The sequence below is a fragment of the Plecotus auritus genome (assembly GCF_963455305.1).
Source record: "Plecotus auritus genome assembly, chromosome: 3".
Lineage (NCBI taxonomy): Eukaryota > Metazoa > Chordata > Mammalia > Chiroptera > Vespertilionidae > Plecotus > Plecotus auritus.
In genome coordinates, this window is record NC_137772.1 from 227,382,377 (window position 1) to 227,520,211 (window position 137,835).

At 58.8% G+C, this 137,835-nt stretch overlaps 6 protein-coding genes across 10 annotated transcripts in view; 4 read left to right on the top strand and 2 right to left on the bottom strand.

Annotated features, from left to right (window-relative positions):
- Positions 1-1,054: 1,054 nt before the first annotated feature.
- Positions 1,055-42,846, bottom strand: BRD1 (bromodomain containing 1). 4 transcript variants are annotated; one of them, XR_013960064.1, is made up of 14 exons: positions 42,743-42,846; positions 37,461-38,841; positions 26,733-26,889; positions 22,464-22,595; positions 21,984-22,112; positions 21,244-21,556; positions 19,026-19,286; positions 12,921-13,228; positions 12,734-12,838; positions 4,726-4,861; positions 4,339-4,466; positions 3,383-3,492; positions 3,054-3,208; positions 1,055-2,432 (listed from the first exon to the last, which is right to left on the bottom strand). XR_013960064.1 is itself a non-coding variant. In XM_080658588.1 (13 exons), the coding sequence occupies exons 2-13, from the start codon at positions 38,825-38,827 to the stop codon at positions 2,249-2,251; spliced, it is 3,120 nt and encodes a 1,039-aa protein (XP_080514714.1). In that variant the 5' UTR covers positions 38,828-38,841; positions 42,743-42,846; the 3' UTR covers positions 1,055-2,248. The 4 variants fall into 4 exon arrangements, 3 of the variants coding, with proteins under 3 accessions (XP_080514714.1, XP_080514713.1, XP_080514712.1); XM_080658588.1 differs by lacking the exon at positions 12,921-13,228 and having other exon boundaries at positions 19,083-19,286; XM_080658587.1 differs by lacking the exon at positions 12,921-13,228.
- Positions 42,847-62,446: 19,600 nt separating this feature from the next.
- Positions 62,447-74,683, top strand: LOC308245092 (zinc finger BED domain-containing protein 4-like). 2 transcript variants are annotated; one of them, XM_080661819.1, is made up of 4 exons: positions 62,447-62,602; positions 63,389-63,491; positions 65,904-65,982; positions 69,628-74,683. In XM_080661819.1, the coding sequence occupies exon 4, from the start codon at positions 69,947-69,949 to the stop codon at positions 73,469-73,471; it is 3,525 nt and encodes a 1,174-aa protein (XP_080517945.1). In that variant the 5' UTR covers positions 62,447-62,602; positions 63,389-63,491; positions 65,904-65,982; positions 69,628-69,946; the 3' UTR covers positions 73,472-74,683. The 2 variants fall into 2 exon arrangements, with proteins under 2 accessions (XP_080517945.1, XP_080517946.1); XM_080661820.1 differs by lacking the exons at positions 63,389-63,491; positions 65,904-65,982 and having other exon boundaries at positions 62,459-62,602.
- A 6,424-nt stretch (positions 74,684-81,107) lies between these two features.
- Positions 81,108-90,392, top strand: LOC308244983 (zinc finger BED domain-containing protein 4-like). The gene is made up of 3 exons (XM_080661447.1): positions 81,108-81,272; positions 85,057-89,028; positions 89,642-90,392. Exon 2 carries the CDS (start codon positions 85,376-85,378, stop codon positions 88,898-88,900), a length of 3,525 nt encoding a protein of 1,174 aa, XP_080517573.1. The 5' UTR covers positions 81,108-81,272; positions 85,057-85,375; the 3' UTR covers positions 88,901-89,028; positions 89,642-90,392.
- A 4,487-nt stretch (positions 90,393-94,879) lies between these two features.
- On the bottom strand, positions 94,880-101,117 carry ALG12 (ALG12 alpha-1,6-mannosyltransferase). Its single transcript, XM_080661448.1, has 10 exons — positions 101,063-101,117; positions 100,522-100,863; positions 100,318-100,450; positions 99,305-99,478; positions 98,453-98,647; positions 98,011-98,114; positions 97,161-97,384; positions 95,769-95,938; positions 95,609-95,684; positions 94,880-95,524 (listed from the first exon to the last, which is right to left on the bottom strand). The coding sequence occupies exons 2-10, from the start codon at positions 100,687-100,689 to the stop codon at positions 95,293-95,295; spliced, it is 1,476 nt and encodes a 491-aa protein (XP_080517574.1). The 5' UTR covers positions 100,690-100,863; positions 101,063-101,117; the 3' UTR covers positions 94,880-95,292.
- CRELD2 (cysteine rich with EGF like domains 2) lies at positions 100,858-110,133 on the top strand. Its single transcript, XM_080661449.1, has 10 exons — positions 100,858-101,613; positions 101,854-101,936; positions 102,870-102,980; positions 103,290-103,381; positions 104,009-104,185; positions 104,912-105,007; positions 106,913-106,996; positions 107,728-107,823; positions 108,709-108,858; positions 109,853-110,133. The coding sequence occupies exons 1-10, from the start codon at positions 101,320-101,322 to the stop codon at positions 109,900-109,902; spliced, it is 1,233 nt and encodes a 410-aa protein (XP_080517575.1). The 5' UTR covers positions 100,858-101,319; the 3' UTR covers positions 109,903-110,133.
- Positions 110,134-135,940: 25,807 nt separating this feature from the next.
- PIM3 (Pim-3 proto-oncogene, serine/threonine kinase) overlaps positions 135,941-137,835 on the top strand; it is a 3,351-nt gene continuing 1,456 nt past the window's right edge. The window contains exons 1-4 of the mRNA XM_080661018.1: positions 135,941-136,304; positions 136,431-136,540; positions 136,630-136,680; positions 136,770-137,136. Coding sequence (XP_080517144.1) covers positions 136,220-136,304; positions 136,431-136,540; positions 136,630-136,680; positions 136,770-137,136 — 613 coding nt within the window. The 5' untranslated portion in view covers positions 135,941-136,219. The remainder of the gene's footprint in view (positions 136,305-136,430; positions 136,541-136,629; positions 136,681-136,769; positions 137,137-137,835) is intronic.

Consider the following 137,835-nt stretch of genomic DNA (forward strand, 5'->3'; position numbering starts at 1 on the left):
AGCAGTGCTCACCACGTGCTCGACCCAGCAGAGTGTTTACTGAAAGGATGAATTTTTAAAAAATATATTTTGTTGATTTTAGAGAGGAAGGGAGAGGGAGAGAGAAATACAAACATCAATGATGAGAGAGAATCATTGATTGACTGCCTCCTGCACGCCCCACACTGGGGATTGAGCCCGCAACCCAGGCATGTGCCCTTCGCTGCAATCGAACCCAGGACCCTTCAGTCCGCAGACTGACGCTCTATCCACTGAGCCAAACCAGACAGGGCGGAATGACGAATTTTTACTGTGGGCTTCCGGGTTCAGAGCTCTGCTCCTCCTGCGGCCTCGAGGCAGAGGCAGGGGCAGAGGCAGGGACAGCAACCACGAGCCTCGGGGGGTCCACTCGCCCCGGGGCCTGTGGCGTCCCAGGCTGGGCTCTCCACCGAGTGCGCCCAGCACCCCTGCCCTCACAGCTGCCCTGCAGCGCCTCCACCCAGACCTCCAGGACCCCAGTAAGCAGTTCAGAGACAACCAGGCCACCTGCCCAGCCCCACCCAGAGCCTGGGGCCCAGGTGAGGACTGGGTGCCCCGACACCGCCTCAACCCAGAGCCAAAGGCAGGTGTTGGCACCTTCAACCACCTGCAAGGGACAGAAACGCACCACCTCCACGAAACGCTCCCACCAGCCTGCACGTGGGCCCGACACGGAAGGCAACACCTGGGTTAGAGCGGCTGGGGGAAGGGCCACGGCTTGGGGGCCCCCGTGACAGTCATTTCACGGGGGTCGGGGGGGGGGGGGTGACATGGTCACGTCACTGGGGTGCCGTCTCCAGGACAACAGATCCCGCCAGGCCGGCCGCTGCAGCCTGTCCGAGGCCTGAGCCCAGCTGATGCCACAAGCTCCGAGCGTCACAGACCCCACGCGCTCAGACCCCGTGACGTGACAGCGCCTCCGGCCGCCTGTGGAGGGCGCACCTGCGCAGCCCGGGCCCTGGCGGCCCTTCTCCGACCGGCCCTGTCTCGCCCCAGCAGGCCCCTGAGGAACACAGCAGATAAAGCGTCTGCCAGACACAGGACAAAACCATCAAAGGAAGACATTTATTTTCAAGTTTCTGTGGAGATGTCACAAACAACGGAGACTGGAAAGGAGGAACATTTAAAAATTTCAGACTGCCAGTTCAAAATAAAAATATGATTAGCTGAAGTAATAAATAATGCCATGACAGCGCAGGTGCCGGGCTGGATGCGCCGTGGGGACAGGCCCGGGGCCCAGGCCCGCCAGCCTCCGGGCGCCTGCCCACCAGCACTCTGGGGACGTAGGAATGAAATGGCCACACCGTCCAAATCTTGACTTTATTTTTTAATATAAAAAAATGGAATTTGGAAACCCACCCTACCTTTTCCCCTAACATAATGCTTTACCTCTTAAAAATAAAAATAAAGTACTAATTCTATGTACATCACAGGTACCATACAAAATGTATCCAAAGTTTCTATTGCTACCAAAGTGTTCTAAATCAAAACAAGTTACAGAAAGCCCCTCATTGTAAACAGGAGGACAAGGTACAAACCCAAGAACACAGCCAGTCTGCCAGCCAGCAGCCCCGCGGGGCGGGCGCACGTCCGTGGCCGTATAAAAATGCTATCAATATACTTTTGCAAATTTATTTTTCATTATAAAGCAAGTGAATACACTTTCTACAATAAATAATCCGCTGGGGCCCCCTGGGCGGCCGGAGGCAGGCGGGCGGGCGGGCGGCGGAGGACCGGCAGACGGCAGCACCGGGGACGCGCCCGCCCGGCCGCAGGGCGCGGAGTGTTTTTGGTGATTCGCAGGTGATGTACACGCAGAAATTTACTCTCCACCTCTTTCCACAAAGTACCACTCAAAATAATGTCATTTTCTTTCTTAAAATACACATTTGTCACTGTAAATTTACATCCCATCTTATTAAATAACAGGTACTCTGTGTAAAGAGTATGATTTACAAATTTATTAAACATTCAAAAGTCTTTTTTAAAAAAAGCTATGGATCAAAGGAAGTGATGCAAGCAGCACCCTCCGGTGACCTGTGCCGGGCAGAGTCGCACGGAAGCTGCGCCCGCCGCGCCCAGACGGGATGGTTTCATAGAAAACTTGGAAACAAACCTCCCCGACCCCCGGGGAACAGAAGGAAAGAACTACAGCTACAATCAGAATAAGTTAGGTTTTGAGCAATATACAAACATGTACAGCGTATCAACATATGGACACGGCGGGGCCTCAGTCGATGTCGCTGAGGTCGCTGGCCGGCTCCCCGTGCACCCGGCTCAGGTGGTTCATGGCGCGGTCGAAGGCGACCCTCACAGCCTTCCGGATGCTGGAGTTCCTCCCCTCCATCATCTTCAGCTTGTCTATCGTCTCGTCAATGCCCAGGGGGACCATCTTGGACTTAGGGAGCCACTGCCTTTTAAAAGAAAAGAGACGCCAACAGTGAGAGCTGCGGGCACGTGCCCTTCGCCACGCGTCACATCAGGCTAACCACGCAGAGGCCTGCTGGCGCGACCCCGAAGTCAGGGTGCCCCGGGGGTCAGGGTGCGCGAGAGGCCCCTCCAGAAACCCCGGAGCGGGGCTGTCGGTGGCCGGCCCGGTCAGCTTGGGGCTGCGGGGCGGGGGCACAGCCGACCCTCACGAAACCAGGTGGCACCTCCAGATTCCCAGGAGGCCCGTGTCCTGGAGGCCCGTCAGCCTTCCACGTCTCTCCCCAGTGGCCACCCAGGGCCACCAGCACAACACCCAAACCCAATCCAGCCGGACATGCCGATGCTGGTGGGTGCCCAGCCACAGCCCCCAGGTGCCAGCAGGCCCTGCCCCCCCAGGTGGGCGCCAACCAGCAGCTGCGGGCAGAGGGGCTGCAGTGCTGAGGTCGGGCACTTCCGTCCGCGCTCGGAGGGGCCGAGGCGGTATCTCCGGGGAGAATGCCCAGGGCCGGGGCCCACCTGAGGGCCGGGAGGACTAGGGGGCCCCACAGGTAAGAAACGGAGGCCTGGCCGCTCCCAGCCCCCGTGCTCCCGGCGCCGGCACTCACCAGCTCCGCTTGTTGTCGAAGAAGAGGACGAGGAACAGCCGCTCGTCCGCCTTGGTCTGCATGTGCTCGCCGATCTTCAGCACGTCCAGCGGCGGGGCCGGGATGGTGACCCCGTTGTGGTGCCCTGGCACGCGCGGCATCTTAGGGTCGATGATCTGCCGAGGGGGACAGGGGTCACACCCGAGCGCCGGCGCTGCACCCCGAGGTGGGTGGTGAGGAGCTCTCCCCTCTCCCGCCCCTCCCCCACACGGGCGTCCTGACAGGGGCCCGTGGATGCCTGCCCTGCACGCAGGGGACAGCCGCGCCGCCCACCCCGAGCCCCGGCTCACCAGGGCGGGGTAGGAGGGGTAGCCGCTGCACTTGGCCCACACCACCTTCAGGGGCTCGAGCGCGGAGGCGGCGGCGTCCGTGGAGATCCACATGCTGCTCTGACCCACCTCTAGAGGGAAGAACGAGGGTGAGCCCGCAGGCACCCAGCAGGGCGCGCGCCCCCGTGCAGCGACACCACCCGGACCGGTGGGCACGGGGCACCGCCCTGGCTGACACGGTTACCCGCAGTCTGGCCCGGGGTCTCCACGCACCCCGACCCTACTTGAGGCTCCGACCTCCAGGCTCCCAACATCTCTCCCTCCTGAGCCCCCACCTCCGCCCTCGCGCCCACCTCCTGGGGGAGGTCCCCAGGGCCCCTCTGGAACCAACACCCGTAATTCAAAACCACAGCCCTCCCCGCCCCTCCTCATGCCCTCAACCAGCAGGGAGCCTTGTCTGACCCTCAGAACATCCCTGGAGTCCACACCCACATCCTGGTGCCCTCGGTCCCCAGCCCCCCTCCATGCAGCCCAGGGTGACCGCTGCGCTGCTCAGACCCCTCCCGACTGGGTCACCCATGTCCACCCACACTGCCAATGCAGTCTCCACCCCAACAGCACAGCACACTGCCCCACCTGACCCCGAGCCACCTCTAGATACTGAAAGCTGGGGGACCCCACCCCGCCCCCAGTCTCACAATTGGCTGCAGATCACACATGAGCCTAAACAAAGCCCATCGGCCTATCAGGGTCTGACGGGAACCACTTGGGGCTGAGCACCCACACAGGGCGACATGCAGGACCAACGCATCGCTTCCCCACGGCCGCCCGCAGGCCTGTCGGGGGCTCAGCACACCGCCTCGCCCTGCGCCAAAGCCGGCCTTTCCGGGAGAGGCCAGGGTGCACCAGGTCCCCTCTGAGGCACTTGGGAAGCAGACAGTGTCCACGGGGCACACCAGGGCCTGGGCTGCGCTCACCGGCTGCGATCCTGGCCGCCTTGGCGTAGTTTCCGTTCTCGATGCAGGAGATCAGCTCGCTGCGGTCCTCTAGCGTGTGCCTGCGCACCAGGGCAGGCTTGCCGCGGCCGCACTTGGGGGCGCTGAAACTGGGGGGAACGCAGGCTGGTCAGGTGGCGCCGCCGCAGCCCTCACACCCCGCCCCCCCCAGGGAGCTGGGCCCGCCAGCAGGGAGTGCAGCCCCGGTACAAAGTGGCTGCGCTCACCACGCCGTTACAGGCGAGACTTGGTAAGGAGAAGTATCACTCAACTACCCGTTCAGCCCTGTGTTCTCAGGGCCCTGCAATCCCACGTCTCGGTCAAGGCCCACAAAACGGGTGCCATGGGACTCCGGAACCCCCGGCCCACCTGGCGTCGCAGAGCGGGCTGCTGCTGGAGGCGATGCTGGACTCGGAGGCGCAGCGCCGCCGGGGCGTGGCTTTCCTCCCGGGGAGGCCGCCCGGCTCCTGCTCGCTCCTCACGCCCCCAAAGCCATTGGTGAGACCTGCAAAGGCACAGCGGCTGAGCTCCGCGGCCAGAGCCGCCGCCCGAGCGCGAACTCCCCCCAAACCGGAATCTGACAGCGTGGAGGCTGTCACCCAAACCCCAGCCCTAGCACAGCGCCCACGGCGCAGGGGCGGGGCCTACGGCGCAGGGGCGGGGCCCATGGCGCAGGGGCGGGGCCTACACCCCAGGGGCGGGGCCTGTGCAGTGACACAAAGGCTGACAGCCTCACGGGCTCAGGGGCCCTGGTCTCAGAGGGGCTCTTCCTAACGTCACGTGTGAAACAGGCTCAACCAAGCAGCGAACAGGCATGCCATTCGCTCCCAGGCGGGCGGACCACACCATGTCCCTCCGGTGCAGCCGTGTCTGCACCAGGCACGAGGGCCGGGCCGGCCGGGACCTGCTGAGGAGCCAGACCACCAAGAGCGACTTCACACAGTGGAACGTCCAATGGGAACGGAAAGTCCATGAAAAAAAAAACTTTCAAAAGAAAAGTATGGAGAACACGTTACAACAGACCAAGGCACCTGGCTAAGGGGGGGCGGGGGGGGGGCCGCTCCCCGGAAGCGGTGGTCACCAGGCCAGGCCAGGCCGCCTCAGAGCCGCGCCCCTAGCCTGCCTCCCAGACACACTGGCCACGTCCCTGCCACCGACGTCACCCCTCACCGTCACCCCTCACCGCGTAACCCGTGTCCCCACCGCAGACCCAGCTGGGCTCCCTCCCGTGTGACACCAAGGACTGTGCATATTTTTTCCCCAAAAGGAATCCCACTCCTCACACTTAAAAAATTGAAAAGCCGTTTCTTTACAACGGTGTGAGGCGGGTGGTCAGCTCAGAGGGCTCTCTCGCCTGCTTCACCAAGGCAACCTCGCTTCACTGCGCTTCGCAGACTGCGATTCCACCAACTGAAGGCTGGTGCAGCCCTGCATCTCGCCAGCCCCCTGGCACCACCTCCCCAACAGCCGTGCTCAGTGCAATTCTCGAAATATTACAGACCTTGTCGCTGTCATCACTGGTCACGTGCTCTGTGACCAGTGGCCCTTCACCTTACTCCTGTCATTGTCTGTCGCTGTCAGACTGCCCCACGAGACCAAGAACTCGACTGAAATGCTGTGCTCGCACTGCTCCCCGACCGGCCGCCCCTCTCCCCCTCTCCTGGGCCCCTACTTGCTGAGACACAACAAGACGAAGTCAGGCCCCTCCGCAGCCCCACAAGGGCCTCCAGGGGCCCCGTGAAGGAAGAGCTGCACCCCTCACTTTAAACCAAAGCAGAAACGACCCGCTTGGGGAGGCCTGTCCAACGGCAAGAGGAGCTGAAAGCGAGGCCCCTCACGCCCAACAGCGAGCACGCTGTGAACGCCAAGAAGTTCTGGAAGGAAATTACAGTGCTGCTCCAGCGAACACGCGTGATCGGAGGGAACAGCCTATTGCTGGTGAGGAGACAGGGTCCGTGCTCTGGGTAGAGGGCCCCACAGCCAGGGCTCCCTCCAGCCAAAGCCACTCCGGGGCCAGGCCCTGCTCTCCTCCATCCGGGGAGGCTGAGGGGAGGCGGCGGCGGCAGGAACGTGTGGCAACGGGAGGCTGGTCGTGAGCGGGAGGAGGTGCCGGGCAGAAGGGCCGCTCGGATGACTCGTGGAGGGGCCACTCAGCAGGTTCCTACCAGCCTCCGGGTGGAGGACAGGCCTCCGATGGGGACGCTCACAGCTGAGAGGGGGTCGGCGCCTGGCCTCACAGACAGGCGGCTCTTCTAGGAGCTCATGCAGCTGTGACCTGAAGCTGGAGCCAGTGCTCACGTCCCATGTAGAAAACCCTGGGCCCGTGAGGGTGAGGCTCACCTGCTCTACCTGTGTCTGAACGTGCCACACGGCCTCCTGGACAGTGTGAGCCCCGTGCAGACCTACTGCTCAGGAAAAGGTTCTCCCTCATCTGACTGCTCGTGACAAGGCGCCTGGTCACCAAGAGCGCTGGTGGAGGGGCCGGATGAATGCTGTTTCCAGGCCTTTCTGCCGCTCTTGGGTCAGGGACTAACTCTGACTCCCAAGTCTCACGTGAAGAAAAGCCACGTTCTGTAAGCTATCGCTGCCGTGGTGCTTCCTCTGATGGGTCGGGGCAAAATAAATGGAAAAGGTCTCCCCGTCCTCGCTGCCACTGAGACCCCTAGTGATTCCCGGGAGACATCCACAGGACTCTGGGAGAAGCCGATCCAGCCCTGGTGGCCGATCTGAGGGCTCCAGACCTCCGAGAGGAAGTGCCTGCACGTGTGGAGGGAGCAGCAGCAGGAGGAGCATGAAGTGGAGCCAGAGGACGGGCTGAATCGCTGCAAACTCGGGACAGAGCTTGAGTGAAGAGGAGGTGCTTGCAGAGGAGCAAAGAGAGGGGTTTCAGGAGACGGAGCCCACCCTGTGACGAGGCTGTGAGGACGGTGAGATGGCAACAGAGGACTGAGAGAGTGACGTGAGCTGACTGACAGAGCAGTGCCGGGTTTGAGGACTGGCTGCAGTTCTGAAAGAGGTCCTGTGGGTGGTGCTGCAGCTGCAGGGAGGCTGTGCGGAGAAGTCTGCTGTGCGGAGAGCATCACTGCTGTCTTACTCTGAGAAGCCACCCCCAACCCCGCCCCCACCTCAGGAACCACCTCCGTCAGCCGCCATCACCACCATGCGAGACCCTCCAGCACAGAGACGGCGGCTCAGATGGTGGCTGACTTTACTGAGTGTTTTTAGTGAAGGGATGCACAGTGGTTTTGCTAGACTTAACACTATGACACATTTAACAGACTACGTGTGAGGCGAACTGTCCTTATGGGCCTGGGACCAAAGCATTCATGTGGGTCACTTTATGGCGACCCGTGTTTTATTGGGGGTCGGGACCCTCGTCCCCAGTGTCCCCAAGGTGTGCCTGTGTGCTTTTCCGTAGTTCTCAGGGCACGTGACTTACTTTTAAACAAGGAGGCGAGTAACCCTCGACGGCAGCTGGGAGTCCAAGGGCAGGAAGGGAATGTGTTTTGCTGTTCCCTCGGGCCTGCGTGGACCAACCCCACTGGCCTTACAACCACTTGGTCCTTTTACTTTAAAACTAGCTCATGTTTATCAGCAGGAACTGCAGGCTGCTGGGGTGTTAGTCTCATTCTGTAAGCTGACATGTGCATGCGGCGACCAAACCATGTTGGAAAGGCAGCTGATGCCGCATGAGATGCAGCTGACTTCTTCATCACCCCCTCGTCACGAGAGACTGAGTCCAGCCCACGCCCGGAGGGCATGGAGAGCAGGGGACGGACGGCCTGCCTCCCCCTCAGGGGCCTCCAGGCGGCAGGAGGCACAGAGGCACTGTCTGGAATGACCCTCAACTCAGCACGTCAGAGACGGCCGCCCAGATGGACGGACCGATGGACGGAGCCCAGTGTGAGATCCGAGGTGAGAGAAGGGGCCACGGCCACAGGCGCACATCCGGGCCCAGCACCAGCACGGGAACCAGGCCACCACCCATGGGCTCGGAGGAAACCCTCAGCATCACCAGACCCAGGCCTGGTCCAAACACACCTCGTGGCAACAGTCCGACGACAAGGACACACAGCCCCAGTCTGCCTGCAGCGTCGGCATGGAACTGACGGCCTCGCCCTGCCTCCACCTCCGGGACCTCGGCCATTGGCTCCTCCCGACAAAGGAGCTGATGACGCCTCTCCAAGCAGAGAAGCAGGACGGCAGGGCCCAGCCGCTCAAGGCGGTGGTGAAGTTCCACCGGGCCCGCACTCCGAGGCCCTGGGGAAGCTCAAGCATGGAGTGAGCAGGCTGGGCCCTGCAGGGGGGAGCCTGCCGGGGGAGCACAAGAGCCGCTGGCGCCCTCACGAGCCGCTGGCCGAGGGCAGACCGCGCAGGCGCCCAAGCAGAGGCCAGTCCGGGAGAGAGAAGCCCGGCGCTGAGACCCACAGCGAGCCCACACTCAGGGTGCCCACAGCAGACGAGGTGCTTGGGGACCACAGCCTGAAGCCAGGCTCCCGGTGACTCTCGGGGGAAGACAGGGGTGGGGAGGCCTCAGCCTGAGGCACGAGAAGGAGCGCGTCTCCTTCCATCTTCCCAAGGACACAGCGGGCACGCAGCCGGGACAGCACCGCCCCCCCGGCCCCGTTCTTCCCGAGAAGTGTCCCCGGGCACCCGTCCCTCCCACGGGGCTCCCTGGGCAGCAGCCGGGCCGGGCCTCGGAGACCCTGCAAGGACACGAAAGGACACGCGGTCAGGCGGGCTCTGCAGACAGGAGGGCCGAGAGCCGCCCTCCGCAGCAGGAGGCCCGGCCCGGCTGCAGCAACCACGTGGCCAGGGGAGCTGACGCTCAGCAACATCCAACACGAGGGCGTTCCGAAGGCTGCAGGTCCAGTCAGTGCGCCAGGGAACTAGACAGGGCGGCTCTCGAACCCGACCAGTGTCCTCCACCCAGCCCCGTGCCCGGGTCCACCGGGGTCACAGGAGACAAAGCAAAGACAAGCCTTCCTCTGCCCCCAAAGGCCTGGCCAAGCGGAGGCGCCCTGGCCAGGCTTCCCCACCCCTCCAGGCCTCTGGGGCACACCCAGGCGCATGTGGAAGAGGCGCCCCCTGGGGCGACTGAGGCGACTCTGCAGAGAAAGCTCACGGAGGCCAGGCCTTCGGTCAGAACGGCCTGCACGGCCAGGGGCCCCACGCCCCGGATGTGACAGCCCAGACCCACCCCACCACGCCTCACTGCGCCTTCAAGAACCTTCTGGCCCTGGCTCGTGTGCCTCAGTGGATAGAGCATCAGCCTACGGACTGCAGGGTCCCGGGTTCGATTCCTGGTCAGGGCAGATGCCCAGGATGTGGGCTCAATCCCCAGTAGGGGGAGTGCAGGAGGCAGCCGATCAATGATTCTCTCTCATCATTGATGTTTCTCTCTCTCCCTCTCCCTTCCTCTCTGAAATCAATAAAAAGGTATTAAAATTAAAAAATTTAAAAAAAAAACCTTCTGGGGGGCAGCTGATGAGGCAAAAGCAAAGGAAGAGTGGGCTGCGGCCACCAGCATTCCTCCCAGGCTGCCTCGCGGCCCCGAAGCACAACATGGGGTCAAACGTGGGGCCAGGCCGGGCAACTGCCTCAGCCTCGCGAGCGGCGGGGCAAGCCCATCACCTTGTCCGCACGTCCTGACTTCTGCTCTCAGCAAGGGAGCTGCACTGTGTGTCTGTCTCAGCCTCTCAACAAAACACCAAAAACAGCCCGTAAGAGCGCAACCGCCTGCTGTGCCCAGACCACTCCCCGAGGCGCCACGGTGCAGGAAGCAGGCGCGGTGCCAGGCACAGCCGCCGCTCTCCCAGGCGGGCTTCCTCCCTGCAGCGGGCGGCCAGGAGAACCAGCAGGAAAGGGGGGCGGGCAGGAGGACATGAGGGACAGGGTGAGCACCCGTCTCCTGGCTGTCGGGTGGCGCACGCGGGTCCTGTCGGGCCCGGTCCCGTGCCTGCTGAGGACGCGGTCGGAATCTGTCCAGTGATCCTCTGGATGCGAGAGGTGACCTGAGCCACAACGGACTCTAAGGCTCACACCTGTCCCCAGGGAGGCCCACGGCGGCGTCCCAGCCGGCTGAGCCTGCGCCGGGCTCTGACTTAGGGGGCAGGTCCCCACGCGCCGGTGTTAGTGTTGGAGGGTGGTTGGGCTGATGCTTCCAATGACTCCAAAGAATTATGTGAAATCAAGATGCAGCCATCTCCCTGCGTTCCAAAGGGACCACTGAGCCGAGCTCCATCCAAGTTGAGCAAGAGAAAATAATTAGGGTCCCAAGAGTGAACCACCCAGCATGTTAGTAGTGAAACGAGAACCTGGAAAACAGTGAAAAAGCCACTTAGTCTGACTGACGACATCCACAGCAGCTGCTGCCCTGAACGGCCAAGGGCGCGAAGAGCCCCTCTCCCCTCTGTCCCTCTCCCCCCGCCCCCGCCCCACAGGAATCACGCGGCAGGAACCTCAGGAGGAGAGACGAGAACCAGCCAGTGGCCACGGAAGAGAGGAGCCAGCAGAGCGGAGCTCTGCGGACGGGCAGGAGCCGAGGCGGGGTGCTGACCCTCCTGGAGGCCAGAGCAGCCCACGGGGCGGCGTCCTGAATGAACGCCTCAGTGCGCTCTGACTTGGAAACCCGCAGCGCAGCGGAACCCGGACGCCCTGCACGGCAGGCCGAGCGCGCTGGTGCAATGTGGGGGACGATCGGAGGACCGGGGCTCTCCCAGTCCCGCCTGCAAAGGCTGCAAGCTGGATCCAGAGACCCGGGTGCAGAGCCGCAGCCCGAGTGGGCGAGGCCCGAAGTGGATGGTGGGCACCGCGGGCCGGCACTCTGCCCACGAGCTACTGAGGCTGCCGGACCGCACAGGAGCTCAGGCCTCGCCGCTCGCCCACTGCCTACGGCCACTCTGGAATTAGCAAGCAGAGACCCACGCTTCAGTCAGGGCACAGGGCACACACTCCTCCACGGCCACGGTCGCCTGTGCAAGACCCGCCCCTCAGACGTGGAAAAGCGGGAGGAGGGGCACCCGGTGACCAAGTGCAAGAGCCCTGCACGCCACGAACGCCGGCTGGTGGACCTCGCCAGCGGCCGGAGGCCCACAGGTGGCGACGGCTCCAGCCAGACCCAACAGGTCAGGTGAGGCCGCTGCGGGGCTGGCTGCCCGCCGGCTCTCGGGTCACCAGCTTCCCAGTGGGTGCTGGGCCCGCAGTGCCCTGCACAGGCGCTGCAGTTGGGTAGCAGGCAGAGGGCGTGGCATGGGATGGGCGCCCCAGACCCCGGAGCCAAAGGCAGGGCCTGGCGACCGGAGCCACTGCCAAGCGGAAACAGGACACGCAGTGACTGCGCTCCAAGCACACCTCAGAACACTTGCCAACAAGCCGCCTGAGGTCCCTACGCAAGGCCAGGGCACGGGAGGGAAGTCCCGACGCCCCGCAGCGTGCCGTCGTCCTTCGCCTGCCCTGGGAGATGCTGAGGAGCTCGGGTGGCTCGGACACGCGATGGTTTTCACAAATTAGTAAACAGCTCCCACTTGGTGTCACCCACGAAGAGAGGGACGTGGGTAGAGAATGTCTATGAGACGTGTGAACGTTCCCTACGTTCCAATGACGTTCACAGGAAGTTACTTTGGCAACGAGAATGAGCGTCCGCTGAGTACAGGACGGGCCCCCACAAGCACCTGCTGGATCACCTCCTCCATGTGCACCTTTGGCGCGTGCAGGGATGGCCCCCCACCGGACCCTGCGGAGGCTCGGGACGCAGAAGGCTCGCCCCCACCCAGCCTCTGCTCCTCCAGCTGAGCCGAGAAAGTGCCCTGACAGCAGGACGGCCAAGCGACAGCGGCCTTCTCCTCATCTGGACGCACCAGGTGGACCAGAAAGAAACACAGACCAGGCTCCGGTCCAAGGCAGAACCCACGGGACCAGCATGTTCACACACCTCCCGCGGGACGTGTCAGACACAGAACAGCGCCTCCCAGGGGCATGGCCATCGTGGAGCCCCGCAGGGGACATTTCAGGGACACACACTCGGCTGCGGGAGAGCTCAGGCGCCTCCTTCCAGCCCCCGGCATGCAAATGAGCCCCCCGGCATGCAAATGAGCCCCTCGGCATGCAAATGAGCCCCCCGGCTCTCCGCAGGGCACACTCTGAGGGAGGAGCAGGTCCGCCCACCCAGGCCCATGTGGCCAGCAGCCACCCCGCAATGCACCCTCAGACCTACAAGTTAGGGGTTGTCCAGGAACAAATGGGCCACGTGTCTTCCCATCTGGAAATTAAGAGGACTGTGGACAGTGGACTGAGATACCACAGCTGGGCGCGCTCCCGCGACTGTGCCCTCTGACCCCGGAGAAGAGAAGGGCAGGCGAAGGCCCGCAGCATTTACCTGTGTCCAGGCGCTTTCCCGGGGACCCCGCCTCCACCTCAGAGTCGCCGCAGGTGCTTCGCGACCTTTTTCTTGGCTGCAGAAGAGTCTCCAACCTCGGAAGGACTACAGACAGAAAGGTTTTGGTCCCTAGCTGAGGAGAAGCTGGCGGGGTCTCAGTGTTCTTGGCAGACTTTGGGGGGCTTACACTGTTCGATTTGCAGAAGAGAACAGAAGGGCGTCTGTTTACATCGCTTGCTGGCTCCGCCCCCGCGGAGGCCGCCGCCGGCGCAGCGCCACTACAGGCGAGGGTGGGCTCTGCAGGGTGTCCGATTACCAGGGCGCTCTGAGTGCAAGTGCTATGTGATTCATTATCAAATGTGACTCTTTTGAAAAGTTTACTCTGCTCTGGGTTGAGTTCTACTGGTTTGAGGGTTGGTGGTTCTGAATTAGTCTCCGAGTTTGAAGGAAGAGGTAATGCATCTGATGGTTCAAGTTTAGGGGGAGATTTATCTCCTGAAAAAATTATAAATAAAGTGATTTTTGAAAACTGGTAATTATAAAATCTATTATAAAACTTACTATAAATGTGAAGTCCACCAAAACACTAATTCAATTAAGGAAACAAAGCATCCCACACAACTCGCTGCGGGCAGTGAGGGCTGTGGGGCCCCATCGGGGTGCCCTGGCACCCCGGCCTCTGCAAACACCTGGGAGATGACTTCACATTCGCCAACATTAAGCACATCGTTGGGGTGCACGCCAGCAGCTGCAGCCACAGCTCACTTACCTTGAGAAGAGAAAGCGCACGCAGCTAAGGGCCTAGGGCATCCCCGCCCGCCCCGGCCCGGCCTCGCCCAGAGTGGGCACACGGAAGCGAACACTCACACCCACCGCTGCCCAGGCTGCCCTGGTCGGTGCCAGAAGCAGGCAGTGCTGAGGGCCGTGAGCGAGTGAGGACGGGGGAGCCTCCCACTCAGTTCTCAGCTCACCCTTCTCTCCTGTGCCAGAGCCACACCCCGAAACGCTACGTGTAACGCCTCTTTGGTCTGACTTTACAATGAATACTGCCTTCGGGAAGAAGGAGACTACTTTAACTATTTTAACCGAGGCTGCAATGTCTCCGCATGGAACCAGCGCTCCAAAAACCAGCTCAGCCCTGGGGGCTGCCCGACGCGGGCTGGCCTGGCACTGCGTGGGAGGCCACACCCACAGGGATGAGCGCCGAACACCGAGCACGTGACCTGCAGCCCAGAGGCGCTGTTTAAACGACCCCCAGTGGGATCTGGCATCTAGATTCAGTTCTTCCTGTACTGACCCTGGAATCCTACAAGCCACTAGAAAGATGTCAAGTGAACACTTCAACCCCAAGTTCATTTTCAGAACGGAAAGCTGAAAAGCTGCACACCGTGTGGGGCCCACGTGACCTGAGCCCGCGCTGCTCAAGTCCGGCCTCGGGGGCTCCACGCTTGGTAGCGTGCCCACCTCACAGACTCAAACATCCGGGGGAGCGGCCTCCAACCGAGAGCTGCCAGGGGACACCACCCCCTCGTGCGTCAGGCTGCTGGGATGGCGCCCACTCCCGCCCTGGACAGTGGACACCCACAAGCAGGATGCAGAATCGAGAGCCACAGTGACATGTTGGCTGGTGACAAGATTCTTCCTACCACTGCTTAAAGTCACGAACAAATGCAAGGAAACAGTTTACAAAACACAAAAGCGCTGTGTGGATGGACAGGGCCCGCGGAGTTCCTGCTGAAAGCCTTCTGCGAAGGCACGCGCTCGCTGCGCCCAACCCCCTTCCCCAGCAGGCCCTCTACTGACTTCCTGCCTCCTCTCCTCCCTCCGCCTGACCCTCGAGCCCCCACATCAGCACTTGTCCTGACCATGATGCCTAAAGGGCCCGCCTCCGTGCCTGCGAGGCCGCCTCCATCCTGGCTGGGTGGGTGCGGCCCCCGCCTGCCCCTCTGCTGCCCCTCCCTGCTGGGCTCTCCCACTGCACGGCCACCTCCAGCCCACCCCCTGCTCAGAGGCTAACGTGGGCCCCGGACCACGTGGCCCACACCTCTGCTCCTCTCACGCTCAGCCCACCGGGCTTCTCTCGCCGTCACAGGAGACCTGCACCCGACGCAGGGGACCTCACCCAGCAGGGCCTCCCGGCCCCTGCTTCCAGCCGCTTTGCTCACCCACTGTCGCTGTTCTGCAGCCACGGGGCGCCCACCACCAGGGCAACTCACAAAAGACTTCCAAGGCATGAAGGGGCCAGCGGGCCAAGGACCGGTGTGGGGCCACGCAAACCCAGGTGCCTGGTGAACCCCAGGCTCCACCACCAGGAGAGCGGGTGCCTGCAGGACCATGTGGAAACGTCACTGGGTGCTAACACACAAGTAAGGAAGCTCCTTTGAAAAGTCCTTACAAACACGACAGGGCCCTCGCCCACAGATGTCACAGAGCAGACCCCAGCCACACTGAACAGGCAGCCCCAGGGGCCTCCAGTCAGGGGTCGGCTCAGCCTGGAACAGCAAGGCAGGGCTCACAGCATGGCCTCAAACCCCCACAACCTAGAGCAGTGGTCGGCAAACAGCGGCTCGCGAGCCACATGCGGCTCTTTGGCCCCTTGAGTGTGGCTCTTCCACAAAATACCACGGCCTGGGCGAGTCTATGTTGAAGAAGTGGTGTTAGAAGAAGTTTAAAAAATTTGGCTCTCAAAAGAAATGTCAATCATTGTCCTGTTGGTATTTGGCTCTGTTGCCTAATGAGTTTGCCGACCACTGACCTAGAGCAAAAGCCTATCGGAGACTCGGTGACAATGCCCGCTCCGTTCTCCCAGAGCTGCCGTCTGCAGATCCGGCCCAGCAGCCAACTGCACGCACACTCCATGTGCAAGCAAAGCACAGGCCTCTCCAAGTGCGGGCTGCATGCCGGACTCCCCAGGTGGCGTGGTGCTGACAGCCGCCTCCAGCTCTCACTGAGCCTCGCAGTCCCCTCGGAAAATAGCCCCGAACTGGGCAGCAGACAGACTGGGAGCTGAGGCGCACACAGCCGCAGGAGCGCTGGCCCCAAACTGTGCAGCGTGCGCAGCAGGGACGGGCCTGCCGCTGTCTCCTCACCTCCAGGCCTCAGTCAGAGCAAGGTCCCTGGGGACCCCGAGCCAGCAGATCTCCCTTCCTGGCCGGGTGGGTGCGGCCCCCACCTCAATGGGCCTGACACCCACCCATCACTTCCCTGTTCTTCAAGTGGAAACCACGTACCAGGTGTACCAGTTAATAATGCGGATTTTGTAATTGTTTGGAAGTGCTGCTCAGAAAGTGCGTGTGCCACCGATCGGAACAAGTGGTCATCTGAAGGAGCAAGGTCTGGTGAATACGGCGGGTGGGTTCATACTTCCCAGGCAAGATCTTTTAACGTGTCTTTAACGGGTTTTGAAGTGTGTGATGGTGTGTTATCATGAAGCAAAATTACTTTGCCGTGTCTTCTGGCACATTCTGGTCGTTTCATGATCAAAGCGTGGTTCAAATTTGTTATTTGTTGTCGGTAGCCATCAGTGTTAACGGTTTCACCTGGTTTTAGAAGCTCATCATACACCACACCTTCCTGATCCCACCAAACGCAGAGCATTGTCTTCTTTCTGAAGCAATTTGGCCTTGCAGTTCATGTTGATGTTTGACCTGGATCAACCCATGATTTTGTGCAAAATAAATCCACTTTTCATCACCAGTCACAATTTGATGCAAAAAAGACTTTCTTTCAGTTGATGTGGCACCCACTTTCCTTCCTTTAAAATCCTTCCCATGGCTTGTAAACGATCGGAAATGGTTTGCTGAGCAACGTTTAATCTTTCTGCAAGTTGTTTTTGAGTTTGACAGGCATCTTCATCCAATAATGCTTGTAAGTGTTGGTCTTCAAACTTTTTCTGTTGACCTGGACGTTCTTTGTCTTTCACATCGAAATCATCACTTTTAAAGTGTTTAAACCAGCGCTCACAAGTATCTTGAGATGGAGCATGTTCACCATAAGCTTCCCGAAGTATATAACTTTCAGCAGCACTTTTCTTCAAAATAAAGTAATGAATTAAAACTTCCCGCAAATGCTCTCTTTTGGCATGAAATTCATTATTTTTAAGAGTAAAAATATCTATGATGTTAACACCTTCAGAATATTTGACATACGAAGTTTTGAAGCTTGCTGTCAATACAACAAAGTAGCATACATATCAAATTGCATATATATGAACATATGTGTAACTCCGCCTATGGAAACAAATCCGCATTATTAACCGGTGCACCTGGTAAATGCTAAGTCACAACCGAGACAGTTCTTGATATTAAGGAGTTACTACTATTTTCTCATAACAACAATATTGCTGCTCTGAGTCTTTGTGTTTGAAAGGTGGTTGTAACAGGTTCTTGGGTTTTGTGCACCTTAAGTCTCCCAAGTTCCCACTTCTAGAGTAACACCAACGGCTGACTCGTCTGCCTCCACGCACATCCATGGAACCACACAGCCGCCTCGAAACCTCTGGCTCCCTGCTCTTACGGTGGGTCTCCTGGAAGCTGCTGTCTCTCCATCTTCCCTTCCCATCAGCTGAAAGCGACATGCCTTCTCCATGTGCGTGGTCATTTTTAACACGGGGCACATTACAGGCAGCTCCGGGCTGTCTTTCATCTCAGATCTCGGTTTGTGTGCTTCCTTTAAAAGGACCCCGCACCACAGCAGCACAGGGACCGGCCTGACCGAGGGGCTCCCGCCTGGCGGGCGGGACCCAGTGCAGGGAGGGCTGGACCAAGGAGGAGAAGGATCACACACCCTCCGCAGTGAGAAGACCCGACTGCTGGGAAGAGCAAGTGCTCAGAGCAGCTATTCCAGGGAGGGCGAGTCCACCTGGTGACAAGCTTCCTCCCTCCCTCCCTCCAAGACAAACGCTACACAAGGAGTGGTTTTCTGAAAGAGACAGAATACCATGGCCAGAGCTACCGCTCCTGCAGCAAGAAGGGGTGCCCTACACTGACCCCCTCAGGTCCTGCCATGTCTCAGGGCACTCATCCCCAAGGGTGCACAGGCCTTACGATGGGACCCCAAGTACATCTGGCTGCCAGAGGTCCCTGGAACAAGTGTGCCAGAGCCCGGCCCTCCAGCAGGGAGAGCGCGGAGAAGGGAAGCTCCTCTCTTCTGGAACCCCTGCAGTTCCCATCCCCAAGGAGCGCGCCAGGGCCTGCACCCTAGGCTACGGACCCTACATCAACCAACCGCACACCCGAGGACCAGGCAGCAAAGGAGAAAAGGCAGCAGAACCACTTCCTGGCTGGGTGCACAGGAGGCCGTTTCCTACGGGAACCGCTGGAGGACAGGGGAGCTGTGGCCCAGGAACCATGTGACACTCAGAGGAACTACCCAGTCACGGCCAGCGCTTCCTGGGGCCGCAGATCACAGTGCAACACGACACACACATGGCCGTGACCAGGACCCTGCAGACCGCCAACAGCAGGCCGAGGCTTCTTAAAGGAGCAAGTTGCCGAACAATGTGTGTTGCTTTTCTAAAGCTCAGAAAGGCTATAGCCCCACTGCTGTTGGTGGTGGAGAGTCCTGCCCCGCCTTCCGTTTGGTGTGACTGAACCGCGCGTCCTCTGAGACTAGAAGAGGGCAAGCGAGAGGGGACGTTTCCTGCAAGTCCCCCTGCGCTCACCTCCTGGACCAGCCGCCCCGCCTGCTCCCTCTGCACCCGTGCCCCGCTTCCCGGTTGGGGGGTGGTGTCTGCACCACCCGGTGTTCCGGTCCGCAGAAACATGCCTGCTGCCCCATCTGCTCGCAATGCACCCCAGCTCGGAGCAGGGGGAGGTGCCTCTCCACACTCCGCTCATGTTGCCAAGGCAGGGCTGGCTCTGGGGCCCGTGGGCAGCCCTGGCCCCCTGCCTGCCCCCCATGACTGGCGCCCACACTGCCTTCCCACCCTCCAAACATCAAAGAGGAGCGTGGACAGGAGGGCACTTGGGAGCAGCCCGTCACAGCGCCTCTCATCCGTGCACGTTAAGTGGCGCGCCCTCCTCGCACACAGGACACGACAGCGGTGACCACGCCTGTGGCACGCCACCCTCCGCTCCACCATGCAGGATGCTGTGGGGTCCTCAGCCGTGCTTTCTGGGCGGCTTTCCAGGACCCCGCTGGGAAGGACAACCTCACTCTGCCTTGCACCGGGGCCCTCTCGGCGCCGAGCACACACCGCCGGCAGGACTGCAGGGCACCAGGGCCTAGTGACTGGGGGCGGGTCGGGTGCCCCTGGGCCTGGGGAAGACGGACGGGAGGCAGCGCTGCTTACCTTCCTCCCCCGGCTCCTGCCCCAGCGGAGCACCTTCCTCTTCAAAGCCTCCAGTACCTGACTCCGCGGGAGGGGGCTGGCTCTGCTGCTGGCTCAGCTTGTTCCGAACGAGAGCAATTTCCTTCTTCAGCAGCTTGGCCCGCTTGCTCCTCGACCCGCTGGATTTCATGGAGCACGTGAGGTCCAGTTTGTCCAGCAGCTCCCTCAGCTGGTCCTCCAGGCCCATGTGGGCCCTGTTGGCTGGGTTCAGTAACCTGTCCACTGCGCCACAGAACACACGTCCATTAGCTCTCACCGCGGCGCCGCCGGGAGAACACCCTTCCCCCCACCGCCCCTACGTCACCCTGCGCCACGCCCCTGGCTCAGCCAAGTGATGGCCCTCACCCAGCTCTAAACCCACGACAGGGCTGCCACCGGGGACAGACAGGGCCACAGGGGACAGGCTTGCCAGCGCAGTGGTGCACGGGCGTGGGAGACGCGGGGGCAGACGCAGGACCTCCAAGCCTCGCGTGAGGGAGGCAGCACTGAGCCCTGCTGACTCAGCGCCTTGACCGACACTAAGTGATGACCGTGCCCGGCTGGACGGGCCCACCACCTGCTGAGCTTCCTCCCGGGCAGGACTCGCCCCTCCCTCGTGCCAGTGCCAAGGGGGGCTGCGCTGCTTGTGCATAACGGACCTCGAGCTCAGGAGTCCAGACCCAGGGATCACACTGGGCCGCACGTCGCCAGGAAATCTGAGCCCCAGGCTTACGTCTACAGAAACCCCTAGCAGCTTCGTCTCAGCACAACACCAAAACCTGTGAGGCACCTGAGACCAGAGAGGCCGCTGAGGAGAGAGCTACTCTAGCGCCACCTGGTGGAGCGGAGGCGGCCCAGCTACAGACGCAGGCTGGAACCCGTCTTCCTCTGAAGTGAAGGAGCCGCTGCACAGGGCAGTGGTCGGCAAACTCCTTAGTCAGCAGAGCCAAACACCAACAGCACAACGACTGAAATTGCTTTGGAGAGCCGAAGGCCGACGTCTGCGCACGGGCCACAAAGTTTCAATCGCACTGTACGTGCGCGCCCACACGTGGTATTTTGTGGAAGAGCCACACTCAAGGGGCCAAAGAGCCGCATGTGGCTCGCGAGCCGCAGTTAGCCGACCACTGGCCCAGGGAACAGGTAAGATGCCTAAGACACAGCAGCCTGGCTCGAATCCCTATCGTCACTCACAAAGCCTCACAGGCAGCCAACCTCAGACACACGCTCGGGAGTCACCCGAAGGCCAGCTCCCCGGTGCCTCCCGCAGGTTCTTTAGGCGGAGCAGGGACACGGCCCGCCCAGCAGAGGGCACACCGCGCCCGCCAGGCCTCACGGGAGGGAGGCAGGGCACACTGGGTGACCAGCTCACCTTGGACCCCGCCCTGATACCAAGGAAGAGACACAGCAGGACTTCTCGTCCTTGGTTTTATGCCTAGAAAAACCGCGGGGAAGGCATTTCCTTAGGCAACACCACGGCACCGTGCGTGGCCATTTCCTGAGAGGCCCAACACGCAGGCCCCAACCCCTTCTTGCTCCAGGAAGTCGGGTGGCGGTCAAGGTGTGGTGGCCGGAGCCTGGGGCGAGGGCAGCCCGGCCTCCGAGGACAGAACGGCGCCGACTGCCGTATCTGAGAAGCACGTGGCCAGACACAGAGGGAGGCGGCCGGGGTCCTGAGGCCCTTTCTGCAGCCGCACACCGGGAGGGGGGAGGGGGGAGAGGGGGAAGGGGGGAGGGGGGAGGGGGGGAAGGGGGGAGGGGGAGGAAGCCAACTGAGTGCGTGTGCCTGTTTCTGGGCCCTTTCAACACAGCTGACAGCACCCTTGGGAGCTGCAGACCCACCCTGGGCGCAGTCCCCAGCTAAGCTGCTCCCTGGGCTGCGTCAGGCGGGCCTGGGTCTCTCACGTGGGCACCTAAACGTGGCTGGTCTCAACAGCGGGGCTGGGCTGTGAGGGTAACACACCGCAGTGACAACGGAAAAATAAGGCCAATGGCAACTATCCCAGTGGTTTCCACGTTGACTGCGTGTCAAACCCACAACACGGGACACGCCACTGAAATAAACCGCCTTCCTTCCCTTCCTTTGTGCGGCTCCTGGAGAACTGAGAGCGCATGGGGCTCCCACCCCAGTCCTGTGGGCGGGGCCGACCAGGCCATCGGTGGCTCTCCCGGGCACCCCTGGACCCGGGCAGGTGCTTACCATCCTCCCAGGAGAAAGGCCGCCGAGGGGCCGCGGCCGGCCGCTCCGGCAGGTGCACCCCCGAGGCCGCCTCGAATCCAATGCTGTCCACCTGGCGCCGGGCCTGCCGCAGCACCACGCCGCCCTGGTCGCGCAGCCTCACCGCGGCTCTGTAGAACACCGTGTCCTTGGCGTTGTACCGCATGCAGTTGTCCACAATGAGGTCGAAGTCCTCCTCAAACTCGGGGAGGCTGCTGTACCCCTGCGCCTCCAGCCGCTTCCTCATGGTGGAGAAGTCCATGGGCTGCTTGATGTGCTCCAGGTAGTCGGGCACCTGACCGCAGGGGGCACAGCGCTTAACGAGGGAAGGTCTGTTGGCACTCCAGAGAACTCACACGCCCACACGGAGTCTCACACGCGCACACATGCAACACGACACGCCTGAATGCACACACAGCATAAACGACTCCCACTAACGTGCGGCAGCACCGAGACACAGCACTTACACGCCTTCCCACGGGCCCTGCTGCCTCAGCTCCTTCACTGAAACCAGAGCAACGACGCACCCGCTGGGCAGCCCCCCACCTGCTGAGGCTCTTTCTCAGCGAGAACGTCCCCACCTCGTCGCTAACACTTTACAATGGAACGTGCGCCATTGACCCTGAGGACTCGGTGAGGGAGAGGGAGGACTTAGGCACACAGGTGAGCGGCGTCCTGCGGTCAGTGTGGACGGGGCGGGCGAACACGGTCAGCACACCCACCTCCTTCAGGCTCACCGGCTGGGCGAATATGCGAGCCGGGTCCTTCTCCTGCAGCTGGTCCAGCACGGAGCGCAGCAGCACCGTGAGCGGGGTCAGCCGCAGCTCCAGCGCCATCTGCTCGACCTTCACCTGGAGGACAAGGGTGCTCAGCGCGGACACGCACAGGTGACCTTCCTGTCGCAGGACTGCCCAGCGCGGACCCTCGGTCCACAGCAATACAGTTCCTCGTTTAGACCCTGACTCCCGGCAGCCTAGGTCAAGGCCCGTCACACGTGGCGCCCGCAAACACCACCAGGTGCTGGCCAGGCTCCCATCTTCACCGGCCCCAGGCGTCCCAGACCCCACACGGGATGCCACACTGTCCCTGCACCACCCCGGCGTCCTTTAAGGAGGCAGCGCCACCCTTCCGTAAAGCTGCCTGCCACCCAGGGCACCGGGCGGCTGGGGGCCGGGCCGAGGACGCCCGGCGAAGCGCCTCACCTGCTCGCGCTTGAGCTTCTCCCGCTTGCGCAGGAGCTCGATGAGCAGGCGGGCGCGCTCCAGGTCGTGCCGCAGCCGCTGCCAGTGCTTCAGCTTCTCTTTGGCGGCCTGGATCTCCTCGCCGTCCTCTCGCTGTGAGAGTGAACCAAAGCCTGAACGTCGGCCCCAGGTGCCCAGGGAGGCAGCGGGAGCCCAGCCCTCCCACAGCGCCCAGAGCAGAGCAGGGCGGGAGTGCACAGGTGCAGACCACCGTGCGGGCACACGGGGTCCCTCAGGTGGAGGGCAAGGGGCCTAGCAGGACCCAAAACGCTGAAGGGCCTGCGCCGAGAGCAGCACTCGCCTTGACCTCAGGACGAGGCCGGGGTCCCACCACCTGGACTCTCAGAGTACGGCAGCAGCCAGGGGAAACCAGATACACAGAACGCCCAGGCCGGACAGGCGGGTCTGCGCTCTGACACGCCACTTGCCCGTCCCCATTCTACGTCTCAACACTGAAAAGGTCGTACTGAAAAGTCAGAGAAACAAAGGGATGCCAGGACACACGAGGCCCACCCAACGCACCGCCAACCAAGCTGACCCGGTCCGACCATGGCGGAGCCGACAGCCCAGCGGGACCGTCACAGCGCAGAGAACGACTCCGAAGGGGCTCCGTGTCCCAGCCCAGGCTGGCCCGGCACTCCAACCTCCTGTCCCACCTCCCCTCCTCCCGGGGCTCCACACAGCCACCCCCACACACTTGCTCACACTTCCTTGCCGGTCCCCCGGGTATGCCCAGGGCCCTGGTCCTCACGCACGCTCACTGTCCACTCCCACAGCAGCTGCCCATCCCCAGCTCCTCCTGGGCCCACCTCCTCCTGCCGACTGTTAACACAGCCCCAGGTCCACGCGCACAGCTGGCCCACCTCCCGTGTGCTGTCTGCTGAAGGCCCGACCTCGGCCCACCCACAACCCAGGAGGACCCAGCACAGACAGCAAAGGAAACGCTGGGACGACCCTCGCCTGCTCCTGCACCAGCGTCTTCTGGCCGGCCCATGTGTGGGGCCCTCATTCATCCGGGCTCCATGCCGGATGAGGACCCAGGTCTGCATCCTCTCCTCCCCGTTTCTCGGCGTCACCCCACCTCCGTGTCCGACCCCCACGGCGCCTCACTGCATCGTGCCCATCCACCTGCGAAGGCCAGGGCCCTCCCACACGTGGAGGCCGTGCAGGCTCCGGTCCCAACCTCCTGCTCCACCTTTCGGTCAGCACAGCCCGACGACGTGCCGGCTCCGGGCGGTGCTCCCATGGCCGAGAGCCCTGGCACAGCCCTGACGCCCAGAAGAGACCTAGAGCAGTGGTCGGCAAACTGCGGCTCGCGAGCCACCAACTAATGAGTTTGCTGACACTGACCTAGACTCTGGATTCCAATAATTACAGGCTGTTGTTGTTCCTTGTGATTAAGCCCCTATCCCAGTGGTCGGCAAACTCGTTAGTCAACAGAGCTGCAAACTCTGTTCCCCAAGCGGAGGGCGAGCACGCAGCCTGTCAGCTGAGCAGGCTTCACCGACAAACATCAGGTCCCAGGTTAGACGCCAAGGCCGAGGGGGGCTCCAGGGCCCAGGCTCTCTGAGTGCAGGACACGCGGGCGCCCGGCCCCAGGCCCACCGCAGGCACAAGGAGCAACAGGCATGGTCCAAAGCAGCCAGCCACCCCAGCGCCAGGAGGAGCAGGCAGCTGACCCCTCGGCAGGCCGGCCGCCACCAGGACGCTCACAAAGCCCAGCCTGCGCTACGCGTGCGCCCAGGTAGCCAAGGCCCTGGGTTAGGGAGCCGCCGTCCACGTGCTGGACCCTGAGCCAGCATCCCCGCCCAGCAACCCAGGTGGTCCTGGCACCCGCAGGCAATGCCTTCCGCAGGGGCCTGGCCCAGCACGCACTCCGTCCCTCGCCTTCGCCGAGCCCACATGGGCCTGCACACTCCTGGGCTGCAACTCAGATGGCCCTGGGCACCCAGCCCCACCCTGAGCCGCTGAGAGGAGACTCCCTCAGAAGGAGAGCGGGGCCCACGCACAGACTCCTCAGCCCCAAGACAGAGAAGGGTCAAGGCACACCCCTCTCAAGAGGCCCAGAATCTTAAGTTTTCAAAATGTGTAAAAAAAGACATTAAGATCTAAGTTTTAAAAACTGGGCATTTAAACGTGTTCATACTTAAATTACCTCCATCACCACAGAATTCAGGAAGTGAAGATGAGGGACTCCCTAAGAAGGAGGTCGCTGTCCAGGCCACGCCACGTGGTGGAGGGACAGGCTCAGCCCAGGACGCACTGTGACTGAGAAGATGGGACAGCACAGAGATGAAAAGCCCCACTTCGAGATGCAAGGGGATGAAAGGTAATTTGGCTACATCCTCTAGGCCAGTGGTCGGCAAACTGCGGCTCACGAGCCACATGCTGCTCACGAGCCACGGTTTGCCGCTCTGTTGACTAATGAGTTTGCCGACCGCTGGGATAGGGGCTTAATCACAAGGAACAACAACAGCCTGTCATTATTGGAATCGAGAGTCTAGGTCAGTGTCAGCAAACCCATTAGTTTGTGGCTCGCGAGCCGCAGTTTGCCGACCACGGCTCCAGGCCTCTCCTGGGCGGCAGGCACAGTGGAGGTGGTCACCTGGGGAGGGACGGGGTTCTCCCTCGATGGGAACAGCCCACCAGGAGTGGTGCCGACCCAAGAACACAGCCGAGGGAGCAACGCGAGCAGAGGCTCCGACGGCCCGAGACCCTCATCAGAGACCCCAGCCTCAGCGGCTGGACGGAGCCTGGCCTGCCCACCCACAGCACCACGTCCTGCTGTGCCCTGCAGTGTCCCCTGGGCCTTGCTCAGCCCTAGCCACTCAGCAGCAAGAGGACCGAGCAGCGAGCCGTGCAGACGGTGGTGCGGCGGACGCACAGGGCCCACTACCAGCTCATCGGAGGGCAGCTCCCCAAGGGCCCAGAAGGGCAGGGGGCATTGAGGGACCTCTGACCAGACTCCACTTGCCGCCCAGTGCCCCCAGCCTCTCCGCCCAAGGAGGTGGCCAAGCCCCGAGGCCAACCACGAACACCGCCCCTCCTTCGAGGCCGGCCACCCCCCACAGCACAGAGTGGACAGACTCCAGCCAACAATGAGGGCAACAAGCAGACGGCCATTTGTGTTTTCAGATTCTTACAGCCCGTTTCTGACTTTCTAAACGCGTATTTTCAGACCTGCTTTATAGCCCCACGTGGCCCCGCCAGCCCGTGAAGCTCTACAAGGTAAGCCTTGTTCGGGGTTCGTTGTAGAGCGCTTCCCGGACCTGGGTCCATCCTTGCACAGGGCCATGCTAACCTGCTCCGTATCCTTCCCATCTAACAAGCGCTGGTTTTGTTCTTTTAAAAAGCAAAAACCACCCTCGCTGGTGTGGCTCAGGGGATAGAGCGTCGGCCTGCGGACTGAAGCGTCCGGGGTTCGATTCCAGTCAGGGGCACGTGCCCGGGTTGGGGGCTCGATCCCCAGTGGGGGGCGTGCAGAGGGCAGCCCGTCGATGGTTCTGTCTCATCACTGATATTGCTCTCTCTTTCCCCTCTCCCTTCCCCTAAAACCAAAAACCACCCAGGCAGGTGCGGCTCAGTGGTAGAGGGTTGGCCTGAGCACCAGAGTCTCGGATTCGATTCCCAGTCAAGAGCAGGCACCTGGGTTATAGGTTCAATCCCTGCCCCAGTGAGGGCGCGTGTGGACACAACTGATCTGTGTGTGTGTGTGTGTGTGTGTGTCCCTTCCACTCTAACAGTCAACGGAAAAAATGTCCTCAGGGGGGAGTAACAACAGCAGCGAACTGCCTGCTCCCCCCTCAGCTCAGCTCTTGCCCTGCCCTCCCTCTGCGGTCAGTGCTAACCAGCTTGCAGAGACGCCCTTCAGTAAGTCCCTCTCGCATTTCCCAGACACACACGCCTGGTCCAGCTCAGACCCACCCACCCCCATGGGGCCCAGGCCCCACCTGCAGCTGCTCCCTCCCCCTGGACTCCACCCCACGTGATCAGCAGTCACGGCTTCCCCTTCCCTAGGCATTCCACACGTGTGCAGAGTGAGGGGAGGAAGCAGAAGCCACGTGCAGGAACATCCGGGGACACGGATGGATGTGAGTCACCTGCGCAACCCACAACCTCGAAGGCCGGGACACGTGGTCTTCATCGGCTCCCGGGGCCAGCCCACACTGGACCCCGCCAACGAGAGGCCTGGAGCCCGAGGAGAGACGCGGGGAGAGCGAGGGCACGTACCTGCTGCGTGCTTCTCTGGGACTGCAGGCTGGACTGCAGCCGCCTCAGCAGGGGCGCGCCGTTCCGCGACAGCCTTTTCAGCAGCCAGTAGCTGTGGGCTCTCTCGACAAACTGCTTCTTCCGCTGAATGGCCACCTGATTGGCAATCCTGTTTAACCTAAAAAACAAAGAACTCCAGAGTTTAGTTTTAAAGCAGTACATTAGCACGCTTTTATCATGGAGACTGGAAATGCCAGGGTTCCTTTTAATAAACCACACGTGTTCACATGTGCTTCTCCCTCATCTGTGGCACATAAATGCTACCTCTGATGTCTCTGGTTCTGCTGAAACAAGTCCACCACCTCCTGCTATCCACAGGCTTCATCCACTACTAAGTCACTCATGTCTATCAGGTTAAACACCGAAAAAGGAAACAAAACCCTGAATGTTCTTAGTTCCTCCACCAGACACTGTCCCCACGCACGCAGCTGCGGGCACTTCTCGGGAAGCTCTGCCGGCCGGCACAGGTGGCACGGGTCCCTCAAGACCCGCTGGCTCTCACGGAGGGTGCGGGGCACCAGCCGCTCTCAGGCACCTCACGAAAGGAGAGCTGGGACAGACACTCGAGGCAGCGGCAGCGGCAGGGGCAGGGCTGGAGACAAAGGGGCAAAGGAGCTACTGCTGGCTGGAACGACACCGGCCTCTCCCCGTCTCCCGAGACCTACAAAGTGCCAGGGCTTTGTAGGAGGGGGGTGGAGGGGGTGGAGGGGGGGAGTGACCCTTCAGGTCACCGGAAAGCTCCCCTTCCCCCAGTTATACTCTCCTGTTGAAACAGAGAGCAACTCATCCATTTGCCTCACAAGGACACGGAAAGGTAAGTTCAATCTCAACTAAAACAGAAAGCCACAAAGGCCACAAGAAGGCATTCCTCACTGTGCATCACCATCAAAACGTCAGGAGCCCTGACTGGTTTGGCTCAGTGGATAGAGCGTCGGCCTGCGGACTGAGAGGTCCCGGGTTCGATTCCGGTCAAGGGCATGTACCTTGGTGCGGGCACATCCCCAGTAGGAGGTGTGCAGGAGGCAGCTGATCGATGTTTCTCTCTCATCGATGTTTCTAACTCTCTATCCCTCTCCCTTCCTCTCTGTAAAAAATCAATAAAATATATTAAATAAAATAAAAAAAAACCAAGAAGGTGCCAGGAGCCTCTGCCTCTACTAGGTGCACCGGTTAATAATGCAGACTAACTATTAACCAGTTAATAGTGCAGATTTTGTAATCAAAGAAAACAATAATTTCAAGAGAAACATCAAAAGTGCTTTATTCAAAGTAATGTCCATCGCTAGCTACACATTTCCCCATCTTTCAGGTAATTTGTAGGTACCGTCCCAACAGAACTTTTGTTTTGAGGCAAACCATTCAGGGACCCAATTTTCCACTTCTTCGTATGTTTTGAAGTGCTGCTCAGAAAGTGCGGGTGCCATTGATCGGAACAAGTGGTCATCTGAAGGAGCAAGGCCTGGTGACTATGGCGGGTGGGTTAATACTTCCCAGGCAAGATCTTTTAACGTGTCTTTAACTGGTTTTAAAGTGTGTGGTGGTACATCATCATGAAGCAAAATTACTTGCCGTCTTCTGGCACATTCTGATCGTTTTATAATCAAAGCGTGGTTCGAATTGATTATTTGTTGTCGGTAGTGATCAGTATTAACGGTTTCACTTGGTTTTAGAAGCTCATCATACACCTTCCTGATCCCACCAAACGCAGAGCATTGTCTTTTTCTTTTTTAAATGTATTTTATTGATTTTTCACAGAGAGGAATAGAGAACAAGAAACATCGATGAGAGAGAAACATCGATCAGCTGCCTCCTGCACACCTCCTACTGGGGATGTGCCCGCAACCAAGGTACATGCCCTTGGCCGGAATCGAACCTGGGACCCTTGAGTCCGCAGGCCAACGCTCTATCCACTGAGCCAAACCGGTTAAGGCAACATTGTCTTCTTTCTGAAGCGATTTGGTCTTGCAATTGATGTTGATGGTTGACCTGGATCACCCCATGATTTTGCGCATTTGGGATTCTCAAAATAAATCCACTTTTCATCGCCAGTCACAATTTGGTGCAAAAAAGACCCTTTTGTGCCATTGAAGCAACATTTTACTAATGACTTTTCAGTTTTCCACTTGTCTTTCGTTCATTGATGTGGCACCCATTTTCCTTCCTTTAAAATCCTTCCCATGGCTTGTAAACGATCGGAAATGGTTTGCTGAGCAATGTTTAATCTTTCTGCAAGTTGTTTTTGAGTTTGACAGGCATCTTCATCCAATAATGCTTGTAAGTGTTGGTCTTCAAACTTTTTCTGTTGACCTGGACGTTCTTTGTCTTTCACATCGAAATCATCACTTTTAAAGCGTTTAAACCAGTGCTCACGAGTATCTTGAGATGGAGCATGTTCACCATAAGCTTCCCGAAGTATATGATAACTTTCAGCAGCACTTTTCTTCAAAATAAAGTAATGAATTAAAACTTCCCGCAAATGCTCTTTTGGCACCAAATTCAATATTTTTAAGAGTAAAAATATCTATGATGTTAACACCTTCAGAATATTTGACATATGAAGTTTTGAAGCTTGCTGTCAATACTACAAAGTAGCATACATATCAAATCGCATATATATGAACATATGTGTAACTCCGCCTATGGAAACAAATCCGCATTATTAACCGGTGCACCTGGTACAGGCAGATCCAGAACCCAAGCTCTAGTGTGTCCACTGCAGGCCCTTGACCAAGGGGCCACAGGCCTGTACACTGGAGGACACCTGGTCGCCTGGCTTCAGCAGGAGGTGAGGCGCGCTGGGAACCCAGGCTCTGCCTGCAGCCCCCGTGCCTGGGGCTGGGGCTGGGGCTGGGGCTGGGGCTGGGCTGGTCCTGGACACCCCACAGGTGCCTTTTTAGGTGGCGTTTCGATTTTGCCATTTTTGACTGAGTTACCACGGCGGTGCAGTGAGTGCATCCCAGTAAATCTTAGCACATACAGCTCCGTGGATCTCTGCCCACGCAGAGACATTCTAACACACATCCACACTCGGCTATTTCCACAGCCAAATACAGCAATGTGGATAAAAGTGCTTTTTAACAATTTCAAGGTCCAAAGAAATGCTGTTTGGCAACATGCTTATAAATAAAGATTCTGTCTCATGAAACAAGCCACTGACTCCTCCAGGGTCAGGCCCTCTGAGCTATCAGCCCCAGGCGTGAGCACGGGCTCGGATGGAAATACACTCAGAGCTGTCCTCAGGAGCTCACTGAGCACCCGCACTGAGCAGCCCCCTCCCAGCAGTCACCGAGGAGCAGTGAGCTGAGCGTGAGGCGGCCCTGCAGGCGCCCACCATGTGCTCCGGAAGGACACAGAGCAGCTCCGGGGAGCCGCTGTGCCAACAGTGAGCACACCACCATGTCCCTCTGCACCCATCACCCCAACCCCGTGGTCGGCAAACTGCGGCTCGCGAGCCACATGCGGCTCTTTGGGCCCTTGAGTGTGGCTCTTCCACAAAATACCACGGCCTGGCCGCGTCTATTTTGAAGAAGTGGCGTTAGAAGAAGTTTAAAAAATTTGGCTCTCCAAAGAAATTTCAATCTTTGTACTGTGGATATTTGGCTCTGTGGACTAATGAGTTTGCCGACCACTGTCCTAACCCAACCACCATTCACCGCAGGTAGAGGGCAGGGAACACGGGAAACCAACCACGGAGACGCCCAGCCGAGGGATGGGGACCGGACAGAATGGGGACCAACCCCTCCATAAACTGCAAAGGGAGAGAGACCCAGAGGGACCTTCAGAGGAGGAGATGCTGCAAGGACTAGGGTTTGTAAAGGCGCGATGAGCCCCGGTGATCAGGAAGGGGTGAGGACAGCGGTGGTGCTAAGAGTGGGAAAAGGGCCCCCTCCCTCCCTCAGGGGCTGAGGGTTGGCCAGGTCCTACCTGCTCAGGTGGATGGCGGTCATGAGCATGTCTGCCCTGCAGCGATTCCCTAAGCCATGTGTCTGTTTTACCAGCTTCCGGGTTTTGTATTGTAAACTGTTTTAAATGCAGTATTTGGCAAGGGCCTATTGAAGGATCAGAAGTTTGAATTTCTCCAGCCTCTGAAGATACATTATGAACAAGGCCTCCCAATGAAGGCGCTCAGGCAGAAGTGACGGGCCTGGTGGGCTGTGGGGAAAAGCCGTGGAGATCCGCCAGGAGGAGGCGGACGGATGCTCAGGCCAGGCCGCCCATTAGCTTCTGGAGAAACTGCAGGTCAGTTGACAAAACATCAACTTGTGATTTTGGTGTGTAACTTAGAAGGAAGTTTTCAAAACTTGAGCCCATCACTGGTACAGCCAAACTGCTTTTACACAACTACTTCCACGTGTGATCCAGGCTCCCCGCCCTCACGCCCCCCGTAACCCACACCGCGAGCAGAACTGAGGGAGACCCACCCCGGCGTAGGCCGTCAGTGGCAGGAGCCTCCCTAGGAGATGCCCAGGAAAGATGGCTGGCGCTGAGAAGCGTCAGGCCTGGCGTGTGTACAAAGCAGTACGACCACCTGACTAGGAAGCAACCTCACACTCAGCCCAGCGAGTGCAGACCGGCGAGGGGACAGCACTGGGCGGCCGAGCGCCCACTGAGCGGATGCCTGGCCCCTGCCCGTCCCCCGGACGCACCGCCCGCAGTGATGTGCCTCGTAACGCAGACACCCTCAGCGGCCCCGACGTCTGACTGCCCCGCTATCGGGGTGAAAATACTGGCCTTCGACTGAAGAACGGGAAGGAGCGACACTGCTCTCCAGAATGACTTGGTGGGTCTGTCCGGAACGTCTCTTGGGAGAAGGCTGACTCAGGGTTGTGCCCCCGGCCGACCAAGCGAGGGAAACCTCGGCGCTCCAGGTGCAGACGACGGTCAGAGCCCTGAGGTCCCTGGGGTGCACATGGCCACGCCCCCGGCCAAGCCTCCATCATCCAGACCCACGAGGTGGCTGCCCGCAGTGGGGGTCTCCCCTCGGCTCACTAACCAGGAACTGAGGTTCCCGAGACCAGGAACTGGGCAGAGCCCCATTTTACCAGCAATCCCACCAGGTGCTCACCTCTGTGAAGCAGCCCTGACCTTGCCCAGCACCTGTGAGCCCCCGCCGTGGCCCTGCTGGGGTGGACCTCTGAAAACCAGCACCTCCTGGCCCACAACATCGGGAAGAGGGAAGGCTCCGGGGAGGGGGGGCCGAGTGGACACTCGTTCCCAGGCCCCACAGGGAGGACGAGCCCGGCAAGAACAGACACGACTTCTGGGTGGGGCCACACGGTCCAGCCTCAGGTCGGAGGTCAGAAAAAGCAAAAGCAGAAATCGTCCAAGAGGCTGGGGACACCTTAGTCCCCACGAAGTAGGGGCCATTGCTGCATCCAGATGGGGGAATGCAGGCGCCCGCCTGGTAGGTACCCGGGCACACTGCCACCAGCCAGGGGGACACCAAACCCGAGACGAGGCTGGCTCTCCTGAAGGGGAGGCTGTCTCCTTCCAAACAGAACATCTCAGCCCGGCAAGGGCACTTAGTGGCTAGAGCGCCGGGCCTTGTGCCAGAGGGTCTCGGGTTCGATTCCCAGGTCCAATCCCAGTTGGGGCATGTGCGGGAGCAGCCAACCCATGAGGCTCTCTCACACTGATGTTTCTCTCTCTCTCTCCCCCTCTCCCTCCCACTCTTTAAAAAATGGAAAATATCCTCCAGTGAGGAGTCACCAAAAAAGAAAAAACGGCATCTCGGACGACACTGAGCCTGTGGAAACGTCCAGACCGAAGGAGGCTGCCCAGGACAGGGCCTGGCTGAAGGCACAGGAGCACCTTGGTCCTTCCTGCTTCGAGGCCAATGGATGGCGCAGAGCCCTCACCGTGCCCACCTGTCCTAGGAGACGGGACCCATGGAATCGCCCTCAGAGGGCAGAGGGCACGCCCATGTGTGCTCGCTACCTGTGCGGGGCGCATGGGACACAACGTTAGCAGGAGGTGCCCGGGCAGAGGACTGGGGTGCTCTCCTTACCTCTGCAGTGATTTATGAACTTGAAGGTTTCCAAGTAAGAACTGAAATAACGACACCCTGACCCAGTAATTCCAGGCTGTGTGCCCATGGGGGTGCTCCCTCAGCCGCTCGTCCCCCTGCTGACTGCTGTGTATGCCCAGGTGACACCGAGGCCGGAGTTGGGGTGAGACTGTGTGGCCATTACCCGCCGCCAGTATTAAGATTCAAATAAACTGTCACCCCCCCTCTGCCACAAGGAAGTGCATACAGTGAGGCGCCCTCCTGGGGGCTGAGCCTGCTCTGTGCAGGGCACGCTTGGGGAGGGGACCGGGCCCAGGGCACGCTGAGCACAGCAGACACGCTGAAGGTGAGGGGCACCAGGGTGGGTCCTGGGAGACCACCAGGCAGAAGCCCCAGGAGCAGGTGCCTGAGGGCAGCTTGGGCCGAGGTGCCTGAACGGTAGATGAGCACGGAGCGCTCCGCCCACGGCTCTGCGCTCAGAGGCACTGATTTTAGTTCAGGACCGGAAGCTCTCGGGAGTCGAACACACCCCAAGCGCACACTGACACCGCGATGATACACGCTGGCTTCAGGCCGGATCTGTCTCCCGGCTCTGTTTTATTCTCACTCACTCCGGCTCTTCCACGAAAACAAATCTGCTCACCAGATGGCCCACTCCCTCTTCACTGGAGGACGCCCTTTCGCGCTGGACCAAGACAGACTCGCACGCAGACACCCAGTTCCCCTGAATTAAAACGAAGGAAGGGGCCCGCTGAGTAGCTCCGCTGGTTAGAGCATCGTCCCAATGTGCCAAGGTTGCGGGTTCGATCCCCAGTGCTTCTCTCTCCCCCTCCTGCTAAAGATCAACCAGTAAATAAGTGAATTTAATAAAAATTTTAGTAAGACCAAGGAAAGTGATGAAGCCACAGGAGGAGAGCTCGTTTCAGACAGCACTCAGGCCAACCCCACACGAGGGCTGCTCGCCCGCACACGGCTCGGCGACCAGACCAGCCGCCGCAGAGAAAGAAACGGGCCCTTTGGCGTTGGGGCTGATGCTTCTTTCCAGAGCAGCCGCTGCACAGGCCACTGGGGACCCTGGCGCCGCCTCCCTCGGCCAGCAGGGCTACACGACTGCCCCCCGCGGGCACCCAGGAGCACACATGGCCCTGTTGCTGTGGGGCATCCAGAGAAGGGCTTCCCCATTGCTCCCAGCACCTCGTGTCCCCAGGAACTTTTATAAAATAAAATTAACTGCCAGACAGCAAAGCCTGTGGCCACAAACACCTGTCCAGGTGCGTCCTTTCTCTCTACTCCAAACCGTAATGAAGTCTACCCTCAGTCAGGAAAACAGAAAAACGCAACGGGAGCCGACCACACCTTCAGTGCACGGTTAGCTGCACCCCTGCTTTCAAATACTGAGGCTCACAGCACGCGTTTCCTTGTCATTCAGGCCCGGGCATCCCGGCCGCTCACGTGTGTGCATGTTCCACCTGCGAACGCTTCCCCTGCAGCCCCACGCACGGCCAGGGCACACTTCCTGGAGCAGGTACTCACCAGGGGCTGGACACAGGCAGGGAGCACTTCCGACTTCCACTGCTCAACCTGTTAGATCCTATTTTCTGTTTTGTTCACTTCAATTTCAGTAAAGCTGAAATTTTTAGGGCACTTAAACAGACGCTCTTGCTACAAATCCTACACTTTTTGACTCAGGTAGAAATCCAAGTTGGGCTGACGGCCCTGGCCTGTGCTGCGAGGTGACTAGAGCACTGGGAGGTAACCAATCGGTGCACCGCTCATACATCAGTCTCTTCTCCACCTCTCTCCCCCTCCCACTCTTTCTAAAAACCAATGGAAAATAATTATTTTTAAAAAATCAAATCTTTAAAAAAATAAAATCGATGGAAAAACTATCTTCAGGTGAAGATTAACAAAAAATAGCCTGGCAGGCGTGGCTCAGTGGTTGAGCGTTGACCTATGAACCAGGAGGTCACAGGTTCGATTCCCAGTCAGGGCACATGCCCGGGTTGCGGGCTCCATCCCCAGTGAGGGGCGTGCAGGAGGCAGCCGGTCCATGATGCTCTCTCATCATTGATGTTTCTCTCTCTCTTCCTCTCCCCTTATCTCTGAAATCAATAAAATATAAAAAGTAAATAAAAATTTAAAAAATAGTAATAAAATAAGCCCTGGCCAGCACTGTTCAATGGTTAGAGCGTCTTGGGTTCAATTCCTGGTCAAGGGCACGTACCTGGGTTACAGGTCTGATCCCCACCACCAATCGATGTGTCTCTGTCACATCCGTGTCTCTCTCCTCTCTCTCCCCTTCCGCCCTCCGTCCCACTCTTTCTAGAAATCAAGGGGAAAAATATCCTCACTCCTTGGGTGAGGATTTAAAAATAATAATAATCATCATCATCTATATAATAAAAGCCTACGCAACTGTCACGGCGCAACGACCAGAACGACCGGTCGTTATGATGCGCACTGACCACCGGAGGCAGATGCTCAACGCAGGAGCTGCCCCCTGGCGGTCAGTGCACTCACACGGGGGTGTGTCGCTCAGCCAGAAGCTGGGCTCACGGTTGGCGAGCGCAGCGGCAGTGGCGGGAGCCTCTTTCGCCTTCGCAGCAGCGCTAAGGAGCAGCGAGTCGAGTGGTAAGGAGCGGCAAGCAGGCAGACGGGACTGCGAGGACAGGGAAAATTAATACCTGGGTGCATTAGAGGGAAAATACAAAAAAAAAAACAAAGGCAGAGAACATCTTAAAAGTAGTCAGAAGAAAACCGGCAGGCGGACACCCCTGAGGGGTCCCAGCCTGTGAGAGGGCACAGACCGGCTGAGGGACAGCCCCCCTCACCTCCAGTACACAGATTTCGTGCACCGGGCCTCTAGTAAAATAAAATAGAAGTCAGGTTGACTGATCGGCAAGGGACACCTTGGTTTTAACAATGGTTTTCTCTGGATGAGAGGGATTATGAGCACTTTTTTCTCACTTTGTCTGAATGCACTGATTCTGTGACGAGTGTGTACTACTCTGTAAAAGAAGAAAGATCTCATTTCAGGGGAAAAGCCACGTTTCTCCTTCTTAATACAAAGTAAGTGCTTGCTCCTCTCAGGACAAAACCAGTGTTCTAAACGCAGATCCCACTACACTCTTACAACCTAACTAGACAGTGTGACGAAAATCGTGACACATTAAAACCAAACTCTATACAGTAGGTCCTTGGGTTACGTGGGAGATCCATTCCTACGGCGTGACGTAACGCGATTTTCGCTGTCAGTCGGAACCCACCTACATAAGCACCTACGTCACTCACACGGAGCGCATACACAGCAGTAATGAAGTGAGACAGTAAAAAAAATTAAAAGAAAGCTAACAACTCCTGACCTTTACTTGTGGTAAATAAATAATAAAAAACATAAAGCACATGTGTATATATGTCGAAATGACAGAACTTCTCTTTTTATAAATAAATGGGAGATGGCAACATAACCATAAAACGACGTATGTCGAGTCCGACGTAACCCAAGGACTGCCTGTATTTAAAAAAAAAAACAAAAACAACTATATATTTTAATCACATGTTGGTAGGCATGAATTATTTTACACCACAGACATACAGGAAAACAATACAAAAAGCTAACGTTCAACATACTGAAGGTAATTTTTACATAATAAAAACACCCTGGTAGTCTGTTATTCACGTGTAAGATAAATACAACTTTATTTATACGTGACTTTCAAATAACAAGATGGTCAGGGTAACAACGGGTATCATATCAGCTGTTCTCCAAGCAGACACCCATTTGCATCTTCCCTTCACCAGCTCAACGCTTTACTTCCTTAACCCAAGGTTTGAAAGCGCCATGCCCTGTTACAAAGGAAGTGTGCCACTTCCTCAAAGCCCAAGGAAGTGCTGGAGTGGGACGTCGGCTCTCCCAGACTCCCAGGGCACTGGCTGGCTCTCAAGTCACTTACCTCGTGTTCTGAACAAGAGCACCTGAAAGGTAACGGAATAACAAGAGCAAGAGGAGCAGGCAGAGGCGGGAACGAGTTCGGGAGCAGGAGCCAACACAGGGCCAGAGCGAGGCAGCCGAACCCGGACCCCACGCTGGGGACCGCTCTAGGTCAGAGAGCCCTGCCCTGCCCAGGCCATGTTCGCATCACAAAACATACGGTCAGGAAAACTAGAAAGACTGTCACACAACAGGAAGGCGGCCGGCCCTCCCTCCCCAGAGCACACGTCAGCCCCACTCTGACCTCCACCCTAGTGTCTCCTTTCTTAGCCACGCTGCTTCACTTTTCAACAAATCACTTTAAAAATCCTACAGGGTTCCCCAATTTTGGTGGGAAAGAAAGGTGAGGAAGAGCATTTTACTGCCAAAGAAGGTGACCACCTGGGCACTACAGGGCCCCAGACCAGTCACTGCAGGCAGTGTGGCCTTGGTCACCCTGGCAGCGTCTGGCTTACCCCATGGGCCAGCGCAGGCATGAAGGAAACCATACACCCTCCCAGGTCTGAGAGACTCACGTCTCTGGCAACACCCATGCCCCACTCACAAAGTGGTGAATGAATAAGGCCGCCTTTTAGAGGACCACAAGGAAGCTCTGTAAACAGGAGGCACGAGGATGCTCTCCCACAACCCTGGGGACCCCGCCCTAGCACCCCCATTCTAGGCTCTTCTTGACCCCCCTTCACAGGCTTACCTCTGGGGGGGGATGTACGGAGCACACACAGGTGGCAGGGCCGCACAGGGCTCACTCAGGGTTTTCTTGGCCTTTTTTGCTTTCTTCCTGACCTTGGATGAGGACCTGACCGTTTTGACGGAGCTGTCTTTCCGACACACACCGTTTTTCATTTCGACGTCCCCATAAATGTTCAGAGGCCTCCGAATGCAGCCAGGGGGCGTGTGCACGTCACAGTAAGCGGTCTTTCTGACAGAGAAGGTTGTGGTGCCCCCAGTCAGTTCCTTCACGGGCTCCATTCTCATGTAGAGGCCGGCCTTTTGGGCACAAGTCACATGGAAGGCTGTGTAGCAGTTGGCCTTGTGGCACTGGATGCAGGCGCCCACACCCTTCTGTTTGCAGAGGTAGCAGGTCAGCTTCCACCGGGCGGGAGGGATGTTCCTCACGCCGTCGATGGGCTCAATGAACACTGTGTTGGCGAAGCCAACCTCGGGGATCCACAGGGCGCACACCACGTGGCCCCAGCGGTCGTCATCCGTCTTTTTGAAGGCACCTCCCTTGTTGGGACACAGCACACAGTCTGCGGGCCGGGCCCGTGACTGCAGGCAGTGTCGGCACAGCCACTGGCCCTCAGGGATGTAGGGGACCCCGTAGCACTCCTGGTGCACGGCCAGGTTGCACATGTCACAGAAGAGGATCACGTTGCTGTTCTGGCACTCGCCGTCCATGCAGATGCAGCACACGGCATCCTCGTCGATCAGGGACTGCTGCTCCCCCTGCTTCTGGTTCTCGCAGTAGGACTCCTTCTCGAAGCGGTCCATCAGGAACTCGAACACGCTCTGCGACACGGCCGCCACGCAGTCGCCCCTGCGCTTCTCGTTGACGATCTCCAGCCAGGCATAGTCCTCCTCGTCCATGTCGTACTCCACCTCGTTGTCCAGCTCCTCGGCGGACTTCTCCACAAACTTGTAGTACATGGGGGGCCTCCTGGGCGCAGACGGGGGGCTGTACTCCACGATCCGCACCTTGGGCTCCGGAAGTGTACTGGCAGAGGCCGGTGCGCCATGGGTGCTGGGAAGGGCTTCATTCTTCTTTTTGACTCTGTTGTTTTTGTGACGCTTAGTTCTTAAGCACACAGGTGGCCTCTCACTGTTTTCTTTATTGCTGTTGCATTCACTCATTTCCTGAGCAGTGAGGTCATCTTCTAATATGATCTCCAGGGGATCAAAAATGCTGATCCTGTGCAGGCGCCCCTCAATCTCTATCTCCACCATCCTTTGCGCTTGGGCGTAGGTCAGGGTTTCTCGCGTCGGGGAGTGCTTAGTACTGCACGGGGAGGAAGGGTGCCTCGCTGCAGCGCCTCGATGACATCGTCCTTTCCTCCTCATTTGGTACCGACTCCCTGGAACAGAGCAGAGGTGGAGTTAGCGCGAGAAAACCACCAAGCACCCTAGGGCAGAGCTATCTAACCCACTCACACTGACTCAAAACTTCAGCGAACGTCATTTTCAGGCCTCCAAGATCACTCATCCCAAGACTCACGATCGCCCTTCAACAGCCCGTCCCCACCAGGCCGATGCCTCCCCAGGGACTTCAGGGCCAGAGGCTAGGAGTGTCCTAGAGAGGTATGTACAGTGATGAGTTCCCCTGCCCTAGGAGGCACGCTGGTCACCAGCCACCTGCCTAGACCAAGCCAAGGTCACGGAGGTGCTTGGAACAGCCCCCAGGAGTGAATCTCCACCCTGAGTCAGAGAGCCCACACACAGGTTAGGCTCCAGCAGGCATGGAGGTTGTGACCAGGAGACAAGGGTGCTCAGCGGCTCCCTGCTCAGGACCTATGATGACCCCCCAGGACCCACCTTCTCCCCCTGCTGCTGCCCAGGAATGCCTCTGGAGCCCAGCGCACCATCCTGGCGGCACCCGTGCTGGGGGCCAGAGCCTCAGCAGTCTGACCGCAGCCTGTCCTCCTCCCTCTCCGTGAACATGTCCGCCTCCCTCTCCGTGAACATGTCCTCCCTCTCCATGACCATGTCCTCCGTCTCCATGACCATGTCCTCCTCCCTCTCCATGACCATGTCCGCCTCCCTCTCCGTGACCATGTCCTCCTCCCTCTCCATGAACATGTCCTCCTCCCTCTCCGTGAACATGTCCTCCTCCCTCTCCATGACCATGTCCGCCTCCCTCTCCGTGACCATGTCCTCCCTCTCCATGACCATGTCCTCCCTCTCCATGACCGTGTCCTCCTCCCTCTCCATGACCGTGTCCTCCTCCCTCTCCATGACCGTGTCCTCCTCCCTCTCCATGACCGTGTCCTCCTCCCTCTCCATGACCGTGTCCTCCTCCCTCTCCATGACCGTGTCCTCCTCCCTCTCCATGACCGTGTCCTCCCTCTCCATGACCGTGTCCTCCTCCCTCTCCATGAACATGTCCTCCCTCTCCATGAACATGTCCTCCTCCCTCTCCATGACCGTGTCCTCCTCCCTCTCCATGACCGTGTCCTCCTCCCTCTCCATGACCGTGTCCTCCTCCCTCTCCATGACCGTGTCCTCCTCCCTCTCCATGACCGTGTCCTCCCTCTCCATGACCGTGTCCTCCTCCCTCTCCATGACCATGTCCTCCCTCTCCATGAACGACGTGTCCTCCCTCTCCATGACCATGTCCTCCCTCTCCGTGAACGTGTCCTCCTCCCTCTCCGTGACCATGTCCTCCTCCCTCTCCGTGACCATGTCCTCCCTCTCCATGAACGTGTCCTCCACACTTACGCTGAGACAAGGGCCACCAACCACACACCAAGCGCCAAGGGAGGAGCTGCATCCTGATCTAAGGGGACAGTCTTCGCCTCCAGGAAGCCCCCACCCAGCTTCTGCAGGTCCTCAGCAGAGACCCCCCCCAGGAAAGCCCCCATGGAGGGGGGTCAGCCTGCCCCTTGCCCTCAAGGGCACCTCTCAGCTGTTGGCTTGACCACAGTGCTGGGCCAGGCCCACCCCCTCTCAAGTACACCAGACACCTACAACGTGCCCAGGGACAGCATCTCTGCTCCCGCTCCACAGAAGGGCCACCCCGAGAACCCCGCACTGCCCGCAGAGCCCCCCTATGGGTTTGCAGGCAATGGCTCGGGTACCTGAATCCTTGGCCGGGGTTTATAATTTGCTCTTTTTAGCCTGCACTGTCCATCACTGACCACTGCCCCCAGAGTGTCTGTCACTTAGGAACTGACCACAAGGACCGCTCTTGGACCTCTGACACTCCGCCCTCCACACAGCGACTTACTGACAGAAAGCAACAGGGTGCGTAAGAGCCTGACTTACAAACCAACATTCCACGTTGGAGCCCAAGGCCCACAGCTGCATGTGGCCACCGGGCGGGGAGCCTGCCCCACAGCCTCCCTGGTCTTTGGGAAAAGCCCTCAACGAGCTTCCTAGTCCTGAAAGGAAGGCCAGAGCCCCTCAATGCACTTCGTAAGGCAGGCCCTTCCGAGTGCGTGTCTTCTTCCTTTTACCCAATGTAAAGCCACGCTTTGACACAAATTCCTTGTAAAGTGAAGCATGGCAAACCCCAGGGTCAGCCAAACCCCAGCTCCCCTGCACTCGGGGCCTCCACCTGAGCCCAGGAACCCAGCCCTCATTCCCGGGGAGTGGTCAACAAAGGCACCGCCCAGCTGGCCAGACCTGTACTCCCTGCGGAGGAGAGCTGGGCGTGTCCCCAGGGGTAGGTGCCCCAGCCTGCCCGGAGGGGACCCGCATGCACCCAGGGGCAGGTTCACAGAGGTGTCATTACTGAGGTGGGGCAGAAGCAACAGTTGCTTACTCACCAGATTAAAAGCAAACATGTCATTTTCTCCTCTACAGTCAAGTACCAAGTAGCTCCAACTAGAACCAACCAACCCTCAGACTCACAACCCCAATGGGTGCCGACGCTCTACCTGACCACTTTCTACCAGAACCTCACCTCACACCTGCTGGGCACAGCCGCTCCCTAACGTGAAAATGTACCGGACGGGAAGGGGGGCATTTAGCAGCACCGCCCAGCACAGTCACGGCCCACCTCGCCCGCCCATCAGCCCCACACCGGAAGGCTCTGTATTGGGCCCTCTGGCTCCACACGCCCCGGGGCTCGTTGGCACCGGGACAAGCATTTCCAGGGGGAAGGGACCAGCAAGGACAAGTAGCAAAAGCCTCTCCAGAAATAATTCTGTTAAACACACCCAGGAAAGCCATGGGGGCCCCAAGAGGGGGAGACTCCCCACTAACGATCAGCTCAGCCGGTCAAGTCGGGGGGGTGGGGGGGGGGCCCTGCCTGGCTTTGGACAAGTCACTTAGAGGCTCCGAGCCACTGCTCCCCGGTCTGCAAGTGTGAGCAGGAGCAGCACACCCCTCCGGGCAGTGTGCACAGAGAGTGAGCACCCAGAGCGGCTGCTGGGCCCGGGGAGCCGACAGCACCCTGAGTCTACACCCCTGCGTTAGGCGGCCACCAGGCAGGGGGGTGAGGTCTGTGGAATGACAGGGTGTTCGACGGGACGGCGGGCGGCTCCCTGGGCGTTAGACGTTGGTCGGAACTCACTGTGAGCTCACAGCAGCTGCACTTTCTGCAAACTGGGGCCTCAATAAAGTTCCTTCTTCAAAGAAGGGCCCCGGGAGCCGGGGCACAAGTCCACTTCGCCGTGTTTGCTGCCAGCGCCGCCCGGAAGCGGGAGGGACGCCTCCCTGCGCGGCCGGCGGCCTGACCTTGCGTCCCCCGACTCCCCGGTCTGTCTCCCCGGTCCCGGAGGAAACCTGTCACGTCGGCCCTACGGGCAGGCGCCTGCCCCGGCAAAACGTACGAGAGTGTCTGTTACATAATGCGACCCGCGGGCGCGACCGGGGCTCCCGGCCGGGCTCGGCCCGCTCTCGCGCCGGTCCCGCCCCGCAGAGGCCGCCCCTGCGCCGCCCCAGCCGGAGGAGGCCTGCAGGGCGGGCGGGCCGGAACGAGCCCGGAGCGAGCCCGGCCCCCGCCAGCCTCGGCCCCCGCCCCAGCCTCTCCGATGCCCCGGCCCCCGCCGCCCCAGACCCACCGGCCCCCGCCCCACAACCCGGCCTCCCAGCGCTCCGCCGCCCCGGCCCGGCCTCGGCCCCACGGCCCCGACTCCGACTCCCGCAGCCGGGCCTCCCAGCGGCCGGGCCTCGCCGCCGCCACGGCCTCGCGCCCCACGGCCGCCGCCCGCGGACAATGCGCCGCCGCCGCGGCCTCAAACATGGCGGCGGCCCCCACCGGCGGCCGGGGCCCGCGAGGCGGCGGCGGCCACCCAGCCTGGCCCCCCCACTCACCTTCGGGGCCGCGGGAGCCCGGCGGGCGGGCGCGGGGGCCGGCGCGGCCGAGGCGGCGCTAATGGCGCCCGCGGCTCCTCCGCCAACGGCCGCGCAGGCCCGGCGCCGCCGCTCTGGGCGCGGGCTTCTGGCGGGGGCTCCTGGCGGCGGCGGCGGCGGCGGGGAAGCCGGGGAGCCGGGGGCCCGGCCGGCGGCGGGAAGGGGGAGCGGGGCGCGGGCGCGGGCTCGGGTGCTCGGACGCCCGGGCCGGCTCGCTCGCTCCCCAGCGGAGGAAACAATGCGGCGAGCGCTCCGCCCGGCGCGCTGCGTGGGGACGTGCCCCGCCCGCCGCCGTGACGCGACGTCGGGGGAGACGCGGGGGCGGGGCCTGAGGGGGAAGGGAGAGCGAGGGGCGGCCGGGCGCGGGGCTGAGCGGATGGGGAATGAGGGGCGGCCTGACTAGGGGATGGCGGGCGGTCGGACGCGGGGCTGGGGGGCTGAGGGGCTGGGGAATGAGGGGCCGCCGGAGGAGGGGCTGAGGGGTGGGCCTGACGCGGGAATGAGGGGCTGGGGGGACAGCCGGGCGCGGGGCTGGGGATTGAGGGGATGGGGGGCGGCCGGACGCGGAAATGGGCTGAGGGGACAGCTGGTCGCGGGGCTGGGGGATGAGGGGATGGGGGGCGGTCGGACGCAGGGCTGGGGGGCTGAGGGGATGGGGAATGAGGGGCCGCCGGACGAGGGGCTGGGGGGACGGCCTGACGCCTGACGCTGGAACGAGGGGCTGGGGGGACGGCCTGACGCCGGAATGAGGGATGGGGGGACGGCCTGATGCGAGAATGGGGGGCTGGGGGGACGGCCTGACGCGGGAACGAGGGGCTGGGGGGGCAGAGGAGGCTGCTGGACGCCGCGATGAGGAGTTTGGGGGGGCTGGGGCCTGAGGGAGTGGTAGACTCCAGGGCATCCATCAGGGAGAGGAGCAGAGGGGACAGACGGAGGGGGTGCCCGGGGGGACCCCAGCGGGGAGGAGACCTAAGAAGTGGGTGTGGGGGCTGGACCAGAAGCAGGGGGACTCTGGACAGGGCACCTGGGGCCGGGCTGAAGCGGAAGGGAACCCCCAATGGTGGACGGAGGAGAAGGCGGTGGACACCGGATGGGGGGCGGGCGGCCCGGGGAGGGGGAGGGCGGCCCGGGGAGGGGGAGGGCGGCCCGGGGAGGGGGCGGGGTGCTGGGCGGGCGGGTGGGAGAAGCGGCCGGGAGCCCTCATCGCCCTGATCCCAGTGTCAGGAGGCTCCTGCCCTGCTCAGGCCTCAACGCTGAGCATGTTGGAAAGTAAGTTCCTGAATCCTGTTCAAACTCTAAAATGCAGTGGTTTTGTGACAGTTTTCATCCTGACATTAGGTCCCAAAACGTCCTGAGAGGCGGGAAAACACCTAGAGCCGTGGTCGGCAAACTGCGGCTCGCGAGCCACATGCGGCCCTTTGGCCCCTTGAGGGTGGCTCTTCCACAAAATACCACGGCCTGGGCGAGTCTATGTTGGAGAAGTGGCGTTAGAAGAAGTTTAAGTTTAAAAAACGTGGCTCTCCAAAGAAATTCCCATCGTTGTCCTGTTGGTATTTGGCTCTGTGGACCAATGAGTTTGCCGACCACTGGCCTAGAGGACTCCTTGGTTTTCTTTATGTAAATACTGGAGGCAGCGCACGGTGGGGTCCCTCGGCCTGGCCTGCGGGGGATCGGACCCAAACCGGCTCTCTCGACATCCCCGGAGGGGTCCCGGGTTGCGAGAGGGCAGTTCTAGGGTGACACACCCTGGCATCGGGCTCCCTCCTCTTTGGTTCTGGGTGCCATCACCCAAGAACTGCAGCAGCCAAGTCATGGCAGCTCGGCAGCTCCTGCGTTGTCTGCCCCCTGGTGGTCAGTGCACGTCACAGCGACCGGTTGGACGGTTCCTTAGGCTTTTATATGCACTTATTTTTTTTTAATATATTTTATTGCTTTTTCACAGAGAGGAAGGGAGAGGGATAGAGAGTTAGAAACATCGATGAGAGAGAAACATCCATCAGCTGCCTCCTGCACACCTCCCACTGGGATGTGCCCGCAACCAAGGTACATGCCCTTGACCGAAATCAAACCTGGGACCCTTCAGTCTGCAGGCTGACACTCTATCCACTGAGCCAAACCGGTTAGGGCAATATATGTACTTATTTTTATTGATTTCAGAGAGGAAGTGAAAGGGAGAGAGGGATAGAAACATCAATGATGAGAACCATTGATTGGCTGCCTTCCTGCACACCTCCTACTGGGGATCGAGCCCTCAACCCCAGCAGGTGCCCTGATCAGGAATCAAACTGTGACCTCCTAGTTCGTGGGTCGACCTTCAACTACTGAGCCACACTGGCCAGGCTCCTTGGTTTTCTTGGAGGATTTGTTAGTGCAGAACTGGCTGTGTGGGCAGCCCAGACCCAGCCAGGGGAAAGGTGCCAACAGGTGGACCCCCCCCCCCCCCAGCCTGTGATATCCGGGAGGCTGCTCAGGAAGAGAATGGACATCCCCACATACACCCAAGGGTCCTTCTGAGTTAGTCAGATCTTTACCCCACAACAGGCAAGGCAGGGTCATCTGCTTAGGATCCTCCACCAAATGCCAGATTGGGAGTGAGTTGCCCCTGCCCACCAAGTGTCCTAAGTGGGGGATGGGGCCCCACAGACCTTTTGCTGACCAGCACTTGTGCCCCTCACAATGCACCCACTGTATGAATTGAGAAGTGAGGCTTGGAGGGTGGCTTAGGACTGCAGATAACACCACCCAGTGGTCAGTCCTGAGCCAGGCCCGACCTCAAAGCTGGTGTCCCTCCAAACACATCCTTGGGCCAACATGGGGCAGGCCCAGCCCATGTGCACCAGACACAGGAGCTGCAAGTGCCGCCTCTGCTCTAAATATGCCTGCTTCTCTGCATCCAGATGGGCCTGGGACAGCCAGCAGTGGAGAGCAAGCGAGCAGGGCCTGCATCCTTCTGTCCACCTTTGGCAAGCCCGATGCACACCAACAAGCTGGAGAGTCTCACAACACAGAGTACGAGTAAGAGACCGTCTCCTAAAGAGAAGAGGGAAGACAACATAGCCCTTCGCCATGGAGCAGGAGGAAAAATGGAAGAATGGCTTCTCACAGGATGGAAGTTTGTCCAAGGAGTTAAAAAAACAAACACATTCTGGAACTCCAAGGATAAAGAGCTGGGTCCAGACACCTTCAGAGAGGAAAGATCTTTAATCAGACTGAACCTGATTGTCAGTTCTTTTGAGAGGAGGGAGAAGCCTGGATGGTTCCTTGGCAAAGAAGCAATTGACTACATTCCAAGGGAACTGAGCCTTAAATTCCATACCCAGTGAAACTAGCCTTCAGGTGAAACAGCAAAATCAGGGTATTTCATAGCCTGTAAACATCCAAGTTTACCTCACACAAAGTTTCTAAAAAATGAATGAAAGATAAAAGGTGAATCTAGCAAAATAAAAGGTGAATCTCAGAGTAAGATATGTATGCCAGCAAAGAAACCAGTTCAGACTGTTAAAAGAAAATCAAATAACTTGAGAGAAAATCACAGATGAGCTGAACATGGCTATGACAAAAGGAGAAGGAAGCAGGAAGTAAAAGTGTACTAAAGTTCTTGTATTGTCAAAGGATATTAGAATATACAGAAAAAGGTTTAAAATATTAAAATATCCAAGTTTCCACTAAAAAAAAATGGAAACAGGATTTATAGACTTCAAGACAGCTGTGGGGAGAACTGAAATGAAAAATTGATAGTGCCAACAAAAAGAAGAAGAGATAAATGCATCCTATAAAATAAAAGGCTAAGATGGAAATCGAACGGCGGAACAACCGGTCGCTATGACTTGCACTGAACACCAGGGGGCAAACGCTCAACACAGAAACTGCCCCCTGGTGGCCAATGCACTCGCACAGGGGAGCACTGCTCAGCCAGAATCTGGGCTCACGGCTGGCGAGCGCAGCAGCAGTGGCAGGAGCCTCTCCCACCTCCGAGGCAGCGCTAAGGACCCCTCGGGACGTCCTACTGCGGCAGGCCTAAGCTACGGCAGTCGGACATCCCCCAAGGGGTCCCGGACTGTGAGGGCACAGGCCGGGCTGAGGGGACCCCCCCCCCACCCCCAGTGCACAAATGTCATGCACCGGGCCTCTAGTAGTAAATTAGGAACATAATATGAGATAACAGGAATAAATACAAATATTTGCATAATGGGAGACATGATTAAATTAAAGTCTATTAAAAGTCTGAGATTCTCAAATTGAAATATAAATACTGTTACTGTTTACAAGAAATACGCCTAAAAATGTCACAGAGATTGAAAACAATAGAGCGTCAGCCTGCGGACTGAAGGGTCCCGGGTTCGATTCCGGTCAAGGGCACGTAATTTGGTTGCGGGCACATCCCCAGTGGGAGGTGTGCAGGAGGCAGCTGATCGATGTTTCTCTCTCATCGATGTTTCTAACTCTCTATCCCTCTTCCTTCCTCTCTGTAAAACAATAAAATATATTTAAAAAAAAAAAAAGAATGGAAAGCATCCTATCTAATAAAAGAGTAATATGCAAATTGACCATCACTCCAACAACACAAGATGGCTGCCCCCATGGGGACACAAGATGGCCACCACAAGATGGCCAGCAGGGGAGGGCAGTTGGGAGGGACCAGGCCTGCAAGGGAGGGCAGTTGGGGGTGATCAAGCCTGCAGGGGAGGGCAGTTGGGGGGACCAGGCCTGCAGAGGAGGGAAATTCGGGGTGACTGGGCCTGCAGGGAAGGGCAGTTGGGGGGGACCCAGGCCTGTAAGGGAGGGCAGTTGTGGGTGATCAAGCCAGCAGGAGAGGGCAGTTGGGAGGGACCAGGCCTGCAAGGGAGGGCAGCCGGGGGGGACCAGCCCTGCAGAGGAGGGAAATTGGGGGTGACTGGGCCTGCAGGAAAGGGCAGTTGGGGGGGACCCAGGCCTGCAGGAGAGAGCAGTTGGGGGGGGACCAGGCCTGCAGGAGAGAACAGTTGGGTGGGGGGGACCAGGCCTGCAGGGGAGGGCAGTTGTGGGGGACCAGGCCTGCAGGGGAGGGCAGTTAGGGGCAATCAGGCTGTAAGGGGAGTGGTTAGGGGGTGATCAGGCTGGTAGGCAGAAGTGGTTAGGGGCAATCAGGAAGGCAGGCAGGTGAGCAGTTGGGACCAGCAGTCCTGGATTGTGAGAGAGATGTCCGACTGCCCATTTAGGCCCGATCCTTCCGGGATCGGGCCTAAAAGGGCAGTCGGACATCCCTCGAGGGGTCCCAGATTGGAGAGGGTGCAGGCTGGGCTGAGGGACACACACCCCCGTGCACAAATTCCATGCATCGGGCCTCTAGTATATCATACAATTTCTGCTCCTCCAAAGCCCATAAAGAGAATGAAAAACAAAGGACTAAAAGTTAAAAGATATTTGCAACAAATGTACTTTGAACATGATTCGTATCCAGAATATAAGAGGAATCATTTCAAATCCTCTAGAAAAAGACAAGCCAATAGAATGATGAGCACAACACATAATCAGACTCCTTACAGAGAAGAATATGGAAAGGGCCAATCACTTCACTAGTGATTTATAAAGACGAACTGAAACCACACTGACTTAGCCCAAATGTTAAAGTCCGGCAATATCCAGTGATGGCCGGAAGGTGGGTCCACTGAACCCTACTGGCCAGAACGTCAGGTGGTGCAATTATCTTGGCGAATAGGAAATCACTGAATGAAGTTCGACACGTGTATTACTTATCACTTCATAGCAAACCGCCCCAACACTTCCATCCGCTCCAAACAACAACCGTTCCCTTGGCTCATGGATCTGCGATGTCAGCGGGATTCAGCCGTCTCAGCGGGTCCGCTCCATGCAGTGCCAGCTAGAGCATCTTCACTAATGGCTGGAGGGGCCATGTCCAAGATGGTGCGCTCAGGCGGCTGGCCAGCTGGTTCAGGCTATGGACTCTGGGCCTTGGGGATTTCCTTGTGGGATGGTGGTCGGGTTCCAAGAGTAAGAATCGCAAGAGCACCAGGCGTGACCTGTATCACTTTTTATTTGTACTTATTTATTTATTTATTTTGCAAGGTGGCACACTGGGCTTCCAGATCTGTATCACCTTTCATATTGTTACCCCAGAAGTCACATAACATCACTTCTGCACAAGCCTGTCCAGATTCAAGATACGGAGAGGACGCCAACCCCTCCTTCCTGTGGAGAGAAGTGTCGATCACAGTTTTTTGGGTTTTTTTTAAATATATTTTATTGATATTTTACAGAGAGGAAGGGAGAGGGATAGAGAGCTAGAAACATCGATGAGAGAGAAACATTGATCAGCTGCCTCCTGCACACTCCCCACTGGGGATACGCCCGCAACCACAGTACATGCCCTTGACCGGAATCGAACCTGGGACCCTTGAGTCCGCAGGCCGACGCTCTATCCACTGAGCCAAACCGGTTTCGGCGATCACAGTTTTTTTTTTAAATATATTTTATTGATTTTTTACAGAGAGGAAGGGAGAGGGATAGAGGGATAGATCGATGAGAGAGAAACATCGATCAGCTGCCTCCTGCACACCCCCTACTGGGGATGTGCCCACAACCAAGGTACATGCCCTTGCCCGAAATCGAACCTGCGACCCTTCAGTCCGCAGGCCGACGCTCTATCCACTGAGCCACACCGGTTTAGGCTCGATCACATTTTAAGAGGAGCATGAGGTACGGGAGAAGTTGCTGTGGCCACTTTGGGAAAATGCAAGCTGCCACAATGTGCACACCCATTCCCAGCTGTGGGGTCACATTGATTCCCAGGTAAAAATTTCACGCCTGGATGTAGGCTAGAGAAACCTGCACTTGTTCATCAGGGGACACATTCATCAAAGCAGCACTGTCCTTCTTACCAAAAATGTTGGGTAATCAAATGAGGTGTGTCCATACCATGAGTGAATGCCAACACTGAGCCAGGTGCTGAATCTCAAACAGTAATACTGAATGGGAGAGACAGCTCACAGAAGGCTGTAAAGTGTGAGTCCATTTACACTCAGCAGAGAGAGCTAGAAAAGAGATGTGTAAGTATACACACACACACACACACACACACACACACACACACACACACACACACCTACCTCCTTCAATATCTATTAACAAACCTTGAGTTCATACTGATAGTTCCCATTCCAACCCAGCAGAGTTCATCCCCTCCTTCCCCCTTCCTGTATAACTCTCAGCAGTGAGACACCTCTATGAGTTCACCTAGGGGCTCAGTTGACTGTGTGTTGGGGCCATAACAGCCAGAAACTTGTCCCCAGACACATCAAACCTCCCCCCCCCCGCCCCGCCACCATCAGATGCACCAGCCAAAAGTTCAGTTCTGGGGACATCACACCCCCACCCCATCCCAGCCCCACCCCATTAAATCTTCTGCTGAAAGCTTGGGCCCAACAAAGGCCGGGAGAAGGGCCCTGTGTTATTTTTTAATGTCCGATTTCCTGACTCTTCACTTTTAATACACACGGAGTGGCCAGGTTATTATGATCTCTGAACGCGTAATTATCTGGCCACTGAGTGTGTGTGTGTGTGTGTGTGTGTGTGTGTGTGTGTGTGTGTGTGTATTACTTTTAATATACACTGAGTGGCCAGGTTATTATGATCTCTGAACGCGTAATAATCTGGCCACTCAGTGTGTGTGTGTGTGTGTGTGTGTGTGGGTGGGTGGGTGTGTGTGTGTATTACTTTTAATATACACTGAGTGGTCTGATTATTATGATCTCTGAACGCATAATAATCTGGCCACTCAGTGTGTGTGTGTGTGTGTGTGTGTGTGTGTGTGTGTGTGTATTAGAGACCCGGTGCATGAATTCGTGCATGGGTGGGGTCCAACCAGCATGGCCAGAGGGAGAAAACATGGGCAGTTGGCCGGCCTGCCTGCTGGTCGAACTCCTGGTCGAGGGGACAATTTGCATATTAGCCTTTTATTATATAGGATAGACACTGAGTGGCCAGATTATTATGCGTTCAGAGATCATCATCATCTGGCCACTCAGTGTAAATCTAGTTATTGGCATAGTTTCAATAAAAACCAGTCCTTTTGACCAGCGTATAATTAGACACATCGATTGTGCAACCAGGGCCTTACATGGCTGTAGTATTTGAGAATATATCTCATGTGATTTCGTATGGCCATCTCAGCTTCAGAACAAGGGTTGCGGCATCTGTGTTGAGCCAACGTCCACACAGCCCTTCGACCCACATTGGTCTTACAAGAAGTAAGGAAGACAGGATCTGTGGCAGACACCACGGTCCCTGAGAAGATAGAAATACACCTGCGTTCACAAGCACCGCAGGCGAACCTGAAGAAGGTTGGTTTGGTTCGGCTTTGTAACCTAGGAAGAGAAGAGCAAACAGGAGACTTTAAAATCTCAGGCATCGCAGAGGCCCAGTCCTACATTCCTCATGATGACACCTCCAGGCAGAAGTTGAATTTCCGGCCTCCGTGTTGGGTAACGCCATGCGGCTTAGATGTGCTGGCCCAACCGGAGGCTCCTGCGTGTTAATTACCACTCCTCACAGCACCCGCGTGGATGAATCAGGTCCACACACAATAAGCCTAGCTTTCTGTACTCAGGAAGAACCTCTGGAGATCATCATCGTGAAGTGGGGGGAGAGGACCTGATAAAAATGTTCCAACACGTGAAAAGGCAGAAGGATGGCAACGGGTCCTTGGGGTAGGGGGCTGAGAGTTGTGCAGCAGACCTGCCAGGGAAATTTTCTGATTGTCTGAGGCGCCATTGAACTTGTGACTTCCCATTGATCGTGATTTCTTCTGCAACTCAGGGAGGGCAGACGTGTAGAAAACACGACGGCTTGGTAAAGTGATTCTTGTCTGAAAGCGATGCCCAGCAGTAAATGGTACAAATGATTCCCGTCTGTAGAAAAGATTACAGTTGGAAGAGGTTGCCGTGTTATGGCCCTGTAGAACAGTGGCTTGTTCTTAAGCTAAATTAGCAAGTTTACTCAAGCAAGCTTTTTCATCCGCTACACACCCTTCCCTCTCTCTCTCCGATCTTTTGAAGCAGCCTTGCCGTCCTGCTGGCTTCCTCATGAATGATTTAAATAAATCTTTGACACATCCTTACTTTAGAGCCGGAGAGTCATATTTTTAACTTCTTGAAAATCACGCTTTGACAGCTGCCCTATCTGGCTGCCTCCTCGGCATCTCCTCTGGGAGGTCTAGGAGGCATCTCACACTTGACATGCCAGATACCGAGCGCCTGGCCTTCATCTCCAAACTTCTCCTCGCCTGTCTTCCCCACCTGTGATGGGCTGAAACTGTGTTCCCCAAAAGATATGTGGACATCCCAACCCCCAGAACCTGCGAATGTGGCCCCATTTGGAAATAGGGTCTGTACCGATTAGATAAAATGAAGTCATTAGTGACGGTTGTCCTTGTAAGAAAAGGGGAATTTGGACACAGACGCACAAGGAGGAGGACGTGTGACAACAGAGGCAGAGATGGGCAGGGTGCAGCTATACGCCAAGGAGGACCAGCCACCGGGAGCTGGGAGAGGCAGAAAGGCCCTCCCATTCAGGTTTCCGAGGGAATGCAGCCCTGCGGACGCCTGAGTCTCAGACTTCCACCCTCCAGGGCCATGAGACAAAAAAAAAAAAAAAATTCTTGTTTTGTTTTTGAACCACCCAGTTTGTGGTTCTTGGATATGGCCGTTACACCTTCTCAGTACGTGGTGACTTCATGCTTCCTGAATGAATGGGAATGCTTACTGATCACATCTGATGCAACCGCAAATCCTCAGGGCTCCCGCTTGGAAATGTGTCCAAACCGGCCCCATGTCACCACCTCCTCTGTTACTACCTCAGGGTCAGTCACTACCTCTCTCAGTTGGTTATCTCAGTGTTCTGACTAGTCTCTGTGCTTCGCCAGGCACTTCTATGTTTTTTTCTAGTCACAACAGCCCAAGTGATACTGCCACTCCTGTGTTTAGAAGCTCCCTCAACTCAGCAACCAAAATAAACAACCAGCTTTAAAAAAAAAATGGGTAAAGGACTTGAGCAGACACTTCTCCAAAGACATAAAATGGCCAGTAATGCCCAGCCGGTGGGGCTCAGTTGGTTGAGCATTGTCCCACGCACAGAGAGGTCGCCAGTTCTATTTCCGATCAGGGCACATTGTCTGGGTTGCAGGCTCCATCCCCAGTGGGGGACATGCAGGAGGCGGCCAATCGATGTTTCTCTTTCATCAGTGTTTCTGTCTCTCTGTCCTTCTCCCTTCCTCTCTCCCTAAAAATCAACAAAAACTTATTTTAAAATAAAATTACTGTCATAACAAGAATCAGGAAATTCATACTTGAATAAGAAAAAAAAACAGTTATCAACACTGAGATGAATCAGATGTTAAAACTATCTGACAGGGATTGTAAAGCAACCATCAGAAAAAATGCTTCAACAAGCAATTACAAATTATCTGGAAACAAATTTTAAAATAGAAAATTTTAGCAAAGAAACAAGTTATTTAAAAAAACAAATGGAAATTATAGAACCGAAAAATACAATACACCAAAATAAAAATTAAAAAAACGCAGCGGCCTCCACAGAACACTTGATATGACAGCATAAAGATTCCATGAACTAGAAAATAGAACAATAGTATTTCCCCAATCAGAAAAACAGAGATAAAATAAACTGAAAAAATAAAATAAAATAACAAAGCTTCAGGAAACTGTGGGACTATAAAAAAAGAAAAATTAACATTCGTATCGTTGGGTGGATCCTAGAAGGAGAGAAGAAAGCTATAAAGCCGAAAAAGATATTTGAAGAACTAATGCCAGAAACGTTCGAATGTGGCAAAGTACATAACCCTACACACTGAAGAAACTCAGCCAATCCCAAACAAGACAAACTGAACTCTACGGCATGCATATAACTAACCTTCCGAAAACTAATGAAAAGGAAAAAATCCTGAAAATGAACATAGAGAAGCAACACGTTGCCTTTAAGGGAAACACAATTGGAATAACAGCGGATTTTTCACCAGAAACCACGAGGCCAGAAGGAGGTGACACGTTTCTGAAGTGCTGAAAGGAAAGAACGGTTGACCGTGAATTCTATACCTAGTGAAAATATGCTTCAGGAATGAGGGGGGTGGGAATAAAAACACTCACAGACAAAGAAAACTAAAATAATTTGTCCCTAGCCGAACTACCTATAGAGAATAGCTGAGCCGGTGTGGCTCAGTGGTTGAGTGTCAACCTGTGAACCAGGAGGTCACGCACGGTTCAATTCCCGGTCTGAGCACTTGCCCGGGGTTGCAGGCTCGATCCCCAGTGCGGGGTAGGCAGGAGGCAGCTGATGAGTGATCCTCATCATTGATGTTTTTTACTTCTCTCTCCCTTCCTCTCTGAAATCAATAAAAATATTTTTTAAAAAAAATAGCTAAAAGAAGTTCTCAAACAGAAAAGAAAATATAACAGAACGCTTAGAGCTTCAGAGGGTAAATAAAAATGCTGGAATGGATAAAATAGGGGTAAATATAATAGATAAGTCTTTTTTTAACGTATTTTTTTTATATATTTTATTGATTTTTTACAGAGAGGAAGGAAGAGGGACAGAGAGTTAGAAACATCGATGAGAGAGAAACATCGATCGGCTGCCTCCTGCACACCTCCCACTGGGGATGTGCCCGCAACCAAGGTACATGCCCTTGACCGGAATCGAACCTGGGACCCTTCAGTCCGCAGGCCGACGCTCTTTCCACTGAGCCAAACCGGTTTTGGCTAGGTAAGTCTTTTTATTACAACTTTCTAAAACCATATTGGATTGTTGAAGCAAAACTTGTGATTACCTGGTATAAAACTAAACGTATAAATAGAAAATATTTTAGATATCCATACTTTTTAAATGGGGGCAAGGTTTCTACACTTTGCTCAAAGTGCTAAACTAAAATCCGTAGACTTTGATAACTTGTGTATGTACACTGCAATCCCCAGAGAACCACTGAGAAAGCTATTCAAAGTGTCACGCTCAAAAGCAGTATGAAAAAATCAAAATAGAATTTTAAATAATGTTCAAGTATCCCACAGAAAGGCAAAAAAAAAAAAAGAAGAAGAAGAAGAAGAAGAATGAGAAAGAGAGGGAATAAACAGAAAACAATCAAATAGCAGACTAAAGCCCTAATATATCAAAAAATTTAATGTAAATGGCCTAAATACACTGACTAAAACATAGATTGCTAGCCCTAGCTGGTTTGGCTCAGTGGATTGAGCGTCGGCCTGTGGACTGAAGGGTCCCAGGTTCGATTCCAGTCAAGGGCACATGCCTGAGTTGTGGGTTCGATCCCCAGTGGGGGGCGTGCAGAAGGCAGCCGATCAATGATTCTCTCTCATCATTGTATCTCTCTATCTCTCCCTCTCCCTTCCTCTCTGAAATCAAAACAAAATATATATATTTTTTAAAAAACACACACACAGATTGCCAGAGTGGATTACAAAAAAACACACAACCCAACTCACGCTGTCTACAGGAAACTCACTTCATACATAATGACATAGGTAGTTTAAAATAAAATAATAGGAACTCACACAACTTAACAAAAGGAAGATAATCCAATCAAAAAATGGGCAAAGGACCTAAATAGACACTTTTCAAAAGAGGGCATACAGAAGGCTGAGAGACATATAAAACATGCTCAAAGTCACTAATCATCTGAGAGATGCAAATCAAAATGACAATGCAGTACCATCTCACACCTGTCAGAATGGCTATCATCAACAAATCAACAAATGACAAGTGCTGGTGAGGATGTGGAGAAAAAGGAACCCTCGTGCACTGCTGGTGGGAAGGCAGACGGGTGCAGCCACTGTGGAGAACAGGATGGAGTTTCCTCAAAAAACTGAAAATGGAACTCCCATTTGACCCAGTAATCCCACTTCTGGGAATATATCCCAAGAAATCAAAAACACCAATCAGAAAGGATATATGCACCCCTATGTTCATAGCAGCACAATTCACCATAGCTAAGATGTGGAAACAGCCTCTAAGTGCCCATCAGCGGATGAGTGGATTAGAAAACTGTGGTCCATCTACACAATGGAATACTACGCTGATGTAAAAATAAATAAATGAATAAATAAATAAATAAATAAATAAATAAATAAATAAATAAACAAACAAACAATATAAATAAATAAATACAATAAAAAGGAACTCTTACCATTTGCAACATCATGATGGAACTGGAAAGCATCATACTAAGCGAAATAAGCCAGTTGGAGAACAATAAATAATACATGATCTCGCTCATTTGTGGAATATAATGAACAACATAAACTGATGAACAAAAATAGAGCCAATGAAAAAAATATTTTAGAATATAATAGAATCTTTTCATTTGCAGATTTTTAATATTTCCTACAATTTTTGGGCTATCATACTACGTTAGTACAATTTTGATATTATTATTATACTTATAATCCTTTTGTCTTGAAATATTAATGTTTATTGCATGTAATATTATATTTAAGATAGTTTTCTTGAATAATTGGTGTTTATTGCATGTAACATTATTGTATTTAAAATCATTTTCTTGAGATATTAAGGTTTATTGCATGTGACATTATTATATTAAAGATCGTCTTTCTTGAAACATCTATATATATAAAAGGCTAGTATTCAAAGTGTCCCCTCTGGAGTTTGGGAGACCAGGAGTTCGATCGCTCGCTATGACGTGTGCTGACAACCTGGGGGCAGCACGGAATGAAGGAAGGCCCTGGCTGGGAGCCGGAAGGCCCTAATCAGCCCTGATGGCCAGCCAGGCCTAGGGACCCTACCTGTGCACAAATTTCATGGACTGGGCCTCTAGTATATAATATATATGATAGGGGTACATATATATATATCATACATACATATGCATATATATCATGTATACTAATCCATGATAATTTGTATGTTTGAAAATATTTTTTTTCAGACTGTGATCTGTCTTGTAACTTTATATGTTGTTTATTATTATACAGAACCTTAAAATTAAAACAATAAAAATAAATAAATAAAATAAAATAAAATAAAAAATATAATAAATGCAAAGATTAATAAAAATGTAGGAATGCCCATAGTTTATTATTCATTAAATAATATATGATTTTATTAATTATATACTGAAATCAGGTAAAGTAGACTTCAGAGCAAAGAAAATTACTGGGAACAAAGAGGAACATTACATGATGATAAGAGGGCCAATCCATCTGCAAGACATAGTGATCCTAAATGTGTATGCATCATACAACAGAGTTTTTGAATACATTAAGCAAAAAATCATAGAGCTGAAAGGCGATATAGGCAAATCTAAAATTATATAGTTGGGGATTCCACACCCTCCTTTAGCAACTGATAGAACTACCAGACAGAAAGTCAATAAAGATACAGGAGATCTCAATACCACCCCTCACTTGACAAGATCTAAACAACATTTATAAAACACTCCATCCAACAGCCGAGTGTATGTCCTTTTCAGGCACCCATGGAACATTAATCAAGGTAGACTATGTCCTGGCTCACGAAAACAAACCTCAAAAAATGTTAAAGGATTTCAATCATACAGAGTATGTTCTCTGATCCTAATGGAATCAAACTAGAAATCAAAAGCAGAAAAACCACAGGGAAATCTCCACATAGTTGGACACACTTCTACATAAGTCATGGCTCACGAGGAAGGCTCCAGCAGATTTTTAAAATATCGAACTAAATAAAATAAAAATACAATATGTCAAAATTTCTGGAACACAAGGAAAGCAGGGCTGAGAGGAAAATCTGACCTATAGCACTAACTACACATCTGCAAAAAGAGTAAAAGTCTCAAGTCAATCATCTAAGCTTCCACATTAAGAACCTGGGGGGAAGGGGAGAGCAAAATAAACCCAAAGCAAGCAGAAGGACACGAATAATGTAAGAGCAGAAATCAATGAAATCGGAAATAGGAAAACAACAGAGGAAAAAAATCAATGAACTAAAGAGCTGGTTCTTGAAAGAGATCAATAAAATGGACAAACCTTAGGGAAGACTGACAAGAAAAAAAAGCGTAGACAAATTACCAATATAAAGAATGAAATGGGCGGTGTCACTCCAGACCCTACAGACATTAAAAAAAAAGTAATGGGAGGGTTGTGGTGGTTAATTGTAATTTTTTATTCTTTTTTTTAAATTTTTTTATTGCGTTTTTTACAGAGTGGAAGAGAGAGGGATAGAGACCCAGAAACATCTATGAGAAAGAAACATCGATCAGCTGCCTCCTGCACACCTCCTACTGGGGATGTGCCCGCAACCAAGGCACATGCCCTTGACCAGAATCGAACCTGGGACCCTTCCGTCCACAGGCCGATGCTCTATCCACTGAGCCAAACCGATCAGGGCTGTGGTGGTTAATTTTACATGTCAGCTTGGCTGGGCCATGGTGCCCAGATATTTCACCAAACACTATTCTGCATGTGTCTGTGAGGGTGTTTTTTTTGGATGTGATTTACAATAAAATCTGTGGACTCTGAGCAAAGCAGGTTGCCCTCCACAATGTGGGTGGGCCTAGCCAGTCATTTGGATGCAGAGTTTTGACATTAGCCACTAGGGAGATGCAAACGAAAGCACTATGAGCTGTCACACCTGCTACAATCTATATACGTAAAAACCTAAGCGGCCATCACAACTGAAACAACCAAATGGACATCTGAACAGGCTGTGTGGGGCGACCAGGCCGGCGGGGGAGGGCAGTGAGGGGCGACCAGGCCGGCAGGGGGGGGCAGTGAGGGGCAACCAGGCTGGGGGGGGCAGTTAGTGAGGGACGACCAAGTGACTGAACAGAGGGCTACATGGGGCGACCAGTCCAGCACGGGGGTTAGTGAGGGCCAACCAAATGACTGAGCAGCAGGCTGTGTGGGGTGACCAGGCCGGCGGGGGGGGGGGACAGTTAGGGGTGACCAGGCTGGCAGGGGAAGGCAGTTAGGGGCTATCGGGCTGGCAGGGGAGCAGTTAGGTGTCAATCAAGCTGGCGGGGGGGGGGGCGGGAGGTGGCGGTTAGTGAGGGACGACCAAACGACTGAGCAGCGGGCTGTGTGGGGTGACCAGGCTGGCAGGGGGGGGGGGCAGTGAGGGGTGACCAGGCCAGCAGGAGGGGGCAGTGAGGGGCGACCAGGCTGGCAGGGGGGGGGCAGTGAGGGGTGACCAGGCCGGCAGGGGGGTTAGTGAGGGACGACCAAGTGACTGAACAGAGGGCTGCATGGGGCGACCAGTCCAGCATGGGGGTTAGTGAGGGCCAACCAAATGACTGAGCAGCAGGCTGTGTGGGGTGACCAGGCTGGCAGGGGGGGGGGCAGTGAGGGGCGACCAGGCTGGCGGAGGGGGGGGCAGTGAGGGGTGACCAGGCCGGCAGGAGGGGGCAGTGAGGGGCGACCAGGCTGGCAGGGGGGGGCAGTGAGGGGTGACCAGGCCGGCAGGGGGGTTAGTGAGGGACGACCAAGTGACTGAACAGAGGGCTGCATGGGGCGACCAGTCCAGCATGGGGGTTAGTGAGGGCCAACCAAATGACTGAGCAGCAGGCTGTGTGGGGTGACCAGGCTGGCGGGGGGGGGGGGCAGTGAGGGGCGACCAGGCTGGCAGGAGGGGGCAGCGAGGGGCAACCAGGCTGGCGGGGGGGGGTAGTTGGGGGTGACCAGGCTGGCAGGAGGGGGCAGTGAGGGGTGACCAGGCCAGCAGGGGGGGCAGTGAGGGGTGACCAGGCCGGCAGGGGGGGCAATGAGGGGTGACCAGGCTGGCAGGAGGGGGCAGCGAGGGGCAACCAGGCTGGCGGGGGGGGGGGCAGTTGGGGGTGACCAGGCCATCAGGAGGAGCAGTTAGGAGTGATCGGGCAGGCAGGCAGGTGAGCAGTTAGGAGCCAGTGGTCCTGGATTGTGAGAGGGATCCCAGATTGGAGAGGGTGCAGGCTGGGCGGAGGGGACCCCGCCCCCCACGCACGAATTTCGGAGTGATGAAATAAAAGGCTGTGCCCACAAGTGGGGGAACTAATCACTCACACATTGCTAGTGCAGGTGGGAGATGGTACCGCTGCTCTGGAAACCAACTTGTCCGTCTCTTCAAAAACTAAACACTCAAGTTCTGTAGGGCGGCCCCGTAGTTGCGCCCTGGGCACCTAACCCAGAGGAATGAAGACGTCTGTTCACACCACAGCCTACGGAGTAGGTGCATAGTAACAGACCAAAGCTGGACTCACCCCTCTTCAGTAGGTGAGTGGTTAAACAAACCGGTCCGGCCACACCATCGAATACCACTCAGAACACAAGGAACACACTGCTGATGCATGCAACAACTTGGCAGATCTCCAGGGAGTTACGCCGGGCAAAACAGCTACTTCCTTTGTGGTCCCACCTCCAGAGCACTGAAATGACAGCATTTCAGGGAAGGAGGGCAGGTCAGTGGCTGCCAGGGATGAGTGACATCCGGGAGGTGGGTGTGGTTACAGAAGGGCACGGTGAGCCATCATCATGGGGGCTCTTGGATGCAGTAAACAACTTGGGTAATAAAATTGTACAGAATTTATTTATTTTTTTAAAATATATTTTTATTGATATTTTACAGAGAGGAAGGGAGAGGGATAGAGAGCTAGAAACATCGATGAGAGAGAAACATCCATCAGCTGCCTCCTGCACACCCACTACTGGGGATGTGCCCGCAACCAAGGTACATGCCCTTGACCGGAATCGAACCCGGGACCCTTCAGTCTGCAGGCCGACGCTCTATCCACTGAGCCAAACCAGTTAGGGCAAAACTGTACAGAACTTAATACACATAGGAATACAGGTAAAGCTGGGAAGTGGGAACAAGATGGGGGGCTTGTGTCAGTGTCAATGTCCTGGTCGTGATCTACTGTTTTATAAAAGGTCACAAACCTCTGAGAAACCAGCCATCACGCACAAGGGCGCTTTCTGTGTCATATCTTAGAATTGCATGTTATTCTCCATAAAATTTCCAATGAGCCCTGGCTGGTTTGGCTCAGTGGGTAGAGCGTCAGCCTGTGGATTGAAGGTTCCCCGGGGCTGATTCTGGTCGGGGCACATGCCCGGGTTGCGGGCTCAATTCCCCGGGGAGGGGCGTGCATCTCTCTCATCATTGATGTTTCTATCTCTCTCTCTCTCTCCCCCTTCCTCTCTGAAATCCATAAAAATATATTAAAAATGTTTTTTCAATTAAAAAAATTCTACTGCTAGGAATGATTTCTTTTTTGTTGTTACTATTATTAGTTTTAGTTTTTTTGTTACTCCTCACCAGAGGGTATTTTTTCTATAGCTTTTCAGAGAGAGTGGACGAGAGGGAGAGAGGAGAGAGAGAGAGAGAGAAACATCAATGTGTCTCACCTCAATTGGTTGCCTCCCACACTCTCCCCAACCAGGGTGGGCATCAGACCTGCAACCCGGGTACATGCCCTTGACTGCAATCGAACCCACAACCCTCCTGTGCGCGGGCAGATGCTCTAACCACTGACCACACGGGCCAGGGCAGGAATCATTTCTGAGGAAATAAACAGAAGGATCTGCAAAGGCATGAGAACGGTCACGCTTCTCTGAGAACTGTCCACGACGGAGAGCTGGACACAGCGGCACCTCTCCCAGAGCTGTGTGTCCTCCGGGGCTGTGCCGAGCAGGGCGGCCCGCAAAGCCGGACTGTGCAGCCACGATTGGCCGGGCAAACAGGCAGGTAGGTGTTTAAAGTGAAAACGGCAGATCAGAAAAGGTTACACACGCTAAAATCCTTTTGGTAACCCACCGGCTTGTCCATAAACCTGGGAAAGATTTTATGAAAACATCGAATGGGTTTCCAGGGATCCTGACCGCTGAGGCACGCCGACTAGGCGCGTGAAGGACTTCTAATCGTTACACTGAGGCCGGTAGCATGAACACATGTACCCCATTTCATACAACCTAAGCTGGAGTCCAAAACAGGGAGGCCCCAAACGGGTCTCTGAACCGCGTTCGGCCTGGAGAACGTCTCTGGCCTGCAGAGAACCGTGCCCTGGGGGTGGTCCATCGCACGTCCAGGGGACGAGGCCGCGCGTGGGAGCATCGTCTCGCCTCCGATGGGAAGGCTTAAGGGCGCCCAGCACGTGGCTGCCACGGCCCTCGGAGCTCCGGTGCAAGCAGCAGGACACTGGGCGCCGTTTGCAGGTGAGCCGGCCTCCGGGCGCTGCGTCACCCGGCGGAGGGCACGCGGGGCAGGTCTCCCGCGGGTGGGCGTCGCGTCCCCAAGGCTCAGGCGCTCCGAGGCCCGCCGGCTGGGTGCGGGCCGGCAGCCGGGAACACGCCCAAGGGCCGCCGCGGCGGGCGCACCTGCACGCACCGAGCCTAGAGCGCAACCGCCCCGCCAGCCGCTCGGTCCTCACAGTTGCAGGAACATTGCAGACTGCGCCTGCGCGGTCGGTCTTGCCGGAGGGACGCGGCTGGAGTGCAGACCTGCACCCGCGTAGCCCAGCCGGACGCCAGCAGGGGCGGGGCTGGAGCGGGGGGTCTGCGCCTGCGCAGTCCGCCCTGGGCCCTCCTGTCAGCGGCACCAGGAGGTTGTCGCCCGGCAGGTCCCCCGTGGGCACTGCGCCTGCGCGTTACGGCCCCGCCCCCGGCCCCGCCCCTCGCCGCGCGGGGCCCTGGGAGGGGAGCAGCGTCCGGCGGCGTCGCGAGCGGGCGGGCAGCGGCGGCGGCGGGAGGGCCGCGGGGGCAGACAAAGCCGCGGCTAATGAATGGGAGCGCGTCCGTGGTCCGCAGACCGCGGGACCCGCCGCCGAGCCCTGCGCCCGCGGTGAGTGCGCGGACGGAACCGGCTCCGCCTCAGCCGCGAGCTCGCGCCCGGCACGGCCGTCGTGGCGCCGTCGGGGCCGGGCCGGGGGTCGGGGCGGGGGTCGTGGCCGGGGTTGGGGGTCGGGGCCAGGCCGGAGTTGGGGGCCAGGCCGGCGCCGCGCCGCAGCGATTCTGTGCGCGCCGGGCAGGGGCCGGGCTGGGGCCGGGGGACGCGGCCTCTCGGGGCCTGGACCTGGCCCGGGCCGCCGACTGGGCCGCGGTCCTGCAGCCCCGCCCGCCCCCGGCCGGCCCCGGCCCCGGATGACAGCGGGCGGGCGCGGAGACCCGGCCGCCGACGGCCGCCCCGAGGCGCGGGTCCCGGGCAGCGGGCTTGTGTGGACGAAACACCTGAGGTGGTAAAAGTTGGAGCCGTCCTGCCGCCGCCGGGAACGGACGCCGGGGTGGCCTTTGCGGACCTCGGGGTGCGGAGGCACCTTGGCCGGACTGCTCCCGTGAGTGCCGCAGTGACGGGTGACCCCGCGCGGGTTTGCGCGGACGCGAGTGTCGTTGCTGCAGGTCCGGCCGGGGCCGGGGCCACAGGGGACGGAAGTCATCCGAGAAGAGTGGCGCGCGGGTGGGTGGGTGGGTGTCCCTGGCCGGGCGTCTGGGGCGACTCCTCCCGCGGGGGACAGGTGTGATGGGTGTCCTTCAAGGCACCTGGCCCTCGGTCACCACCGCCAGTTGCCTGACACATTGAGTTTTGGGGACTTTTCTGCAGCTAATATTTCGCTTTCACTGGCATTTCCAGGAAGAGCAACCAGGGGCCTTGACGGACTGTGTCTTAGGAAGCAGACGAGACGAGTTCATTGCTGGGACATGCTTGAGCTTCCCGGTGTCCTGTGTGTTTCCCGGTATGACCACTCACATTCGTTAATAAAAATAGGGATCAGCGCTGGCTGCTGTGGCTCCGTCTTTAGAGCATCGGCCCAGGCCCCAAAGGGTTTGACCCCCAGCTCTGATCAGGGGTCAGGGAGATCTCGGGGTGCATGCGGAAGGCAACCAATCCAGGCGTCTCTCACATGGATGTTTCTCTCTCTCTCTCTCTCTCTCTCTCTCTCTCTCTCTCTCTCTCTCTCTCTCTCCTTTATTCCCCCTCTCTCCCTCCCTTCCAGTCTCTCTAAAAAAAAAATCAATGGAAAAAAGTATCCTCTGGTGAGGATTAAACAACAAAATTATGCATATATGTAAACCAAATCGATAAGCATAATTTCAAATGTTTTTTTTTTCCCCCATTGCTGCTGTTTCACTAGGCCTGAGTCAACTCCTTCCCTCCTTTTCTGTGACCACACCCCCTCCACTGCCAAGCCCCAGGCTCCCTGTGCTGTCTTCGCATTCTAGGTGACACGGGCACCTCTGGGAACCAGCGCCCACCTCTCTGAGCCTTCGGGAGAAGCTGCTCTTTAGGGCCTTCTCCTGCTTGTTAAAAAAGGGAAGTTATTTGTTTTGAAGTTGGCGGATCAGATCCAGCGCATAGTTTTAAATAATCCACTTTAGACGTTAACGAGGCCAGTTTGCTAACTAAAGCAAGGACATCCTTGTGACTTTTATTTGTTTTTGGTTTTTTTTATATATTTTATTGATATTTCACAGAGAGGAAGGGAGAGGGATAGAGAGTCAGAAACATCGGTGAGAGAGAAACACCGACCAGCTGCCTCCCGCACACCTCCCACTGGGGATGTGCCCGCAACCAAGGCACATGCCCTTGACCGGAATCGAACCCGGGACCCTTCAGTCCGCAGGCCGACGCTCCATCCACTGAGCCACACCGGTTTTGGCTCCTTGTGACTTTTACTGTAGAAATATTAATTGTTGATGTTGTCTCAGTCACGGTGATAAAAGTGGGCCACCAGGAAGGACTTAGTAGGACTTTCTTTTCAGTGCCATGAATGAGCCAGGTTTCTATTACGAATTAACTTTGGTTACGAAGCAAAGTTGTCCTGAGAGAGGAATCTGCTTGGGAGTTTGGCTGCAGACTGGGAGGGCTCCCACTGGGATGTCCACGAGGAATGTGCCGACCGGAACCCTTAGGTTCTGTCTGCTTGTCCTGATTTACGTTTTCCCAGGAGAAGCTCTAGGACAAGTTAGAAAGAGTCTATGGAGCTGCCAATAGTTTCAAAGGACACAGGTCATCTCCGTTGGAAGAAAGCTCGGACTTTTAGCCCACTTGACAGGTGATTATTTGACACCACCCCCCCTCACTTCTTTCAGTTAATTCTTGATGTTGGACTCTGTATACTCTGTTCTTTAATGCACACGAGGAGGTTCGAAAGCAACTCACGCTGTGCAAAGAATATTCTTAACACCTTGGAGAAAGATTTTTAAGTAAATTATCAGGCTTGACTGAACGCTATGCAAAGCAGTTGCTATGCAGTATTTGCTTCGTGAAGGAAGTATGTTGGCCCTCTATGTGGGGATTCACATCGGCTGACAGGCGGAAGAAAACACTAGGAAAAAGCTACGTTCCTGCCGATGTGTACTCTGTACTTGGGCCTGTGATGCCGCACGTTGGGCCTGTACCGAACATGCACAGACCTTTTTACGTGCACAGACCTTTTCCTCGTCACCGTCCCCTAAACAATGCAGTGTAACGACTGTTTACATTGTGTTAGGTACAGTAAGGGACCTAGAGATGCTTTCAAGCTTACAGGTTGATTCTTGAACAGGGCTTTCGACTGTGAGGGTTCACTTATATGTGGATTTTTTCCCAGTCATTACTATAAATGTACTTTCTCATAATTTTTCTTAACATTTTCTCTGTTGTAAGAAAACAATGTATAAATACGTGGATAAACTATGTGTTAGTGGACTATTTCTATTACTGGTAAGGCTTCCAGTCAACAGTAGGCTACTGATAGTTAATGTGGGGGAGTCAAAAGTCGTATGTGATTTTTTTTTAAATATATTTTATTGATTTTTTACAGAGAGGAAGGGAGAGGGATAGAGAGTTAGAAACATTGATGAGAGAGAAACATCAATCAGCTGTCTCCTGCACACCCCCTACTGGGGATGTGCCCACAACCAAGGTACATGCCCTTGACCGGAATCGAACCTGGGACCTTTCAGTCCGCAGGCTGACGCTCTATCCACTGAGCCAAACCGGTTTCGGCCGTATGTGAGTTTTGACTGCTGGGGAGGGGATGGGGGTCCACGGTACCATGCCCTTACTGTAAGGGGCCTGAGCATGCTTGGGTTTTGGTATCCGCGGTGGGTCCTGGCACCCATCCCCCTGGGCACCAAGGGATGACTGTGTGTATCTGTTTCAGGTCTCTGCCCCTCAGAGCGGCCGGCGTGACCAACCCGGTGGGAGGTGGAGCGGTGGGCGCGTGAAGAGCGGTGATCACGGTCAGTGTGGTCCTCCTCTGTGTACGCGCTGGGCGGGCCCTTCAGTCTGACCTCCTCTGTGTGACGACTGCCTGGAGAGGGGACCAGCGTGCAACGAGTGACACGGCCCCGAGGGGGCCCGGGCCAAGGAGCTGCCCACGTTGGGTGGCGCTCGTCCTCTCTCTGCCTGCACTGGGTTTCCTGACGAGTTTCTCTGCCCGAATCGAAACACGTAGTTTCAGAGTCAGCAACTGTCCGTATTCTAATTGCTCTTGGATTTTTAAGGCACTTCTTACATTTCAGGAGTTGGCGTGCGCTGTTGGGATCTATTGTTCCTATTTATGTTCTGCGTTCTTTCTGAATCTGGCTGCCCCTGTATCTGCCCCGCAAGGCGGCACATTTCCCCATGGCGATGCCGAGTGCTCCCCGCGGTCCTCAGCGGCCGTCCTCTGCTCTGATGCCACCTTTCCAATGCTGCTCTTCTGTTTCGTCTGTTCCTCATTCGTTACGTCCTTAAAAGACAGGACCTGTGGTGAATTCTCTCCCTTTATGACCACTTTTCAGGGGAAGCAATTGGCTGGAATATTCAGCTCCATGTTTTTACTCTTCCTTTTTCTCCTTTGAATATTAGTGCAAGCGAAGGGATATTCATTCATTCATTCCATTGTGATCTATTAGAGTCTGCTTTTGATTTTGATTGTAACTGTGATGAGCTGAGATCCCCTCCCACTCAGCACCCTCTGGGAGCACTTCCTCTGGACCTCGCCCTCCTTCCCCACACCTGCGGAGCCATTCCTCCAATGCGATCTTTTTTCCATTGCTTCTTAGACTGAAAGCAATGCCTATTCATTCCCTTCATTCAAGGGAGGAATGAAGGGAGAGAGGAGAGAGAGAGGGAGAGAGAGAAATATCGATGTGAGAGAGACACATTGATTTGTTGTTTTCCCACCCGCCCCCACTGGGACCAGGGATCAAACCTGCAACCAAGGTACATGACCTTGATGGGGAATCGAACCCAAGACCCTTTGGTACAAGGGCTGACATTCTAACCACTGACCAACACCGGCAAGAACAATTTCTTGAATTTGTAAAATTTGTACCATTTTTCTATCCTGAAAATCTTGATTCTTCATGCCATAGACATAATTACTTGTTTTATGCTAAAATGTACATAAAATAAAATTGCTAACTTACAATACTATGTTACTACGACTAATGAAACAAGGAAAGTTTTAAGTATTTTTGTTTTTAAGTTCTTTTTGTCCTTAATATACACAGTTGACTGTGAATAATATAGGGGTTGGGAGCAATGACCCCATGCAGTTGAAAATACACGGATAACATTGGATTCCCCCAAAACTTAGTTGGCCCTTGGTATCCATAGGGAGTCTGTTCCAGAACACACACACACACACAGTGATGCTCTCAGGTTCCCTATATAAAATGGTGTAGATCAACACATACAGTGGCCCTTTGTATTCATGGACTCCCAACTACAGATCAGAAATCGTACTACAGGTATTTATTGAAAAAATCCACTTATAAGTGGACCCGTGCAGTTCAAATCTGTGTTTAGAGTCACCTGTGTCCTCCTTAGGATGAATAAAGTACCATGTTTAAAAGCCCTTCATGGCCCTAACCTGTTTGGCTCAGTGGATAGAGCATCGGCCTGCAGACTGAAGGGTCCCAGGTTCAATTCCTGTCAAGGGCATGTACCTTGGTTGTGGGCACATCCCTAGTAGGGGGTGTGCAGGAGGTAGCTGATTGATGTTTCTATAACTCTCTATCCCTCTCCCTTCCTCTCTGTAAAAAATCAATAAAATATATATATTTTTTTAAAAAGCCCTTCATGAATATTCTTTTTTTATATATATATTTTATTGATTTTTTACAGAGAGGAAGGGAGAGGGATAGAGAGTTAGAAACATCGATCAGCTGCCTCCCGCACACTCCCCAATGGGGATGTGCCCGCAACCAAGGTACATGCCCTTGACCGGAATCGAACCTGGGATCCTTGAGTCTGCAGTCCGACTCTCTATCCACTGAGCCACACCGGTTAGGGCATGAATATTCTTTTGTTCTTGTTAATCTTCACCAGACGATAGTTTTTCCATTGCTTTTCAGAGAGAGTGGAAGCGGGGAAGGGGGGGGGGGGGAGGGAAACAAACATTGAAGTGAGAGAGAGAAATCAATTGGTTGCCTCTCACACTCGCCCTGACCAGGGGGCAGGGAGCAAACCTGAAATCCAGGTACATGCTCTTGACCTGGAATCAAACCCACTAACCTTTGGTACATGGGCCAACACTCCAACCACTGAACCACCGGCCAGGGTGATGAATACTCTTTTGCCTGTGGTTTCTCTCTCTGCCTTCCCCACCCTCTCAAATCAATATCATATCCTCAGGATAGGATAAAAAATAAAGATTTTGCTGGCTCCCAGAATTTCTCAATGTGTCCTGTCCATCACATCTCCCTCCCTCCTTCTTGACAAAAGTAACTGCTGACCTCACTTTTATGGCAGTTACCCTCTTCAGATTCTCATGGGTGCATTGTGCACCTCCACAGAGTAAGTGCGGCCTGGTTATATGACACTTGAGTCTCTTATCATCTCTTTCACCTCCATGGACATAATTTGTGGAGGAGGCGCTGTGGTCGGGCCCATGTTCCTCAGTCTAGATTTTGCTGATCGTGGTCCTCTGGTGAGTGTGATGTGTTCCTGTGTCCCTGGTTCCCTGCAAGTGTGTAGTTGCTCTAGAAGCTTAACCATATTCAGGTGTGATCTCTGGTGAGTCTCCTTCACGGGGTGTGATGTGGGTCCACGTGGAGGCTCTAAAGGGGGCCATCTCTTTTGGATGTTGGCAGGCAGTGAAGCACATGCCTGTGTGCACTCTGCCATGAGAAGGTGTGAAACGAGATGCTGTGGCTCCGTTCCTGAGGGGGGCCTGGTTTATGAGCTGGACTTCCAGGAAGAGAACCCTGTCCTTCCCTACTATTTGGTTATCTGATGTTAACGCTCATGTCTCAAACTGAAGATCAGTGCTTAATCCTGTCTCTTTATCCATTTTCAAAAAAATGAATTATTTTCCAATCATCCTCCAAAGGTGACTAGTTGATTTTACTTTGGTATTATAAACTCATAGATTTAAATGTATTGGGTGAGTTTTAAGCAGGGACCTCCTGTCTGCATGACATTCAGTGTTTAGTCTGTGAATTGGTTGTTTCAGAGATTAGCTGCAGGCTTCTTAGCTCCTAATGGATGTGTCCTTTCTGAGAGCAAAGGGGAGTGAGATTGGTTTCAGGGAGTTCAGCTTTGCTGATTATAGGAGCAGCGGGAGCCTCCAATACATGGTTGGCGGATGGAGGCATCAATTCTAGCCCAAACCAACCTCTGTGTGACATGGAGGGTTTTTCTGTGTTGCCCCAATCCTTTATTAATAGGCAATTAGAATTTATATTTCTATCTTTATTTTTTAACTTATTTTCCAGTTTGGGTGTATTTTCATTGTGTAAGTGTATTGTAAAAAAGTCAAACAATGAGCTTTTCTATGTAAATTTATCATTATAGAATTTTTTTTCTATGCAGATTGAGGCTGATAGGTCCCTGGCACTACAGGGTTTGAAATGTGTAAATCAGTTAAGTGCTTGACCTGATTTCATCTTTTGTAGATAATGCAGGACCATCAAGATGGTGGCGATCCTGTTTCCAAGGCAACAAGCAGGTCTGCACAGCATGAATTTGCACCTGCACCAAGAAGTACTTTATACAACTCCTGGAAAGCAGTGGTCTGCGCCCTGAGATGATGTGCTCCTGAGGTACATCTTCTAATGTATGACTAGCCATATTCATGAACATCCTGAAAGGTAGAATTATTTTGAAAACACTGAAGATAATGTCTCTCCCGGGGCACCAATGAGCGCTTGGATCATTTTCTTACCAACCTGAGACAGCAACAGGATGACACAGCCAGAACAGTTATGGTGAGTCATGGAGAATAACCAGGAAACCCATCCCCCCAAAGGGGATGGTGACTTTGTGTCCGATAAAATAAATTTTAAAACAGAAGAGGAAGATGATGGAATTCCGAATCACAGTTTGGAAAGAGGGGACTTCAAGGTTGAACAAGAGGACAGGGAAGCAGCTGGCAGTGGTGACGAACAGGCAGAGATCAGAGAAGCAAGCTACAGCTGTAAGCCCCCGGGGAAGTGTTTCCCTGCCGACCACGAGGACGACTACGGGGCCCTGTTCTCACAGTACAGCAGCACGTTGTACGATGTTGCCATGGAAGCTGTGACGCAGAGCCTCCTGTCCAGCCGCAGCATGAACTCCAGGAAGAAGTCTCCGGCCTGGAAACATTTCTTCATCTCTCCTCGGGACAGCACAAAGGCAGTGTGTGTTTACTGCATGAAAGAGTTCAGCCGCGGCAAAAACGAGAAGGACCTGAGCACGAGCTGTCTCATGCGGCACGTGAGGAGGGCGCACCCCACAGCACTCATCCAGGAGGAAGGCAGTGTGTCTACCCTGGCCTCCCTCTCCTCCCCTGCACTGGTGTTCCCTCCTCAGCCCACACCCCTTGGAGACCTGGGCACCGTACTGTCACCCATCAAACTTGTCCAGAAAATAGCCTCCAAGATCCCGTCTTCTGAGCAAGTGGCAGAGGAATCTGGATCTGTCGTATCTTCTGAAGAGGTCTCCTCTGATGTGTCCATCTCTGAGAAGTACAGGCAGGAAGAAGCCCTGCTGGAGCCACCCCAACCCCTCCATACTCCCCAGCATGACGACTCTGCAGAGAGTGGGCCAGAAAAGAGCCTTCCACTTCCAAAGAGTACGTCTGGATCCCGAAGGTGGTCTGCGGTCTGGAAGCACTTCTACCTGTCACCTCTGGACAGCTCCAAGGCCGTGTGCATTCACTGCATGAGTGAGTTCAGCAGAGGGAAAAACGGGAAGGACCTGGGTACCAGCTGCCTCATCCGGCACATGTGGCGGGCACACCGTGCCATCGTGCTGCAGGAGAAGAGCAGGGGAGCATCCATGCCCCCCCCCTACTCCACACCGCCAACACTGCTGCCTGCCCTCCTGCCTCCGGAGAGAGATCCAAGTTTGGTGTCCTCATCACCAGGCAACGAAGTACAAGAGTTCCCCTCGGCGTCCTCCTCCCCTGACCAGCTGACTGAGCACCTGCAAGCACGTCTGAAGCCTGGGGATTCGCCGATGGAAGACGCATCAGTGTTGTCATCCTCTGATGATGTGGGCGAGGCCTCGTTGGTGTCCTCCCCTGAGAAGCAGCAGGGTGCTGGGTCGAGCCCTCACGTGGTCGAGTCTGGTGCTGTATTCCAACAGAACCAAAAGGTGATGAAGAGACTGAAGTCGGAGGTCTGGCATCACTTTTCCCTCGCCCCCATGGACAGTCTGAAGGCGGTGTGCAGACACTGCGGCTGTGTCATCAGTCGAGGAAAGAAGGGTGACGTGGGCACCAGCTGTTTGATGAGACATCTCTACAGGCGCCACCCAGAAGTTGTTGGGAACCAAAAGGGCTTCCTGGGGGCTAGTTTGGCAAATCCTCCATACAACACCTTGGCATCCACAGAAGCTTCCTCCAAATTAACTGACCTTCCAACAGTGGTCACCAAAAGCAGTCCAGTTCTATTTCCCGTTCACAGCAAAAAGACCTCCAAGCTGTGGAATCACTTTTCTGTCTGCTCTGCAGACCCCACTAAAGTCGTGTGCTTGCACTGTGGCCGGACGATAAGCAGGGGCAAGAAGCCAACTAACCTGGGCACCAGCTGTCTCCTGAGGCATTTGCAAAGGTTCCACGGCAGCGTGCTGAAGACCGACGTCCCCAAGACCATGCTGCCGTCTTCTGCAGGCGTCGGCGTGCCCCTGAGCGCAGAATTGTCAGGAGCTTCCTCCTTTGACGACACTGATGAGAAGTTTTATGATTCTCATCCAGTTGCCAAAAAGATAACAAGTCTCATAGCTGAAATGATTGCACTTGACCTTCAGCCATATTCTTTTGTTGATAATGTTGGCTTTAACCGGCTGCTCGAATACTTGAAACCTCAGTACTCTTTGCCCTCCCCTTCCTACTTTTCCAGGACAGCTATCCCCGGGATGTACGATAATGTGAAACAGATCATCATGTCACACCTTAAGGAGGCCGAGAGTGGTGTGGTCCACTTCACGTCTGGAATATGGATGAGTAACCAGACCCGGGAGTACCTGACACTCACTGCTCACTGGGTCACCTTCGAGTCATCGGTCCGACCTCACTGTGAGGACCACCACTGCTCAGCACTGTTAGACGTGTCACAGATTGACTGCGACTATAGCGGCAACAGCATTCAGAAGCAGCTGGAATGTTGGTGGGAGGCCTGGGTGACATCCACTGGCCTTCAGGTTGGCATCACAGTGACTGACAATCCCAGCATAGGCAAGACGCTGAATGAAGGGGAGCACTCCAGCGTGCAGTGCTTCAGTCACACGGTGAACCTCATTGTCCACGAGGCCATTAAGAGCCAGAGAATGGTGCAGAATTTACTCAGCATTGCTCGGAAGATATGTGAGCGGGTGCTGCGCTCACATGCAGCCAAAGAGAAACTGGCAGAGCTGCAGAAGGAGTATGAACTGCCGCCCCACCATCTTATTCAGGACGTCCCGTCCAAATGGAACACGTCGTTTCATATGCTCGAGCGGCTCATTGAGCAGAAGAGAGCAATTAACGAGATGTCCATCGAGTGTAACTTCAGAGAACTCATCAGTGGCGACCAGTGGGAGGTCATGAAGTCTGTGTGTCACGCGCTGAAGCCCTTTGACGCTGCGAGTCGGGAGATGAGCAGCCACATGTCTACCCTCAGCCAGGTCATCCCCATGATCCACATTCTGAACAGAAAAATCGAGATGCTGTTTGAGGAGACCATGGGCATCGACACCATGCTGAAGTCTCTGAAGGAAGCCATGGTGAGCCGACTGTCCGCCACCCTCCACGATCCCAGGTACATCTTTGCTACACTGTTGGACCCTCGTTACAAAGCCTCCCTGTTCTCCGAGGAGGAGGCGGAGCAGTACAAGCAGGATTTAATCAGGGAACTAGAAATGCTGAATTCTACCTCAGAGGACATACCTGTCTCCAATGGGTGTGCTCCAGGCTCCCCTTCGAGAGACTGCAGTGGGGACGAGAGCCTGTGGTCACTCATGGCCAAGATAAAAAAGAAAGGCCCAAGAGAAAAGAGGAAGGTTCCTGAGGCCATGGTGCTGTCTTACCTGGAGGAGGAGGTGCTTGACCACAGCTGTGACCCACTCACCTACTGGAACCTCAAGAAGTCTGCCTGGCCAGGACTCTCCGCCTTGGCCGTCAGGTTTTTGGCTTGTCCCCCGAGTGCTGTCCCTTCAGAAAGGCTGTTCAGCACACCCACCGAGAACGGTAGCTTTGGCCAGTCCAGGCTCATGATGGAACATTTTGAGAAACTTATCTTTTTGAAAGTGAATCTTCCATTAATATATTTTCAGTATTGAAATCCCAATGGAGCCGCCAGGCTGCAGGTGGAGGACATCAGACCAGGCACTCTCAGGTCCACACTGAGTTTCTCTTGCAGTCTCACCGTAACGTCTATATGTGCCTTACTCCTAGTCCTTCAAGCCAGGTACCGCGGTGTGTTTTTTTTGAAGCCACTGGAAATAGCCTGTCTTGTCAATTATGAAATATGGTGTTTCGGTTTTAATCCATAAGTGTAATTGTTTTTAAAAGCTGGGGGTTAGTTATTTGTTTTACTAGAAAGACAGAAGATGTAAGCAGTTTTATTCCACAGGCTTTTTATTCAGTTATGTAAGAACAACAAATCAGGTACTGTATTTTAGTTAAAAATTGCTTTAATTGCAACAAAGCAGCCTTTGTGGCTGTCCGATAAAATGTGGAAATAGATGGAGTAGAAGCCATCGTGACTGAGTGGTTTTTACCTGCATCTCTAACATAATGTGAGGAGTGCAGAGAATATTGTGGAAGATACTGTTCACTACAACAGAGATGTGGCATTTGAAGACAAAACTAAACTTAAATGTATCATGGAATGTCAGTTACACAGTGGTTGTAAGAACTTCCCCACGTTCTGTTTTTGTGTTGAGGTTTCACATGGTCAGTTACATCGGAGACATCCTGACTCTATAACGTGCTCCTTGCTGCCTGTTGTCCAACACGTTTACAGCAGTTCTGGTGATTGAACCTCCAAGCCTCTGACTTAGTGTCTCTACTTTGAAACTATAGACTTCAAAATAGTGTTTCTATTTTGAAATGTGTGTAGTGCCCCCCAAATTGATCAAATCACGTGTACAATTCTTTTTAGAGGAGGTGATTTATTAACAGGGAAGAAGACTGTTATATTACAGTTGTAAGAGTAGCCTTCGGTGTTTTTTGAGAATACGGAAGACTCAGCCATCACGGGTATTTTAGAATCCCAGGGACATCAGAATGAAATGCCAGTTGTCAGATTCTTTTAACAATATGTCCTCAGAGTTTTTGCTTCAACGTGTAGAAAAGGATTCCTTTTCTTATTTCACACCAATTAAATATGCTGGGTGAAACAAGTCACTCATTGCCTGTGCCCTTTTAGAAAAGTTGTTTCCTCAAAATACTGTACCTGTTATTAATCTCACTTTGCATTGACTATGTTTTGGAATATTTATAAATGGGGAACTCAGTTTCTGAAATTAAACTTTTTATTTGCAATTTTCTACTGTTGGAGTAAGCTGGCTTTTTCTTCTTAGGATGATAAAGTAGTCATATCCTTTGGGTGCCAATGTACATGGAAACCTCATTCATGCAGCCCTTGAATTTTTACCTTAGTTCCAGATAGGACAGAGGAGAGGTGAGGAAGTGGTCCTTACAACAGCTTTTCTGAGATGATGCTGACGTGTGTTCAGAATGACTGCTGTCCCATGCACAGTGCCCAAACAGAAGAGCCCGCGGGCAGCCTCGTAGTTGCCTTGGCCACGTAGCCTCTCCCGAGATGCTGTGCGCACATTCCCGAGTCCAGCCTCTGTTCCAGAAGCCCCGGGAGCACCAACTGGGGCCACATTAGTGGATCATGCTCATGCGGTTTTCCCATGACTTACATGAGAATCCCTATAAACGTGTGCTCAAGGCGATACTATGTGTAAAGACTCCACCAGTTTGAGATCCAGGCTGTCATCAGTCTTCCCTGTGCTGGGTCTAACCAGATCCAGGAAGTGAGTCCAAAAGGCCAGAGTAGATTTCCTGGAGATTCAGTGTTGGGCTCATGGCTTTCCTGAACGAAGAGTCCCTCAGCTTTTTATCTGGGGCTGGTAGTAGCCCTGCCTCACAAGGTGGAGGTCATGGGTGGCTCCTGGCTGGGGGCCCCGGGCTCTTCCTTGAGTGCTCAGGTGAACTTGATATGGGAAACGTTTCCTTGAAGGGTCTGTACATCTGGTGCCAGACTGATGGTCTCAGTCGTTCAGGTCTGTAAACTGCTCCTCTGCCTCCAGTTCACCCGTCACAAGCTAGGGCTCCCCGACCCTCAGGAGCCTGTGGACCATAGGATGCTCTACATGCTGAGCACCATTTGTTTCGGTTGCCAAGCTCATGTCAGGGATAAGCACTGATGTACTTGCCTTTTTCCTCATGCTCCACTGGTTCAACTTGGGTTTCCACTGTAGGGGAGGGTTCAGCTCTTAACGGCTCTCACAGAGACAGGCCCACAGAGCCGGATGTTTACTGCTGGGTCCATTACAGGACAAGCTTGCTCACTTCAGAGGGCAGAGAACACGGTCCAAGGGATGGACCTCCAGTGATGGCCTTGCAGCGGTTCTCCGCGCGCTCCTTCACGCTGACTGCAGAAACAGGTCCTGTGAGCGCGGCGGCAACAGCCCAACCCTGTGTTCTTGTGCTGCTGACAAGGCTGCAGGAGACAGGCCCACTGCTAACAGCTCTCTGGGGTTGCTCACAGCTGGTCCTGGTACTGATGCTTCCCTACAGAGGGATGCAGCTAGATGCAACCGGAAATGCGGCCGCTGCTGGCCATCCCGCTATAGCTCATTCAGACCCGAGTACCAAGCTGTTCACTTCCCTGCTGTAGGTGATATCTGGGCAGGAGGCACTCCTAATAAAAAGCTCTTAGTGTAAGTCTTGGGAACTGTCTCGTTTCAGTGAATGAATGCGGTTCTATGTTAATAAAATGTTGGACTTAGTTAAAATTTCCTCCCACTTCTGACTGTGAGGCAGCAGCTGGTATCAGACCAAGAACTGTTCTGAGAACAGTCTTTCTGAAGATACCAGGAGCACCTCAAGGACTTGAGGAAGCACAGTTCCAGTAAGGAGATACTTGCACGAAGGCGAGTCTTCTGTCCACAACTGTCCTTCTAGGAGCATTTGCTGGTGTGCAGAGGTGGCCGGGAGAGCTGTCAGTGGTGACCCTGGGCTGGGGAGACCCACGGTGACATCACCCAGGACTGCAAGAGCCAAGGTCTTGAAGAAGAGGGAGCTTCCGAAGGGGCTGTGTCCTCGCAGGCTCCCCAGGGACAGGTGTTGGCCCCGTGAGGTTCTCATGTGCAGGGAGAGAGTCTGAGAAGTTAAGTGGGGACCCTGCGCAGAGACAACTGGACCGCAGTGCCTGTCAGGAAGAGGACCCCAGGTTTCCAGGGGGTCCCCTGAAGACCAGTCATCACAAAGCCCGAAACAGCTGCATGATCTTGACCTTGAGCGCATCACGGTGGCCTGCCCTATTCCCCACTTCTTCCCAAAGGAAAAGACCCGGAGCTTCTATTTTACCTGCATACAGTTCGACTCTTAGCAAGAAGTTATCCAATACTAAAAACAGGATCAAAGACTGTGGAAGTAAGAGAATGGACAACAGAAACAGACACACAGGTGATCCAAATTCCAGTTTTCAGACATTGTCATTGACAAATGCATTGAAGAAATTTGATAAAGTGGAGACTGTCACCTGAGAATTTTAATCTATAAACACATTCTAAAACTGAAAAATAAGATGACCAATTAAGAATTGAAAAGATGCACCTAATACAAGTTAGACGGGGAGATCGCTGGATTGGAAGCCAGGACACTTCAGAGCAACAACTCAACTGGCAGCGCCCTTTTTTTTTTTTTCTTTTTCACAGAAACAATGAAAGTTAGCCCTGGCCAGTGTGGCTCAGAGGTAGAGTGTTGGCCCACACACCAAAGGGTCATGGGTTTGATTTCCGACCAAGAACACATAACTGGGTTGTAGGTTCTTTCTCTGGCCCCAGTTAGGGTGTGTGCAGGAGGCAACCAATTGATGTGTCTCACATCATCAATGTTTCTCTCCCTGAATCGCCTTTCACACTCTTAAAAAAAAATGGAAAAAATATCCTAAGGTGAGGATTAACCAAAAGAAGTAGAAAATAATGAAACTTAGAGCAATGGAATGGCATCTGTAATGCCAACCCAGACTCACATGCCCAGCACAGATACTTCAAAAATGATTGTGAAATGAAGTTTCAGACAAAAAAAAAAAAAACAGAAAGGGTATGTCACCAGCAGACCTTCCCTGCAATATCTCCTGAAGGGTATGTTCCCCGCAGAAGAGGAACCATTCCAGATGGACACGTGATGTTGCCAGAGGAATGAGGGACATTTCTAGGAAGGGTAAGAAATGGGGAATCAAAATGAGTATTGGCTGCCCTGACCGGTGTGGCTCAGTGGATAGAGCGTCAGCCTGTGGACTGAAGGATCCCAGGTTCGATTCTTGGTCAAGGGCACATGCCCAGGTTGCGGGCTCAATCCCCAGGCGGGGGGGAGGGGGGGCGTGCAGGAGGCAGCTGATCCATGATTCCTTCTCATCATTGAAATTTCTTTCTCTCCCTCTCCCTTCCTCTCTGAAATCAATAAAAACATATTTTTTTAAAAAATGAGTATTGGCTGTTTAAAACAGTGGTATCATTTAGGGTTTAAAGTAAAGGCAGACTGAGATGGACAGACAACAGCATGACAGGTGTGCAGGACAGGACGGGGAGCAAAAGCCGACGGGGCCCTTGTGCTGTATATTTGGGAGCTCTGTTGAATATAAAGGCTCACAGCTTCCAGGGGAAGACCTGGAGGGTGAATGGCAGTTAGTTTTGGTCAATGTGAGCTCTTAGCAGAGTAGCAGCTACCCACCCACCCACCATACCCAGCCAGGCAGCTGTGTATGTGTTCCCGGAGTAGCTCACACACGGCATGTGAGGTGCCAGGGGTGGGCAAAAATGACCGTGCCCTCCAAATGCCAGGGATCTGTGCAAACCACTGCTTCTGATTATGGAGGTGCAGACAAGGCAGCCATGTCCTGCCCCTCCCCCTCCACTGAAGTGCTTTCCAGGGGACTTCGGATGTTGCACTATTACCCACACTTCTACCCCCCATCTCTACCTACCTCTTTTCTCCGTTCAGGAGCCAGGTATTCAAAACTCACTGCATATATGGGGGAAAATAGAAAACAATAAGTATCCCCAAGGAGAGACACAGAAAAGACATAGGAAGATATTAAGTTTATGCTTCAGTCTGATCCTCCACACACAGAGATGGCCTATAATAACAATATAAAAATACTAACAAAAAGCAAACTCTGGGGAGGGGGAAGAATCTGATTTTCAGAGTTATCACATTATTACATTCAAATGTCCATTTTCAACACGTATTCCCAATGCATACAAAGAAACAGGAAAATATGGCCCATTCACAGAAAAAAATAAATCAACAGGAACTGTTCTCGAAAAAAGACATGATGGCAGACCTATTAGACAAAGACTTTAAAACAACCATCTTAAAGATGCTTAAAGAACAAAAGGAAGATATGGAAAAAAAATTGAAAATGATGTATAAATGAAATGAAAATGTCAATAAAAACCTAAAAAGAAACAAAAAGAAATTTGGACCTGAAAAGAATACCTGAAATGGAAAATCCACTAGAGGAATTAAAAGGCAGAATCAAGTAGAAAGAAGAAATGATCAGCAAACGTGCAGATAGGGACAACTGAAATTACTGCATCTAAGAAACAGAAAGAAAAAAGATGAAAGGAAAGTAAATAGAGCCTTAGAGACCTGTTGGCACAACAAGAAGCAAACCAACATACGCATTGTGGGAATGCCAGAGAAGAAGGGAGCAAGAAAGTGGCAGAGAGAATATATGAGCAGATAATAATCAAAACTTCCCAAACTTGATGAAATACATTAATAAAAATATCCTAGCCCTAGCCGGTTTGGCTCAGTGGACAGAGCATCAGCCTGGGGACTGAAGGGTCCCGGGTTCGATTCCCATCAAGGGCACATGCTTGGGTTGAGGGCTCGATCCCCAGCAGGGGTTGTGCAGGAGGCAGCCAATCAATGATTCTCTCTCATCATGGGTGTTTCTCTCCCTCTCCCTTCCTCTCTGAGTTCAAAAATATATTAAAAATATATATATCCCAGAAGCTCAGGGAGCATCAAAGGAAGGTGATCTCAAAAAGAACCACATTGAGACACATTATATAATCAAATTATCAAAAGACAGATTCCTGAAAGCATCAAAAGAGTGACGAGTTACTTACAAGGAACCACGTGATCGATTGATTTCTTGTCACACACCTTGGAGACATTTCTTACAAAACTAAACGCATTCTCTCTCACCTTACAAAATCGGCCATCATGCCCCTTGGGATCCATCCAAAGGAACTGGACGCTTCCGTGCACACAAAAACCTGCACACAGCCACGCGGGAAAGAAAAAATTAGCCCCAACTCCTTGCACTGTACCCAAACAAAACCCCAAACCAGGGAGAGGTCTGCACGGGAAGAAGAAACGACCGAGGCACCGCGAGAAAACACGAGGCTGAACTCCGGTGGGGGTGCCTCCCAGCTCTGCTGCGGGGAAGGACTCACAAACATGAAAACCTCCCGTTGAGAACCCCCCGCAATCAGAAGGCAAATGGGGACATTACTTCAACATACACTGTAATAACGGGCGGACACCCCGCTGACCGAAGAATTTTTACAATTTTTATAACAGAACTCTGCCACTGAGCTATGGGAGTAAGTCCGTTATCCAGGGTGTGAGAAGGTGCCAAGTCCTTGCGGGCCCGGCTGGGTCATGGACGCAAGGCTCCCGAGGTTGGAGGGAGGCGCATGAGTGGGCTAAGGGGGTGCAGAGGAGGGTGTTGTACAGGCTGTGGGTGGGTGGGGATGAGAGCCAAGGAGGGCGCGTGACCTCACTTTACAAAACTAGGCCAAGTCATCGTTGAGTCAACGACTGCTAATTACATTGATACCTGTAAGGTGAACACATTGATCCCGTTTTCTTTTTTCCTTCATGTACCCCATTTCATACAACCTACGCTGGAGTCCAAAACAGGGAGGCCCCAAACGGGTCTCTGAACCGCGTTCGGCCTGGAGAACGTCTCTGGCCTGCAGAGAACCGTGCCCTGGGGGTGGTCCATCGCACGTCCAGGGGACGAGGCCGCGCGTGGGAGCACCGTCTCGCCTCCGATGGGAAGGCTTAAGGGCGCCCAGCACGTGGCTGCCACGGCCCTCGGAGCTCCGGTGCAAGCAGCAGGCCACTGGGCGCCGTTTGCAGGTGAGCCGGCCTCCGGGCGCTGCGTCACCCGGCGGAGGGCACGCGGGGCAGGTCTCCCGCGGGTGGGCGTCGCGTCCCCAAGGCTCAGGCGCTCCGAGGCCCGCCGGCTGGGTGCGGGCCGGCAGCCGGGAACACGCCCAAGGGCCGCCGCGGCGGGCGCACCTGCACGCACCTGCCGGCCGAGCCTAGAGCGCAACCGCCCCGCCAGGGCTCCGGACCCTGCCGCTGAGGACCCGAAGCCTAGGGAGTGGGACCCGCGTGGGACCCGCGTCTCCGACTGCACCTGAGTTACCTCTCCGGACTCTCCTGGGCTCGGCGCCGAAGCCTGGGGACTGCGCCTGCGTGTTCGGGGCGGTCGGCCCGGCGGGACTGGAGTGCGAATCCACCCTCCGCGGAGCTGCGCGGGGCGGGGTCGGCGCGCGAGTTCGGCGCCTGCGCAGTCCGCCCTGGGCGCTCTCGGCAGCCGCCGCCCGAGCCTCTGGTCTGCGAGTCGCGGGGACTCAGCGGACTGGTGCGCACTGCGCCTGCGCGTTCCGGGCCCGCCCAGGCCCCGCCCCTCGCCGCGCGGGGCCCTGGGAGGGGCGCAGCGTCTCGTGGCGTCGAGGGCAGCCTGGTGGTCAGCGGCGAGCGGCGACGGGGCCGCGGGGGCCGACAAAGCCGCGGCCAGTGAGTGGGACGCGTCCGTCCGCGCGTCCGTAGGCCGCAGACCGCGGGACCCTCCGCCCGAGCCCTCCGCCCGCGGTGAGTGCGCGGACGGAGCCGGCTCCGCCTCAGCCGCGAGTTCGCGCCCAGCACGGCCGTCGGGGCCGTGGGTCGGGGGCCAGGCCGGGGTCGGGGCCAGGCCGGGGTCGGGGGACAGGCCGGGCCGCGCCGCGCTGCCGCGATTTTGTCAGCGCCGGGCAGAGGCCGGGGTGGGGGCCGGCGGACGCGGCCTCTCGTGGCCTGGACCCCGCCCGGGCCGCCGACTGGGCCGCGGTCCTGCAGCCCCTCCCGCCCCCGGCCCGGCCCGGCCCCGCCCCGCCCCGCCGGACAGCGGGCGAGCGCGGAGACCACCGCCGGACGGACGCCCCGGGCCGCGGACTTGTGTGGACCGAGCAGCTGAGGCGGTCAGAGGAGACTCAGGCATCTCAGGACACAGGCGCCCGCCTCGCTGGCACAGGAGCCGCTCTCGGTGCGCCTGGTGCTTGTAAAAAGGGAGGTCACCTGTTTAGACGTTGACCGATCAGATCCAGTGCATAGTTTTATTTTTTTTAAATATATTTTATTGATTTGTTACAGAGAGGAAGGGAGAGGGATAGAGAGTAGGAAACATCGATGAGAGAGAAACATCGATCAGCTGCCTCCTGCACACCTCCCACTGGGGATGTGCCCGCCACCAAGGTACATGCCCTTGACCGGAATCGAACCCGGGACCCTTCAGTCCGCAGGTCGACACTCTATCCACTGAGCCAACCCGGTCAGGGCGAAAAAGGACATTTAAAAATTTCCACTTTAGACGTTAATAAGGCCAGTTTGCTAACTAAAGCAAGGACATCCTTGTGACTTTTACTGTAGAAATAGTAATTGTTGATGTTGTCTCAGTCACGGTGATAAAAGTGGGCCACCAGGAAGGACTTAGTAGGACTTTCTTTTCAGTGCCATGAACGAGCCAGGTTTCTATTACGAGTTAACTTTGGTTACGAAGCAAAGTTGTCCTGAGAGAGGAATCTGCTTGGGAGTTTGGCTGCAGACTCGGAGGGCTCCCACTGGGACGTCCACGAGGAATGTGCCGACCGGAATCCTTAGGTTCTGTCTGCTTGTCCTGATTTACGTTTTCTCAGGAAAAGCTCTAGGACAAGTTAGAGAGAGTCTATGGAGCTGCCAATAGTTTCAAAGGACACAGGTCATCTCCGTTGGAAGAAAGCTCAGACATTCAGCCCACCTGACAGGTGATTATTTGACACTAGTTCCAGTTAAATCCTGATGTTGGATGTGAACACTGCTCTGTTCTTTAATGCACATGAGCAGCTCATGCTGTGCCAAGAATATCAACACCAACCCCCTGTGCAGTTGAAAATCCACGTATGGAGTTTGATTCCCCAAAAACTTAGTCGGCCCTTAGTATTCACGGGGGATCAGTTCCAAACCGCCCCGCCCCCATGCTCAGGTTCCCTGTATAAAATGGCATACATCAACACAACTACTAAAGATTAGAAACAGTACTACGGGTATTTATTGAAAAAGTCCACTTATAAGTGGACCCAAGCAATTCAAACCTGTGCTGTTCAGAGTCACCTTTGTGCTGCTTAAGATGCATAATTAAAGTACCATGGTTTAAAGCCCTTGATGAATATTCTTTTGTATGTGGTTATATTGCCTCTTTGATATACAATTAGGTTTCTTTGGTTTGAATTTGGAGTTTAAAAAAAATATTTTTATTTCAAAGAGGAAGGTGGGGGGGGGAGAGAGAGAGAGAGAGAGAGAAACATCAATGATGAGAGAGAATCACTGATTCGCTGTTTCCTGCATGCCCCCCACTGGAGACCGAGCCTGCAACCCGGGCATGTACCCTTGACCAGAATCGAACCCAGGACTCTTTAGTTCGCAGGCCAACACTCTATTCCCTGAGCCAAACCAGCTAGGGCTGGAATTTTTAAAATTTTATTTTTATGTACAAAATAATTACATGGCTCACAATAAAAATTATACGAGATGTGATCAGAAATCTCAGGCCCATCCCGATCTCCCACGCTTATAGACAGCCATTTCTATTTCTGCGTTATCCTGCATAAGTAGGCATGCACACACCTATAGCTGCCCTTGCTTTCCCTCCTGTCTTTCATAACAGGTTGCAAGTACCGTTTACACTTGTGTGTCTTGCTGATTTTTCCAACGTGTCTATGAATGCGTCAGTCCATAGAGATTGTGTTTGAGTGGTGTTCAGACCTTTGGCTGTGGAATGCCACGGAGATTAATCTTGGGCAGATGTTGTTTTGTCCTTGGTGAGGGCCGTGGTCAGGGTCCGGTTCTAGCACTGGGATTGCTGGGTCCATAGGTAAACACAAGGTCCTCTGCGTGGGTGTGGTCCCAGTGTGCACCCCACAAGGACTCTGCACAGCCTCATGACAGAGGTTGTCAAGCTTTGGGTTCTTTGCCTGTCTGATCCAGTGAGACCTGGTATCTTGGTGTAGTTTTTATTTAGTGTGCTTCAATTTGAATGAAAAATGGAAAAATAGACTTTTCTAAATTGAATACTATATATCCTATCTAATAAATAGGGACTATGCTAATTGACTGTCCCACCCTCAAAGATGGTGGCGCCCACAGCCAGTAATGAGGGGATATGCTAATTGACTGTCCCACCCTCAAATATGGTGGCACCCACAGCCACAAGATGGCAGCGCCCAGTCCCTCAGCCCCACTGGGGTGGCAGGTGCGCGGCAAGGCCAGGCCCAAGAGAGGCCAGAAAAGAGCCTTCCACTTCCACCAGGCCTGCCTCCGGAGTCCCCCAGTCCCCTCAGCTCCAGCCCCCCAGCCACCCAGGGCTGAGCCAAGTCACAGGCAAGCCTCAGATGGCAGCTGCCCAGCCGCCCAGGGCTGCTCAAGGCTCAGGTAACCAGGGCCAGCAGAGGCTTGCGCTGCCGGCAGTGGCAGCAGCAGAGGTGTGATGGGGCGTCACCTTCCCCTGATCTATGTGTTGCCTCCTGCCCCTGAGGGCTTCTGGACTGTGAGAGGGGGCAGGCCAGGTTGAGGGACCCCCGCTCCAGGGCATGATTTCCATGCACTGGGCCTCTAGTTTAGTTATAAAAGAATTTAAAACCATTAAATGAAAGGTGCTCTTTATGTTGGTAAGTCACCAAGTCTGATCAAGCACTGCCAGGTTGAGAATGGGAAACCCCACCCATGAGAATTCTCACTTTCATGCTCACTTCTGCATCCGTTTTCAAAATAATGAATCATTTTTCTATCATCCTCCAAAGGTGACCAGTTGATTTTACTTTGGTATTATAAACTCATAGATTTAAACATATTGGGTGAGTTTTAAGCAGGGACCTCCTTGTCTGCATGACATCCAGTGTTTAGTCTGTGAATTGGTTGTTTCAGAGATTAGCTGCAGGCTTCTTAGCTCCTAATGGAGGTGTCCTTTCTGAGAGCAAAGGGGAGTGAGATTGACTTCAGGGAGCTCAGCTCTGCTGATTATAGGACAGCAGGAGCCTGCAATACCTGGTTGGCGGATGGAGGCATCAATTCTAGCCCAAACCAACCTCTGTGTGACATGGAGGGTTTTTCTGTGTTGCCCCAATCCTTTATTAATAGGCAATTAGAATTTAAATTTCTATCTTTACTTTTTAACTTATTTTCCAGTTTGAGCGTATTTTCATTGTGTTAAGTGTATTGTAAAAAAGTCAAACAATGAGCTTTTCTATGTTAATTTATCATTATAGAATTTTTTTTCTATGCAGATTGAGGCTGATAGGTCCCTGGCACTACAGGGTTTGAAATGTGTAAATCAGTTAAGTGCTTGACCTGATTTCATCTTTTGTAGATAATGCAGGACCATCAAGATGGTGGCGATCCTGTTTCCAAGGCAACAAGCAGGTCTGCACAGCATGAATTTGCACCTGCACCAAGAAGTACTTTATACAACTCCTGGAAAGCAGTGGTCTGCGCCCTGAGATGATGTGCTCCTGAGGTACATCTTCTAATGTATGACTAGCCATATTCATGAACATCCTGAAAGGTAGAATTATTTTGAAAACACTGAAGATAATGTCTGTCCGGGGGCACCAAAGAGCGCTTGGATCATTTTCTTACCAACCTGAGATAGCAACAGGATGACACAGCCAGAACAGTTATGGTGAGTCATGGAGAATAACCAGGAAACCCATCCCCCCAAAGGGGATGGTGACTTTGTGTCCGATAAAATAAATTTTAAAACAGAAGAGGAAGATGATGGAATTCCGAATCACAGTTTGGAAAGAGGGGACTTCAAGGTTGAACAAGAGGACAGGAAAGCAGCTGGCAGTGGTGACGAACAGGCAGAGATCAGAGAAGCAAGCTACAGCTGTAAGCCCCCGGGGAAGTGTTTCCCTGCCGACCACGAGGACGACTACGGGGCCCTGTTCTCACAGTACAGCAGCACGTTGTACGATGTTGCCATGGAAGCTGTGACGCAGAGCCTCCTGTCCAGCCGCAGCATGAACTCCAGGAAGAAGTCTCCGGCCTGGAAACATTTCTTCATCTCTCCTCGGGACAGCACAAAGGCAGTGTGTGTTTACTGCATGAAAGAGTTCAGCCGCGGCAAAAACGAGAAGGACCTGAGCACGAGCTGTCTCATGCGGCACGTGAGGAGGGCGCACCCCACAGCACTCATCCAGGAGGAAGGCAGTGTGTCTGCCCTGGCCTCCCTCTCCTCCCCTGCACTGGTGTTCCCTCCTCAGCCCACACCCCTTGGAGACCTGGGCACCGTACTGTCACCCATCAAACTTGTCCAGAAAATAGCCTCCAAGATCCCGTCTTCCGAGCAAGTGGCAGAGGAATCTGGATCTGTCGTATCTTCTGAAGAGGTCTCCTCTGATGTGTCCATCTCTGAGAAGTACAGGCAGGAAGAAGCCCTGCTGGAGCCACCCCAACCCCTCGCCACTCCCCAGCATGATGACTCTGCAGAGAGTGGGCCAGAAAAGAGCCTTCCACTTCCAAAGAGTACGTCTGGATCCCGAAGGTGGTCTGCGGTCTGGAAGCACTTCTACCTGTCACCTCTGGACAGCTCCAAGGCCGTGTGCATTCACTGCATGAGTGAGTTCAGCAGAGGGAAAAACGGGAAGGACCTGGGTACCAGCTGCCTCATCCGGCACATGTGGCGGGCACACCGTGCCATCGTGCTGCAGGAGAAGAGCGGGGGTGCAGCTATTACTCCACCCTACTCTGCACCCACCACTTTGCTGCCCACCCTCACACCTCAGGAGGGAAATCCAAGCCCTATGTCCTCATCACCAGGCAACGAAGAACAAGAGTTCCCCTCGGTGTCCTCCTCCCCTGACCAGCTGACTGAGCACCTGCAAGCACGTCTGAAGCCTGGGGATTCGCCGATGGAAGATGCATCAGTGTTGTCATCCTCTGATGATGTGGGCGAGGCCTCGTTGGTGTCCTCCCCTGAGAAGCAGCAGGGTGCTGGGTCGAGCCCGCACGTGGTCGAGTCTGGTGCTGTATTCCAACAGAACCAAAAGGTGATGAAGAGACTGAAGTCGGAGGTCTGGCATCACTTTTCCCTCGCCCCCATGGACAGTCTGAAGGCGGTGTGCAGACACTGCGGCTGTGTCATCAGTCGAGGAAAGAAGGGTGACGTGGGCACCAGCTGTTTGATGAGACATCTCTACAGGCGCCACCCAGAAGTTGTTGGGAACCAAAAGGGCTTCCTGGGGGCTAGTTTGGCAAATCCTCCATACAACACCTTGGCATCCACAGAAACTTCCTCCAAATTAAGTGACCTTCCAACAGTGGTCACCAAAAGCAGTCCAGTTCTATTTCCCGTTCACAGCAAAAAGACCTCCAAGCTGTGGAATCACTTTTCTGTCTGCTCTGCAGACCCCACTAAAGTCGTGTGCTTGCACTGTGGCCGGACGATAAGCAGGGGCAAGAAGCCGACGAACCTGGGCACCAGCTGTCTCCTGAGGCATTTGCAAAGGTTCCACGGCAGCGTGCTGAAGACCGACGTCCCCAAGACCATGCTGCCGTCTTCTCCAGGCGTCGGCGTGCCCCTGAGCGCAGAATTGTCAGGAGCTTCCTCCTTTGACGACACTGATGAGAAGTTTTATGATTCTCATCCAGTTGCCAAAAAGATAACAAGTCTCATAGCTGAAATGATTGCACTTGACCTTCAGCCATATTCTTTTGTTGATAATGTTGGCTTTAACCGGCTGCTCGAATACTTGAAACCTCAGTACTCTTTGCCCTCCCCTTCCTACTTTTCCAGGACAGCTATCCCCGGGATGTACGATAATGTGAAACAGATCATCATGTCACACCTTAAGGAGGCCGAGAGTGGTGTGGTCCACTTCACGTCTGGAATATGGATGAGTAACCAGACCCGGGAGTACCTGACACTCACTGCTCACTGGGTCACCTTCGAGTCATCGGTCCGACCTCACTGTGAGGACCACCACTGCTCAGCACTGTTAGACGTGTCACAGATTGACTGCGACTATAGCGGCAACAGCATTCAGAAGCAGCTGGAATGTTGGTGGGAGGCCTGGGTGACATCCACTGGCCTCCAGGTTGGCATCACAGTGACTGACAATCCCAGCATAGGCAAGACGCTGAATGAAGGGGAGCACTCCAGCGTGCAGTGCTTCAGTCACACGGTGAACCTCATTGTCCACGAGGCCATTAAGAGCCAGAGAATGGTGCAGAATTTACTCAGCATTGCTCGGAAGATATGTGAGCGGGTGCTGCGCTCACATGCAGCCAAAGAGAAACTGGCAGAGCTGCAGAAGGAGTATGAACTGCCGCCCCACCATCTTATTCAGGACGTCCCGTCCAAATGGAACACGTCGTTTCATATGCTCGAGCGGCTCATTGAGCAGAAGAGAGCAATTAACGAGATGTCCATCGAGTGTAACTTCAGAGAACTCATCAGTGGCGACCAGTGGGAGGTCATGAAGTCTGTGTGTCACGCGCTGAAGCCCTTTGACGCTGCGAGTCGGGAGATGAGCAGCCACATGTCTACCCTCAGCCAGGTCATCCCCATGATCCACATTCTGAACAGAAAAATCGAGATGCTGTTTGAGGAGACCATGGGCATCGACACCATGCTGAAGTCTCTGAAGGAAGCCATGGTGAGCCGACTGTCCGCCACCCTCCACGATCCCAGGTACATCTTTGCTACACTGTTGGACCCTCGTTACAAAGCCTCCCTGTTCTCCGAGGAGGAGGCGGAGCAGTACAAGCAGGATTTAATCAGGGAACTAGAAATGCTGAATTCTACCTCAGAGGACATACCTGTCTCCAATGGGTGTGCTCCAGGCTCCCCTTCGAGAGACTGCAGTGGGGACGAGAGCCTGTGGTCACTCATGGCCAAGATAAAAAAGAAAGGCCCAAGAGAAAAGAGGAAGGTTCCTGAGGCCATGGTGCTGTCTTACCTGGAGGAGGAGGTGCTTGACCACAGCTGTGACCCACTCACCTACTGGAACCTCAAGAAGTCTGCCTGGCCAGGACTCTCCGCCTTGGCCGTCAGGTTTTTGGCTTGTCCCCCGAGTGCTGTCCCTTCAGAAAGGCTGTTCAGCACACCCACCGAGAACGGTAGCTTTGGCCAGTCCAGGCTCATGATGGAACATTTTGAGAAACTTATCTTTTTGAAAGTGAATCTTCCATTAATATATTTTCAGTATTGAAATCCCAATGGAGCCGCCAGGCTGCAGGTGGAGGACATCAGACCAGGCACTCTCAGGTCCACACTGAGTTTCTCTTGCAGTCTCACCGTAACGTCTATATGTGCCTTACTCCTAGTCCTTCAAGCCAGGTACCGTGGTGTGTTTTTTTCGAAGCCACTGGAAATAGCCTGTCTTGTCAATTATGAAACAGGATGATTAGGTTTTAACCCATTACTATAAAGTTTTTTAAAAACCTTTTTCTTCTCCTGGGAGCACTCCCATGCCTTTCCCTTCTCCCTCTTCATCCCTCTCAGGTGTGCATCTCCTAAACTCTAAGGGGCCCCATGAGACTTCTAAGGAGGAGAGTGGTGGGCAGCCGCGGTGAACCCAGGTTGGCACCCTGAGCCTGTCTCCACGGCCACCACCTTTCTCTCACTTCCCAGTGAACCACCGCAGCCCCACCCAGTCTCTTCCTGCTGCTCCTTCTCCAAACCCTTCCTTGTTTCACCGTCCTCAGCTCTAATTAACTACCAAAATAAAAAGCAGAGTTAGTAACTCATTTTACTAGAAGACAGAGTAGAGGTAAACAATTTTATTCTGTAGTCTTTATATTCAATTATGTAAAAACAAATCAGGTACTGTATTTTAGTTAAACATTGCTTTAGTGGCAACAAAACAGCCTTTGTGGCTGTCAAATAAAATCTGGAAGTAGGTGGGGTAGAAGCCATTCTGACTGAGTGGTTTTTACCTGCAACCCTATAGGTATGTGAGGAATGCAGAGAATATTCTGGAAGATACAGTTCGCTACAACAGAGATGTGGCATTTGAAGACTAAACTAAACAGAAGTATCATGGAATGTCAGTTACATTGGCTGGTAAGGAGAACTTCCCTCGTTCTGTTTTTGTGTTGAGGTTACACATGGTGTTAACTCGGGGACATCCTGATTATTTATAACATCTTTGCTGCCTGTTGTCCTGCCAGTGGACCACATGACACGTTTATAGCAGTTCTAGTGATTGAACCTCCAAGCCTCTTAGTGTCTACACTTTGAAGCTGTCTTTTGAAATGTGTGTAGTGCCCCCCAGTTTGATCAAATTACGTGTAAAATTTTTTGTAGAAGAGGTGGTTTATTAACAGGGAAGAATGTTATGTTATAGTTGTAAGAATAGCCATAGGTGTTTAGATTTTTCTTATAATACAGAAGATTCAGCTATCACGGGTATTTTAGAATCCCAGGGACATCGCAATGAAGTGTCAGTTGTCAGATTCTTTTAACAATAATATGTCTTCAGAATTTTTGCTTCAACATCTAGAAAAGGTTCATTTTCTTATTTCACACCAAATAAATATTCTGGGTGAAATAAGTCACTCATTTGGCTGTGTCATTTTAGAAAAGTTGTTTCCTCAAAATACTGTACCTGTTATTAATCTCACTTTGCATTGACTATGTTTTGGTATATTTATGAATGGGGAACTCAGTTCCTGAAATTAAACTTCCCATTTTTCTACTGATGGAGCACGCTGGCTTTTTCTTAGGATGATAAAGGTTAGAATGCCAAGGTTGTGGATTTGATCTCCGGCAGGGCACATACAGGAAGCAACCAGTGAATGAATAAATAAGTGGAACAAATCAATATTTCATTCTCCCTCTCTTTTCCTTCTCTCCATTATCAATAAATAAAAAAAAAAAAACCTTAGGACCAGACAGCATTCCCCTCCCCCCACCTCACCACCATGTCACTAAGATCTATTTACATCCGCTCCTTCCACTTGGTGTATCTTGTCTGGCTTTCAGGAAAAAACAAGGCACCAAACAGAGATTGGAGAGAGGAGCAAACGCTGACAACAGCAGATGCCGGTGAGGACGTGGAGCAGCAGGATCACTCACTGCTGGCGGGAATGTGACGCGGCCCGTCCGCTCTGCGAGACAGTCTCTTACAGAACTAAACGCGTTTTCACTTATAATCAGCAATCATGTTCCTTGGTATTTACCCAAAGGAACTGGACTCTGACTGCACACAAAAACCGGCACACGGATATTAAAGGAGTTTTGCTTGTAACTAGAGGCATGGTACATGAATCCGTGCACCAGTGGGTCCCTCGGCCTGGCCTGTGGGATTGGGCTCAGACTGGCTTTCTGACATCCCCCGAGGGGTCCCAGATTGCGAGTGGGTGCAGACCAGGCCGAGGGACCCCATCGGTGCCGGGGAGGGACACAGGAGTTTGGCCAGTCGGGGAGGGACTGCGGGAGGGCTCCAGGGCATGTCCGGCCCGTCTCACTCAGTCCTGATCAGCTGGACCTCAGCAGCAAGCTAACTTACCAGTCGGAGCATCTGCTCCCTGGTGGTCAGTGCACATCATAGTGACTGGTCGACTGTCCCCTGGTGGTCGGTGCATGTCATAGCGAGCGGTTGAGCAGCCTTAGCATAACATTAGCATATTATGTTTTGATTGGTTGAATGGACAACCAGACACTTAGCATATTAGGCTTTTATTATATAGGATTGTCAAATCTTAATGTAGTTCAGGTTCTGACTTCAAATCTTTGAGGCAAAGACGGACCTTTAGTAAGTACACACCATGTGGAAAAGGTAAAATTCGCCCTACTCCTCACCGCACAAAATCCAAACCCAAACGAGTGAGCGTACACGTGAAAAAGAATCTACAGAAGCAAGGAGACAAGATGAGGCCGAACTCCAGTGGGGGTGCCTCCCGACGATGATGCCGGAAAAAAGACTCAAACATGAAAACCTCAAGCTGAGAACATCCGCAGTCAAAAGACAAACGGGGAGATAACTTCCACGTACATTGTAATGGGTGAACACCTACTAACTGAAGAATTGTAGAACGTGAAAGGAAAATGACCCAAAATCCAGAGGAGAATGGACAAGAGATGTGAACAATTTACCGAGAAGAGAGCCCTTAAAGTTACAGGATACCAACTACAACCCCCAGGGAAGGAAGAGCATGTCTGTTGTGAGACAGCACCCCTCACCTCAGACTGGCAGCTCGATGAGGCGTCATCGGCCCTTTCAGGCTCAGGCTGCTCCGTGAAGAGGATCTGCCGAGACTGAGCCAAGCTACCCCGCACTGACCACGACCCAGCACCTCACCTCCAGGAGCTCACCTCGAGACGCCCCTTAAACCACGTGAAAGTGCAGATACATGTGGGTAGTTGAAGCAGCATCATTGGAAGTTTGAAAATATTGGCAACCACCTAAATGCCCACATAGGAGGTGGAAGAAATGGGCGTCCACATACACAGGGTGACGGTGTGTCTCCATCACACAGGCCCCCCCAGGGACAGGCAGAGTGAGTCCAGGTGCTCCAGGAGAGCAGGTGCAGAATGCCACCCTGCGTTGAGAAAGGGAGGTTTTGCTTACCTTCACAGAAGCCCAGGAAACCAGGGCATTAATGACAAGAAACGGAGGGAACGGCATCCCTGCAGACCTTGGCCACGGCCGACTGACTGAAAAAATGGGAAGTCAGACCCCAAGACCAAAGCAAACGCAAAGCGTGAACCCACGATAAAGTGAAAAGCTCACCACCACCCAGGGCACTAATCCACGGACAGTGTTTGACCTTGAACCCCAGCCTTGGGTACCAGAGGGAGGGTTGCAAAGGGCTGAGCTCTGTTCCACGGGTTTGTTTCCGTAGTCATATGGCCAAGCGATTCCAAAGCCGGTTACCCTGCCCAGCAAACGCCTGCTATTGCTGGGGTCAGGGTCTCACGGGGGGAGCGGGACAGGTGTGGACTGGGGGAGACAAACACAGCCCATGTGCTGGTGGGATTGGAGGTGTCGGCACACACCATTTCTCGTTCGCGCACAGCACCCTGGCCTGCCTACCTCCGTCCACAGAAGGGACCTAGAAACAGACTTCCCGATAGCAGTGAGCACAGTTTGTACCAGATCGTGGTTTGTCAAACCATCTCCTGCCCAAAGGTGCCCTCAGAGAAATGGCTGGTTCCAGGGTGTGGGCAGAGGCCTAGAGGAACGGGAGTGCACACCTTATGCCACGAAGTAGGACAGTGCTCCGGAAGTTACCATGACGGGGCATGTGACAGCCCGACAGCCCTGTGGAGTGAACCCTGCACAATCTGAACACAAGGAAAGTAGACGGCGTGACTCTCAGACCGTCAGGCCCAGTAGCAACTCAGGTGCACATGCCAATAACTGACAAATATTTGAATGCTGAGAAATTACCAATGAGTGACAAATGCCAATCATAGATAAATAACAAGTACTGATGACAAACTGATAAATGGGGGTGGGCAAGAACTCACACACACACACACACACACACGCAGTGCCCAGGGCTGACGGGCAGAGGCGGAGGCCCTGCAGACTGCTGGCCGCATGGCCAGCGGGCGCCATGTGTGGCACAGCTGCAGGAGGTCCTGGTCTGAAGGGTCTGCAGTCTGCCAGTCAGTTGCTGTGGAGCAAACAGTGACTGCAGTGCCTTCCCTAGACACACTAGGGTAGTCAGGGTCCAGGCCATGCGAAAGGCAACTCACTCTCGACTGCTCAGACGATAGCTTGTCTTTATGCACTTGAGTTGCGTGTGTGTGCATGTGGTATGTGTGTGCACACATGTGCAGTGACACCCCATTCTTTGTATTAACTTCGGTGTCAAACACACTTTGGCTACTTAATAAATGTGGTTCAGTAAAGCATAAACGTGCCGGATCTATATATATATATAAAAGGCTAATATGCTAAGTGTCTGACTGCCTGACCCGTCACTATGATGTGCACTGAGCACCAGGGGGCAGACACTCAACGCAGGAGCTGCTGTGACACACACTGGCCATTTACAGAGAAACGGCACTGTGTACTTGGCGCCGACAAAGCAACACTTGGCTTCCCCCAAGTGGACACAGGCCTCGCCACCACCCCAGAGCAACAGCCCATCAAATCACAGCCGACGCTGCCACGGTGCAAAATGTGGCCCCCAGCCCAGCCCGGAAACAGTGGCTGTGGGCGCCGGGTATGATGTCACGTAGCAATGCCCCACTTCCTCTCCCTAGCAACTAGCCTCCTTACAGTTTCTTCAGCCCAAAAACATGACTTGCTTTATAGCCAGGTGCAAACATTTCACACGTTAACCAAATGTCTGTGTAGCGTTTCCCCATGCCTCATCTCATTCGATCCTCACAGAAGTCCTGGAGTAGGCAGATAGGAGACTCAATGGAATCCTATTTTCTTTTCATTAGCTGGAAAACGGAGATTTAGAAAGTTTAGAAACTTGACCAGACTGAACAGAAGAAATGGTGGACCTTGAAAATGACTTCAGGTTTTCTCACTGCGCAGAATATAGTCAGACACTGCTGCAAGTTAAATATTTCACCCTTTGTTCTCCCTGTGTGATCTACAATAATAATCTGCTTCGTGTTGATATTTACTGCTGTGTTGCTAACAATTACCTAAAAGAGAAGTTGGGGTGCTTCACTGGGCTGGAAAAAGTTTAGCTACATCAGAAAGCAGGTCTAATTAAGCAAGTTTATTCTATATCTATAAAAGGCTAAGTTGACTCGTGCACGTGTGATACATATAAAGCTCTCACTGGCGCCAATTGCAAACGTGTGTTTCGATCTGTCATTGTTGATGGTGAATTTGGTTGACACTTCTATTATAGAGAAAGGGTGAATAGCGATATTAAAATATTTCTTCTAATTAATTTCCTTTCAATGTGCAAGAATCCATGCACCAGGCCACTAGTTCATCACATAAAAATAACTTAGCCCTAGCTGGTTTGGCTCAGTGGATAGAGAGTCAGGTTCAATTCCAGTCAAGGGCACATGCCCAGGTTGCAGGCTTGATTCCCAGTAGGGGGCATGCAGGAGGCAGCCGATCAATGAGTCTCTCTCATCATTGATGTTCCTATCTCCCTCTTCCTCTCCCTTCCTCTCTGAAATAAGAAAACACATATATGTTAAAAATAATAATAAATAAAACCTAGGTGAAGGCACTCTCTGGAAACATCACATGTAAGACTAAGAAGATGTACACGCTTTAATTCTCATTCCACTTGAATGTGTATGTCTGAAATTTCCTCGTGATGGAACTGTGTCCCTGGGACAATGGAGAAAAACTCGCCCAGCGTGGGATTCAGGTGGGGGTACTCCATCCAGCAGGTGCGGGGGCTCCGACTTCACAGCTACAGACACGTGACCTTCCCAAAGGCTGCGCTTGTTAGGTGCTCAGGCCCCCGGGCAGCTCATGTGGCTGCCTCCCCACAGCAGCTTCCCAGGGCAGCCCGCTGTGCCCAGGCCGCTCAGTGTGCAGTGCCCACGTGGGGTCCCTGCCTCAGGGGTGGCAGGGTGGCTTCGGCCAGCCTTCGGGCCCGTGCAGGAGGCACGGCGTGTGGGTGGCTGTGCCTGTGCTGTTCTTGTCGGGCGCTGGGCGTTCCCTCAGGAGGGCCCGAGCCGTCTCTCCAGAAGCACCAGCTTTGTCTGCAGGTTGACGCTGAAGGGAGGCAGTGTGGTCAGGTTCAGACTCACCCCCGTGGTGCCCACGACACTGGCCAGCACCCGGTGTGTGTCCCTGTAGAGGGCTAGGTGCCCAGGGGCCGCCTCCATGAGCAGGTGCGTGTAGGCCAGCATGTGCTCTGACCCTGGCTGCACATCCTCCCTCTTCTCGTATCTGCAAGACAGGAGAACGAGTGCACCTGGGCCATGGCCCTACCACCGGCGTCCCCACCGGCAGTCACCCACGGCAGGAACAGACCTCCAGCCGCCGTTGACCTCCAAGAACCGGGACACGCCCGTCTGTGCAGCAGCCACATCGATGTGCAGGACGACGTCTGGGGACAACCATGTGTGTGGTTAGAACCGGGCTGGGTGCCTCTGGCCGAGCTGCAGCGGGTCCCGCACCGCCGAGCACCTACCTGTGTGGGGGGGCACCAGCTCGTGTAGCCGCTGCATGGCCACGCCGCCAGGGTAGTTGAAGTGGGACACGTAGAGAGCCGTGGCCGAGTGGGCGGCGTTCAGCACGAGGTGCCCGAGCACGAGGAGGGAGCCCGCCCTGCACAGCCAGGACTTCTTGTGGTTGTTCAGCCTGCGGAGAGCAGTCGTTTCGTGGAGTGAGTGACAGCAGCGGGTGGGAGAAACGTCACCACGAACGTGAACCTGCTGGTCCCCTTCACCGAGTCCTAACGAGGTTAATCACCAGGTAGGCATATAAATTACTAAAGTGGGTCAACTACCTTCCAGTTTTTCTCTGAAATCCCACCCAAAATGACCATTTAAAATTGACATTAGAATGTGAAACACCCTGAGTTATGACTTAGATTCGAGCACAGCCTGAGGCCGAACACTGAATGCTGTGTGGCGTGTAAGGAGCCGGCAGACATGGCGGGGCAGAGGCCACAAGAGACCTGAGCCCGCAGAGAGAATGCTGTCCACCTGGGCCCTCAGAGTGCTGGCCTGTGTCAACTCAGGGGACCCTTGACCAGACTCCACTCAGGCCCTGCCGGGCCCCTCAACCAGGCGCTGGCCGAGCGGGTCTGCAGAGCCTCGGTGTGAACGACGTCGCCGCCGCCTGTCTTCACTGTGCTCCAGCCCCCCCTGGGGGGGACGGTGGCCCTGGGCCGCTCACGGGCAGTGACTGCAGAGCTTGCGAGTGTGAGTCCTGTTTCTGCCTTCTGAGATGCAAACCGACCACCCAAACCTTCACCCTAGTCCCTGGGACCAATGTCCAGGAGTAACTGCCATGTCTCTGTCGGGGTTTGGGGGGGAAGAGGCCCCAGTGCACCGCTGCCTCCTGCCAGACACACAGCCTGTCCCTTCTCTCCAGTCCCCACCCACCTGCTCTGCTCCCCCGACGCTGGACTATTGGTCGGGGAGTGTGAGTTCAGTGCCCAGCACCCTCCTCCCTACTACAGGGCACCATAGGAGGACTCCACGCTCACAAGTGGCTGGCTGGGATCTGATGAACTGGGGCCCCCTTTCTCAGCCCCCAAGGCGAGCCAGCCTGCCGCTGAGCAACCCTTCTTCCCCTGACCCCCGCCTCACACCCTCCCGGCCTGGCCGCTCTCTCCTGCTGCCCCGAGTGACTGCGCCTGGACGCTCAGCACAGCCATGCGCAGGCAGGCCTGGGACACGCGTCCGGATTAACTGAAGACAGAGACGGACCAAGCAGCGCCCTGGCCAGTGCGTGGCCCATCCTGACCCGGCCTGGCCCAGAGGCCACTGCATTGGAGACGCGGGGCTGCCCTGTTTCCCTTGCAGATCGGCCCCTTGGAGCCTCGGAGCCCGTGGGCAGAGGAGCCAGCACTCACAGGTAGGCACAGCCCCGGGCGGCCACGGCGTTAAGCAGGGGGAAGGCGTAGATGATGAAACGCAGCTCCTTGTGTGGGAGCATCGAGTACAGGGCCACGAACCCCAGTGCCGGCAGGAGCAATGCCAAGGCCCTTCTGTCCACAAGGCCCAGGGGCACGAACAGCAGGCTGCTGCCCAGGCCCCGGGGCAGGGCCGAGTAGAAGTACCACAGCAGGGGTGAGGTCTGCGCGGAGAGTCAAGGAGGCCACGTGTCAGCGATGGGCATGCATCCCGTCAGTCGGGTTCAAGCCAGGAGCACAGGGAAGACACAGCCCCGACAGGTGTCTCTGCCCAGGGTGCCCCGGACCCCTGGGCCTCCGGTCACCACGTGGTCCCCTCACTCGGGGACCGAGGCCAGGACCTGGCCTGGGCAGCACCACATCCAGGGAACGGTGACCAGGCTGTGCGGGGCTTGTCCCTCCCGTCCTTCTTCTCCATGGAAACCACTGTCCTGGGTGACGGGTGCACTGGGGACTCAGCCCACTGTTCTCTCCGTGGGTTTAAATCCCACAATGAAGCACCAGAAAGCAGAGTCACAGGACTGAGGGGGAAGCTGGGGCTCCAAACGTAAGGCATTGTTTCCAGAGGGTGGGCAGGACCGGAGCAGAGACCCCAGCCCCGCGCTGCAGGGTCTCCGGGGTGGACAGGGTGAAGGCGCTGGTCCTGGCGCTATAGCTCTGCCACACACCCCTCAGGTGCCCCGTGGGGTGAGACGGCTGGGAGGAGAGCAGCTCCTGGCCCGGCCTGAGCGAGGCCCCGGCCGCCGGCACCCTGCCCAGCGGGCCACCCACGGCCACAGGTAAAGGATACGCCCCAGTTGGAGCTTTTGTTCTGGACGGTGTTGTACCAGAGCACAGCTCCTTCCGGCCACACGAGGTAGCGCCAGAAGCAGGAGTCCACGGCCACCGTCAGTCCTGGCAGAGCAACGGGTCCCCGAGAGGACGCCCCTGAGCTCAGCCCGCGGCCCGGGTCCCAGGCCCACGGCCCCGCGAGCCATCAGCTTCACAGGAAGGAAGTGGCGTGTTGGGGCCTGGGTCCCCCAGGGCATCTTCCTGGGGGTCACATGACCTGGGCGTAGTGGGAGGCGGGGAGCCCCTTTGGGGATGCTCAGGCAGCATGGCAAGGACTTTCTAACGCTGCTCAGATTTCAAGGGAATTTTGTTCAGTGACAACATCAAACCCTCCCAATTCTTCTTCGTTTCTGAAACGAGAGCAGGTGCCACCTCCAGGCGGAGGCGGCACTCCGACTCACCGAGGCAGAGCAGGCCGGCGGGCACGGCGTAGCGCAGGGCCCTGGCCACGGACAGCCGCCGGGTGCAGAGCAGCAGCAGCAGCACGAGGCCCAGGAGCAGGCTCAGCTCGGCCCGGAAGACCAGGATGGCCAGCGCCGAGAGCCGGATGAAGCGGGCCCACCGCTGCTGCAGCCAGGCCGCCAGGGCCAGCAGCACTGTGAACCGCAAGACGCAGCCTTTACCGCTCGTGTGAGACCACGCAGAACCTCAGGAGGCAGCAAGCACCCTCAGGACCAGGCCCCCAGTGCAGGCCGGGCCCCCAGGACCGTCCCGCCCCAACCCCGCATTCTGCACCGTCACACAGCCCGGACACCAGGGCTATGTCGAGGGCCTGGGGCTCCGTGTGCAGTGCCCACCAAGGCCGTCCTCCCGTCCTCCACTCCAGTCCTGCTATGCTCAGTGCGTCCTGCTGGCTCCACCCACAGTTCACGGGGAATGGCGCCCTGCTCACCACCTCCCCCGCGGAGTCCAGCAGAGGGCCCCTCCCAGGGCCGGGCCACGCCCTACCAGGTCAGCACAGACCCCCCAAACCCACGCATCCATGGCCTCCCTGTGGCCCCCCAATCTGCCTGGGGCGCCCAGCGCGAGCTGCCATCTGCCCTGGTCCCTGCACAGGGAGCCGTCCCAGGTGCCCTCTCCTGGGAAGTGCACCTCCACCCAGCTGAGAGCAGACGCCACTGCCCTCCCGGCGGTCCTGTCACCGGGCGGTCCTGTCACCGGGGCGGTCCTGTCACCGGGCAGGTGTGCCCCGAACCCAGTGAGAGGCACGGGAGCCATCGCGGGGCGGGGCCTGACGGGCGTCCACTACGTACCCACGGGCAGCGCCAGCACGTTGGGCAGCGTCCGCGTGCAGTAGAACATCAGGTGGAACTGCGTGGCCGTCATCCAGCAGAACATGGTGGCCGCCGTGGCCCCGAAATGCCGTCGCACTTCTTTTTGCAAAGTCCAAAGTCCAAGTATCACACCGAGTCCAAGGACGGCTCTGACTGAACACAGAGGCCACGGGTGTGTGACCAGCCACGCGGTCTTTGATGCTAACCTGCAGCGGTCGGTCAGCGACCCGGTGACAGCGCGACAACCCCGAGGGGGGGGTCTTTGGTGTTAAAAACGACTGTATGTGGGGAACGGATGGCCCAGCCCCCACACTTCACTGTGACTGCGAGACGTGGGCAGGGCAGGCATGGTCTGTACCAGGGTGCCGCGCCTGAAAATGGCACCAGAAGCCCTCACTTGGCCGGGACACATCCAGCACCACATGCTCAGACAGGTCCCCACCCTCCCGCCCACCCGGGGCTCTCCAGAGCCCCTGTAACCAGCCACATGTCTAGCTGCCGGTGTGACTGCAGACCGCGGCCTCCTAGGCTGCCTTCGGGAGCCCAGCGGCTGCTCCTGGGGGATCTGGCTCCGTCACAGCTCGCCGTCAGGCCGGACAAATGCGCCGTGAGGACGTGCTTGCGTCGGTGGGGGAATGTGAACACGGTCTGGGTTTGGATGCAACAAAAACATACTGAACTGGAATGACGGTGCTCCTGGCTGGAAACGGAGGCTGCAGAGCTCGGTGCAGAGAAAAACCCAGAAGGATCTGCACCGGGAGCCTCGGGCGAGCGGGAAGGTGCAGACACCCTCATTTCACAGCCGCGAGGGGCGCTCGGCTGGGTTCCCTGTCCCGGGAACCCGGGTCACACCCCAGAAAGGGCGGACGTCCGACCTCCACCGGTGCTCTGAAGCGCCTGCTGAGTGGCCGAGGGCAGCGCGGCCCCAGGTGGACACTGAGCGGGGCAGCCCCCAGCTGGCGGAGGTCGCCAGGTCCCGCGACAGCTCTTACCTGTCAGCTGAGAGTAGAACTTGGACGCGCCCAGCAGAGAGAGCGCGCAGACCACGGGGCTGGACAGCGCCGCGAGGACCAGCGGCCCGAGGAACGTCCTGGGGACCACGCCCGGGAACTCCAGGTGGTCGTACTGCGGGGGAGGCAAGGTCAGCCGCGGCCGGGGCTCCGGGACTCGGCCGCGGGGCGCAGGCGCGTCCTCACCTGCTCCACGTCCAGCCGGTGGTAGAGCAGGTCGTGCGCGGCCTGCAGGCTGAAGCTCTCCTCCACCTTCGTGTAGGGGCAGGCGACCAGGTGGACGGCGGCCACGGCCACCAGCAGCCCCAGCAGCCGGCGCTGCCTGCCCGAGCCCGGCGGCCTCTTCCCCGCCATCCTGGGCGGCAGCTCCCGCGCGCCCCTCGGGGACCCTCGGCGCGGCGGCTCTGGGGCGCTTCACGTGAAGAATGGAGGCGCCCACTGCAGGGCGCGGGCTGCGGGCGGCCTGGCGCTGCGGCCACACCGGGAGGGCCCACGAGGCCGGGGGCGCCGGTCGCAGCGTCCGTCGGCCTAACAACACGTCACAGCAAAGACTTGACAGAAGCCGGCCGCGCACGGGGCGCCGGGGAAATGGGGGTTCCGGGGCCCCGCTGAGGAGGTGAGCCGGCCGGCGGCGTCCCACGTGGACACGCGCGGAAAGGCCGCGGGAGCTTCGGCTCGGGACCCCCGCCGCCCACCCGGGGCCCCGCCCGCGGCAGCACACGCTGACCTCGCTCGTCCGCGGTGGCGCGTCTCGGAGCGCGGCCGTCTCGGCTCCCGCGGCTGGAAATGGGGCGGCGGAGGCCGGGAAGCGGGGCGGGGGGGGGGGGGGAGCCCTTGCCCGACTCTAACATGGCCGCCAGGGCCCGGCCGGCGCCGCGGGTACCCCGATCGCCCGGAGTAAAGATGGCGCCGGGGGCGGTCCCCGCGGACGCTGACCCGGGACCTCCCTATTGGCCACCTCGTGGCGAGTCCTGATTGGGCCACATGGGGACGGGGAGGATTCTCCCGACCAATGGCATCGCGAGGGCTGGCGGGGGGCGGGGCCCAGCCGGGCTCCGTCAAGTAGCCCCGGGAACCGCGGGCGCGGAGCCGGTGGGCGGTGGAGGCCGGAGTGCGCGCCGTTTCCCACTCGGCCGGTGCCGTTCGGCCGCCATGCGCCCCCCGGCCCGGGCCGCGCTGGGGCTGCTGCTGGGGCTGCTGCTGGGGCTTCCCCGCGAGGCCTCCCCGAAGCCGACGCCCTGCAAGCGCTGCCGGGAGCTGGTGGACAAGTTCAACCAGGTGGGCCGCCCGCGGGACCGGACCCAGGCCACCCCGAGGATCGGGCCACCCGTCATGGGCCGGGACACCCCATATGGACCGGGACACCCCTTCATGGGCCGGGGACACCCCATATGGGCCCAGGTTACCCCCGAGACGGCCCCGGGTCACTCCCGAGGTGGCCCTAGTTACCCCGAGGTGTACATGGTCACCCCCACCAGGGACGGGGAGCCTGAGCCCATGCCCACGCTCCGCCCGCAGGGAATGGTGGACACGGCGAAGAAGAACTTCGGCGGTGGGAACACGGCCTGGGAGGAGAAGTCGCTGTCCAAGTATGAGTCCAGGTGGGTGCCCCCGCTCTGAGCACTGCAGTCCTGGATCATGGCCCCCACGCTGGCTCACCTGTGCTCTGGCCTGGAGCTGACCCACTGGCCGTAGCTGGCCCTGTGGCTCCCTGTCCACACGACAGACACGCCAGCCTCTCTGAGACGCAAGGACAGAGTCCATCCCACAAGCTGTCAGCCGCTGGCTTCCCCTCTGTCCAGAGCTCCCACCCACCAGCTTCAGGGTTTCCCCTGGGGACCCCCCCTGACTCTGCCCATCACCCTGAAGACAGAGAGGCCTCCCTGACACCCATCCCCCTCCAGCTCAGTCCTCTGCATAGCACCACGCGTGGCCCCTGGTGGGGCCTCAGCACCTCCCTGTAGGAGGGCTGACCGGGTGCTGGGCTGACCGGGTGCTGGGCTGACCAGATGATGGGCTGACCAGATGATGGGCTGACCGGGTGCTGGGCTGGCCGGGTGCTGGGCTGACCAGATGATGGGCTGGCCGGGTGCTGGGCTGGCCGGGTGCTGGGCTGACCAGATGATGGGCTGACCAGATGATGGGCTGGCCGGGTGCTGGGCTGACCGGGTGCTGGCCTGACCAGATGATGGGCTGGCCGGGTGCTGGGCTGGCCGGGTGCTGGGCTGACCAGATGATGGGCTGACCAGATGATGGGCTGGCCGGGTGCTGGGGCTGATGGGTGCTGGGCTGACCGGGTGCTGGGCTGACCGGGTGCTGGGGCTGACCGGGTGCTGGGCTGACCGGGTGCTTGGGCTGACCGGTGCTGGGCTGACGGGTGCGGGGCTGACGGGTGCTGGGCTGACCGGTGCTGGGCTGACGAGTGCTGGGCTGACCGGTGCTGGGCTGACCGGTGCTGGGCAGACGGGTGCTGGGCTGACCGGGTGCTGGGCTGACCGGTGCTGGGCTGACCGGTGCTGGTCACTTCCTTGCAGCGAGGTCCGCCTCCTGGAGATCGTGGAGGGCCTGTGTGGGAGCAGCGACTTCGAGTGCAACCGCCTGGTGGAGGAGCACGAGGAGCAGCTGGAGGCCTGGTGGCTGCGGCTGTGAGTGTCCGCCCGCTCCGTGCGGTCATGGGAACCACCACAAATGCTTTCTTTTCAGGCGTGATTTTGAAGTAACTTCACCCTCAGGAAAGTTACAGAAGCAGGTCCGAGGGCGTCCACACACCGGCTTCTTCCCACCCCCGCCCGGGCCGTCTTCGATGCCCTTCGGGCAGTGACCCAGCGAGGACGGGGCAGGGTGTGCACGCCTGGGCCTCCGGGCTGCAAGAGGCTGGGAGCGTGCACGGCCGTGACCTGCGGTTTTGCTCTAAGACACGTGTGTGAGGTTTAACGAACACTTTAACTCCCTAGGAAGAAGGAGCACCCTGACTTATTTGAATGGTTTTGTGTGAAAACGCTGAAAGTTTGCTGTTCTCCGGGAACCTACGGCCCCGACTGTCTCGGTACGTTTCCCGGCGAGATCCCGAGTTACCCGCGTCGGTTCCCCAGGGGCGGGACCTGGGGCGCCGCCGCCTCCGGGCCCACCGGAGGGTTCCTGCTAACGCCCTGCCCGGCGCTGGCACGCGTGTGGGAGGCGGCTCCGTGGCCCTGGCCACCTCCTCACAGCAAAGGCCCACCTGTGAGGGGCCGCGGCCAGGGGGCGGCTGTGCCTCGGGGTGGCTCAGGGCTACGCCCCCTGCGTTTGGGCATTACCTGTCACTCACGTGGCCGGCCGGACAGCGTGGCGCGGTTTTCGGTTCTGACGGTCAGGCCCTCTCTGACCGAAGCCGCCTCCTGCCTGCCTTTCCCACTTTCTGGTGGCGGGTGGCCACCTCCAGACAGTCTTGCTGTCCATCGGCTCCCCCCCACCCCACCCCGTGTGAGCATCCTCGTTCTGAGCCTCCGGTGAGGCTGCCCAGACGCCCTCTCCCACCCGCAGGCCCGCGGTCCCCAGGCAGCCTGCAGGCTCCGGGGAAAAGCGGGCTTGGGTTTTAGCAGAAAGCTGCATCGTGCGACGACGCGGCGCTGGCCCTGTGAGGACGTGCCCTGGCTGCCTCCTGCGCGCACCTGACGGCTCCCTGTCCCCACAGCGTGCCAGGGCGGGTCCGAGAGGCCCTGCAGCGGGAACGGGCGCTGTAGCGGAGACGGCAGCAGGGAGGGCGACGGGTCCTGCCAGTGCCACCCGGGCTACCGCGGGGCCCTGTGCACCGACTGCGTGGACGGCTACTTCAGCGCGCTGCGGAACGAGACGCACAGCGTCTGCACAGGTACCGCGCCCGCGGAGGTGGGGACGGGCCTGCGAGTCTCCCGCCCAGGCGTGCAGGGGCAGGGGGAGGCAAGGGACAGGACCAAGGCGCCGGGTGGTCGCAAGTCCTGTCCCTAAACAGCCCCCGGGGAGAAGTGTCCCTTTCCTCCTGACCCCCTAGAGGACAGCTCGGGGTGGCAGTTCTGTGACATCCACGGGGTCTTTTCTCGTGACCGGCCAGACGCCTGGCGTGTTCTAATGCAGGGCCTGCCCCTGCGCCCTCCTGCAGGACTGCCAGCCCTGGGTCCCGGCCGAGTGTCCCAGGTGCATGTGGCGTGGGGTGCAGAGGCCGGGGTGCCTGCTGCCACTCAGGCCGAGCCCCGCGCATGTCCCTGAGGAGCCGGGCGGGAGGGGGTGGCGGCCGCCTGGAGGACCTCCTGGTCCGAGGCCCCTCCGAGAGGACACGCCGTCCGCTCGCCCTGGCGTGGGAGGTGGGTCTTCCTAGCTGGTCTTCAGGGCCCCGGTCAGTGAGGTTTACCGGCAGACAGACCTCCGCTGTGCTCGGCCCCACTGACCGCTCGGGGGCCGTGGGCGGGCGCCCTCCTCGGCGGCTCGCGGACTGGCTGCTGGGGGAGGGCTGTAAGTCCGCGGCTGGCGGATGTCAGCCCGGGTTCTCCTCGGAGGGAGACCCCGACGTGCGGGAAGCCACGGCTGGTCCCCTACCGACGGCGCCCCCTCTGCCTTCCAGCCTGTGACGAGTCCTGCAAGCTGTGCACGGGCCCGAGCAGCAGGGACTGCACCGAGTGCCAGGCGGGCTGGGCCCCGGAGGACGGCGCCTGCGTGGGTGAGGCTGCTGGCCAGCTCCCCCTCCCCCTGCCCTCCCACTGCCCGGGGGTCTGCCGTCCCTCCCGCTGCCCAGGGTCTGCCGTCCCTCCCACTGCCCGGGGGTCTGCCCTCCCCCTGCCCGGGGGTCTGCCCTCCCCCTGCCCGGGGGTCTGCCCTCCCACTGCCCGGGGGTCTGCCCTCCCTCCCATTGCCCGGGGGGTCTGCCGTCCCTCCCACTGCCCGGGGGTCTGCCGTCCCTCCCACTGCCCGGGGGTCTGCCGTCCCTCCCACTGCCCGGGGGTCTGCCGTCCCTTCCCCCGGGGGTCTGCCGTCCCTCCCACTGCCCGGGGGTCTGCCGTCCCTTCCCCCGGGGTCTGCCGTCCCTCCCCCGGGCAGGCTGCCTGTGACACTCGCTGCTGGGGACTTGTGGGCACGGTGACTCTGATCTCCCACACGCCCTTCTAACGGTCCCGGTGGAGGCCTGGACTCGCACGCGGTGTGTTGGCTGCAGGCTGGGTGCAGAGGCGAGCGCGCCCCTCGCCCCTCGTGTGGTTTCCTTCAGCCTCACAGCCGGCGCTCCAGCTGGGAAGGGGCCCCACCAGCCGTCCTGCCGTCGGAGGCCCCGGGTCCTGCGGCTCAGGCCTGGTTCATAAGAGGCAGATGTGGGGGTGCTGATGCGGGGGCACCTGGGCTCTGAGGGTGCGGCAGGCCTGCCAGTCCCAGGCCTCCCCTCGCGCTTCTGTCCCCGAACCACTGGGAGCTGCACCGTCCAGGGGCTGCCGAGAGGCCGCGCCTCCTGACGCCCCTGCCCTGGCTCTGCTTACTGCCGGCATGTCTCCCTCTGCCCCGCCGCCAGCCTGTGGCCCCGCTGGCTCCAGTGCCTCCTTTCCTTTGGCTCCAGCTCACCCCGAGCACAGGCTCCCCTCAGCCCTGCAGGTCCCCCCCTCAGCCCTGCAGGCTCCCCCCCCCCAGCCCTGCAGGTTCCCCCCCTCAGCCCTGCAGGCTCCCCCCCTCAGCCCTGCAGGTTCCCTCCCTCAGCCCTGCAGGTTCCCCCCCCTAGCCCTGCAGGCTCCCCCCCTCAGCCCTGCAGGTCCCCCCCCCCAGCCCTGCAGGCTCCCCCCCTCAGCCTTGCAGGTCCCCCCCCCAGCCCTGCAGGTTCCCCCCCCCCCAGCCCTGCAGGCTCCCCCCCCCAGCCCTGCAGGCTCCCCCCCTCAGCCCTGCAGGTTCCCCCCCAGCCCTGCAGGTTCCCCCCCCCCAGCCCTGCAGGTTCCCCCCCTCAGCCCTGCAGGTTCCCCCCCCCAGCCCTGCAGGCTCCCCCCCTCAGCCCTGCAGGTTCCCCCCCCCAGCCCTGCAGGCTCCCCCCCCAGCCCTGCAGGCTCCCCCCCCCCAGCCCTGCAGGCTCCCCCCCTCAGCCCTGCAGGCTCCCCCACCCCATCCTACAGGCCCCCCCCGCCTCCCCCCAGCCCTGCAGGCTCCCACCAGTATCACTGGCGCTCCCGCCCCAGCCCTCAGAGCTGCGTGGCCTTAAGCCAGTCAGGCCGTGTGCCCATGGCCAGTGCAGGGTAGGGGCGCGTGCGATCCCCACCCCGAGCCCGGCCTGGTTGCAGGGCTTGTGCGAGGCCGTGAGGAAGGGTGCTCACCCAGCACCGGTCCCTCATAGTGACCCCTGCTTGTGGCACGTGGTCCCTGTCCCCACACAGCCCTGGCGGCGAGCTGGGGAACCAGCTCCGGGTCCCTGTCCCCCCACAGCGGCCCCTCCCTTCCCGGGCTGGCCCTGGCGGCGAGCTGGGGAACCAGCTCCGGGTCCCTGTCCCCCCACAGCGGCCCCTCCCTTCCCGGGCTGGCCCTGGCGGCGAGCTGGGGAACCAGCTCCGGGTCCGCGGTGGAGGCGGCCGCCGCGCGCTCACACGGATGTTGGTTGCAGATGTGGACGAGTGTGCGGCGGAGACGCCCCCCTGCAGCGCCCAGCAGTTCTGCCAGAACGTCGGGGGCTCCTTCCAGTGCGAAGGTGTGGCCCGGCCCCGCCCCCTCCGCGCTCGCTCTGTGCTCTGGTTTCTCAGCCACCGCTCGCTCTTCCTACTTTCACAAGCCCCGGGGGCAGTCCAGGTGGCAGGCATTCTGCAGAAAACCCAGGACGTGCGAGTGCGCTGTCAGGAAGGTTCTAGAAGACGTTCCACGGAGAGGGAGCCTCACGTCTCCGCGGTCCCCGCGGCCTCCTGTCGGGGCACGGGCTGCGGTGGTGACCGTCTCCGCGTCACCCCTGCCTCGGCCGCGACGTGGGCCGTTCCTGCCCGGCTGTCAGCTGTAGACCCCGTCGGCAGTTCTCGCTCTTCCCTGCTTTGGGGTCACTTTCCAGACTGCTCGGTCCGGGACGTGGGTTTTAGGGCCTCAGGGGCCCGACGGCCGTGTCAGTGGCACGAGCCCTTCCTGTCTGACGGGACCGTCATGGCCCTGGCTGCCCGTGCGGGGCTCCCAGCAGGCGAGCCGGGAGGGTCCCCGAGCTCGGGGTTGTGTGGAGAAGCTGCCCCGCAGGTCCCCAGTTCCCGTCCTTCGGGCCTTAGCTCCAGGCACATCGTGGCCTAGATCCCCTCGTCCGCCCTTTGCCGGGAGACAGGTGGGGTGTGCAGAGCGCCCGCGTGACGGGTGCGGGACACCTGGTTCTCGGGCCCTGGGGTCTCAGACCCCGGCTGCTCCCGGAGGCTGGGCTGCTGCTGTCACGGTCTCTCCTCTTGTTTCTAGAATGTGACCCCACCTGTGTGGGCTGCACGGGGAAGGGCCCGGGACAGTGCAAGGAGTGCATCGCCGGCTACACGAAGGAGAGCGGCCAGTGTGCAGGTCAGCGTGCCGGCCGAGGGACCCGCAGGAACGGCCACGCGCCCGGGGGACGGGACCGGCTCAAGCTCCCTGCAGCCCCCGGGTCTCAGGAGAGGCAGAGGCGGGGGGCAGGGGGCGGGGACGCCAGGGCTGCCCAGGTGCCCGCACGGCTGGTGACCGGCTGTGGCCCTGCCCCTCGTGCTCTGCCCAGCCTTGCGCCCACCCTGGCTGTCAGCTCCTGGGTGGCATCCCGAGGCTGGACTGCAGGGCCTCAGGCTCTGGGCGCTCCCCTGGGTGCTCGCCTCTGCTTTTCTCCCGGAGAGCCCCATCTTGGAGCTGCGTGTTATTTCTCTCCCTGCTGCTCCCTCTGGCTGACGTTTCTGAGTCTGTGTGTGTGTGTGTGACAAACCCGTCACCTGCGGTGTGTCCATGTGTGTGTGCGTGCACGCGAACCTCATCATCTGCAGTGTGTCCACGTGTGAGCGAGTGAACCTCCTTGCTTGTGTGTGTGCGTGCGCACATCCGTGTGTGTGTGTGTGATGAACCCCATTACCTGTGGTGTGTCCATGCGTGTATGTGTGTGTGTGATGAACCCCGTCATCTGTGGTGCGTCCGTGTGTGTGTGTGTGTGTGCGTACACGCGAACCTCATCATCTTCAGTGTGTCCACGTGTGAGTGAACCTCCTTGCCTGCATGTGTGTGCACGCACGTGTGTGTGTGTGTGTGTGTGTGTGTGTGTGATGAACCCTGTTACCTGCGGTGCGTCCATGTATGTGTGTGTGACAACCCCCCGTCACCTGTGGTGCGTCCATGCATGTGTGTGTGCGTGTGCGTGTGTGTGTGATGAACCCGTCACCTGCGGTGCGTCCGCCCAGTGCCCTGGCTTATGCAGGGACTTGCTTTCAGATGTGGACGAGTGCTCGCTGCCGGAGAAACCATGTCTGAGGAAACACGAGAACTGCTACAACACGCCTGGCAGCTACGTGTGCGTGTGCCCCGAAGGCTTCGAGGAGACGGAAGACGCTTGTGTGCAGGCACCGCAGCCAGCGGGGGAGGGTGAGTGTGGGGAGGTCTCCATGCAGCTGGCCCGCTGCCCTCCGCCTGGGGGTCCTGGGCCCCGCACGGAGCTCCCAGCTAAATTCACATGGAGAGCGGTCCTTGGCCGTGGCAGCTGGGGTTCGTGGCAGACGAGGGGGGCTTCTCTGTGGGGACAGAGCTCCCTGCACAGACAGGAGGTGGGAGATGCCACGTGAAGCCCTGAACCGTGAAGGTCAGGAGATGCTGCAGAGAAAGATGGGCTGGGGAGGAGGAGGACAGGGGGCTGGGGAGGAGGGGAGGGGCCTGGGAGGAGGGGGCGGGGCCTGGGGAGGAGGGGAGGGGGCTGGGAGGAGGGGGCGGGGCCTGGGAGGAGGGGAGGGGGCTGGGAGGAGGGGAGGGGTCTGGGGAGGAGGGGAGGGGCCTGGGGAGGAGGGGAGGGGCCTGGGAGGAGGGGAGGGGGCTGGGAGGAGGGGCGGGGGCTGGGGAGGAGGGGCGGGGCCTGGGAGGAGGGGAGGGGCCTGGGAGGAGGGGAGGGGGCTGGGGAGGAGGGGAGGGGGCTGGGAGGAGGGGCAGGGCCTGGGAGGAGGGGAGGGGCCTGGGAGGAGGGGAGGGGGCTGGGGAGGAGGGGATGAGCAGGTCTGCAGACTCCTCAGGGCTCCTGGGTGGCAGTCCTGGAGGCTGGACGTCAGACCTGGGCTCTGCTCCCTCGGAAACCCTGGGCTGTGGTCCTCGGCTGCAGCGGTGTGTGTGGGGGGGGGGGGCGGGGGGTTGGACAGCACCATCTTTTGGAGGCACAGTCCCTCCCAGGGCGTCTATGAAGCCCTAGAAGCAGATGGGGGTGAAGAGCAGTGTCCACAGGGACGCTGGTGGAGTTTCCAGCCTGAATCCGCTGTGACAGACCCGCCCGAGTCCCAGGCAGGAGGCAGCGCAGCCGGGGCCCCCAGCCCGGCTCGGGCCACACCCCCGGGCCTGTTGATGGGTTTTACCCGGCAGCCTGTTTGTTTCCTGACAGAAGTCACAGAGGAGACCCCCACACAGCCGCCCTCCCGCGAAGACCTGTGAGGAGCGTCCCGCGGAAGCCAGACCCCCTAAGTTATTTAGGCCGACGTCCCGGACGCCCGCCTGTGCCCGCCCTGAGCCTCCCCGCGTCGCCAGGCCCCGGGAGAAGCTGCCTTCAAAACGGTTGATGCTCATTGGCCCTTTAAAAAGCTGCATTTTTGGTTCTTCTTAAACAGATTTGTCTATTTTGATACCGTTCTTTCTAATAAAATTAACCACTGGAGGTAGGCCTAGAACACGTGTGGGTTTGTCTCATTGGGAAGTGTGGGCGCTGTGGCCGGCGTTGGCCCCTGCAGCTGCACCTGTCCTGCGGGAGCCGTGACTGCTGAGGTCTGCGGGGCACAGGGGGTGCTGTCAGGGCCCAACCTGTGGGCCCCCTAGAGTGAGTGGTTGAAGGATCTAGAGCAGGGGTGGGCAAACTTTTTGACTCGAGGGCCACAGTGGGTTCTTAAACTGGACCGGAGGGCCGGAACAAAAGCATGGATGGAGCGTTTGTGTGAACTAATATAAATTCAAAGTAAAGGAGCGGAGGGGAGAGCAAGAGAACCAGATAGAACAGCCGGATCCGGCCCGCAGGCCGTAGTTTGCCCACGGCTGATCTAGAGAGTAGGGGCCCTCGGGCGGGGCAGCCAGCATTGGGTTCTTAGAACCCCTGAGGAAGGGCAGGCTGTGGGATGGGGAGGCTGGCTCGGGAGACACCCTGCCCCCCGTGTTCTCACAGGTCAGTGGGGCGGGCGGACTGCGGCCTCTGGTCCGGCCCCCCGGCTCAGAGACCCTGAGTGAAGCAGTCTGGCCCCCACAGGGGCCGCGTGACCTCGGGCAGCTTGCCTCTGGCTCTCCCCAGCTCCGCGTCTCAGCTCCGTGCCCTGCTTGTCTGTCTGTGGGGGACGGAGCTGCCAGCCCCAGGCTGGGGGACCCTGAGCTCCTAGAGGGACCTGGAGTCTGGCGGGCTCGGCAGGGACAACTGGCAGCTCAGGCAGGGGACCGACTGGGAGCCCACATGGGCATTCACCGCCGACACCACGGTGCCAGCCGAGGGGCGTGGCTGAGTCGGCTCACAGGGCAGAGCGGGTGGTGGGAGAGGTCGCCCCCAGAGGAGTGATGGCCAAGGGTGTGGAGGGGAGCAGGGTCCGGGCTGCGGGTCCCTGGCAACCCTGGACGGGGTGGAAGCCTGTGGGCGGGGAGGGCTGGAGGAGGGAGAGCCAGGTGAGCTGGGGCAGGCAAGGGTGCCAGGGGGTGGCAGGCCTGGCGCTGGTGCAGGTGCTGGCAGGTGGGTGGACACGGAGGCCCAGAGTGCCCTGGGGAGGAGGATGGAACAGGCGATTCCCTGGAGGGGGACAGGTGGGAGGGGGACAGGCGGGAGGGGGACAGGTGGGAGGGGGACAGGCGGCGGCCCAGGCCAGCTCCCAGGGAGGGCCAGGCCAGGCTGGACAGTCTCTGATCAGCCAATCCCCAGGCAGGCCTCGTGGTCCAGGGAGCAGAACTGACACGCGCCCCCCCCCCCTCCCCCATTCCAGCCGGAACCCAGGGAATCACAGGCCTTGGGGAAGCCACAGGGCTGGACCTGTGGCCACTGGGTGGCGCTGACTCCCCATGCATGGCCCAGTCACCCAGAGAGCCGCCCCCCACACCCTGGCCTGTGGGCACAGGTGTCCCCGCCCCGCACGAGTGCCATGGGGGGGTCCTGAGGAACTGGGCAGCGCTGGGCAGTGGAGAGGGGGCCTGTGTCCCTGCAGCTGGCGCCCCCCTCCTGGCCCCGTGTCTGGGCCCCTGTGGGCAGCAGCCCTGGCCTCCTGCTGGGCCACTGCCCACACGAGACCACCTTTTGGACCTGTGGGGCCTGGGGAGGCACACGGCCAGGATGGCCCTTACTGGCTCTGTTCTGGGTCCCCCACGTGGGGCCCCCTGGCCCCTCCCCTCCTCCTTCCCCTCCTCCCTCCCTCCCCTGGGCTCTGCTCAGCTGCCCCCCTCAGAGGACTGCCCTAGCCCCCTCTCCAAGTCACATCCTCTGTGAGGCCCCCACCTGTCCTCCGTCCTCAGCAGGGGACGTGGCTCCTTGGAGAGACCCCAGCCTCAGGCTTGTCCTCTGGATGCGGAGGGAGGGACCCCTGGCCTATGGTGGGGGTGGGGGTGGACCTGACCCCAGCAGGACCTCACCAGGCTAGGCCAGGGGTGAGGGGCACAGGCAGGGCCCTGGGACCACGGTGGTTGAGGGTCCGTGGGCTGCGGTGCAGAGACGTGGGTTCTGGGGGCTGGAATGTTGGGGCCCTCGTGTGGGGTCTGGCCCTGCCTGGGGGAGGGGGATGCAGGGGAATCCCCACCTCTGGCAGCGACCCCAGCTGGCCTTGCAGCCTCCCCTCCAGCCGGGGGTCTGGGGGGCAGTGGGGACCACAGCCGGGACCACACCACCTGACCCTCCGTGGCTCCTGGGCCAGAGGGCGACGTGGCCAGCAGGTGGCGCTGCGGAATCACGCGGGCAGCCCCTCCGCCTGAACCGCGAGCCTGGGCCCAGGTCCCGCAGGAGTAGGTGGGAGGGGAGGGTGCTGTGGGTGATGCCCAGGTTCAGGGGGACCCCAACCCTTGGGAGGGGGGGGGCGGGCCGGGGAGGGCTGCTGAGGCTGGGTCTGAAACCTGCTTCCGGCCTGGACACCGGGTAGGGGCCTCCTGGTCACGCACGGGGATCTCTGCTCCTCGGAGCCCCCCCCCCCCCCACCTCCCCCCCACGGTGTTCTGTTCCCAGCAACCCCCGGGGCCTCCGACCCTGGCCCGGCTGAACCTCATTGCTCTTGAGAACTGCGTCTGCCTGGCCCCCGATGCCAGGTGCCAGCGCCCGTCACTCCGTTCTGCGATGGCCTCTCTGCCATCAGGGCCTGCAGGAGTCTCTGCCACCTACCCTGGTGCCTCCCCCAGCGCCTCCTGCCGCTGGGGCTGCTGGTGCGCTGGGTCCCTCCGGGCGGCCTCACCCGGAACACCCGAACCTCCAGCCCCTCGTCCACGCCGCGGGCTGCGGTGACATTCCACCTCCTTCAGCCTCCCTGCTTCTGGGGGCCCTGGCGCTGTGACCTCAGCAAAGGCTCCCACCCACGGCTCCCCCACCTGCCCTGCCCTGCGGCTGCGTCCTGAGGCCCCTTTGGGGTACAGTCCCTCTGCCCTGGGCCCGCAGGTCTCTCCAGGAGGGAGATGGGGGGTCCTGAAGGGTGAGGCGCTGTTGTCTTCAAGGGGGAGGACCGCTGTGGGGGCCCCACGCCCCGGGTTAGTCATCCCCTTCGGCCCATTCCCTCCAGCCAGCGCCTGGGCTGGGGGTTCCGCCTTCTGGGGAGCTGACTCCTCTGATAACCAAGCCTCCTGGCCTCTCCCCAAAGCCATTACCCTTTCCCAGAGCAGCTGCCCCCCCCCTCCTGCCCCGTGACATCCTCATCCTGCACCCCAGACCCTGCTCAGCTAGGGCGCCCTCTCCGGTGCCCCAGTGCCAGCTGTGATGCCTGACTGCCCACCGGGCAGTGCAGCCCCTCTGTCTCCGCCTTTGCCACCTGTCCTGGCCCCGCCTGTTGGGTTGGCTCCCAGACGGGCAGTGGGTCCTCAGCTGACCCCCCAGGGTCATCCAGAAATGTCCGCACGGAGACAGACGAGGGGCCAAATCCCTGCTGAGGCTGCAGGTGAGGTCCCAGCAGTGGGAGGCAGGTCTCCTGCTCCGCCCTCAGGCCCCAGTCCACCCCCACCCACCCCTCTCCTTCCCCAGCCAGAGCGCAGCCCACCCAGGCCTGGCCACACGGCGGGGTGCTCCCTCGCCACCCCACTCCTGCCCCCTGCAGCTCTCAACCAAAGCCTGGCCTCCCCCGCCCCACCCCAGCGGCTCCCGGGTCCCCGGGCCCAGGGCCACCCTCTGTGGATGACCCCTCCCTGGCCCCTCACCCCCCTCCCCACTGCCCAGCTCCTGAAGAGCCAGCTCCTGGGGCCCGTCCTCCACCCACGCACCCCAGCCTTCCTGACCCCACAGGCTGGCCCTCGTGCCCTGCTGCCCACTCCCCCCCTCCTGCTCCTTGCCGACCCCGTGGGGGCCAGGGCCCTGAGGCAGGCTGGCCTGGGGCGCACCCGGGGGTCAGGGCGTGGCTTGCTGGCGATCTTCATTCCACAGCCAGGGAGTGCGCCCCGGTGGGACCGCGGCAGGGGCCGGGCAGGGTTGGGCGGGTGGCAACGAGCCCTAGGTCCTGTGGGCAGCGTCGGGGCAGAAGGCTCGCACTGTGGTTGGGTGGGACCAGCCTGGGCCTCTGCCCGGACAGGCTGCTATTCAGGCCACCTGCCCCCCCACGGCAGGGGCCCCTCAAAGCCCTCATTGTGGCCCGGATCATCCCACACGCCAGGCTGGCTGACTCCACACCCGTGTGGGGCGCTGCGTGCAGGGTGGGGTGCCCACCTTTCAGAGACCCCCCCCCCTTCCAGTGCCGGGGGGCTGCTGCTGGAGAGGTTTCCAGGTGACGTCACTGGCTGCCCCCGCCGCCAGGGCCGGGGTCTCTGTGGCCCACCCACCTGCGGGGCTGAAGGAACCAGGGCGGGGCTGCCCACATTCCTCTCCCCAGGGGTCTGGACAGCGCCCCCAGCCGCAGGCTACAGAGCGTCCCGCCCTCTAGGGGTCGCCGGTCGGCCTCGGTGTCCTCGCTCCGGACCTGGGAGCGTGCATTCCCCCCCCAAGTGAGGGTGGGGAGCGGGCTCCCCTGCACCCTGACCCCCCTTAGCTCCTCGGGGGCTCAGCGACGCGGAGGGTGCGGACCGGGGAGCCCCTGCACTCTGACACCCCAGCCCCCGCCCTCCACTGGGTCCCCTCCTCTCGCCCGGCCCGTGCACTCCGCCCCCCCACCCCTCCCATCCCTCCCACCCCTCCCCCGGGCGCCCCTGCCCAGGCCCACGCCCCCCGCGGCGGAGAGAGGATTGACACCGCCCCCCCTTCTCCGCCCTCGCCCCGCTAGCTCGGCGGCCGCGCGGGGAGGGGGCCCGGCCCGCGGGCGGGAAGCGAGGCGCAGTCCTGCCGGGAAGGGGCGGCGCCGGAAGCCTCGGCCCGGGGTTCCTCGCGGGAGCGGCCGCGGGGGGAGGGGCCGCGGGGAGGGACCGGGGGGAGGGACCCGGAGGGAGGGGCCGTGGGGAGGGGCCCTGGGGAGGGACCCGGGGGGAGGGGCCCTGAGGAGGGACCCGGGGGGAGGGGCCCTGGGGAGGGACCCGGAGGGAGGGGCCGTGGGGAGGGACCCGGGGGGAGGGGCCCTGGGGAGGGACCCGGGGGGAGGAGCTGTGGGGGGAGGGCCGCGGGGGGAGCGGCCGCGGGGGGAGGTGTCGCGGGGAGGGACCCGGGGGGAGGGGCGGCCTGTGGCCTGCAGGGTCCCGTCCTGGGTCGGGGTCCGCCCGCGGCCCGCCTCCGCCCCCGCTGCCACTCGGGATCCACGCCCCTCCCCGCCCGCACCCTCCCCGCAGCCCGCGCGTCGGGCGCTGGGAACCCCCACATGCCGAGAGCAGGAGGAACGCGGTGATGACGGTAAAACCCGAGGTTTCCGACGCGGGCGCGTGGCCCTGACCTTCCTGGAAAGCGCGGGCGACAGGTGGCCGGGCGCTGCTTGCGCACTCGTGACGTCACGGGAGCTGGCGCGCGTCCCGAAGGAAGCAGGCCCCGCGGAGGAGGCGGCGAACGAGACGCAAATTTAAGGGTCGGGAGCACTGGAGGGCCCCCCCAGATGCCCGCCCCGTGGGCTCAGCCGGGAGGGAGGGTCTGGCTGTAGGGGGGCCCCTTCCCTGCTGGCTGGAGGGGAGTGGGGCCCCGGATTCCTGCCTGATGTGCGACGGGTGCCCTCACATTCTCCACGGGGCCCTCACATTCTCCACGGGGCCCCCACATTCTCCACGGGGCCCCCACATTCTCCCTGGGGCCTGGATGAAGGTGTCCAGCACCTCCCTGCCCAGCCTGGCGCGCTGAGGCTCACTGCCCCTTCCTGCCCCGCCCCCACTGCGGACCTCAGGCCCTGCCTCTGGGGGTCGGTGGTGGGGGGGGGAGCAGCCCTGCTGGGTGGGTCTCTGACTCAGCCCCTCCCCAAGGCACCAGATGGGACCTCCCAGGCTTAGGGCAGGCGGGGAGCACCCCCTCCCCATGGATCTGGGGAGCAGGAAGGAGTGAAGACCTGGAGGGGTGTCCCCATCTCCCCTGCACCCTGGGGTGGCGCTGGTTTGGGTACCCTCAGGGAATGAAGGGCAGTCCGCGGGGGACGGCTCACCCAGCCTAGACCCAGGGAGGCCCACCCACTCCCTCCACACCATCCTGGGTGCAGCCCAAAGGCCCGCTGAGCCCCATTTACTGCTGGGTCACCCCGCTGTCCTGGCTGCCAGGACCCTCGGTCAGTTCACTTCTGATCTCAGACTAGAAATGGCGTGCTCCCCAAGGAGCACACGGTTGGGGTGAGGACTGGAGGTCCCCATGCCCCCAACCCTCCCTGGGCCGCCACCTGAGAACCAGGTGTGGGCGGCTGACCTTGACGCCCTGCCTCCTGGGCCCCACTTACTAGCCTGCTTTCAGGTAAAGAGTGGCTGGGAGAGTTGGGGGGGGGGGGCACCCGCTTGAGACCCCTCCCAGCCTGCTGCCCTAGGTGAACCCCGAACCCTGCCTCAGCTGCCAGCCAGAGAACACTGGCCCTTGTCTGGCTGGCGGGGTGAGGGCTGGGTACCAGCCTCGGGCGTCCCGGGCGAGAACGCCCCCCCATCCATTAAGAGACTTTTGTCCATTCACCCTCCACCCTCGCTATTAATAGCTCCGGTGTCAGGGAGCTGCTATAAATAGTCCCCCAGCCCCTCGCACAGGCCACACAATCACCCACACACGCCCGCACACTGGCCCACTCAGCTGCGCACGCCGGGCACCGGGCCCACCCCTGCTCGCTCCACGCCAGGCACGGAGGGCGGCACGCACCCTCACGGGCCCTCCCAGGACCAGGGCTCAAAGGGGCCGCTGTTCCGTCCCCAAGCTGTCCCTCATGGCCACGGGGCTGGGAGCAGGCCTGTGGCCCTCACCCCCTCCTCTGCGGGGTCTGGCCTGGCCGCCGCCCTCCCCGGGGTTCAGGCACACTTGTCTATGCCCTGGGGTCCCTGCAGTGGGGGGGTCCCTGCAGGGGGCCGGTCCCTGGCACCTCGGAGATCACCATCGTGGCTGTCTGATTGAACACCAGGGGGACCCTCCGGCCATCCTGATGGGAGAGCCACCCGAAGGGCGGCCCTTGACCCCTCTGCCCACTCCCGGGAGACCGGCCTCTGAGCGGACTCGGTCCTGGCCCTGCTGTGGGCGCTGCGGGTCAGGCCTGAGGGTCACGGGGCCCGGCCAAGCCCCAAGGGGCACCCGCTCAGCACAGCCCTGCCCACTCTGACTCTCTGGCTCTCGGGGACCCCAGGGCTGGGCTGGCGGCCCCTGGGCAGGCAGCCCTGACGTCCTGCCCCCCGCTTGCCCTCGGGACCTCCAGGCTGTGGTGCCCGGGCCGGGCGGGGGCGTGGAGAGCGCGGTTCTTGTGCCAAGAGCAGAAAAGGAAAACAGCCCTGTTTATGGAAAAGGCGAGTCCGCGCTGCTGGCCACTGGCCTTCCTGGGGGGACAGAGGCCTTTTGTTGGGAAAACAGGAAGCGAGGGTTTCCAGGACCCACGGGGCTGCCCGCCACCCGCCCGCCCAGCTTCCGCCCATTCTCCGCGGCTTCTGCCGCCGCCAGCTGCCCGTGTGTCCATCCACTGGCCTGTGTGTCCCTCTGACCACAGGCCCGGGCTTCCGGCTTTGGGGCGAAGCCACTGTCAGTGCTGAACCCCGGCCATGGGGTCCCCTGGAGGCCGGCCCGCGGACCCCTGGTCGCCCAGGGACAAGCACCTGCAAGCACCTGCAGGCCCCGCCTCCTGCCGACCTGGCCAGGCCCGGAGCCCGAAATCCATGGACAGACCAGCCCCCACCCCCCACTGCGGGCCGGCCACAGCCAGGAAACTCGTGGGTGGGGGGCTCTGTCAGCCGGCCGGGGACCCAAGATGCAGGGGGCAGTGCCAGGCGGGTGTGGGGCAAGGGGGCGGGTGAGGGGCAGAGACAGCCTATGGCCTCTCCCACCCCCACGCCCTCCCCTCCTCTCCCCTTCCTGCCTGAGAGCCACGGAGGGTCTCGCATCTGTGGTCACGTCACTGCCACCCAGGCCAGCGTCCAGCCTGTAGCCCACACACTGCTCGCTAGCTAACCCACCCACGCACACACACATGCTCACATGTACACACGTGTGAAGTCACACACACACAACCCCCAAGCAGACACATGGGCTCCAACGGTCAGCCGTCGCCCCGGCCCTGTGTGCAGGGTTAAGAGCCGCCCTCCCCCTCCCCACCCCCCATCTGCTCCCTTCGCTCCCCCACCACCCTATTTCGGGCCCCGGCCCTGAGCTGGCTGCAGGGGCCACCCTGCCTGGGCCCCTGGGAAGTGCCCCGGGGTGCCTGGCACGGATGCAGCTGGCCGGCACGGTGGCGGGTGGCATTTCCCTCCCCTGCCCAGGGTTTCTCTGACTCTGAGTGGCCGCCACCTGCTGGTGCCCTGTGTGGCTCCCCTGGGCCAGAGTCGGTTCCCCTGTGACCTCAGTCCTTCGGGTGGGGGGGGGGGGAAGGCACAGGATGGCCTAGGATGGGGTCAGGAGGTTCAGCGGGCCCTGGGATCCTGGTCCCTGTCCCTGACAGGTCACTCTCACCTGCGTGTCATTGAGCCACTGCCTCTCTGCTCACCTGGCCACACCTGTCCACCCAGCTGTATCGCTGGGGGTGGGGAGGGGGCTCTGTCCGGGCCTGGACAGCTGACGCCTGCTCCCCACACCCCGGGACCGTGCCTTCCTCAGGCTGGCGATGGCCAGTAGATCCTTCCCCGCTGTCCCGGGCTTTCTACTCTGCTGTCTTGAGGTCAGCCAGCAGGAGAAGGGCCCGAGCTGGCTCATGCCAGGGGCTGCGGCTGAGGCCTGGAGAGTGACCCTCCCAGGCTCAATGGCAGCTGGACCCCGGTGACGTCCATGGCCCGACACCTGGGTCTGCACCATCAGGACGGGCCCTGGCATGGGGAAGACAGGGGGCCTCCAGGGGCTGAGGGTGCCCCCAGGAGACCCCTGGCCCTCACCTGCCTGCCCTCTGCTGCCCGCCTTGGGGAGTGCTGGGGGCCAGAGTGAGGGAGGGGCGCCATAGATACAGGGCACTGGGCAGAGGCAAGAGGATGGCGGGTGGGAGGTCAGGGTCTCAGGGCCTGGGGAGGAGCCGTCAGAGGGTAGATGAGGCCTGTGGGTGGGCGTGGCTTCTCCTGTGGGTGGGAGCCGGTGGGCTCTGCGTGGAGGGTGCCAATCTCCGAGGCCGAGGGATCCCTCTGCTGAGCAGCGAGCGTTGGGGCGCACGGGAAGACCTGCCTTGGAGGGAGCGAGGGGCGTGAGCAGCAAGGAGGGTGAGTGATGATGCAGTTCTGGGTGCATCTGAACGTGGTGTTTGCAGAGGGACCGGGTGGGGTGGCCCCACGGACTGGGTGGGACGGCCGTTGGGACTTGTTGGCCGTGGTCTGGATCCAGGCCTCCGTGTGCAGCCGTGGGCACGTCCCCGTGGGCAAGGGGACAGCGCGGCCTGCTGAGGTCCCGCTGGAGGTGCCACCTTGGCCAGCAGGATGTGTCCGAGCCAGGAAGCTGGCACCCAGGGCCTGGGTCGGGCAAGTGCTTAAGGGATCCCTCAGCCCGAACCCCAAACCAGGCGTCCACGCGTCCTGTGTCCATCCATCCGTCAGTCCAGCCATTCGGGGCGCTGCAGACCCATCACTCCCGAGGAAGGCGTCCACTGTCCAGTGGTGAGTAAGTGAATAAACCCGCCCGTCTGTCTGTCCGGCCCCCCGTGGGGCCTCCCTCCCTGGACCCGGACCGTGGGCCTGGCCCCGAGTGGGTGGGCTCTCACGAAAGAACACTGATCAGATGATGGATGACCGAGGGAAGGAAGGATGAGAGAGTGAAGCAACAGGAAGGAATGGCCCTGGCTGGTGTTGCTAAGTGGTTAGAGCATCCACCTGCAACTGAAGGGTCCCGGGTTCGATTCCCGGTCCAGGGCACAAGCCCGGGTTGCGGGCTCCATCCCCAGTAGGGGGCGTGCAGGAGGCAGCCGATCCATGATTCTCTCTCATCATGGATATTTCTCTCTCTCCCTCTCCCTTCCTCTCTGAAATCAATAAAATATATGTATATTGTAAAAAACCCACAAAACAGCCCTGGCCAGTGTGGCTCAGTGGATAGAGCGTCGGCCTGCGGACTGAAGGGTCCCGGGTTCGATTCCGGTCAAGGGCATGTACCTTGGTTGCGGGCACATCCCCAGTGGGGGGTGTGCAGGAGGCAGCTGGTCGATGTTTCTCTCTCATCGATGTTTCTAGCTCTCTATCCCTCTCCCTTCCTCTCTATAAAAAATCAATAAAATAATAAAAAAAACCCCACAAAACAGCCCCGGCCAGTGTGGCTCAGTGGATAGGGCATCGGCCTGCGGACCAGAGTCCCAGGTTCCATTCCGGTCAAGGGCTCATACCTCGGTTGCAGGCTCCTCCCTGGACCGGGCCCTGGTCAGGGCATGCGCAGGAGGCAACCCATCGATGTGTTTCTGTCACATCGACGTTTCTGTCTTTCCCTCTCTCTTCCACGATCCCTAAAAATCAATGGGAACATATCCTCAGGTGAGGATAAAAAAAAAAAAATCTAACCAAACTCTTTAAAAAACACACAAAACAAACAAACAACAAGTGAATGGATGAAGGAGCAGGCAGAGAACTGGGCGCCCGCCGCCCCTCAGCTGGCTGCTGACCCTGCCAGGCCTGGAGCCCAGCTCACCCTCCCCAGCAAACAGAGGCGCCCGTGGGGGAGAGGCCTCGAGTGCTGTGCAAGGAGCTCCCCGCAGCCACAGGCAGCCGGTGGGTCTGGGTGGCACCGGCCGCTGAGGACAGAGCTGCGCTGTCCCTGCCAGGGGCCTCTGAGTCCTGCCCAGAACGGCCGGGTGCCGAGGGGCACGGGGCAGCCCCTGGGGCCCCTCTGCCCTGGGCCACACAGCAGGCAGTGCACAGGCCTCATCGCCCACGGGAACCCCAGACCCAGACTCAGCCTGGCCCAGGTCTGGGCTGGCTGCACAGCGGGAGGGGCGGGGAGGAGGGGGGGGGGGAGAGAAGGCAGCCCCTGAGTGGGGTCTCAGCTCCTGCTGCCCACCCAGGTGCAGGCGAAGAGGGGGGGCGCAGGGAGACCAGGAGGCCAGGCCCTGGTGCCTGGAGGGGTGCCGGGGGCGGGGAGGGGACCCCTTCACACAACCTCAGGAGCTTTGAACAGTTTGCCTGGAAATCACTTTCCCAAAAACCTGCCTCAGGTACTCAGCCCCAAGCCCCCACCCCAGAGAAGAACCCCTGAAAACCACCGCGGGGGACGGGGAGAGTGTGGGGCTGTGGCTGGAGGGGCCCAGGGCCTCGGCCACCTCACTCTCCAGCGCCTCCCTGCCTGTGACCCTCGGGCCCTGGGCCCAGGTCTTGGGGAAGGACCCACAGGCAAGTCAAGAAGGAAGGTTTTTGCGGACTGAAAGATCCCGGGTTCGATTCCCACTCAAGGACATGTACCTTGGTTGCGGGCACATCCCCTGTGGGAGGTGTGCAGGAGGCAGCTGATCGATGTTTCTAACTCTCTATCCCTCTCCCTTTCTCTCTGTAAAAAAGCCAATAAAATATATTTTTTTAAAAAAGAAGGAAGGTTTTCTCCATGAATAAGGGTCCCTGCCCTCGGTGCCCTGCCCGGGGACCCATCCCTGACCCAAGCCCTGGGGGTCTGGCCTTAACGGTCCCATCCACTCCTGGCCTCGCTGGGGCCTGGGTGAGGGCAGCCCCACTTCCCGCGGGTCAGGGCTGGCCACTCTGCTGACCCGTTGCTCTTGCGCAGCTCGGCGTGAGCTCCTTGCTGTGTCCCAGGAGAGAGGGACCTCTGTGGGACCCCAACCTGCAGAACCCAGCCTCCCCCGTGGTCCCTGGGAGCGACCCCTCCGGCTCCCACCCTGCCCCTGTGCGCCGCCCGTCCCCCTGCGGGAGGCCGCAGAGCCAGTGAGAACGGTCCCGCCGACGCTGTGCATGGACTGCAGGTTGAAATGATCATATTTTGGAGATTTCAGTTGGATATGATCAGTCATTAACATGAATTTCACCTGCTTTTTGCTACTGTCAATTTCCCGTGCCGCCTGCATTGGGCTGTGCTGGTCTGAGAGCCCCCCCGCAGCGAGGACCACAGTCACGTCCCTTCCGGGAGGCAGCAGGGCGATACCCTAGTGCCAAGCCATCCTCCCAGAACTCAGGGAGGCCTCCACCTCCCACAGATCCTCCCCCGCCTCCCCCCCCCCCCCACATCCTGCCCTTCTGACCACGCCCCTGCAGCCAGACCCCTCCCAGTGACATCCCATCCAGGCTCACCGTCTCCCTCCCCTGCACCCCCAGCCAGGCCAGGTCCCAGCTTTGTCTCCCGGGTCCTGCCTGCCCCCTCCCTTTCCAGCCTGGCCAGGTCTGCCACCTCCCCCATCCCAGAAGCTGGGGACTGAGCATCCGGGTGTCTCAGAATCCTCCTGACCTGCCCGCAGCCCAGCAGGCCCAGGATGGACGGTGGCCCTGAGGGCAGGCCTGGCCAGTCGCTGACCAACAGAACCACCTCCAGGGCGTGAGGACCTGGGGGTGCTGGGCAGGGACCTCTCTGGCTGGGTGAGGTCTCACTAACAGATCAGGAAGTTCTCTGAGGCCCGGATGGCGTAGGGCCTCCCTGCAGCTGAGGGGCCCAGGTGTGGGGGCCCCGGTGTGGGGGCCAGCCTGTGGATGGCCTTGCATGGGGTGGCTGCACAGCCTGGTGCAGGTGGGTGTGGGTGCCCTGCAGGGCGGGGTCAGGCCCGCGTGCCCACCGACCCCTGGCACCCACACGCAGGCTTGGAGGGCACAGGGGCAGCTTCCGGATCCCCGTCTTCCAGGGAACCCATTTGTTATGCAAATGGCCCCTTCGGGGGTCCTAGGCGCCTCCAGAGCAGGTGCTGGAGCTGCTACCTGTCGAGGCTGGGCTGGGCTCCAGCCTGTGCCCTGCTGGGCATGTGCCCTTGACCGGGAATCGAACCCCAGCGGCTCATGCAGCCCCTGCCCTGCAGTGGGTGGCAGCTGAGAGAGCCCCTTCCTGCAGAGGTGCCCAGCTGCAGAGCGGACTGACCTGGGCCTGGACCCCAGCTGCCACCTCAAGGCCCAGCCCACCCTCCCCCACCCTCCGAGGCCCTTCAGCCCCAGTCCCTCGTGGCTCCTGCACCTCCCTGGGTGGGGGTGGGGTGGGCCAGCCTCTCTCCCGTTGCCTCCAAGGCCTGGAGCCCTGTGCCTACCCCACCCCCAGGGCCAGTCTGTCCACCTGCCCCTGCCAGTCCAGGGCACGGCCTGGGTGTCCAGGTGAGCAGGCCCCTGGCCTCTGTGTCTGCTCGCCTTGTGGGCTGGGTGGCCAGGCCCCCGGACGCGGCTGAGTGGTGTGGAGCCCATGGCTGTCCTGAGAAAGGCTCCCGCCAGGGCCACAGGCCTCGGGACACCTGGCCTGCGGAGCGGCCACGGCGGGCGGGAGCCCAGCCGGGCACACAAGGTGGACCCGGAGCCCCAGGCAGGGCCTGCTCTGCCCTGGCCCAGCGCCCGACCTGCCAGGCCCAGGACATGCTGTGCAGCCGTGCAGGGCGTGTGTTTGCTCAGGGTGCCTGGCAGCCGGACAAGGGCCCATTGTGTCCCCAGGTGACCCTGCCCCTGACTTCAGCCCACCCCACCCCACCCACCCAGTGACCCTCATCCATAGCCCCCACCATGATGCCACGCCTCACACCCCCCTCCGCACCCCCAACCCATCCACGCCCCTGCTCTCCGACCATCTTGCCCCTTGCCTCGCCCCTCACCTGTGCCACCCACTGCCCCTCCTCCACACCCCCACGCCCGGGTCTCCCCAGCCCGCCGCCCTCGGGGCCTGGTCCCTTCCCAGCGCTGCAGGGTCAGGGTCTCTCCACGCCCCACCTGGGCCTTCCTGCTCCATTTGCCAGAGCAGGTGTCCCTCCAGGTAGGACAAGAGGGGTCCGGAGAGAAGAGCCCCCTTGGGCCGCAGAGGGCAGGCTTCCCATCGGAGGGGGACTGGGGGGGTGTTCCGCGCCCGAATAGCTTGAGGGGTCGAGCGTCCTGGGGGCAGGTGCAGGCCCAGGGCTCGCTCCCAGGGACCACGGGGGAGGCTGGGTTCTGCAGGTTGGGGTCCCGCAGAGGCCCCTCTCTCCTGGGACACAGCAAGGAGCTCACGCCGAGCTGCGCAAGAGCAACGGGTCAGCAGAGTGGCCAGCCCTGACCCGCGGGAAGTGGGGCTGCCCTTACCCAGGCCCCAGCGAGGCCAGGAGTGGATGGGACCGTTAAGGCCAGACCCCCAGGGCTTGGGTCAGGGATGGGTCCCCGGGCAGGGCACCGAGGGCAGGGACCCTTATTCATGGAGAAAACCTTCCTTCTTTTTAAAAAAAATATATTTTGCCGAAACCGGTTTGGCTCAGTGGATAGAGCGTCGGCCTGCGGACTGAGGGGTCCCGGGTTCGATTCCGGTCGAGGGCATGTACCTTGGTTGCGGGCACATCCCCAGTGGGAGGTGTGCAGGAGGCAGCTGATCGATGTTTCTCTCTCATCGATGTTTCTAGCTCTCTATCCCTCTCCCTTCCTCTCTGTAAAATATCAATAAAATATATTTAAAATATATATATATATATATATATTTTATTGATTTTTTTACAGAGAGAAAGGGAGAGGGATAGAGAGTTAGAAACATCGATCAGCTGCCTCCTGCACACCTCCCACAGGGGATGGGGGGGCAGCCACACTGGCCAGGGGACCAGGCCTGTGGGGGAGGTCGGTCACAGGCCATGGGAGAGCCGCTGTCTGGGGGTCCTGGCTACTGGACCTCCCAGCAGAGAGCTGGGCGCGGGCTGGCCGCATGCATCCTGCTGGGAGACGACACTCAGGCTGGCTGGTCAAGCAGGACACAGGCCGCTGGCCAAGGTCCACGGCTCAGCATGGGCCTCCCGGCCATGACTCAGCACCCCCGTGGCCACAGGATCCTCACTCACCATCCTCACACGGGCACCTGTGGGCACACCCCCATCCTGTGTCACACAATGGTTGCCCACACAGATGCACACACTCCAGCTCCCACACAGAGGCCCACAGCGTCCAGCCTGGAGCACAGAGCTCGCCCGGTGCCCGGGGACAGGGACAGCCCATCGGGCGGGTGTCACCACCAGCCACAGGGACGCGGGGAGCAGGGCGAAATGCGGGCGCTGGGCTGGGCTGGGTGGTTGATGGGTGAGTCATCGGACCAGCTAAGTAACCGAGGAATCGGTTTCTGCCGGCACCTGGCCGCGCGGGCACCTGGCTGCTGGGGTCTTCCGAAGCCCCTTCGGGGACCTCTGGGCTGAGGGAGGGAGGCGGCCGCTGCATTGGAGGGTCTCTAGGCCTCTTCCTGCTCCCCCCCCCCCCCCCGCAGCTCTGAGGCTCCTCCTGGGCCCAGCCCCGAAAGGGCCTCAGGTGGGGAAACTGAGGCTGGGCCTGGGGGAGGGGCCCTATACAGGCCTGAAGCCTGCTGAGTAGAACCGGTCTGACCAGGTTCGTGTGTGTGTGTGTGTGTGTGTGTGTGTGTGTGTGTGTGTGTGTGTGTACGTACACGTGTGCATGAGGCCTGGGACCTCGCCAGGAGGCAGGCGCGGCAGAGGTCACAGCCTGCGTCATGGACAGCACCCTGGGGCGCTGGCCCAGAGGGGGTGGCAGAGCAGGGACCGTGGCCAAGCCCGGGAGGCTGGGTCACGGGGTGGGGGCTGGCAGACCTGCGGGCCTCACGGTCCTCTTCACAGGCGAGGCCCAGCTCCGAGGTCCTGCCCCGGCTCTGCCCACCTACCCTCAGCCCAGGCAGCCTGGCCGGGTGGGCCCTGCTGCTCCCACCTCCCGGGGCCACACACACTGAGAGGCTCCACGCCAGGCAGACAGCTGTCACCTCTGCTGGGAGCCCCGGTCCCGGCAGCGGGAGCTTCAGGAGGCAGACCCCTCGCCCTGTGCAGCCCGTCCCCCTCCTGCCCCCCGAGTGGGCTCCTTCCGGCCCACTGTTCCCTCTAGCCCAGCCTCCACTCCCCACCCTCCTGACCCCCAGTCCTCCCCATGAGACACCCCAACTTCTGTCCTGATGGTGCCTTACTGGGGAACGGGCACAGGGCCAGTGTATGGGGGCGCCCCAGCTTCCTGCCCAGCTTCCTGGCCTTGGGCTCTGGGCCGCCACCCCACCCCCCCATCTCCGCCTCAGCCCCCTGTTAGCAAAGCCAGCCCCGGCTCCCTGGCCTGTGTGCTGGGCGTGTGTGTGTGCAGGTGAGTGTGTACCTCTGAGTACACAACCTGGGCTGGCAGCTGGAGCCTGGCGGCCACTTTGCATTCCTGAGCCTCAGTTTCCCCATCTGTAAATGGGGATCAAGGGAAGGGCCCCCTGCCCCATCCCTGCCCTCAGAACCCCGCGTGGGAGCAGGGGTGGTGTGCAGGGCCTTCGCAGATGCCTTAGGGGGGAGGGTGCCAGTGGCTAAGACCCAGGACCTGGAAGGGTACCCCCAGGCCTGACCCCGAGGCCAGTCCAGCCAGCCCTGCCCCGGCCCAGTGCGTGTTAGCATCCAGAGGTGAAGAGGCTGGCAGAGGGCTTCTGGAGCTGGGATGAGGTGGGAGAGGCAGGAGCAGGTCCCCCTCAGGTGCCCACCACCTGCCCAGCACGCAGGCACCTCCCCGCACCCACACCTTCCCGCCCCCCGAAGTCCTAGTGCCCCCCGAGGTCCTAGTGCTCCCCGAAGTCCTGGTGCTCCCCAAGGTCCTAGTGCTCCCCGAGGACTCGTTTTACAATTGAGAAAACTGAGGCCCACAGCTCTGCCTTCCTCCCCAGGCGAGAGGGACCCAGGGTGGGACCCAGGGCGGGACCCAGGGTGGGTTCTGAGCAGGGGGTGTTCAGAGCTGCTCCAGACTCTAGAAGAGGGTACAGAGGACGGGGGAGCGGGGGGCTGGAAGTGCCCGAGCCTGGGGTCTGGGGCTGGGGGGCTGTGGCTGGGGGGCTGTGGCTGTGGCTGAGGGCTGGGGCTGTGGCTATGGCTGTGGCTGAGGCTGTGGCTGTGGCTGTGGCTGTGGCTGGGGGCTGAGGGCTGTGGCTGTGGCTGAGGCTGTGGCTGAGGCTGTGGCTGTGGCTGAGGCTGTGGCTGAGGCTGTGGCTGAGGCTGTGGCTGAGGCTGTGGCTGTGGCTGAGGCTGTGGCTGGGGGCTGGGGGCTGAGGGCTGGGGCTGGGGCTGTGGCTGGGGTCTGTGGCTGGGGGCCATACAGGTGGGGCAGGATGGATTCCAGGGTCAGTGTGGTGGGCGGGTGGCAACCTCAGTCCCAGGTCACAGAGGAGCTGACTCGCAGGCCAGGGAGGGAGGGACTCCAGGGCCAGGTCGAAACCCCGACGCTGCGTCCCAGAAACCACGAGTCAGCGCTCCCTCCGGCCCAGGCTGCCAGCCCGGGAGCCTCTGTGGGAACCCACACCGGGTGGGGCCAGACGCAGCGACAGTGCGGGGGGGGGGGGGCGGTGCGGGCAGAGGGCCTGCGTGGGCATCGCCACCGGCCGAGCTGGGAGTGACTGCAGACGGACCTGGCGCAAATGGGAGGACGCCCCGCGTGGATCCCAGGGCCCCCCATTGCTGTGCAGCCGTCCGGGGGACGCAGGGGCAACCGAGCCCTGACCCCCAGCACAGCTCACCCGGGGCCCTGCCCTGAGCCTGGCCAGGCCCAGAGAGGGGCCGAGGGGGTGGTGGGCCCAGGTGGGCGGCTCTGCACCAGGTTGTCCCAGCAGCTGGGCACCCCGACCCAGGCTGTCGGGACGCCGCCCCTGGGGCCCAGGGCCCAGCGGGCAGGAAGGTGGCCTCCGGCACAGGGCCCGCCTGCAGGACCCTGACGCTCTCCACACCGGGTCAGGCCTGGTCAGGCTCGTCCAGGGCCAGGAAGCAGGAGGGGTCTGGGCAGGGAAGGTGCTGGGGGTGGGGAGCCTCCGAGATGCCAGAGGCAAAGTACTGAGTTCCTGCCATAGTTCTCATTCCTTGGTCCTTGGGGGTGACTCAGCGGCTCGGCCCCCAGCAGCAGCACCACCACCCACAGTCCCACCAGGAATGCACTGCTGTGCCTGCGTGCGTATGTGTGGGTGTGCGCCCTGCCCCACCCCCCTTCCTCAGGTGTGGCCCCGCCCCGCCCACACCCAGCCCGGCCTGCTCTCCCAGCTCCCCTGGGGAGTTGGTCCCTGCTGCGCTGAAAGGGTCTGGCCCTGGGTCCTGGGTGGCCCTGGGTCCTGGGTGGCCCTGGGTCCTGGGTGGCCCTGGGTGGCCCTGGGTCCTGGGTGGCCCACTGGGGCCGGGCCTCAGCTCCCCATCTGGACCCAGCGGCAGCCATGGTCCCCTTCTCCCAGAGGGGCTGGGAGAACGTCCCCCTTTGCCCTTGGGGGAGGGGAGCCAGGGCTGCGAGCCAGGAGGAGCGGGCAGGGGGGAGCAGAGAAGGCAGGGGCCCACTGTGTGAGCACACCACCTGCCAGTCCCCGTGGGCCGGCTGGCTGCCCCTGCTCGCACCCCATGCTCACCTGCTCTGGGCCCGGCTGGCCAGCCTCCCGGGGGTTTCTGGGTGTCCTCCCAGCTCCTGGCACCCGGAACACCCACGCCACTGCCTCCTCCTGCGGGAAGCCCTCAGCATCATGTCCTGCTGGGGGGCCACGGGGAGCGAGCAGGGAGCACTTTGCCATGAGCTGGGGCGCCTCCTGGTTAGAGGCCCGTGTGGCCTCTGGCCTGGCCAGGGTGAGGGGAGGGTGGCCCATCTCACTCCCCAGGATGGGGGTAGCCCCGAGGCTGGAACTAGGCCGGCCACTTCTGAGCAGGAGCTCTTTCCCGGTCACACCACACCCTGGGGTCGGGGCACCTGAGGAAAACCAGCAGGCCCCGCGAGAGGGCAGGCCGCCCCAGGTCCCAGGGGGCCCTCGAGACCGCCCGGTCCCTGTTGGAGCCTAAACTTGGGGTGGTGGGGGCTGGCCAGCATCCCCCAACTGCTCCTCCTCCTTCAGGGGCTCCCCCGGGAAAGGCCTGCAGCCTGGGTGTGTGGTTGGGGTCCCCAGCCTCCCCGCTCTCCCACACAGGCCGGGCCAGGAGCTGCGGAATACGGACACCTCCGGTGGTCACTGCTGGCGGCCCTGGCGGCCCTGGCGGCCCCCACCGGCTCTGCCCTGCTGCATCCTGGCATCTCAATGCCCAGGTGGGCGCTGGGGACGCTCCCAGAAGCCGGACCTGGTCCTTCTACCCAAAGCCGCAGCGGGGGGTGTGGAAGGTGGTGCAGCTGGGGGGGCAGCTCGACCTCCCAGGGCTGGTCGGGGGTGGGGGTGGGGACTTGCCCCCCCCCCCCCCGGCTGGGCTGCATGTCCAGGCCTGGCTGCCGGGATCGGTCCCCTGCCCCCCGGCTGCTGGCTCCCAGCAGACAGGACGGGAGCGGGCGCGTGGGGCAGGGCCCAGGGAGCTCATGTGCGTGTGCCAGTGCCGCCGCCAGGGTGCTGGGTGCCACCCAGGCCCCTCCCCCTCGCTCAGGAGTGGGGCCCCTCCCCCACCCCGGCTCTCCGTTCTGAACCACCAAAGGAGGGGACCCTCGAGGGCGTGCGGGCTCTGAGCTCTGTGGGTGCTGCCTGGGGCTGCGGGCGGGGGCAGATCGAGCCTGACCTGGAGCCGCCTTCCATCTGCCCTGCTTCTCTCCCACACGGCCGTCCGTCCGGAGTGGGGCTCCTGCCTGGCGGTGGTCCTCTCCTGTCCGCCTGGCTGGGCTCTCCCAGAGGCTGTGCCCCGGCACCCACAGCTCCCCTGAGGGGTGGACGGGGCACCCAGGGAGCTGAGCACAGGCTGTGCTCACTGAAGGCGCCTCTCCGAGGCCATCGGTGCCTCTTCTGGGGCCCGTCTGTAAGGGGTGGCTCCTCCGTGGCCCCGGCGGTCTGGGCGTGGCCGAGGTCAGCTGTGGGGCTGAGTGAAGCGCCTTGGAGCCCCCGCATGCCGGTACGGAGCGGCCCTTCGTGTTTGTTTGTGTGTTTTTTTAAATAATATATTTTTATTGATTTCAGAGAGGAAGGGAGAGGGAGAGGGAGAGGGAGACATCAATGATGCTGTTTCTGTTCGTGGCCGAGGAGCAGGCCCGGCACAGGCCCAGGCATGTGCCCTGACCAGAATCGAACCCGGGACCCTTCAGTCTATAGGCTGATGCTCTATAGGGGCTGCGGGCGGGGACAGATCCACTGAGCCAAACCAGCCAGGGCTTTTAAATATGTTTTTATTGATTTCAGAGAGGAAGGGAGAGGGAGAGAGAGAGAGAAACATCCATGATGAGAATCATGATCGGCTGCCTCCTGCACGCCCCACACTGGGGATGGAGCCCACAACCTGGGCTTGTGCCCTGACCGGGAATCGAACCCTGACCTCCTGGTTCATAGGTCAAAGCTCAACCCCTGAGCCACGCCGGCCGGGCCAGAGCGCCCCTACAGAGAGGAGACCTCCTGCTGGCTCCAGCTGCACAGCTCGGACCCCAAACCCTGGCCCTGGCAGCTGCAGGTGCCGATGCCCCCCTAGCCTCCAGATTCTGCTGAGCTGGACCCACTGCCCCCCCCCCCCGGTTCCTGGAACCCCACATGCAAGTCAGAGGCAAACACAGGCCCCGCCCGGCTCCCGGCTCCTCGGGGAGCCCTTCCAGGGCCCCGTGTCCTGTCCTCACCTGTGCGCTGGCAGCCAGAGCAGAGGGGCGGGCACAGCCCGTCCAGCCTGGCCCTTGTCCTCCCTGCCAGGGTCCGAGAGCGGTGCCCGCTCCGGGGTGCAGAGTGTGCGGTTGTGCCAGGCCAGTGGTCACCCCAACCCCCGGGGGCCGGGCCCCGAGTTAACAGGAGGGCACTGTGGGCTCCTTCCCCCAGGCCACCTCGAGGGCCTCGTCCTCATCCCTCACCCCTGGACCCTGTGCCCGCAACAGCCAGAGCCCCCAGGGCTGCATCTAACAGGCGCCTACTGTGTGCTGGGAGACACCTCGCAGACGCCTCACTGGCCCCTCCTCCGGGCCCTGCACAGGGGTGACCAGAGCGTCCCCATGGACGGAAAGAGAGACCCAGGCTGGGCATGGGTCAGTCAGTGGGGGGGGGGGGGGACCGGCTGGCACTGAGGCCGGGTCGGGCGGTCCCAGGGAGGGTGGGGAGGCACTGCAGGGGAGGGTGGGGAGGGAGAGACCGAGGTCTGAGGCCCCAGCAACGTGGCCGAGGAGCAGGCCGGTGCAGACGCGGTGCCCCGGGTGTGGCCTGGCCCCGTCCCAGGGCAGAGTTCACGCAGGCTCTGTCCACCAGCTCCCACGGACGCACCCCACCCAGCCCAGGCCCTGCCCGGTCGCCTGCGGGGAGCGTTGCAAAACCTTGGCCTGGCCCTGCTGGTTCCCCTCCCAGCGGGTGAGAGGCTGCGATGCGGGCGCGGAGGCCAGTGGAGGCCGGGGCGGGGGGGGGGGGGTGTGGGCAGCGGCGCCAGGCAGACCAGGGCTTCCTGCAATGGGAGTGGAAGCCAGAGGGGGTGCAGGGTGGCACACACGTGTACACACTCAGAGGTACACACACCTGCACACACACTGCATCACACACATGCACACACACATAGCATCACACACATGCACACACACATACCCTGCATGCACACACAGGCCAACACACACAAACGCGTGCATAGAGCTGGGGCATTGTGAGCTGGGAGTGGGGGAGTACATACTCGGGGGCCTGCTCCCCATGCGCCCAGGCCCCTCAGTTTCCAGGGGTTCTGCCTGCCCCGCGCAGCCCTCCTCAGGCCTGTCCTATGCCCCTGTCCCCATGCCTCCTCCATCAGCCCCTTCCCAGCTGTGCCTGATGTCCCAAAGGTAGCCACTCTGCCCTGACCGGATGCCCCTCAACCCAGGCCAGGCCTGGGGGACCCCCAGCTGCCCCACCCACGGCCAAGGCCTATGGCTGGAGAGGCTGGGAGAGCCGCCCCATCGTCCCCTGGCACCCTTCCCTGCCCCCTCAGCCACCCAGGTCCTCCCAGCCCCCCGCACAGCAGCCCCGCGCTGCCTGGTGTGCGTGTGTGTGTGTGTGTGTGTGTGTGTGAGTGTGTGTGTGTGTGTGAGTGTGTGTGAGTGTGTGGCTGTGGGAGACAGTGTGAGTGTGTGAGTGTGTGTGTGTGTGTGGCTGTGGGAGACAGTGTGTGTGTGTGTGTGTGTGTGGCTGTGGGAGACAGTGTGTGTGTGTGTGTGAGTGTGTGAGTGTGTGTGAGTGTGTGTGTGGCTGTGGGAGACAGTGTGAGTGTGTGAGTGTGTGAGTGTGTGTGGCTGTGGGAGACAGTGTGTGTGTGTGTGTGTGTGTGTGGCTGTGGGAGACAGTGTGTGTGTGTGTGTGAGTGTGTGAGTGTGTGTGAGTGTGTGTGTGGCTGTGGGAGACAGTGTGAGTGTGTGAGTGTGTGTGTGTGTGTGGCTGTGGGAGACAGTGTGTGTGTGTGTGTGAGTGTGTGAGTGTGTGTGTGTGTGTGTGTGGCTGTGGGAGACAGTGTGTGTGTGTGAGTGTGTGAGTGTGTGTGAGTGTGTGTGTGGCTGTGGGAGACAGTGTGAGTGTGTGAGTGTGTGTGTGTGTGTGGCTGTGGGAGACAGTGTGTGTGTGGGGGGGGGCTGTGGGAGACAGTGTGTGTGTGAGTGGGGGGGGCTGTGGGAGATTGTGAGTGTGTGTGAGTGTGTGTGTGTGTGTGTGTGTGTCTGTGGGAGACAGTGTGTGTGAGTGTGTGAGTGTGTGTGTGGGGGGGCTGTGGGAGACAGTGTGAGTGTGTGTGTGAGTGTGTGGGGGGGGGCTGTGGGAGACAGTGTGAGTGTGTGTGTGAGTGTGTGTGGGGGGGCTGTGGGAGACAGTGAGTGTGTGTGAGTGTGTGTGTGTGTGGGGGCTGTGGGAGACAGTGTGTGTGTGTGGGGGGGCTGTGGGAGACAGTGTATGTGTGTGGGGGGGCTGGGGGAGACAGTGTGTGTGGGGGGGGGGCTGTGGGAGACAGTGTGAGTGTGTGTGTGTGGGGGGGCTGTGGGAGACAGTGTGAGTGTGTGTGTGGGGGGGGCTGTGGGAGACAGTGTGTGTGTGTGGGGGGGGCTGTGGGAGAAAGTGTGTGTGTGAGTGTGTGTGGGGGGGCTGTGGGAGACAGTGTGTGTGTGTGGGGGGGGGGCTGTGGGAGACTGTGTGTGTGTGTGTGTGGCTGTGGGAGACAGTGTGTGTGTGGGGGGGGCTGTGGGAGACAGTGTGCGTGGCCTGGGCCCTTTGGTCCACTCTCCTCTTCCTCCCTAATCCAGGGAGGCCAGCCCAGCCCGTCACCATGGGGACAGTGCCGCTCCTCCCCCCGCAGGACAGGGTGACCTGGGGGGCTGGCTGCGCAGGGCAGCAGCCGGCCGTTTCTGGGGTCCCCTTCCACAGCCTCTCCACGGCCTGTCCTCACCCGCACGGGGATGGGGTGCAGCCTCCGGAAGCATCCGCCTTGGAGGAGGGGAACTTGAGGAGGGCTGGCCGGGGCCAGGACTGCGACCCCGGGGTGGGTAGGGTCCTGGGGCGCTGCCACTGTGGGGGCACCTTGCGGGGGGGGGGGGTGGAGGCCAAGGGACAGGGCCCAGCCCTCTTGTCAGTGTGGCTGCAGGTCAGGACCTAGTGCCTCCGCCCCGGTGGCCTCTCCCTGCCGCCGGCTGCCATGAAGGAGCTGCGGGGCCAGGCCTTCCTGAACTATTTTTAAGGCCCACCGGATGGGCCTTCCAGGAACCAGGAAAAAACAGATGACAGGCGTCCGGTACGGCGAGAGACGTGGCCGGTGTGTGTGGCTCAGGCCGGCAGGGCAGGGGTGGCCGGTGGCCGCTCACCAAGGGCCGTGCCCAGGACAGAGGAGCAAAAGGCTCTTGGGTCTCAGACTTGGCTTCGCCCCCAGCTGGGCTCCGGGGCTGGGTGAACCCCTCGGGGCCTCGGTCCTGCCCCCCTGCAGGGCAGGGGCAGGGTGAGGCGGACAGCACCCTGCCTGAGTCCTGCCCACTGGGCAAGGCTGTCTGGGGCACCGGGGCCCCCAATATCGTGGACACGAGGCTCCTGTGGCTGCACGAGCAGAGAGAGGCCAGGCCCCCTGCCCAGACCCCTCCTTGGGCCGGAGGAGCCTGAAGGGACGGCCCCGGGAGGGCACAGGCCGAATCTGACCCGTCATGGAGCTCACAGCTGGTGCAGGATGCTCATGCTCACACACGCTCACACACGCTCACACACACACACACACACAAACACATGCACAGACGCAGACAACAGCGTGTCTACAACACACACAACTGTGTCTGGGGAAGAGGAAGGCTCTAAGAAATTCACCCCAGGAGAGAGGCTGCCTCCTGCGGTCCCAGGCCTTCCACTCAGGAGACCCCCCGCCGAGCTGGGAGGGAGCAGGGCAGAGGAGCGGGCACACACACTGCCCCTCCCAGCAGCTGAGTGAGTGCCCACTGCTGAGAGGGGGGGGGGGGGAGTCTGAGGTCTTCAGATCGAGCTGGTGGAGTTCATGGGGGTGCTGGCTTCCAAAGGTGGATTCCAAGGCCAGAGGCCAGTTGGGCTGGGGCCACTGGGGAGGCCCCGGGGCCCTCAGCCCCTCTCCGCTGACCCACACTCCGCAGCGGAGCTCCCTTAGGTCTGGGAACCCCCAGGGCAGGAGGGTGCTGGACAGGTGTTGCTCCAGGAAGACAAGAATCTAAGAGCTGTGCCAGCGGAGGGGTGCACGCGGGGGAGGCTGGAGTGCGGAGGGAGCCTGTTGGCCGGTCCTGTGCATACTGGGGGGGTCCCCCCAGGGACCACCGGGAGCACCTGCGAGGCCAAAAGGACCATCCCTTGGCCTTTTGGCTCCCCCAACCCTCAGCCCTCTATGGGACCCGCGTGGAGGCCGTGGTCGTCCTTGCTCCGACACCAGGGCTGGCACAGGACTGCCCACACCGCGTCCTCCTGAGCTGCTCAGGTCAGTGACGTTGGCGGGCAGCCGTGGGGTTGGGTCGCACCGCGAGTGTGTCGTGTAGGAGGGTTCGTGTGGACCTGGCTGGCTCGGGCGCTGCCTGCAGTGGTCAGGGTGGGCCGTGGGAGCGATGGCCAGGGGGGCAGCCAGGTGGGTGCAGACCGAGGAGGGCGCACAGGCACGGGGGCAGCAGGGCTACGGTCCCAGGAAGACGAGGGAAGGACCTCGGGGCTTGAGGTCTAGCGTGGGTCACAATGCGCCCCCGGGGTGGGCAGGGTCCTGGGGCGCTGCCGCTAAGCCGGTTCCGGAGGGCGCGACGCCGCCTCCCCGCGCGGACTGCGGGCGACGCACACGCACGGGCCTGGAGCAGCGCGGGAGGCGCCTCCCGGACCCTAGTCCGTCTCGGGACCCCCGTCCGCTCTCAGCAACGGACGACCCAGCCTCCCGGGCGGGAAGGCGCGCGTGTCGCCTGTGACCTTCCCGGCGCAGCCTGGGTGGACCCACGAGAAGCCCCGCCCCTCCCCCGCGCCACTATTGGCCGGGGCCGCGGTGCCCTTTGAAAACAGAGGCTCCCATTGGCTCCTGCGGCCCCTCCCTACGCGCCTCGGCACCGCCCGCGCGGGAGCTGCGCGTGCGCGGAGCCTGTGTGTGAGCGCGACTCAGGACGCGCCACGCCGTGCGCCTCCGCGACTCTACTACGGCGAGTTAGTCCCGACGGATCGCCGCGCCCCCCGCCCGCCGCGCCTCGCCGGCCCCGGGAGGTGTCGCCCGGCCTCTCCCCGCCGTCTCCGCCGCGGCTCCAGCGGGTTCTCGGGGGCGGCCCGCCGCGCGGACCCCGGCGGAGGAGGGCGGTGTCTCGCTCGCCCCGCCCCCGCGGAGGGATACGCGCGTCCGCGGCCCAAAAGCCCGGGGCAAGGCGGCCGGGGCGTGTGAGCCGCTTGGTCTGCTGCGCGTCCACGAGGTCCACGCAGCTCGCCGGGCCAGTGCGCCGCGTGACGGCCTCGCCCGCGCGCGTCTCGGCCGCTGCTCCAAGAACCGGTGCTCCCGCGACGCCCGCCCACCCGCGCTCGCCCGCCGCCTGGGGCTCGAGGTCCGCGCGGCCCGGGGGGAGGCCGCCCTCCCGCGTCCGTAGCCGCGCGGGGAGCCGAGCCCAGCGAGAGGCGGCGCAGAGCCCGCGCCCCCCGCCGCCCGCGATGTTGCTCTCCAAGTTCGGGTCGCTGGCGCACCTCTGCGGACCGGGCGGCGCGGACCACCTCCCGGTGAAGATCCTGCAGCCGGGTACGCTGGGGGCTGGGGGTCAGGGGGCCCGATCGGGGCGCTGGGGGTCCAAGGTGCCTGGGTCTGGGGGACCGGGGTTCGGGGGCGCGTCGGGTCGCACCAACCCCGCCCTCGCGGTCCCCACAGCCAAGGCGGACAAGGAGAGTTTCGAGAAAGTATACCAGGTGGGCGCCGTGCTGGGCAGCGGCGGATTCGGCACCGTCTACGCGGGCACCCGCATCGCCGACGGGCTCCCGGTGAGTCGGGCCGCCGGGCGGACCCGGGTTTTCCTCCCAGCGCGCGCGGCGTCGCAGCCGGCCGGGCCTAACCCCCTGCCTACCCCCAGGTGGCCGTGAAGCACGTGGTGAAGGAACGGGTGACCGAGTGGGGCAGCATCGTAAGTGCGGGGCCCGGGCGGGCGGGCCGTCGGCGGGGTCGGGGCCGCGGGCGGGGCGCGCTGACCGCCGTGTCCCCTCCCCACCCCAGGGCGGCGTGCCCGTGCCCCTCGAGGTGGTGCTGCTGCGGAAGGTGGGCGCGGCGGGAGCGCGCGGGGTCATCCGCCTGCTGGACTGGTGCGAGCGGCCCGACGGCTTCCTGCTGGTGCTGGAGCGGCCCGAGCCGGCACAGGACCTATTCGACTTCATCACGGAGCGCGGCGCCCTGGACGAGCCGCTGGCGCGCCGCTTCTTCGCGCAGGTGCTGGCGGCCGTGCGCCACTGCCACGCCTGCGGGGTGGTGCACCGCGACATCAAGGACGAGAACCTGCTGGTGGACCTGCGCTCCGGGGAGCTCAAGCTCATCGACTTCGGCTCGGGCGCGCTGCTCAAGGACACGGTCTACACGGATTTCGACGGTGAGCTGAGCGCGCTCGGGCGGGCGCGGGGCGTTCCAACGGCTGGTAACGTCCGCGGGGAGGTGGGGGCTGGTGAGTGCTGAGCCCGCGCCGCGGCCTCGGACGCATTTACACGCAGGCACCCAGCCGGGGATCCCGAGCCGGTTTGGTTTGGTTTGGTTTGGTTTGGTTTGGTTTGGTTTGGTTTGGTTGGGGGGCGGGGCGGGGTGAGAGGTGGGCTCGAGGCGGCTCCCTCTGGCCGTGTTGGGGCGCACGGGCGGGGGGCTGTGGGGGTCGTGATGTCTGCGTGTGTGTCTGCGTGGGGCGTGCCGGGGCCCCGCGGCGATTGCAGCCGGCGCTGCGTGGGCTCCCCCTTCATGCGGGCGGGCGCTGCGTACGTGCGTGCGTGCCTGGGGAGCGGGGGTGCCGGCAGAAATCCCCGCATTGCGGTGCGCGGGGAAGCCGGGGCTCCCCGCCCGCCCACGCCTCCTCCCTTCTCTCCCGCCTCCGCTCCCCGCAGTCCCCAGCCCTCCCTCCACCCTCACCTCACATCTGTTTGTTGTGAAACCCGAGCCGGCGCCCATGTGACCGGCTCCTCCTCCGCAGCCAGCCCGGGAGGCCCCGCCTGCGGGGTTTTTCCTGGGCGATGACTCGCAGGATTTGGGCGCTGGCTCCCTCTCCTGGCGCAGGCCGCCGAGGCGGCTAACGGAGCGAAGCGCA

Bases quoted from the DNA above. Each gene is read 5' to 3' on its own strand.
- BRD1 (XM_080658586.1), bottom strand. From the start codon at position 38,827: ATGAGGAGGAAAGGACGATGTCATCGAGGCGCTGCAGCGAGGCACCCT. The intron at 4,467-4,725 runs GTGGGCCGGGGG...CGTTCCCCCCAG, and splicing joins AGCCCGCTCTGCGACGCCAG to TTTCAGCGCCCCCAAGTGCG. The intron at 3,209-3,382 runs GTGAGCCGGGGC...CCCCCTCGGCAG, and splicing joins ACCCCTCCTACCCCGCCCTG to ATCATCGACCCTAAGATGCC.
- LOC308245092 (XM_080661819.1), top strand. From the start codon at position 69,947: ATGGAGAATAACCAGGAAACCCATCCCCCCAAAGGGGATGGTGACTTT.
- LOC308244983 (XM_080661447.1), top strand. From the start codon at position 85,376: ATGGAGAATAACCAGGAAACCCATCCCCCCAAAGGGGATGGTGACTTT.
- ALG12 (XM_080661448.1), bottom strand. From the start codon at position 100,689: ATGGCGGGGAAGAGGCCGCCGGGCTCGGGCAGGCAGCGCCGGCTGCTG. The intron at 98,648-99,304 runs GTACGTAGTGGA...TGCGGTTCACAG, and splicing joins CGTGCTGGCGCTGCCCGTGG to TGCTGCTGGCCCTGGCGGCC. The intron at 98,115-98,452 runs GTGAGTCGGAGT...TTGCTCTGCCAG, and splicing joins CGCCGGCCTGCTCTGCCTCG to GACTGACGGTGGCCGTGGAC.
- CRELD2 (XM_080661449.1), top strand. From the start codon at position 101,320: ATGGGGACGGGGAGGATTCTCCCGACCAATGGCATCGCGAGGGCTGGC. The intron at 102,981-103,289 runs GTGAGTGTCCGC...TTAACTCCCTAG, and splicing joins GAGGCCTGGTGGCTGCGGCT to GAAGAAGGAGCACCCTGACT. The intron at 104,186-104,911 runs GTACCGCGCCCG...TCTGCCTTCCAG, and splicing joins GACGCACAGCGTCTGCACAG to CCTGTGACGAGTCCTGCAAG.